The sequence below is a fragment of the Castor canadensis genome, chromosome 4, assembly GCF_047511655.1.
Source record: "Castor canadensis chromosome 4, mCasCan1.hap1v2, whole genome shotgun sequence".
Lineage (NCBI taxonomy): Eukaryota > Metazoa > Chordata > Mammalia > Rodentia > Castoridae > Castor > Castor canadensis.
Window position 1 is genome coordinate 25692930 of NC_133389.1, and position 144179 is coordinate 25837108.

General features: G+C 39.3%; 3 protein-coding genes, 1 long non-coding RNA gene, 1 other non-coding gene and 1 pseudogene across 17 annotated transcripts in view; 3 read left to right on the plus strand and 3 right to left on the minus strand.

Moving 5' to 3' along the window:
- Window positions 1–8759: 8759 nt before the first annotated feature.
- Window positions 8760–42552, minus strand: Elac1 (elaC ribonuclease Z 1). Of its 3 annotated transcripts, none has more exons than XM_074069822.1 (4): window positions 42470–42552; window positions 18711–18875; window positions 15269–15736; window positions 8760–13075 (listed from the first exon to the last, which is right to left on the minus strand). In XM_074069822.1, the coding sequence occupies exons 2-4, from the start codon at window positions 18865–18867 to the stop codon at window positions 12609–12611; spliced, it is 1092 nt and encodes a 363-aa protein (XP_073925923.1). In that variant the 5' UTR covers window positions 18868–18875; window positions 42470–42552; the 3' UTR covers window positions 8760–12608. The 3 variants fall into 3 exon arrangements, with proteins under 3 accessions (XP_073925923.1, XP_073925921.1, XP_073925922.1); XM_074069820.1 differs by lacking the exon at window positions 42470–42552 and adding an exon at window positions 25387–25524; XM_074069821.1 differs by lacking the exon at window positions 42470–42552 and adding an exon at window positions 23564–23766.
- Window positions 25511–93254, minus strand: Me2 (malic enzyme 2). 5 transcript variants are annotated; one of them, XM_074069819.1, is made up of 17 exons: window positions 77760–77776; window positions 76527–76645; window positions 73561–73622; window positions 71712–71845; window positions 67315–67464; window positions 65202–65277; window positions 64017–64178; window positions 63640–63743; window positions 61933–62042; window positions 61741–61838; window positions 61096–61209; window positions 58028–58142; window positions 54920–55062; window positions 51122–51224; window positions 43220–43290; window positions 42470–42568; window positions 33203–38024 (listed from the first exon to the last, which is right to left on the minus strand). In XM_074069819.1, exons 4-17 carry the CDS (start codon window positions 71840–71842, stop codon window positions 37857–37859), a joined length of 1644 nt encoding a protein of 547 aa, XP_073925920.1. In that variant the 5' UTR covers window positions 71843–71845; window positions 73561–73622; window positions 76527–76645; window positions 77760–77776; the 3' UTR covers window positions 33203–37856. The 5 variants fall into 5 exon arrangements, with proteins under 5 accessions (XP_073925919.1, XP_073925920.1, XP_073925917.1 ...); XM_074069818.1 differs by lacking the exons at window positions 33203–38024; window positions 73561–73622 and adding an exon at window positions 25511–25531 and having other exon boundaries at window positions 77760–77779; XM_074069816.1 differs by lacking the exons at window positions 73561–73622; window positions 77760–77776 and adding an exon at window positions 92748–93254.
- Trnaa-agc (transfer RNA alanine (anticodon AGC)) lies at window positions 57462–57534 on the minus strand. The gene has a single exon. It is a non-coding gene; the product is annotated as a tRNA-Ala (tRNA).
- Window positions 85831–85955, plus strand: LOC141422973 (small nucleolar RNA SNORA51; annotated as a pseudogene).
- On the plus strand, window positions 92269–108087 carry LOC141422469 (uncharacterized). Of its 2 annotated transcripts, XR_012447029.1 has the most exons (5): window positions 92269–92477; window positions 95806–95907; window positions 96121–96273; window positions 97549–97662; window positions 107087–108087. It is a non-coding gene; the product is annotated as an uncharacterized lncRNA (long non-coding RNA). The 2 variants fall into 2 exon arrangements; XR_012447030.1 differs by lacking the exon at window positions 95806–95907.
- Window positions 108088–130460: 22373 nt separating this feature from the next.
- Window positions 130461–144179, plus strand: part of Mro (maestro) — a 20711-nt gene continuing 6992 nt past the window's right edge. For 3 of the 6 annotated variants that reach the window (XM_074069823.1, XM_074069827.1, XM_074069828.1), the window contains exons 1-3: window positions 136671–137071; window positions 138378–138524; window positions 143415–143514. In XM_074069823.1, coding sequence (XP_073925924.1) covers window positions 138490–138524; window positions 143415–143514 — 135 coding nt within the window. In that variant the 5' untranslated portion in view covers window positions 136671–137071; window positions 138378–138489. The other 3 variants (XM_074069824.1, XM_074069826.1, XM_074069825.1) reach the window with 3 other exon arrangements.

Below are 144179 nucleotides of genomic sequence, written 5' to 3' on the forward strand. Positions count from 1 at the left end.
ATGTGCCTGTACTGCTGCTGTGAACTCTGTTTACAAGCCAAACAGCCTCACAGCATGCCACCTACACAATGCTAAAACCTCTCACAGAAGAGGGGAGTGCACGAGATGGTAAGAGCCAGTTAGGAGCGATGGCATGTAGAGAGAACCATCAGAGTGATACATGGAACTTTATGACCAGATCTTGGTGCCATCAGTGTCAGGAACATAATACTAGCTTGAGATAGGCCAACCACACTTAGCTTGGATGCATTTTTATCCTGATCACTTTATAAGACCCATCCTTGTAACCCAAAGCATGGAATCCACTGGTCTTGCTGCTGCCCAGAACCACACTTCTATACGTACGTCATTAATAATTGCACTTTGTGCAATCTTGGATCTGTCTGCCTCTTTTTTTAGTTTCATGACATCTTCTGGCCAGTTCTTATACACTGGGACTGGGTAGTTCCAGAACAGTTCTTATAAAAAGGACACAGAGGAGTCAGATTTAAAGAAAAATATGATGTGATGATGGGAGCAGAGATTGGTGTGATACACTTGGAAAATGGAGGAAGGAGCCTTAAGCCAAGGAATACATGTGGCCACTAAAGGCTGAAAAAGGCAAAGAAATGGATCCTCCTCCTAGAGAAGAAACCAGCCCTGTCAACACCTTGACTTTAACCCAGTGAAACTACTTTTGGACTTCTGACCTCTAGAACAAGGTAATAAATTCATATTGTTTTAAGATAGTTATGTTTGTGGTAATTTGTGAGAGTGACAATTGGAAACTAATATACTTGTTACATGTACAAATTCTCATCCCTCTCCCCTGAAAATTCTGATTCCATAGGTCTGAGTTGAGAACCCAATAGTCTCTTTTTAACCCCAGTCAATAGTCTAGGCATCTATTGGGACCCCACAGTCTCTCTTTTAACCCCTTGCCACTACTTTTTTGAGAACGGGCTCTATCTGCTTTGGCTACAAGTGTGGAGACATGACCAAGGGTTGGCCAGTCCTGGCACTCCACTGTCCTAGAGCTTGAGCCTGGTCTACCTGTGACACACATTGGCCCATCACAGTCCTTCTCTGGGAATTTATACAAGAGAGGAATGCTGTTTCTTTGTGCTAGGATTTGGCTGAAGATTCAAAGATGCCACACTAGAATGGAGCATTGGTCTGCCATGCTCTCTGACTAGACAGAGGAAGCACATCTGCACTAGGAAAGAAGGTAACAACTAAGGGAAGGAGAACTAAATGTTAAAAGGAGAGAGAGATGGAAACCCTGTGATCCAGTCACATCTAATGCTGGTGCCATCCCTATTCTTTTGGCCTATGAGAAGTCAACAAATCCTATCATTCTTCACAAACATTGAACTGGTTTTCAGTTCCTTGAAATATAAAGAATTTTAAGTATCGTATTGGGGTATTACCTGCAATGCCTGGAGAACGGATCCTTTACATAGTCTGCTCTTCTCTTTACCCATTTCTATGTCCAACATGGACTGCTTCATCCTTGCCTATGTCAGTTTTCTCTAGTCTCATCAGCATTTGCATATAAATTGCACAGATTTTTCTTTTTGTTGTACTGGGATTTGAACTCCAGGCCTCACACTTGCTAGGCAGGTGCTCTACCACTTGAACCATCCTGCCAGGCTGAAATTGCATAGATTTCGGTCATTCTGTGTCTACCACTGACACTAACTCCATTATAAAATAAACATTTTCTGCCTCAATCCCACAGAGTCAATACCCAGAAACGATCTGTTTCAGCTCATTCTCTTCTGATCCCTGCTCCCTTCAATCTACTCAATGACATGAAGTTCAGAAGAGGTAGCTCTCTTCCACTGAAAACAAATGCTATAAAACCCATGTGATTGCTTTTGTTCAAAGTACTGTCTACAAATGCCTTCCCTCTACATTATGTGACATTTTATAGGCATCATTAGCTTGCAGGGAGGAGCAAAGAAGTTGAGCGTTAACTAGTTTTCCCTCCATTATTCCAGTTACTTCATCAATGACACTTGCCTGTCCTCCAATCCCAAAGTTTCTCATCTCTAGAAGATACAATTAAATGGTATTGTCCAAGTTTGCCTGGTGTAAATCCCCATCACCAGGGCAATGGGCTTATAGAATTTACAAGGCAGGTTGGCTATAGATTTTGCTAAAGGTGCCTAACAGACTGCCATTGCCAAGTACTATCAAGTCCTTCCTATAAACTTCCTGTAAAACTTGGTGAAAGAAAATGGGAATTCCTATCATTTCCCTCTATTAATGAAGTGGAAAAGGCTCTTAGCTAGCAGCAGAAAACCTGAGTATATTCTTGGCTCTACCATTTGTTATTCATTCAGTAAACTTAAGCAAGTTAGTTAACACCTTGGTTCTAATTTCTTCATCTTTAAAATGGAATCCCTGTTTAACCAAGTGGTTGTAAGAGTTTAATAAAATGTACACTTGTAAGGTATTGTTTTGCACTACCCAAATGTAAAGTAAAAAGCCAGATGCTGGTGGCTCACGCCTGTAATCCTAGCGACTCAGGAGGCAGAGATCAGGAGGATCATGGTTCAAAGCCAGCCTGGGCAAATAGTTCATAAGACCCTATCTCGAAAAAAACCCACCACAACAACAAAAAAAAGGGCTGGTGGAGTGGCTCAAAGTGTAGGCCCTGAGTTTAAGCCTCAGTGCCACAAACAAAACAAAACAAATATAGAGTAAAATTGTGATGCCCAGTTTTAAATATCTTCAAAACTTGGACTGTGAGGATTGTGGCTGTTCTACTTAATGAGATATAAAAGTGAATTGCTTTTGACAAACCAATTTCTTCAATATCACACGTTATAGTTAGGAAATATGCAAGCCCACTTATAGAGTAGTATCAAATTTTGAGTGTCAGTAAGGACACTGTTATATGAAAACGGTTGAAAAGTCAACATTTGGTTGCACATAACTATATAAATAGACACTACAAATTTCTGCAAAACAGGTCTAAAATGGTCTCCAGCAGATCCTTCCAAACTCCTTCCAAATTATAGCTCTCGAACAAAACAAAAGATCCAATGGATTTGAACCATAGACCTCTAAAATCTCCTCCGCCCTCACGACTATCTTTACTCAGTACTAAATTTAGAGCAGATGGAGAAACTAGCAAGCAAGACAATGCCTACATCTGCTAATAAATTAATACTGCTGAGCTGAGCAAAGAGAAAGATCCCCAGTGATCTATCCATGTGAGCAGATACAAATAATACAAATAATTCCTGCTTTCCAGGAATTTATAATTTATAGAACTTGGATATAATATTTTTTTGCTAATATTGATTGAGGCCTTCCTATGTGCTAGGCACTATTCAAGGTGCTCTAGTCATAGCAACTCATTTCATCTTTCCAAGACCCCTGTAAAATAGACGTCATTATATGATCCAGTTTATGGGGAAAAGCATCAAATCTCACAGAGATTCAGTGATTTTGCCCACGATCACATGGCTGGCGACAGAGTTGGAATCCACAGCCCATACTCCTACCCATGATGCTAAACTGCTCTTCTAGAAGGACACAGGAAGAAATAGAATGTCCTATGACTTCATTTAATACTTACTATCTATTCCTTATCACTTTTTAAATGTGCAACGTGCCTCAGTTACGATGTTCTAGAGTTAGCAATACTTACGGTGGGCCTTGCCTATAGTAATTGCTCAGTATTTCTTCATGTATAATAATGGATAATGTTATTTTGGTTACTTAGGTGGCTTTGAACATAAAATCACTAGAAGTTAAAGATGACCAAAGTCATGAGAGATGTGCCAGACCTCTAAAATTCTAGCATGTCTTGGTTTGGACTAGCCATATTTGAAGTGCTCAGTAGTCACGTGTGCTGTGGCTGGGCTTTAACAGATGAAAAGCACTGTGTCCTGGCCTCACCTCTCCCGACTGGAGGTTATATACTGCCTATCCCACTCTCTGGGCTGGTGGATGGCTCTGAGGACAATTTTCAGAACTCCTTGAGAATGAAAACTCAACTGATGACAAGGGAACACCCCAGGCTCCAATTCGATATCTGATCTGTGTACAGCACTTCCTGTTCTAAGTGCTTTACATGTGCTTAGTCGCTTAATCATGATAACAATTTATTCATAAAAATACTGTTACTCTCTCAGATTTACAGAGAAACTGAGGCATAACAGAGATGACATAATTTATCCAGGACCACACTACAGGCTTGTTTCAGAGTCTATGCTTTTGTCTACGGTACCAGTGGCCCTCAGACTTTTTTGTTCATGTGTCCTCTGAAAGGATTTGGAAACCATCTATTCACCCTAAGTCACAGCTGTTGTGAAAGATGCAATTTCCTGAATGTTTGTTATTAGAATGTAGGAATCAAATTTCTTTATATTGACTGCATATTCAACAACCTTGCTAAATCCATTTATTAATCCTGACAGATTATCTGCTTATTCTTTTGGATTTTTTTATGCACATAATCACATCACCTGGTAAAAATAATAGTATTTCTTCACTTCCAAACTTCATACATTTTATTTTTTAACTTTTATTCATTTATTCATTTCATAGTACACTGGGTTAGACCTCCAAAGCACTACACTATAGAAGTGATACTGAAATTATTACTTATCAGTAATATTTCAATACTAAGCAGTATTTACTGTATTTTTTACATATATTATCAGAATAAGGGCATTCCCTACTATTCTTAATAATATAGGGGTTCTTACCATAGATGAGCATTAAGTTATCAACAGATGTCCTGAATCTAAGAATGGAACAGTGGTCAGAGGCCATCTTACCACTTTTCCCTGCTTTTAGTTAAGTGAATAACACTGATTTTTCGAATGTTAAACAAACCATGCATTCCTGTAATAAATTCCCTTTATGGAGATGTCTTGCTCTTTTTATATATCACTGAATTCAATTAGCTAATTATTTTCTTTAGTGTTTTAGGAGAGAGATTAGGAGAGAGATTCCTTTCTTTTAATGTCCATAAGTTTTGGCATCAAGGTTATGCTGACCTCGTAAAATTAGTTGGGACACATTCCATTTTTCTATTTTCTGGAAGTGTTTGTAGAAGAAAGATTTTTTTTCCTTAATTGTTTAGAATAATTCACTAATTGAGACCTAGAGAATTTTTTGTAGGAAGATTTTTAATCACAAATTCTTTAGTAGAACATCTGACTATTCCTTTTATTTATCTTGTGTCAGTTCTAGCAAATTGTGTTTTTCATTAGTTTTGGGTTTTTTTCTTTTATATTTTTGTTACTGAAATAGTTGCTCAACTCCATAAACATATGAAAACCCACTGAATTGTGTATTATGTGAATTATAGCTCAATAAAGTTGTTTTTTTTTTTTTTTTTGTGGTGCTGGGGTTTAAACTCAGGGTGTCACGCTTGCTAGGCAGGTACTCTACCACTTGAGCCACTCCGCCAGCCCTTTTTTATGTTGGGTCTTCTCAAGATGGGGTCTCATGAAGTATTTCTCTGGGCTGGCTTTGAACCCTGATCCTTCTAATCTTTGCCTCCTGAGTAGCTAGGATCATAGGCATGAGCCATTGGTGCCCCACAACAAAGTTGTCTTTAAAATCTATCATTATGGGTTCAATGCCCAGCACCAAAAATAAATAAATCTATCACTGGACAGATTATATCCTCCCTCAATTTTGTTCTAAACAACAAATTGGAAACTTCCTGACTTACAAAAGAATTTGTCAGCTAATCATTCCATCTTTTCCACCTTTATACCAGCATTTCAATTGTCCCTGTCTTTGGTGTTCTGGAGATTTTTCATCCTGGGCATTGCACAGGACACTGGTTGCACTAGTTCTTGGGAAGTGAGCTGTATTCAAAAGTACACACGTGTATACAAACACACTGGAGTGAAGACCACCACGCTAAACCATATTGCCTCTCAGGATAGACTGGGGGAGGAAACTGATTATGTGTGGGCTTTTGAAAATGTGTCTCATAGCAAGCCCCGGGTAAGCAGTTGGGATCAGCCCTTGGCTCGCTGACTCAGACCCAAGTACTTCCACAAGGTCAGCTCCAGTCCAGAATTGTGAGAGAGATATGGTCAGGCAAACATATCATCTCTGGAAGCCACAACAATGTAGAAAAAAAGAATGACCTTGGTTTCATTTGGTGACACTGAAGTCAATGTTGTTTAGCTCTGCCTGAGGTTGCCCTCAACACTTTCTGGCAGTTAAAAGGCAGATTTATATGGCTGGAAAACTTGATCCCTTGCCTTTCCCATTAGTCTTTCGTGGATGAATTTAATCTTTGTACCTGCCATGTCTGCTGAGTATATAATTAGTAGCCTGACATCTGAGTAGCAGTGTTTTTCAGCTCGCTTTATTTAGGGGTGCAAATATTTTTTACTTTGGATAAACTTAGTCCCCTCCCCCCAACCAAATTCCTTAGTAGCCTGGATATAACAGCTTTTTAAACCTTCGAATACACCAAGGACATAAATATCTGAGTCTAGGTGCCAACTGGGAGTCAGCCTGTCCTTTAAAGATATATGTGAAATTGGTTCCACCTGTCTCCTCATTCTGTAGATTATGTAAAGGTCAATGCGTTCCTCCCAAGTTTACACACATTTCTCGGACATGGGTTCTATGGTCATCTCTGACTGCAGCTTCTGTGAATTGTATTCCTTTTGGGATTGTCCACTCTCCTTCCTGCTGTCCCTTTTCTGCCAGATCAACCAAGTCATGGAATTCATTCTCAACTACTGGTATGAAGGCTGAGAGTCCTGTGCCCACAGACTGCAAAGAAAGTTTGGAGAAAACTGGGGATTGACTTTCAAGGAACAGGGCTAGCATAAAACTGAATATGGGGAACACATTATTCAAGGGATCTTGAATCCCTGTGCCCAGGTCACAATTGCTCACATTCAGCTCATTACAAACTATTTTCTTACTTCCTTTAAAATAAATTTGTGTGAAGGTTCTCCCACCATTCTCCTAACCTGCACAGGGCTCCAGACTCTTGCCTGGGGCTCTGCCCTCACCCCCTCTTCTTCTTTTGCTCTGACATCCTTCTACACAGCAAAAACCAACACCCAACTTCTTAGAGAACATCTTAGTTCCAATCTGTCTCTGGCTCTAGGTTTCTGTGTGCAAATCTTAGAACACCGTGCTAAAGTTTTATTTTTACTTTTATTTGTTGTTGTTGTTGGAACTGGGATTTTGAACTCAGGGTCTCATACTTGTTAGGCCGGTACTTTACAAAAAGGCCATGTCCCCAGCCTTTTTTACTTCAGGTTATTTTTCAGGTAGGGTCTTGAGTTTTTTTGCCCAAGTTAGTGTACACCAAAATCCTCCTAGGGTGTCGTGGTAGCTAGGATGACAGCCATATATCATCATGCTCAGCTCTTTTGTTGTTGTTGAGATGGGGGGGTCTTGCTAAATTTTTGCCCTGACTGACCTCAAACCTCAGTTCTCCCAATCTCTGCCTCCTGAGTGGCTGGGATTGCAGACATTCACCATGCCTGGCCAACCTAAAGTTTAAAACTAGTATTTTTAAGGATTTGCCCATTAAAGTCACAGACAACCATTCTTCTCCCCAGTTTCAATGCAGAGATTAGAGTGTGGATTTTGTTTGTTTTGTCTTCAATCTGAATCAGGAACAATTCCTAGAAGAACAAGGTACTTCATATTAATAACAGATGACAAGGAAATCTGAGCTAGTCTACACTATTTGTTGAGTACCTCCTATGTTCCAAGCACAGAGCTTGGTACAAAGGGAAACAAAATCAGACAAGTTCTGCTCTCATGAAGCTTACAGAGCTAGTGGGAGAGAAAAATGCTAAATACAGCAGCAAAATGAAGCTACGAGTGAGTGGCAAGTACCAGGAAGGTGGAGAGCAGGGGGACACACAGGCCTTCCATGAGGCTGTGACAACACAGCTGTGATTTGAAGGTCCACTTGGAGAGAGACAAAACAGTGTTCCAGGCTGAAGAAGCAGGCTATGCAGAGGCTTTGTGAAGGCAGAAAGCCCTAACAAAGGATTTGAAGAAGGCCTATGTGGCTGGGGGTGCAATCCTGGGTAGCACTGTGGAATAAGATTAGGTTGAGAGATAGTAAGGCAAGGCCACTAAAAAGTTTTAAGTAAGGGAGAAGTGGCTAAGATTTGCATCTTGAATAAACGACTCTGGCTACAGTACAGAGAATGGGTTGGAATGCTACAAAGACTTGAATGGAAACGCCACCTGCTTGCAGGACCCATGCAGACAGGCAAAGATAACTAATGGGATTATGCAGAGCATCTCATGTGTGTGTGTAACTGTTATGCTAAATGAATATATACGTGCAAATAGTTCAAAATATCAAATAGAATCAGTACCCTAAGGCTTACAAAAATGCAGTCTTCCAATGACAACAAAAATAGCAGTCCTCCAATCATCCCTCCCCAATCCTCTTGCCTTTCCACCATGGACCCCTTCCTCTACTTTTTTAATTTTTTTTTTTTTTCAGTTCTGGGGTTTGAATTTATGGCCTTACACTTGCTAAGCAGATGCTGTACCTCTTAAGCCAAGCACTAGCCCCTTTTAATATAGTTTTTGAATAAGGTCTTGTATTTCCACTCCCTCCCAAGCCAGTCTGAACTGCAATACTTCTATTTATGCCCAACATACCTAGAATGACTGTGTATGCCACTATGTTACTTGAGATGGGGTCTCTCCTTTTGCCTGGCCTGGCCTCAAATAGCAATCCTCCCAATCTCCACCTCCCCAAGTAGCTAGGATTACATTTGTGAGCCACAATGCTTAGCTAATTTTAAAATATTTTATTAGCATGTAGTAATTGTACAAAACAATAGGTTTCATTATGACATTTTCATCCATGTACACACTCTTCCTCCACTTTGAACTACTCATCCAGTATTCTCCCCACCCCAGCCCCCTGCTTGTTTTTTCTTTTTAGGGGGAGGAGGAGACTGTTGAGGTCAAAGCCAGGACCCATATATGCTAACCACTGCGCTACCAGTGAACCACATTCCTAAGCCCTCTTTCCTTTTAACATACAGTGCTTAAAAGTGCTGTTTTCCAGTTTTAGACATTGTTTACTTCCTCTTAGGGAAGAAAAGAATATCACACTATTATCCCACGTCCTCACCTTAAACTATTCTTACCTGTCAAGAGGGAGCATTCAAAGTCACAACCACTACCTCCTTTCTAGTATTCCCATTTAAGAAAAATCTTACTCACACATTGCCTGAAAAAAATCCATCAGTAAGTAAACTCAGGCCCTCACACTTGCTAAGCGAGTTTTACTACTGAGTTACATTCCTAGCCCCAAATAATCTTTATATATCTTACTTGGGAAAGAAGTATTAGAAAGGTTAATGCTGGGCATGGTGGTACATCTCTGTAATCCCAGTACTCAACTCAAAGGGTTAAAGCAGGATTTGAGAGTTTGAGGCCAGTCTGGGATACATAGTGAAACTGTCTGAAGAAATAAAAAGAATTAAGAAAGGTAGCTACTCACACCTGAAATCCTAGCTACTTGGCAGGTAGAGATCAGGAGGATCATGGTTTGAAGCCACACCTGTCAAATAGTTCATGAGACCCTGTCTAGAAAATAAAAGGGCTAGTGGAGTTGGCCCAAGTGGGAGAGTGCCTGTCTAGCAAGTGTGAGGCTGAGTTCAAACACCAGTGCCACCAGAGGGGGGTAAAAAAAGGTTATTAATAGATGACAGTCCACATCACCTATTGAAGGAGTAGCAAAAAGAGGCTACCCCTATGTGAGTTAAGTATATGAGCATGAAAAAAGAGGGTGATTCCCCCTAGAGCCTAAAAACAAAAACATCACGTTTTTTTGTTGTTGTTTTATTTTGTGACATTGTTTCACTATGTAGCCAGGATGGCCTGGAACTCACCATCCTCCCACTTCTGCTTCCTAAATGCTGAGATTACAAGTGTGTACCACCACGCCTGGTTAAATCAGACATTTTGATACTTAGAGAAGTCAATTCCAAGGAAGGAAATATCTGGAGATACAAAGATTTATGCACAAGAATGTTCATGGTAGTATTATTTATAATCATGGAAAACAATCTCAATGGCCTCAAATAACAAAAGATTAAGTGATAATATAACTATAGAATGGAATTACAAAACATCACTAAATTCATGCTTTCAGAGAACATTTAGTCTATGGTCATACCACCCTGAACACACCCTATCTCGTCTGCTCTTGGAAAACATTTAATGCTGTGGGAAAATGCGCATGAAAAAATGGCTGAGGGAGGTCAGCCTATTTGTAAAAGTGTGCATACGGGCACGTATGTAATATGCACATATACACACACATAAGCATATACAAAATATTTAAGTACATAGAAAAAAGATCCATATCCTTCAGAATCACCTGGGGATTGTTAAAAATGTGGATTTTCAGGTTCCACTGACTTAATGAGTCTTAGAAAGCATAGCCCAAGAATCTCTGTCCCCTATACACCTGACTCACTTCCCAGTGTGAGGGCCACTGGACAGAAGTAGACACTCTCTGAGAGGTAAAATTACAAGTAATTGTCTTTTCTTGACTCTTAAGAAACAATTCTCACCTGAGCAAACTGCTCTTATGATTCAACGTTTATTAAAAGCACATTAATGAGGCATGTCCATTTGGGCAAGTCTGAACAACTTTTGAGACCTGGAAAGTAGGTATTTTTAAAATCTAACAAAAGTTATCTACGAGTTCTTGACAACTGAAGTCAGTGTGGACAAACCATGGCATCTATACCAAGTGTAGATATGGAAATCACTACCTGAATAAATTATGCAGGTGAGACATACAAATACAGTAATTTTGTAAGTTTAAGGAATAGACTTCTCAAAGTTACAAGGTGTTCCTTGACAAAAAGAGGATTCAGTGATCAAACAAGCTTGGGGCACAGTTATATCCCATTCTCCCTCTTTAGTCATATAACTTTGAGTAGTCATCCTGGTGCAGGATGACTAAGAACTTACACAAACCAAGCTATGTTGATCACCACTGCTGCGCAGTCTCCACAACCAGCCCAGAGTCAAAAATTTTGACCAGAGAAACCCCAACGCCCAAAGGAATTTAAGAGTACCCACTCTGACGGTTTCTGAATGTGTGTACCATACAGCTGTCTAGGTTCTTGTGATGCTAGTAGATAGGACTGAGAAAGGGGTTCCACAGAGGTGACAGGCTCTGAAATGCAGGACTTCTCAATGCCTTTCTGCAATGTGCTGCACTATTTTTATGCATTGTCTCATGCAATCTTCACAACACTGCTATAAATTAGGTTTTATTATTTTTCTAATTATAAAAAAAAGCAAGTTGAAGCTAAGAGAGAATAAGTAACTTGTTCCAGACCTCACAGAGGGCCCACCACCAAGGTGCAGAACTCAGGTCTTTCTGGTACCAAAGCCAGCTTTGTGATCATCACAAGCAATACTGTTTTTCAGATGTTGATGGGTACCAGCTCAGTCCCAGAGGGGTACAGAGCACACAGTTTGCCAAACTAATATGATGAGGACGGCTTTTGAATGAATCAGCACTTTATGCTAGCTTTCCATGGAACACATTTTGAGAACTACTGTGAAGCAAGTGATTCAGGGACTTCATGGCAGACAGGAAGCTGGTAGAAAGTAGCTCAGAAGGAAAAGCTGCTCAATAAAGAACAGTAATTAAAATTGTTCCCAAATATTATTAATAAGGACATATAAATTAAACCTTGACTTAACTGATACCACTTTTTACCTCCACATTCACAAGTTTCACTTGATAATTCATTTCTTTCGGATATTTGATATGGCACTTCATTTCTGATGTATCACTAATTTTGGTAAAGCACATTCACATTGGGACTATCAGTTTCAACTTGCATATCTCAATGGGCTGCAATTTTCATTCTGGGATGAGGTAATCTTTATTGTACAGGATTAATCCAAACTTTGCAGGACATTTGGCATCTTTAACCTCTCCTGACTAAATACCAGTAGTACAACCCCATCCCCACCAGTCATGGTGACAAGAAAACATCTCCACAACTACCAAATTCTTAGGGTTCTCAAATTCCAGCTGAGAACCACTGGTTAAGAGCAAACCAGAAAGCTCAATAAAAGACAAAGATGAACATGTAGCCCACCAGTGCATTCAGTATTCCAGCAAAGCCATCTATGGTCAATGCTGCATGTATATTGTCTGTTACATTTCTCTCTCTTTTGTTAATAACAAAGCAGATTCAACAGAAAATGCCAAAATACCATTTTTTAGCCAAGAGTGCTGGGTCCTGGACACATTGCCAGTAGAGGCAATAATGCTGGGCAGAGACAGCCCATGACTGCATGGAATACTGGCTTCTGTATGTGACAGTATCCACAAAGTGAGATGTACACCTGAAAAAAATCTATCATTTTGTCAAGTCTGTACTTTAAGAAAGATGCTGGATTTTTTTATGTTTTAAAAATGATTTATTATCAAAAATCTTACTATCTCTCCCTACTAAGTCAGTTCAGCAATACAGCTCCATCCCTCTTAGGATTATTAGGGCCAAAATAATTTCAGATCAAAACCAAAGAAGCAATCTGTACTGTGAGTTTGGTGACATATTCACAGACAGGTCAATATGTATTTAGGAACGCTGATTTCACTTCTTGATTGGGATGCCAATCACCATAAAATCTTCTGCTAGAGTTACTTCTTGGAGATCTAGCACTGACTCTGCCTGCTTTTTCAGTTCTGCAATGCCATCTGCTTCTCCTTCTCTGGCCAAGGCAACTGGTTTGTATCTCTGACTAAAGTGAGTCAGAACCAGCCTCTTTGCACGGCACAACTTTGCAAATGTTGCTGCCATCTGTGGTGTGCTGTGTCCATGCTCCTTTGCTTTGTCCACCTGGGCATCTTCGAGGGTTGCCTCATGAATCAACAGGTCTGCTTCAGAGCACAGCTTCACTCCTCCATCACCCACAACTCCAGAACAGTCACCCAAGATGCAAATTTTTCTTCCAACAATAGGCTTTTTTAAGACATCTTGGGGAGAAATTGTAACCCCATTTTCTAGAACAACAGAAATTCCATTTTTCAGCTTCCCATAGGCAGGACCTGGTGGAACACCTAATGATGAAAGCAGATAATGTTACATCATGCATATGGAATTTATGACTTTCTAAGTCATAAATAGCACAGCAAATAGCAAATGGAAAAGGCATCCAATTTTTTTTGCAATTTTTATGTTTTACTACTTGCGGAAAACTGGAATATTCATTTAAAAAGTTCATTGTTGACTACTGATATTAACAATGACTTTGTACTTAGGTACAAAGTGTATTTCTCATGCACATATGACTTTTAAGCTCCTAAGTCCTAGTAAGACCTTATTACAGTCAAGATACTAGCTTTAATTCTCTGCTGTGTGGCAATAACAATTTTTGAGGATATATACACATATATACACACACACAAATATACACATACATACATGTATATACATATATGAATAGCTTCATACTAGCTAGGCAGGCATTCTACCACTTGAGCCACACTTCCAGTCCTTTTTGCTTTAGTTATTTTTCAGATAAGGTGTCATGTTTTTTGTTCAGGCCTGTCTGAACCATGATCCTCCAAATTATGCCTCCCACACAGCTGGGATGACAGGCACATACACCACACATATTAGGTGAAATGGAGTGTTGCTAACTCTTTGCCCAGGCTGGCCTCAAACCATAATCCACTTGATCTCCACCTCCTGAGAGTCTGGGATTACAGTTATGAGCCAATGTGCCCAACTGAGGGAATTTTATTTAATAAGCTCAGTTCAGCTTATTAAATAAAAGAATGTATCTAAATGACATAATCAACACGTAGTCAACACAGGTACCTACAGACTACCTCAATAAGAAAATTGTTAGAGAAGACTATTTGGATCACAAGATAAAGGAGCATTTCAGGCAATCACACGTGATCAATCCTGTTAGGCAGGGGTAGCTCTACAGTTAACGAGCTGTACTTAAATCTTACATTAATCTACAATAACACCTGATTATCCCTCTGGACAATATTTACAAACAAGTTAACGTGATTACCAATTCCAACATAGATCCTATTTAGTTTCCAAACATAATAGTATTTTCAAGAGCTTTTAGATAATAAAAATACCTCTGGCCTAAGTCACCATTCCTCATTGTGCTTGGTTGAGGAAGAGATTGCATACAGAAAGCAGCAAACACAGAAAACAATACCACCATACATTTTACAGGTACAGCCATGCCATGCCAGGAGGGTAGTGAGGTTGGAAGCAGAATGGACCTGGCCTCTGTTTGTGAGAGGTCTTGAGGACCCCCTCAAGGAGGAAGGCCTAGTATGGAAGTGGTGTGAAGCCTTTGAAGACCCAAGTTCATCTTTGTGGGTCTCCTTCTCACTGTGAAGAACTCTGGTATGTAAAACTAATTGAGGTGTAGTGTTCTGAATACTAAATTAATTTAATCAAGGTTGAATGCATAGGAAAAGAAATGAAGAAGAAAACCCTGAAGGGAGTTGTAAGGTAAAGAATTGTAGCAAAAATTCTCAAGACCAAAAATATCATTGAAAACATACCTTTAGGCTGGGTATGATAGTGCACCCTATAATCCCAGTACTCAGGAGGCTAAGGCAGGAGGATCATGAGTTCAAGGCCAGCCTAGGCTACATAGTGAGTCTAAGGTCAGTCTGGCCTACATAGCAAGACCCTGTCTCTAAGAAAAACAAACAAAAAAATTCCAAAGGAAGACATGAAAGCTAAGAGTATATAGCTCAGTGTTAAAGTGCTTGCCTAGCATGTGAAGGCCTGGGTTTGATCCCCAGCAGGGATTTTTAAAAAAGGAAAACATGGAAAAATAAAGCCTGGACCTAAAACTATCACCACCACCACCACCACCACCAAAATCACCTTGCCAACCAAGACACTGTGAGGTGAAAATAAGACAGATTAAGAATGTGGGGGACTGGGGCATGGCTCAAGTGGTGAAGCGAGGCCCTGGGTTCAAGTCCCAATATCACAAAAAAAACCAAAAACAAAAACCAAAAAACCAATAAAATAAAATGTAGATCCAGAAAGCTGAAAAGAGAAAGATTCAAACATACTGCATATTTGGCTTTTCTGAATAGCATCTTTTGGCTCCAAGGATTTTCCTTAATAAGCAAACTTTGGGCAAAGGAAGTGCAGGAAATGTCAGTTTTAGGCCTGAGATACAAGAAAGGAAGGTTACTATAAGACTTCTAATGGCTTCATTTAAAACTGTTCAATTGATGAGAAGGAAAACAATCACTTACCGAGGTCTTTCAGCTTCTGTGCATTTAGTTTACCTGGACGTTTCTTTTCCACAACTGAAAACCCAAAGGAGGGAATTCTGTGAAAGAGGCGAAATGCTTTTACAACAAACTGTTCATCATCAACCAGAAGGTATGAGTTTTCTTCTGCGTCTAATAAGATAGTTCTTCCTTGTCCTTCTTTGGAAGAGCTGTCTGCTTTATATGCATATGAAAATTCTTTCAGTTCTTCTGTAGGACACTGATCTGCTGTTGGAACCAGCTCGTGGACCACATAAGGAAAGACCAACTCTGTGTGAGAGAGCTCCATGGTTCTCCAGATAAAGTCCCGAAGCCCTAAAGGGCCATAGATTTCAATAGGTTGTTTGGTGACCACAGAACCACTCTGCAGGCTGATCGTGCAGAGGAGGCCAGGAAGGCCAAAGAAGTGGTCTCCATGGAGATGTGTGATGAAGATCTTGGTAATTCTCCCTTTTATTGAGACAAAGAAATATATTTGGAAAGTTTTCAGAAATAAAAACTGAGACAAAGCTATTTGAAATGAGCATAGTGACTTAACATAAAACATAGTAAACTGAATTTACAAGTTCTATATACTACCATAAACTTATTCCTTTATATTTTGCTGCAAGATCCAGAAGCAAGAAAGATAGGTTTTATTTTACTGGATGGTTTTAAATAAGATATAACTTTTTTGCACAAAATATCTTTAAATTATATAGTCTTAGAATTATCAGAAAAAAAAAGAATATAAAAAGGAAAAAAAAGAATTATCAGAGTATTTTCCTAGATAGTCTTTCACATTAAAAAAAGAAAAAAATAAATAAAATATACACTCAAGTGGTAGAGCTCTTGCCTAGCAAGTATGAGGCCCTGGGTTCAAACCCCAATACTGCCCAAAAAAGAGAGTTGAAATGAATTAGGGTGTGATTAGGCTGGGTGTATCAGTTGCTATTCTACATGCTTCCCATATGTTACCATATTTAATCCTACCAATATATTTAAATAAGTGAAATGTATAAGTATACCAAAAGAATTCACTTAACTAGGTGGGACTCAAACATCAAAAGCATCTGGCAGTTGTACTGCCTCCTACTGCTCCCTCTGAGAATAGCAAAGTACTTTGAGCAAAACAAGGTGTTCCACTGATTGGACCAGTTTCTAAACCCCAAAATGCCTTTTAGGGACTCTATACTGGACAGGAATTAACCAACGAAGTCATAGCATGCCTATAGGGTGAGGTTGTAGGGAAAGAAGGAAAAGGACAGGGGATGAGGAAAGGGGAGGAAGGAAGGAGAATAAAGAAGATAGGAGAGGAACCTGATGAGAAACAAGGAGGAAGGGGGCTACAGATGCCAGAAGGCAGACTAAGGGGCAGATCCCCTATGGTACCATGTAAGGGCACTTGTGCCTGCCCATCTCTAGCTTTCAGTCTCAACTAATGCTCCAGCTTTTTCAGTGCACACTGGCTTAGGTTATAACTCAATTTAGTCAATGGTAAACTGTAATGTGGCAGGATGCCACCTTAGCATTTTCTGAGATGCACCACAGGCATTTTAAAAGTAACAATCACAACAACACATTTCCAGTACAACAGGCTTCTGAGTCTAGCTCAAGGCTCACCTATTTTAGGCATTTGATACCATAAAAGTACAGGAGCAGTTTATTGATACCATAAAATAACAGTTTATAGAAATGCGATTTGTTCTATGACAGCAAATATTCTCAAAGCAAGCCTTTCCAGAGTGACTACACCCAGCCTAGGCTGCAGCAGCAGACAACAATGAATTGGGCAGAGGCTGAGTTTGGTCCTGGAGAATCCCCGGGAGGTGCTCTCTCACTCTAAGTTTCCTCAACATCCTCCTTTTTCTTTTCTCTTTTTAGTTTTTGTTGTTTTATTTTGATTATATTTATTTATATTTTTACTTTGAGAATCCTCTCACTTCCCCCTCTCACTTGTCTAGGCTGCCAAGCCACCTCCAAATGTGACCTGAGGACTCTGCAGACAGAAGGACTACAGCAGCTGCTGAGTTCAGTTCACACATTATCACAGAACTACCAACGTCAGACTTTCTGTGCCCTCTCCCTATCTACTCCAAAACATAGCAAAGCTGAATACCAAACAGCCTGGGAACCCAAAGCAAGGGAGGAAAAATTGCTTGCCACAGTCATCACAGTTTCAGGGAAGACAAACATTTCATTTTTCAAGAAATGTGATTTCAGAGGGAGAAGGAATGGCAACCATGGTTATTAAAGGTATGAGGACGCTATCAAATGAAGAGGGAAAAACACATGTGCTCCTTTTACCTTAGGAGCAAATTGAAGAGATGTTTATGAGGGACACAGAGAACACAGAAACAAACAATTTAAATAACATAATTCCAGGTGCTGATGATGCTGAGTAGTGAATAAAAATAGGATGAAATAACAGAATGGGATAAGGGAGAGACTGCTTAACCCAGGAGGTTTAGAAAAGCCTCTGAAAAAGCAGCACACAACGGAATTATTATGCACAGATAATACATATGGAATTCTCATAACACCCCCCCCCCCTTTTTTTTTAAAGACAGGGTCTTGCTATGTAGCCCAGGCTGGCCTTGAACTCATCTTCCTGAGTACTGAGATTACAGGCATGTACCACCACAGCTGCCTCATAACATCTCTTTTAAGTAGAGCTCTCATTCCCACTTCTGAGATGAAGAAAGTAAAGTTTTTCTTTTTTTGGGCAGGGGAGTTGATTTGGGGTTTGAACTCAAGGGTCCCCTGCTACTAGGCAGGTATTTTATCAATTAAGCATAACCCCAGCCTGAAGAAAATAAAGTTTAGTCTGCTGATCTGCTAAGGTCACAAGCCTCAGACATGCTAGGACTGAAACCCAGGTCTGCTTGAATCTAGGCTACAATTCCTCATGACTGGACTCCTTCATCTCCCAAATTCTGGTCTTGGCTAATTCCATTCCCTCTGGCTGGAATTCCCGTCTCCCCAGTCTAGGGAATTCCTCCTCTTTCCTTTAAAACTCACAGGGCAACTTCTCTGAAATGTCTACCCGGACAGCCACAAGTATAAAAGTGTCTTTTTCCTCTGAATACCTACTACCATTTGCCTTCTCTCATAACAACTGCCTCCTGGTGGAGACAACTATGTCTACTGCTCCCATGATAGGACAGTGCCTATCTACCATGCCTGATATGTCCCTTCTCACCCTCCACGCCATGAGCCTACATAAACCCATGCTCTCCCCACTTACAGGATAAATGAAATGCAAGTAAACAAGTGCATGCATGAAGTTCAGTGGACATAGCTAGACAACAGAGAGCCTTCCAAGTTTTGCCAGGGTTTTAGCATTAAAGGGGGATGTCGTTGTCAGGGCTGTTTCTGAATGACAGGCACAAAGACAGCAAGGAAATGAAGCTAATCTTCATGAGAAAGCCGAATGCACACTAACCTGCTTTAAGTTGGCTTTTCATAAGCTGTGTCTGTGTTCCCTCCCCACAGTCAAAGAGCCAGCACTCGCCCTCGCAGCGAAGGACCAAGGCAGAGGCACCCCGAGTTGGGGATGGATATGCTGCACCTGTCCCAAGAAACGTCACATCCATAGACATCTTCCACCCTGCAACAGAAAGATCACTGGGTGTTAAGTCACTGCACCCAAAACAAGTTTCTATGACATTTACTGTTACTTACCATAAATTTGGCACTGGGGATTGAACACAGTGCCCTGTGCTTGGTAAACATGTGCTGTGCCACCAAGCTATATACCCTCAAGTCGTATGTACATATATTTTAAACAGTGATATTGATTGAACCCAGGACCTCATGCATGGTAGGCAAGCTCTACCAACAAGCTATTTCCCTAGCCCTGGTTTTAACTTTTAATTATAGTTAAAATTAAAAGTCACCAAGCCATATATAACTATTCCCATACTAATCAATTAAAAATTATAGTTGGGAATTTAGCTCAGTGTAGAGCTCTTGCCTGGCATGCTTGAGGCTCTGGGTTCATCACCAGCATTGCAAAAAAACCCCAAAAAAGTATAGCTGAACTCTATATGACTTTCTCGGGAAGGCAAACTATAGAGATAGTGAAAAGATCGGTGTTTGCCAGTGATATGGGGAGAAAGAAAGAAGGACTAATAGGTGGATCACAGGAGATTTTTTGGATAGCGAAAACCATTCTGTATGTTATAACAAGGACAGAAATTATATTACACATTGATCAACTGTACATAGAATGTATAACACAAAGAGTGAAGTAAACTTTAGTTAAAACAGTGTGTCAAGCTGGGTATGGTGGCTAGAGACTGTAATCCTAGCCACTTTGCAGGCACAGATCAGAAGAGTCTGGTTCAAGGCTAGTCTGGCCAAAAAAGTTCACAAGACCGCATCTCAACCAATGGCTGAGTGTAGTGCTGGATATCTGTCATCCCAGCTACTAGGGAAGCACAAATAGGAAGACTGAGGTCCAGGCTGGCATGGGCATGTATCAAAAATAACCAATGCAAAAAAAGGCTGGCAGTGGTAGGCTGCCTGCCTAGCAAACATGAGGCCCTAAGTTCAAATCCCAGTACCACCAAAAAAAAAAAAAAAACCTCATAAAATCAGAGGACAAAAAACAATAGCTAGAAAAACTGCACTCTTTATGACAAGGGGTTAATGTTCCTTGAAAAATTTATGTAAATGCATTTAAATAACAAAAATACTGATGCAAAAGGAAAATAGGCAGAAGATACCTATCAAATCATAGAAGTTCAAATGGCCAACAAGATGAGAAGTGGTCAGCCTTCAGGTAATTAGTAGAAATGCAAACAAAGAAATAAAGACAGCATTTGCTTCACAGCAGTTGGCAAATGTCAATGAAGCAAAGCCAGTCAGTGCTACCCAGAATGAAGGAAAATGGGTAAATGGGTGCTCTTATTACTGATGGGGGAAGTATGAACTGCTACTATGTCTTAGAAGAATAATTTGGAAATTAATATTACAAATAGTGATGATGCTATTGATAAAGCCAGAAATCTCATTTTTGGGGACCTACTCTAGAAATAAAGGATCTATGTACAATAATGTTTACTGTGGTGCTTTTAGGTGTGTTAAGGTATGGAAGAAATCTATGTATCAATAGGAAAATGACTGAATATATCTAGTATTATTCTAATTTATTTTGCAGACTCAGGTCTGTACCTATTGTGCTAGAAGGATGAGAAAAGGTACACATGGCTAGGGTATGATGTCATGTTTATATATCAATGCCCTAACCCCTACACTTATGTAAGACAAAGAAGTCTGGTGTGAAGGATACAGAGCATAATGTTAATATTGGTTATCACTCGTGATTAGAATGATAGGGGTCAGACAGAAGAGGGATTACAAAATTTTAAATCTTTGTATTGTTTTCAGTTGCAATATACATTTTTTTTATATTTAATAGCTACGATTTTTAAAAAATGTGGCATAAAGCCAAACATGCTTTTTTAACTACACATCACCTAGTCTTCCTTTCATTTTGGATAGCTCCCCACACCCCTTGCCCCATACACCTCTCACACATCACACAAGGTGGCCCATCTTATACAAGCTTTTAAGTACAAAAGACAAGCCTTGGGAGCATGGCTCAAGTGGTAGAGCACTTGGCTAGTGTTCCTTACATGTGTTACTCCACATTTCCACTCCAAGATCAATTCCTCTGATAATTAAGTAGCTTAATTTGCCAAGGCTTCCCTATTGGATTGCAGTTCACAAGAGGTGAGAACAAACAGAACGTACAAAGAAAAAACTTTTAAAAGCTAGTAAATTGCAAAAGGAATAACAGAATATAATCACTCTGTAATCTCTAAGAATCTAGATCAGTGGCAGGGAATACTGGGAGTAAATCAGAATCACCAGGAGAGCTTTTAAAGCATGTCAATGATTAGGCCCAATCCCAGATAATTAAACAGGAAATTCCGTGAGTGAGGTGTGTGATTTTGGTATTTTTAAAAAGGGGTAAAGGTGGCTTGTGCCTGTTATACTAGCTACTAAGGACACCAAATACAGGACTGTGGTTCAAGTTCAGTCCAAGCAAAAAGTTAGCAAGATCCCATCTCAACCTTGCCTTTCATTCCAGCTATGAGGGAAGGTTAAGTACAACTGTAGTCCAGGCCCACACAGGCAAAAAACTCAAGACTTGACCTGAAAAAATGACTAAAGTGAAAAAGTCTGGGGGGCATGGCTCAAGTGGTGGAACACCTGCCTAGCAAGTGTACAGCCCTGAATTCAAATCCCAGTATGGAAGGGGATAAGGGAATTGTTTTCCTATAATTCTAACATGACATCAGATTTAAGAACCACCTAATGAAAGGCCAAAGGAGAATTAAAATCCGAGGACAAGCTGACCTGAGTTCACTAGTTGCACAGAAGCACACATCAGTTTAATTCTCTGTCAACATACCCAGCCTCCTGCTTCAACAGTTACCAACTCTGGGCAATCCTGATTCACCATCTATACCCCAACCCTACCCCCACTGCTCCAAGAATACTTGATATGTGGTGAGCACTTCTATCAGGAGACACACATTGTTTGGTTGTCTTTATCTGACATTAACATCTACTAGTGATCATGTCAGAATCCATTATTTCTTTAGGTATTGCCCAAAGATGATATTCTCATTTCTTCTGCAGTTCTTAGCTAACATCACTCTATAACTCCCTGGTCAATTATTTGGTTACCCTGCAGAGCAATTTGTACATAAGAGTTTCACAGAGACGGGATCTTATCTAACTCCTGATCAGGCAATATGAAATACACTGCCTCCATCAGGTTTTCTTGCCAAAAAGTACAACCAGAACCTGAGAAAGCATGTAGATTTAAATGTCAGTTTATTAAAAGAATCCACAAGAATGGAAAAAGCAATATCCAGGCTGTAGGAAATCACGGAACAAATAACTTGGTTTTTCACCAAATACAAGGGAAAAAACAAAAGGGGATGAAGAGGTTTCAGAGATATCACCCAAATGTAACAAGTGCTGCTTGTCCTGATCCTGATGTAGACAAGCTAAGAGTAGGCAGGGAAGAGACAAATGGGAATGTAAACGCTGACTGGATAAGGTAACATGAACTGCTAGTAAGACTGATAATGGCTTTATGTTTAAAAAGAATCATGTTTTATAAACACAAACAAGTATTTCATGGATGGAATGGTACACACCAGATTTGGGGGTGAGGTAATAATAAATGAAATATGATCACTTGGGAGTTCAATATGCTAGTTTACTTTTACATACATGTTTGAAAGTTTTCATAATAAAAGGTGTGTTTTGGTTTGTCTGGTTTTTTGTTTTGTTTTTGCTGTATTGGAGTTTGAACTCAGGGCCTACACCTTGAGCCACACAGCCACCCTTTTTTCTGAAGGGATTTTTCCAGGTAGGGTCTCCTGAACCCTATTTGGCAGGGTTGGCCGCAAACTACAATACTCCTGATGTCTGCCTCCTGAGTAGTTAGGATTACAGGCGTGAGCCACCTGAGCCGGGGATTTTTGCTTTTTTTAAAGCAACCTATATAATGAAAATCTTCCCACTGGGTCGGGAGGTAGTTAGAAATTAGGCAATTAATCAATAGGGGGTGTTTTGAGACATGCTCCATTCTAGGTACTAGCAATTAAAAGTGAACAGAGGAGGCTGGCGTCTGGCTAAAGTGGTAAAGCATCTTCCTAGCAAAAGTGAGGCCCTGAGTTCAAACCCCTGTACCGTCAAAAAAAAAAAAAAAAGAAAAGAAAAGAAAAAAGGGGGAGAGGGGAGGGAAGGCGAGAGTAGGTCCCTTTCTTGTTGACAAAAAACCAAAACCAAAACCAAAACCAAAAAAGATGCCGGCTACTTGTTTGGTTTTTGAAGCCACGCACGGTCGAAGAAGTGCACATTGGATGGTGATCACAGTACAGTCATTTTGGGGGAGCCCACGATTCTCGGTCCCAGCTGCAGATCACAATAATCTGGTGACCACGAGCTTCAGCATTTGGAAGGCTGCCGGGTCTCGAACCCATGGCGTCGGCCCTGCAATCATCCAGTGGTGCGGATAGGGCAGAGATACTGCCCGCCTTCCATTTTAGAGTCGAAAGGCCCGGGGCCTGGAGGGGAAAGTGAGTGGCTAAACTTAGGCCACCAGCGGCCCTGGGCTTCCCTAGGCGACCGCATCGGATTTGCAAACGACGGAGTGGGCAGCAGCAGAGCTGGGCGACCCAGACTTCGGGCCCGGGGCGGCGGACCCCGCCGAGCCCACGAGTCCCGAGGAAGCGCGCCCGCCCCCCTCCGGCGCCCTGCCCCACTCACCCTCTCCCCGAGGCCCGGGCAGGAGCCGAGGGAGGCACAGGTCAGCTCCGAGGCCCAGCACTCCGCGGGGCGGCGACGCGCGCGGCCGGAAGTGCGCCGCCTGTGGGGCCGGCGCGGCCGCTCTAGGACGCGCGGGAGGTCCGCACTCGGTGGTGCCCACCCGGCTCCGCTCGGACCTCCCCGGGAGGAAGCCCGGCTGAGACCTGCAGGTGCGCGTCCTTCCCAGGTTGCTGCAAAACCCGGGTGACCCGTGACGGCCAGAGTGGCTGCACCAGAAGTGTTTCTTGTGCCTTCAGTGTCATGTTTTCAGGCGGGAGTGTTTCTCGTGATGTTTTACTCATGCACGCGTTCGTGTAATTTCTAGTCTTCGGCTGGGATGAATCTTTCCACTCTAAACCTGAACGTTTAGCTTGTGCCCTGGGAGGAAAACGCAGGGGACTTTGACGCAGAGTTCATGACCAGCATGGCCATGTAGCTTCATGAACTGCTGCCCAGGTTTCACTTTCCTATTCCAAGGACACACCAGGCATTTTGCTTCAGATCTGCGGTTGGCTGTGGCCCAGAGCCTGTCTTAGGTTACAGACCATGGAGTGAAAAGTGTGACTACATATCATGGGGAAAAGACCTACGTATCAGTGCAGTTGTTTTCTTTTGTTCTGTTTTGGCATGTGTCTCTATGTTGCCCAGTATGGCCTTAAACTCATTAGCCTCCTGCCTCTGCCTCCTGAGTTCTGGGACTACAGATGTGCTTCACCATGCCCTGTTTAAGAGTGAGATTTTTGGGCTTTTTTCCCAAATAGCCTGTGGAGCTTACTGAAAAGACCAGAAGATAGAACTCCCATTCCTTCACCTCAACTTAATTCAAACAACAACAAAATGTAATTCGTCTACTTTTTGGGATCAACAAAGCCTTGTTTTATTCAAGTATTAATTGAGCTCCAACTTTGCAGATAGTATCATTTTTTGGTGCTGAGGGATTTTTAAATGTCACAGCCCCTACACTCAGGCTTGAAAAAGATGTGTTAGAAAACAATCAACTAACAAATATGAGGAACAAATAAGAATGCAAAAGGAGTGGAAGCCAGAAGTAGCTGTGCATGTGTGTAATTTCAGCACTTAGGAGACTGGAGCAGAAGGATCTTAAGTTTGAAGCCAGTCTGGTCTATATAGTGGAACCCTGTCTCAAAAAGAAAAATGAATATAGGAGTGGGCTGGAGTGTGAAGGAAAGCCTCTAGCTTATGGAGGCATGGAAGGAACAAAATGAAATTCAAACCATGAGCCTAGAAAGAAGCAACAAATCCGCAAGGTCCAGTAGAAAACAACAACCAATAAGTGAAATCCCAAATAAATGCTATAGAACCCTGTCTCTAACTCCACATAGGTTCAGCATAGGAGCAGTAGTGTTATGCTCCTTTGTCTAGCTATCCACCTTTTTTTTTTTTTTACTTTTAAAGGGTGTCCTAATAAATCTTTACTTTCTCCTACTCTCTTATCTCAGCAAATTCTTTTATCAACCTGCAGCTCCAAAACCCATGACATGGGGTTGAGGTACCTAAAACTAGGGAAAGTTCGGGACTCACAGAAAAAGATTACATCTTAGATTAACCAAAATTTGGTTCAGGAACCACCCATGCCCCTACCCACTCATTGATTATTGGATGAGAATTACCTTGTTCTCCTCTTCCCATAGGTTATCATAGGTTTTAAAAGCACCTGAAGAGCAGAAACACACTCTCTTGGCCACCAGATTCCACCTGGGTCCCCTCATGCTTCCCTTTATCTTTCCCTTCCCTAACTTTCAATAAACTCTACTTATACCCACCTTTCATGCCATGGATTCTTCCACGTGGGACAAAGAAATTGGAAGTCTTCTGATCACAGACTGCACCAGTGCTGTTAATAGGGTTGTAGCTCACTGGTAGAGCACTTGCCTAGCAAGTGAGAGGCCCTGGGTCCAATATTCAACACTGAAAAGAAATTATATATATACATATATGGAAAAAGGGATAGTTAATGACCAGACAAGAAGTCAATGAGGAAGAGATTGAACTTGAGCTTGGTTTTTCATGGAGAAAAGTGAATGGAATCTTGGAGAAATGTGGGGTACTGTTCAGCACACTGACAGTGGAGTATGAGGCATATTGGAGAAGGGGGAAAGAAACGAGATATCTAAAGGAAATTATGGAGGGAGACTCAGTTCATGCCTGTATCTTAGCTATGCAAGAGGTATTGATCTGGAGGATGATGGTTTGAGGCCGGCTTGGGCAAAAATTAGCAAGACTCCACTTCAACAAACAAACCAGGTAGTGCGAGTTCAGACCTGTAATCCCAGCTATACAGGAAGCATAGTAGGAGAATCTTGATCTGAGGCTGACTGGACAAAAAACATGAGGCCCTATCAATGAAAAAATAAAGCATAAAGGGCTGGGGGTTTGGTTCAAGTGGTAGAGCATTTGCCTAGTAGCTCAAGGCCCTGAATTCAAACCCCAGTATTGACCCCACCAAAAAAAAAAAAAAAAGAAAGAAATTGTGGCTAAAACAGTCCCCAAATTGTTAAAAAACAATGATTTCCACATGCAAAAGTTCAATATATTCCAAACAGGATAAACAGAAAGAGATTCACAGGCACACCACAGCAAAAATGCTGAACGCCAAAGACAGGGAGAAAAGCTCAAAAGCCCAAGTGGAAAACCACTTACAAGGGAGTGGTAAGATAAACAGATGAGTTTTCAGTGAAACACTGGAAACCAGGAAGCAATGGATGACACATTTAAAGGGCTTGTCAGAAAACAAATAAGCTTGTCAGCTAAGAATCCTATATCCAGCAGAGCTATCTTTCAAAAATAAAGGCCAAAAAAAAAAAAAAAGAAGACTTTCCCTGCTAAACAAAAATCCAGAGAATTTGTTAGCAGACCTGAAATACAAAAGGAAGGGGGGCATGGTAATTCAAACCTACATAAATACAAAACAAAACAAAAGGCACCTGTAAAGGTGCATTCTTGTTGCTAAACAAGTTTTTTTTGTTTGGTTTGGTTTTGGTGGGACTGGGGTTTGACCTCAGGGCTGCAGCTTGCAAAGCAGGCACCCTATCACTTGAGCCACACCTCCTGTCCATTTGCTCTGTTATTTTGGAAATGGGGCTGGCCTCAAATGGCAATCCTCCTGCTCTCAGCCTCCCACATAGCTAGAATTACAGGCATGAGTCACTGGCAACCAGCAAGCAAGTGCTTTTTGGAAGGAAGTTCCAAGCAGCATTCAGCTATGGCTGCCATAACCCAAAGGTCTCCCTCTTTCTTTTTTATACCAAGTACCGATTTTATACTATAGTTTATTCAGTCCACCCTCTGAGTTCTTTTCAGTTTTATTTTGCATTTTATTTTATTACAATGTGGTTAACAAATGGTCTTGTACATAAGTTATTTTTTATTTTGCAACTATATCTTTGGCATTGATTCCTAACAAGTAGGATTGATGGCTTAAGAGGTAAATATATACAGAGACATAATTTTGCTAAGTATTGCTAAAATTCCTTCCATGGGGATGTACTATTTTTACTCCCTTCACTCTGGTTTTATAGATTTTTTTCCTCCAATGGCCAAACACCTAGACAATTTAAATACAGGTCCAAGAGTTGCTATCAGAATTAGTGATGACTACTCAACGTGTTCTCACTTCCAGACCCTCACCAGTATCATCTGGGTCCTCTCTTGGTGAGGAAAAGGGGGTCTGATGTTTTATTCATAGATATCCTTCTTATCTGCAATGCAATCTACAATTTCTGTGGTTACATTAACTTTTTCTCCTCTCTATCAGGAATTTCAAACCCCAATTCATCTTCAACGGCCATGATAATCTCCACCTGCCCAAATGCTTTAAGCCTAGGTCTTTCCTATGATGGGGATTCACTACGAGCTATTCTGGGTCAATCTTGTCATAGGGTTTAAGATGTGCAGAGCTCATTTGATCCCTCTAACATTAAAAGGGCTGTATCACTACACTTGCACCCAATCATGGAACTAACTCTCCCTGGAATCTATGGGAGCACCAAGGCAGACTGTGCAGCCCCAGACCTTGTCCAAGTCCTGAAGAGTTGGGAAAGATCTATCGTGGGAACCTGGGCATAAAGGACATGAGCTACCATGGCTACACTCACCCAGAAGTCACTCTCATTTTGACTTAACAATTTATGAGCATTTTTCCTCAAAGCCTCTGTCGCCAATCAGATTTGAACTTAGAACCCCATGCCTTACCACTTGAGCCATGCTCCCAGCCTTTCGCTTTGGTTTATTTTTCAGGTAGGGACTCATGCTTTTTTGCCCAGGGCCTGCCTCAGACATTCTTCTTCCTACCTATGCCTCCTGTGTAGTTGGGATTACAGAGGTGCACCATCATACCTGGTTTGTTGCTGAGATAGGGTCTTGATAACTTTTTTACCCAGGCTGTCCTCAAACTGTGATCCTCCTGAGTAGCTGGGATTATAGGTATGAACACTAGGCCTGGCTATAGTCAGTTTTCAAAACCTATTTTTACTTCTCAAGTGTTAGGTGCTTTGTATACAGCACCTAAACCTTAACCTTCCTTAACCATGAAATGAGTTGCAAATATTTTTCCATTTGTCATTTCTATATTGCTTTAAGATAAGAACTTTTGATTTTACCCCTTTGCATTTGGGTTATCAGGGGGTCATTTAACTCTTAAGCCTCTGTTTTCTATTGATAAAATGAAGATAATAATTGCTCTTTTTGCCTCACAAACTCTTGTTACAAGGACTAAGTGGTATTTGTTGAAAATTCTTTCTAAAGTCTCATTCAAATATGAGTCATTTCAAAGTGGCACCCAGCACATCCAATAACACAATTTGTGCAGATGGGAGAAAGCTGCCTTCTCTTTTCTCTCTCACTCTCTTCTTAGAGATAATCTCCATTAATCTAATCATGGTCTTCTAGAACCAGTAAGAAAACCTACCTATTGCCACCTCTACAGGAGTAACTGACTTGAAATTAAGTTGGGGAAGTAATGCCTATGCTCATAAATTAGTAAGAAGTAGTGGGCAAGTTTCAAAACCAACGAAGTGCTAACAAGGCAGGCTCCATGACTTTACTTTCCTCTTACAAATTATATTCAGAAGTCATTTGTCAAACATTCGATTATGAAATCAAGCACTGCCTATACCTGCATAGAGGAAAGGCCTGGCACAGGGTGAGAGATTTTGAACCTATACAAAAGGCACAACCCCCATTCTCAATTTGCTTAGCAAAGTCTAATTGGATGAGTTTATATGTAAATAGCTGGCATCTTCATTAGCTGTCACAATTAATTACTAAGTACTAGTTACTGGCATAGAAATTAATCTTGTCTAAAACAAGCAGAGAGAAGATTGTTTAGCCCACAGAACTGACAGAAAACATGGGCTAACAGAGACCACAGCGAGGTCTCACCCGAGAGCCTTCCTAGGGCACTGCCGTGGCATGATGCCTTTCAATACTTACCAGTGTTCTTGGATGGCATGAGGTTGGGAGAAGGAGGGTTTTTTTCACACCTGCTTTGTCTTCTCTAGTAGAAGACAGCCACCCCCAAACCTGAAACTCCATACATAGGGGGGAATTGCTCCAAAATAGTAGGGTTGGATGCTGAGGTCTATGATGTAAATTAAATGTGTTCCCAAAATTCCTGTGTTGGAAACTTATTCCCTAATGCAACAGTGTTGAGAGGGCGGACTTCTAAGGGATCATGAGGGCAGAGGCTTAAGCACCTAGAATGTGATTAACGGGCACCTCAAACATAACTGACCAACACAGAACTTTTGTTTTCTTCATCTGAACCTGATCTTCCTACTTCACTCTGCTCTGGTTCCTTTTTCAATGGTGGCACATAGATTTCATTTAAATTGACTATTTCCTTTCCTTCCTTACAGCATTTTAAAACACCTTGCTTCCCCCAAATCTGTGGTGATTATTTTCTAACTCAATTTCAGATAGATGATCTATTATAGTGGCTGTAATTCACTTTTAAATGTGTGTAACTTTCCTGTAACTTTGAAATTATATCTACTCTCCAGTACCCCCCACCCCCCCAAAAAAAGTAAATATAAAAGCTAGGAGGGAGTGAGCAACTGTGTCAAATGATGTTTATGGGTCTAGTGATATTTAAACTCAACCTTTGAATTTGGCAATTTGAGCATCGCAGTGGAGGATAGATGTGAAGGCCTGACTGGTATAGAGCAAGAGTAGGTAGTAGAAGAGCCTTAAGGATGAGAGAAATAACAGCGTATTTGCAAGCTTATGCTAGTGAGTCAGTAGAGGAAGGACTGATGGCTCCAAGAAGGGAAAATCCAGGGAGCAAAGCCCTCAGGTTGAGAGAGAAAATGGGGCCTAGTGCCCAAGGTAAGGGCTTAGTGCCAGTTGATAAGAGCATAGTTGGTTCCTAGGCAGATGCAGGTAGTCAATGCCCTTCAGCCAAAGGCCTCCAGGAGTAATGGGGTCATTACTCCTTACAGTGGAGGACCCACACTGCAGGGAAGTGTGAGGCGGCTTAGTAAGAGGGTTAGAAAGCACCTCTTGGGCTGGGGATGTAGCTCAGTGGTAGAGGGGTTGCCTAGCATGTGTGAGGCCCTGGGTTGGACCCTGAGCCAGTCCCCCAACCCTCCACCAAAAAAGTACTTCTTGCAAGTTTTGATTTTGATTTGGTGATTTTGCAGGATCATGGAAGTTGGTGCTCACTCTGGATTGGCTGTGTTGAGAAAGCAGAGACAATTTTGAATGGTAATCTCAATAAACTACAGGGAATGCAAATAACAGTGAAGCTAGAACTACGATTGATAAAGGATCAATTGTCAATCCATACTAGCTAGGACACAGAGTATTTGGTCCCCTTTGTAGTTGGACAATGCTTTTTTTGTGGTGCTTGGGTTTGAACTTTGGACCTCGAGCTTGCTAGACAGGGGCTCTACTGCCTGAACCACTCTACCAGCCCGACAATGCCTGTGTTTTAGCTATATACAGATATGATTAGAGTGGCCTTGTTTTTATCTGGATCTATCCAGGTCAGAGTGGCCTTGCTGACGTTCTGTTCTGTGAAATGATTTATATTCAACAAAGGCCAGGTTGAGTCCAAGTGACTCTTAACCAACACCAAGTCTGGCTTGGGTTGCTGCTTTTCATTTTCTTGTCAAGGACCTAGGAAGATGTGGACAGGAGAGTCTGAAGACATTGTCTTCTTGTATTTTTCTGTGAAACTGGAAGCAAGGCATCTGCTAAGTGTGGTGGTGATGCAAGAGGACATCTGAGACCTGACAGCAGGAAAGGTATCAGAATCACTGGATGGGGAAATGTCAGAGAGCAGGAAGGATTTCTTGAAGTTACTGATTATATCTAAGTGAGAGACAGAATGGTTGTGGTTCTGCAGCCACGCTGTTGCACAGGCTGTAGGCCCAGAGTTGTGGAGTCTGGTTTGAACAGGACCAAGTTTTTGTCAAACCACAGTGGGAAATGTTTAAATTCTGGCATTGCCATTAACATGACCCTAACACCTGGTATGTATGGTGAAGTTTAATGAGTAAATATGTATCAGATACCTGGAATACTGACTGGCTTGGGTAAGCACTCAGTACGTATTATTTATTATCAACATAGTTTTTCCTGATCTAATTTTATTTTTTTTGGTGGTACTGGGGATTGAACTCAGGACCTTATGCTTGCCACGCAGGTACTCTACTACCTGAGCCACTCCACCAGCTCCTGACCTAGTTTTTTGATGTTAAGAGTCTTGGTATGGGGGTGGGGGAAAAAAGGGGAGAAAGAGTTCCTTTACTGTTTTAATTAAATTAAATAAGGCAACAGACCAAGAAGCTGAACACAAAGAAATAAAGGGAAAAGATGAGCACAAGCAGTATTCCGTGTGTGAATTTAAGTCTAACAATAAATTCCCAAAGGGTCAAGTATTCTGGAGTGTGTATGTGTTTTATGGTTTATAGTAATACCAAGTTTTACGTGTCCTGTACCATAGCATCCCTTAAAAACAAGATCACCAAGCATTTTTATACATAGGAAAATTTTACTAAGAAAATATAAGAACACACATCTTATTACAAGTAATGTATCATAAAAAGAGAAAAAAATAATTCACAAGTTTTTAGACCAATTCTTGAAACCATCTGTAAGAAATCAGTCTAGTATAATATATGCCACACAAGTTGTTCCCCTTCAGCTAAAATTCCTTAAGTAATCACAAGACTGGTCATCCTATCATCTTATCTTAAACACAAGGGCAAAAAAGGCTATGAGTATATACAATCAGGTGAATGTGTGGTTTCCCTAAAGTCCATAATTCATGCTTGGGATAAAGGGAATGCAAAAATTTTGGTTAACTTTAGAGCTCATAAGACAAAGTATAATAAAATATGGGCAGGACTTCTGTCAAATATTTAGCTACAGTAGGTCTCTAAAAATCCCAATTCCATACATGTATTTTATATTATTACTTTCTAATTGTTCTCAGCTTTATTATTTTTTGGTGGTACTGGGGTTTGAATTCAGGGGCTCTACTACATGAATCACACCTCCAAAATGTTCTGGTCATTTTGGAGATAGGGTCTCAGGAACTATTTGCCTGGTCTGGCCTCAAACCATGATCCTACTGATCTCAGCCTTCTAAATAGTTAGGATTACAGACGTGAGCCACCGTGCCTGTTCTCACCACTTAATGGAAATTGTGTACACATATAATGCGAGATCATTTAGGACCTACCTTATGATATAAATGCACTGTCACATGTGGCTGGCTTCACAAAGTGAATAGTGTTAATATATTATCAGCCCTACTGAAATTGTGATGTAAAATTGTAGCAGTTGAATACTACTAAATCAAAAGATGTTAATGACCTGGTTACTGGGAATCTTTGGTGAAATTTATCAAATCCAAACCCAAATACTTAAAATGTTAAAGACTAACAAATAAAAGGCTTATATTGTGTTAGAATTAAAGATGGAAACAAAGTAAAAATCATTAAATAGAGCTGTAGATTAATCTTGTAAGAATCAGTGAAGAAATTTCACTTGAAACTATTCTTGACAATTTGGATAAAATCACCTACAGAGGCCCTTCCTCACTAAGAGGGGTATGAGTTAAGAGCCCAGGTCTGCCACTCACCATACAAGTCATTTAACCTCTCTGTGCTTCTATCCTTGTCTGTGAAACAGGGACAGAAACAGGGTTATTATGATTAGATATGCAATGCTTGGAACACTTGGCACAGAGCAGGTGCTACCCACACCATTTAGCCATTACTGGCCAACTATGTATACCAAACATGATGCTAATAACTCAATGATTTAGTAGAAAAGACATTTAAAGTCAGGAAAGGGAAAATAATTTTTCTAAAACGTAAAAGTAAATCCTATTGAAGATGAAGCAGGACAGTGAGTTTGGGGCTAACCTGGGCTGCATGGTGAGATCCTGTTTCAACTTTCCCCTGCCACAAACACAAAAAACTAACCCACAAACTCACCAAACAAAAACAATCCCCCTGAGCAAATAAACATAAAACAAAAAAATACTGAAAACTGAGAAATATATATCCAGATTTACCTTAGTCTTAATGAGAATCGTAGTACTAAATATAAGAATAACTTCCCAAGTAGCAGTTTCAACTTTTTACTTGGAAAAAAACAAGATGACACAGCCATATGAAGAGTACATTGTTGGCAAAATACTGTTTACTCAAAGATACAATACATTTAAGCCACTTGACTCATATATTCATTTTATGCAACTAAACCATGAACACATTTTCATATTTGCTTTTCTTTGAGGAACACAATTTTCCTTATCTAAGAAAGGAAAACAACTCTTTGAAAATTTAAACACTACTTTCAGTAACTCCCAGCAAGGATTAGAGAATTATGCAGTAAGAACGATGTTCTCCTTAAGCCAGCCTGAATTTACTGAAATTTGAAAAAAGCAGGTTTTTTTGGCTTACATTAAAATATTTTACTCTGATTCCAGATGAGGAGGAAGTTTTCTGTAGCTGAATTATCTTGAATATTTAAAGTATTAATTATGTTACTTTAGCGCAACTGTAGAGGGTTTCACTTACACACACAAAGTGCAAATCACAGAGGCTGACAACAAATCTGTGCCATGGTCTTACAGTCAGCAATGTCTGCACTAAACACAGGTGGCTCTGATGTGGTGCTATTCTGTTTTAGGACTTCCCTCTAAATGGGATCCCAGTAAAGATCTCTGACATTTATATTAACGTTCTCAAGTATTACAGGTGCCCAACAGAGCCGATTCCATTTAGTTCAATAGAACACTGAAGCTATTTGAGTGTCAGTTATCCTTGAGAGATTCTGAATGGGCTTGAGCTACCAAGCATTTGGATGAGGTATCTTTTCTAAGAGGTTTTCTCTACTCCCCACCTTCCCCTTTGGGATTTTTGTTATCTGGGAGAAGTAATTAATGCTTCACACTCTTTAATCATTGTATTTCAGTCTTAATTCATTAGCAAATCTTTTGCAAAAATGTGAAGTCTTATTTCTCCAGAGGCTGATAATTTAGAGAAAAGTCAAAGGGATAAAGTAAGTCCTGTCATTAGAGAGCTAATAACAAAATAGGAAACCCACAAAAATGTCCATTTGATAGTTTATCTCTTACAAAAGAAACATATTTACTAGATTTCACAGAAGCATGCTGTATATCTACAATATAGAATCAAACAGTATCTCAGTTTTAATGTTTTCAGAAAAAAGCCTGATTACAAGCTCTATAACTTGTCCTCATAAACATCTTGTAAAAATGAAACTAAATGAAAGCTATTCTGCGTAAGACACACATTCAGTTGGTCTTTTCCACATAAACTGAATCATATACTAGCGTGTAAGCACTAAACTCGAAATGCACACCCAAAGTACTGTGGAGCAATGCCGCTCGGCGTGTTCTCTGCACCAGCGGCCTGGGCACCAACTGGAGCTGGTCAGAAGTGCCAGGTCTAAAGCCACACCCTGGCGCCCACAAATGCATCTGCATCAGCATGGGTTAGTTGTCCAGATGATTCTGACATCCATGTTAAGGCGGTAACAGTGAGGGCAAGGGATAAGTGTGCATCAGAATCCCCCAGGGATTCTGCTAAATATGCCCCCAGCAGGGCTCTGTCCCTGACACTTGGGGTTCTGGAGGGAGGGAGATCAGAGGCATCTCCACTTAAAAGGTTCACAGTGATTCTGAGGCAATCTCCTGGTTAAGAATTCATCCTTGAGCTGGGTGTGTGCTTCTCACCTGTAATCCCAGCACTTAAGAGACTTGAGGCAGAAGGATCACAAGTTTGAGACCAGCTGGGGCTACATAGTGGGGAGACCCTGCCTCAAAAAAAAAAGAAAGTCCACCCTTATAAAATATTTAAACTAAAATGTTTCCATTATTGTCCACAAACCTTAACCTCCCTCGTTATCACATCACAACCCAGGCAGATAAGAAAAACGTGTCTGCACTTTTTCCTAAGTAATTACTGAAAACTAATCTACAGAATTTCTTCTCTATGCAAAAGGAGGAGAGACTCTCCATTGCTGTTCTTCAAACTAAGGTGGTTTTTTTTTTGGCGGTACTGGGGCTTGAACTCAGGGCTTCCACCTGTCCTTTTTTGTGAAGGTATTTTTCCGAGTCACAGTCTCGCGGAACTATTTGCCTGCACTGCCTTCGAACCTCGATCCTCCTGATCTCTGCCTCCTAATTACAGGTGTGAGCCTGCAGCATCCAGCAATAATTACCTTCTTGCTAGGGAAAAGCTCCCATAAGAGGCCCAAATGTTTTAGCTTCTCCAATTTGCTGCCGTTATGGCTTCCTCCTCTCTCCTCCTCAAGGGTAACAGTTCCTGCCTGTATTTTTAAATGTTAAAATTTTAACTTATACCCAATCAGTCCTACTTGTTAAAATATTAGTTAAGAAATAACATGATAAAATAGGTAGCTTCCAAAGAAGACTAAAGAAATATAAACTTTTTACCTTACATAAGCAGGCTATATTCCATTTAGTCTATTTTTTCTTTTAAATATTTAATGGTTTCCATTGAGTCATGTTCAATAAACAAGCATCTTAGTAAAGTTACTTTAATTCAGTGTATGTCCATGCCTTCAATAAGCTAAGCAAAAATAAATAAATAAATAAAGGCTTTTAATTATAATACTTATTCAACTAAATCAAGATTTCACACAGAATTTTTTAGGGGGGATTTTGCTCTGACGAAAACATAAAACTTTGATCTTTAACTTAAAAGAAACAAATGATCTTGTTCATTATTTTGTGAAACAGACTTCTGACTCTACTCATCTGTTAAATGAATTAACCATTTCCCTACACTGAGTGTCAATGTCATTTCAAACATTCTTTTTTGCTTTTTTGTGGTCCTGTGCATTGAACCAAGTCTTGCACATGTTAAGAATTCTTAAAATAATAAAATATATTCAATATTTAGAACCAATCTCTATAGACAGAAGGGAAGATGAACAACAATGAAATAACCCCCTTTTTTTTCTACAGGGAAATATCAAATGTTTATATGGGTATATAACCATGAATCATTTTTTTCTTTTTTTTTGGTGAGACTGGGGTTTGAACTCAGGCTTTGCACTTGCAAACCAGGTGCTCTAATGCGTGAGCCACACCTCCAGTCCATCTTGCTCTGGTTATTTTGGAGATGGGGGTTTCATGAACTATTTGCCCAGGCTGGCCTCAAATTGTGATTCTCCTGATCTATCTTCCAAGTAGGTAGAATTACAAGTGTGAGCCACCATACCTGGCACCATGAATAATCTCTATTGTTGTTACTATTCAAAATGAGAATTTAAAAGTTTTGTCCACTCAAAACACCCATAGTAAGCCAGTATGATAGCTAAACCACTATTTCTCAAGATACTTTTGGATTTTCCTTAGAATCTTCAATATGTAAGCCACATAGTAAACTGGTCTCTTTAGCAGTTATTATCCACTTTTCTGGGATTAAAAATGTCATTTCATTGTCTGAACACCTACCTTATTCATCCCCACTTAGTTCTGAAATGTATTAAGTAGAGAAAGCACTGTCACTACTACTACCAATGTTCAAGAATGTATCATACTCCTTGAGAATCCCACAATTACTTCAAGTAATAAACAGCGCCACTGTTAGAGTAAGGGATAGTCTCTCTGGTAATATACCACTCACTCTGATGTGAAACATGGCTAATTTATTTTCAGACAGTCACATGACACTAGGCATAATGTGGAGACACCACATACTTCCTCAATTACGAGTTAAGAAAAATGAAACTATGTGTTTTCATAATAAGCCTAAATTTCTAGTTGGACAGTAAGATAGTATAACTGAAATGATTAACTTTAAGATATTATTTTTATTAAATAAAAGTGATTTTTATACACTTGTTTCAAATGACTTTTATTTACCTAAAGGCAGCAGTAGTTCCTATTAGGCTCTCATAATGTTAGTTAAGCCTTGATTTAGTACCAGAAAATAAACAGGGAAAATCTTTTCTATTTCCCTAGATCTGTCTACTACAAAGGAATTACAGATTCATGATGGTAAAATGAAGCAGATACAAAAAAAGTTTTAGATACTGATAATTTTTCTTTGGAAGTTGGTTAAAATTTGACTTCTCAAAATTCTACACTTATACCCACAGAAGTAAAGTTCTATCTTAATAAGCCTAAAAGGGCTGAAAGAAGGTAATTACCTCTTTTTTTGGGGGGGAGTGGTTGGGGACTAAGGTTTGAACTCAGGTACTGTGCTCACAAAGCAGGTGCTCTACCACTTGAGCCACACCTCCGGTCCATTCTGCTCTGTTATTTTGGAGACGGGGTCTTGAGAACTATTTGCCTGGTCTGGCCTGGAACCTCGGTTTTCCCAATCCCAGACTCCCCAGTAGTAAGGATTACAGGCTGAGCCACTGGCTCTTGGCAGATAATTACCTCTAAGAGTGAATAACGAATACCTTGGCAAGCATAAACAAGAGTAAAAGTGAAGATACCCACAAATACATTTTTAACATCTCTTGGACGTGCTATGGGCTACAAATCAGGACTAAAGCATTCCGCTTATTTGACTGTAGGGTACTGGTGGGCCTTAACAGTAGAGAGAACACATCTACCTCCAACAGACATGTACATTCGTGGGAAAAAATAAGTCAAGCATTAAGTGGTAGGGAAAAACAAAACACAGGTAACACCATAAATCTGAGAACATTATCTTTTTGTCTAAAAAAGAGGGGGTTCCCTGAAGCATGAAAAGTACTAGTGAGAATGCCTCTACTCTGTTATCTGGGGAGGTCTCGATGCAGATTCTGGCCATTCATACACATCTGGCAGCAGGGAATCATATTCACTCCGCCATACTCTTTCTCTAATATAACTGGCCTTGTCTTCAGGTTCTGGGTATCGGAAAGCAATTTTATTAGCATACAGGTATTCTGTAACCTGAAAAAAAAACAAGATTACTGTGTAGGTGCTGAGAATCATCCTATCTGAGAAATAAAGTACTGTTAGAACACATGGAAATGAATGGTATTTTTCTTTTTTCAAGAGAAAAAAATAACATTAATTCATTTCAAAACATCAGAAAACTGTATCTGCAAAGTTTAAAAGACAAAGTAAAATTTACCTTTGGCCTGGAGGTGTGGCTCAAGTGGTAGCAAACCTGCCTAGCAAGCATGAAGTCCTGACTTCAAACCCCAGTACCACCCTCTGTCCCCCCCAAAATTTCACCTTTCATCTCTTGAGTCTAATGTGTGTTACTTACTTCTAGTGACCCAGAGAAGAATTACTAGCTTTTTAACATTTCCTTAGTTCTTCAATTCCACAAATTTAAGTTCTATCATATCTGAGTCCAGTAGACACACCTGGGTGATTTGCCCAGGCTGGGATTCCCCACTGCCCTGCTGAAAGAGTGGTCTTAGGAGCTGTGATGTATAGGAGATGTTACTTTATAGTCATAGTGCTCTAGTAGGGGTGAGAACCTAGCTCAAAACTGAGCCAGATGTTTTCACTCCAGGATTTGGATTAAGAACCATAGAAATCATTATAAATCAAGTGTTGAACACTAGACATAAGGTGGCTTGAGTGGATTTCAGATTTCTGCAACAAAGCCACACACCATGACTGGTGGTTAGTAAACCTTCTGAGTTTCAGTCTGATGTCAAATGAGTATAACCAATTTCCTCAGGATGGCAGTGCCATTCCATTCTCAAGTTAGGTTTGACTTCAGCTTCAAAAGTAGTGACATATGGTTAAAAAAAAAAATTCACAGTTATGACTTGTTCCTCCACCCCTAATTGTGACCACTATTAAAGTTTTTTATTTCAGTTTTATGAAAGAAAAATTTCATAACAAAATAATCACTGGTTCCCAGGGCTTTACCTTATTATATTTTGTGGTGGAAAATGTGATCGTTTTTATTCTATCATAGGTAACCGTTTATTAACAAACATATTAATATAGTTGATTGATCAGAAAAAGTAGGAAAGAACTAGATCCTCAGTGGCAAGCAGAGAATAAATACCTGAGATTAAAAAACCCAAGGACCAAATAAACATGTGTCAGTACAGCTTGTTGCCCAAACTGCCCTTCTCAGTTTTTGTTCTAAATAGGAAAAAAGAAACTATTAAAAGATAAGCAAAGATTTCTTTTTCCAGGAAGATGAAGTAAAAATATTTCCCTATTTAGTACAATTAAAATCACTGGATGTTATGAATGAAACAACCATAAGACAAGTCTAAGACAAGGAAAGAAGGCAGACCAGCAAGGGATCCTGAGACATGAAGAACATGGTAGTTTTCTTTTGGCTTCATGTACCCCAGATTTGGAAATGAAAAAACTGGCAGCCCCCAAACACCCACAGGCACAGACAGAAGAAGCCTCAACAAATGGCTGCTTTCTCCAGCCAAAGGACCAGAAGGACACTTGTTAGACTGTCAGGAGGGAGTAGACGTGACAGAGAGCTCCCTTCTCAAGTCTCAAGGGGCTGAATGGGGAACCAGCACTTCTATCTACACCTGTAGTGACAAGACCACACACTCCTCTTCCTTTGCCAAAGCAGTTTCAGAGAAAGTCATTTAAAAAGACTTAAGTAAGGTTCAGAAACAAAAAAACAAAAACTACTTATCATACCAAAAGTCAGGAAGATAACCAAATTGTAGGAAAAAACTGTTTTGACAACTGTAGATGTCAAAACCAAGATGAGAAAGATATTACAATTATCTGACAAGATTTTAAAGCAGCCATGATTTAAAAAAAAAAAAGCCTCAGAAAGCAATTATGAACATGCTTGATACAAATGAAAATTTAAAAACTGCAGAAAAGAAATAGAAACTTTCAATAAAAAAAGAGAAGTTATAAACAACCACATGAGCCTGGTGCTGATGGCTCACGCTTATTATCCTAGCTGAAAGATCGGGAGGATCACAGCTCTAAGGCCAGCCCAGGCAAACAGTTCATGAGAACCGATCTCAAAAGTAACCAGAGCAAAATAGACTGCAGGTGTGGCTGAAGTGGTGGAGCACCTGCTTTGCATGAAGCCCTCAGTTCCAACCCTAGTTCCACCAAAATAAAAAGAACCACATGAACACTTGAGAGGCTTTAAGACCCTGCCTAAAAAAGAAAAAAACAAAAAAAACACCCAAAGAACCATATGAAAATGCCAGATCTGAAAAATGCAAGTAACTGAAGTATAGAATTTAGTGGATTAGATTAACAGAATGGAGAAACAGAGGAAAGAATCAGTGAACCAGAAGACAGAAATATGGATAATACTTATCTAAAAAGAAGAAAAAACAGACTTGGGAAAAACAGAATACAAGCCACAACAAAAATCCCAGTGTGTCAGGGAGCTGTGAGATTATAACAAAAGATGTAACATTCATGTCATCAGAGTCCTGGAAGGAGAAGAAAGAAGGGAGAGGCTAAACAAGTACTCAAATAATATCGGAAAACTTCCCAAATTTGGCAAAGGATATAAACTGCAGATTTGAAAAGCAAACTCCAAATCAGCTATACCAAAGTAATTCCACACCAAGAGACATCATAATTAAAATTATGAAGACAAAAAATTCTTGAAAGCAATGGGAGAGAAATGATACCTTAACTAGAAGGAAAAAGAGTTATAATGAGTGTATTTCTCTTCAGAAACCACGAGGGCAGAAGAAACAATATGTTATGTTTCAAGAGCTGAAAGAAAAAACTGTCAACCCAGAATCCTTCATCCAGCAAATCTTTTAGGAATGACAAGGAAATCAAGACATTCTCAGATGAAAGAAAACTACAAGAGTAAGCCACCTGATCTACCCTAAAAGAATTTCTCTAAATACAAAGGGTATAAGAAGAAGAGACAGGGAGGGAGGGAGGATGGGGGGAAGGGAGGAAGGAACAGGGAGGAAGGAAGGAAGGGAGGGAGGAAGGAAGGGAGGGAGGGAGGGAGGGAGGGGATGATGAACAAAAATCAGAGTAAACATATCCAGTATGATAAAATGACAATAGCAATAGACTGTGGTAAGTTATGCACACACAATGCAATACCTAGAGCAACCACTAAAAAAGCTATATAAAAGAGATAAACTAAAAAAATTCTGTAGAGTGGCTTAAGATGTAGTACAGCAGTAGAGCATTAGCTTAGCATGCAGGAGGCCCTGGATTTGATCCCTGGCGACACATACACACATACAAGAACAACAAAAGGCAACACATAATAATACTAAATATGTATGCACTCAACAACAGAGCTGCAAAACATGTGAAGGACAAAAAAAAGGCAACTGAATGGAGAAATAAATCCACAAGTATAACACTAAAGTTGGGAGTATAACACCATATTACCCATCTTTCAACAATCTTTGGGAGAAGAACTAAGCTGACATATGTAGAATAAACCATCAAACAAAAGCAAAATGCATTTAGCAATCTTAAATGTATCAAACAAAAAATATTAGAACTGAAAAAGAAATAGACAAATCTAGAATTATAGCTGAAACTAGCGCCATGCTATCTTAAAATATATGAAGTCTGGTTCAGTCCTTGAATGGATTTCAGATTCCCTTTTTTTTTTTTTTTTTTTTGGTGGTACTGGGGACTGAACTCAGGGCCTTGCACTTGCTAGGTAAGCACTCTACCTCCAGAGCCATGTGTTCCACCCCCCCCCAAATCTGAATTCCAGACTCCTCAATGAGATTACCAAGATCCCTGTCTCCTACTTATTTTCACTTTGGACTGCTCTCCTTTTTAATCCCAGCACTCAGAGAAGGAGGATGCAGGAGGATTGTGAATTTGAGGCCAGCCTGGGTTGCAGAGTAAGACCCTGCCTGAAAAAAAGACACAAGCCAGGGACCAATGGCTCATACCTGTAATGCTAGCTACTGGGGAGGTTGAGACCCTATCTCAACCAAAAGCTGGGTGTAGGAGGCTGATTTCAAGAAGACTGCAGTTTCAGGCCACGCAGGGCAAAAAAGTCTGAGACACCATCTCAGTGGTAAAAAACTGGGTATGGTGGTACACATCTATCATCCCTGTGATGGGGAGGATAAAATATGAGGGTCATGATCCAGGCCTGTCTGCACATAAACAGCAAACCCATCTTCAAAATGACCAAAGCAAAAAGCCCTTGGGGGCTTGGTTCAAGTGGTAGAGCACATGCCTAGAAAGTGTGATGCCCTAAGTTCAAATCCTAGTATTCTGAAAAGACAGAGAGAGAGAGACTGACTAGGAGGTAACAAGCCCCAAATAGTAACGTGCTATATATTCTGGTAGTAAGAATATAGGTGAACTAAAATTTCTTTTTTGTACCCTTATAAATGTTTCAAATTTACTCTAATGAACTTGCATTATTTGTGCAAGAAAACGTTATTAAATTTTATGTGAAGAGATGAATTACTTACTTTAATAGCAATGTTAATAGAAACTTCCTGAATATTAGCAAGTGGTGGGTAAAGTCTTCCCTGGGCTAACTCTTCATCTGTGAGTTGACTTGTCAGTGCCTGAAAAGAAAACGGCATCTTAGTGTTGTTTAATTAACAGACAGATTTAATAAAATGGAGAAAGCACTGAAGGCTCAGAAAAATAGAGACCTGAATTCTTATTTCTCGCACTGGAGGAATGAAAAGTTTCCCCCACTAAACAATAAAGAAATGACCAAGTTTAAGACTTTCTGGTACATTCTGCTTAGTACTTATAGAGCTTGGTGTAATTATAACAGCTGCTAAGAAAACAGACACCAGCATTTGTATTTAAATTGAGTTCTTCAGCATCCTATTGCCGACCAGAGCGCCAACAGGAGTTCCAGTATAATACACCAAATAATACCAGTGTTTGTCTATTACAGATATGGAAAAAGTTGTATTTCATCTATGCTGTCAAAATATTACTTCTATATTACATATACATACGCACTAATATGTCTATGTAAAATAGATACAATTTAGATGTTATGAACAGGAAAGGATTCATAGCTTATAGACATTTGAAGTCATTATTTAAAAAAATTAATGTAGAAGTAGCAAATAAAAAAGTAATGAATAGATAACTTTCTTTTCATTAAGAAGGCAGATTTAACCCATTCTCTCTGCTGTAAGATCCATTCATCTTTATAAATTACTCTTTACAAAATAAACAACACTTAAAACATTTACCTTTGCAGCTTCTAGGAAAACATTGTCACTGATATGTCGGGTTTCACAGAGAATAACAGCTAAAGCCACACCTAGAATACATTTTTAAAGTTTATTTAGTAAGGCACTTTTCAAATTATGAAAGGGGCCAAACTCCTATCCTGAAGCAAATAAATGGTAAAATACGCCGTCCCCTAAAAAACAAAAATCTGAATTAAAATGAAATCAAATGATCCTTGTTAACTGTTTCCTACTCATTGAAGAAATAATCTTAGAAATAAGTGGCTTTCCATTATTTATCAAAATTACAAATGCATACAACTCATCAATCTGTGACAAAAAACACCAGTTCCCAACCCTTTAACCCTCCTTTTCTTGCTCTATAGAGCAATTACTTTCGATTCTTTTAGCTCATTATTTTAATGTTTCTCTCATTCTTAACTTGCTTGTCTTTCTTCTGATTTTTGAGTTTTGGAGATCATCAGTTTCCTCTTATGAGAAATAAGTATTTAGCTTTGTTTTATATTTCTAGCCTTCTCTCTTTTCTTCCCAAATATAGTTAGGATATAATTTTGGTTCCATCGACAATGTGTATGTTGTTACGACTTCATAAATGCTATTCACATCTAAGTCATGTATTAACACTGGATTGATTACTTTTCTTCTTGCGTAATTTTTTGTCTTTTCTGGTTATTGTTCTGTTGTTCCCTTTACTTTGATTTTTCAGTAGTTGACATTTTATTTCAATTGTCTAAATCACCTTCTGCTGTGGCAACCTCCTATGTTCTCTAATTTCACCCTCCAGCATAAACCTCTGCGGAAGCTCCAATCTGGTCAAGTCGTTCTCTGTTCCAGTTCAGAGCTGCCATTCCAGAAGCCGCATTATCAGCATGGGGACTCTGCTTCTTTCTGAGTCACCTCCTAAATCCCCTTCTAAGAAAAGTTTTTTGTTACATTATGGCAAGGCAAGTTCCTCCTGTTGTGTTCTAAAAAACAGTGAAATGAGATACATTTTTTGGAAACCTTGCGTTTCTGAAAATGTGTTTACTTCTTTCCACTTACTTCATAGTCTGTCTACAAATTCTAGACAGACTACTAGGTTTGGAATTCTAGCTTGGAAATTTCCTCCAGAACTGTTAGGTACCTGGCCCTCAGTGCTGGTGACAAGATGGCAATCTGATTGCAGACTCTCTTTGGGTGACTGTCTTTGGTTTCATCTCTGGAAGCCTGCAGGATCTTGTTTTTGTGATTTTCCTAACTGCCTGGGGAGCGTCTTTATCACCATACTTGACTTTTAGTGGCGAGCCCTTCAGGTCGAAAAACCCCAGTCCTCCACTTTAGGAAATGCTTGTGAAAGCTTTGATGATGCCCTTCTTCCCAGTTTTCTGTTCTTATGTCCTGAAATTTCTATTTTCTAATATTGTGCCTCATGAATTACACTCTAATTTTCTTATTTTCCATCTCCTATCTTAGATGACTTCCTCAACCTTGTTCTTTTAATTTTTCTACTGCCAACTTTTCATTTTCAAAAGCTTCTTTTTCCAGGTTTTTTTTTAAAACAATTTTTTTAACTTTAGGATGTGTTTTAAAATTTTATCATTTTACATTTACTTACATGTGTATACATTATTTAGGAACAAAATTCTGTCTTGTTTTGGAATATAACATTTTCTCTCCATGAAGATATTTACAGGTTTTTTTTTTTTTAAACTTAAAAAGAACTTAAAAAACAAAACAAAAAAAGGGTGGTAGCTGCAAGCATGAGGGTGGAGGTGCCCACCCTCTGCTCTGAGCAGCAAGTAGAGTGACCTGGTTTCTTTTACCCTTCGTATTTTCTAGCTCCTCACCTGTGTGTGGTATCTCCCACTTTAGATATTCTGTTTTACTCTATTAAAAAATATCCTACCATTTTTGGCTGAGATGGGAAGGGTGATCATTTGATTACCCAGGGATTAGAGGAGGGTCACATGATTGTTAAAGCAGCTTCTATACACACACACACACACACACACACACACACACACGCACGCACAAACACGTACACACACAAACACGTACACACACGTACACAAACATGTACACACACAAACACGTACACACACACACACACACACACACAAACACGTACACACACAGAGATAGTTTTTTAAGGTAGAGCATTTTGTCCATCTCCATTGAAGGTAGATATTTAAATGTCTGAGGCTAGGTGTACTGTCTTCTTCTATTTGTCTTGCCTATTCTATGTTCCTTTTCTCTACTTTCTTGCCTCTTTTAAAAAATTTCATTTTATCCCCTAACATTCTCTTGTAAACTTTTTCTACTATTCTAACAGTTACTCTAACATTTATAACTTGTACCTTTTATAAAAATTTCCTTTTTTCTTTTTTTTTGATATTACTGGGGTTTGAACTCGGGGCCTCACATTCTATCACTTGAGCCATGCTGCCACCTTGTTTTGCTTTTGGTTGTTTCTCATATATATATTGTGCCAGCCCTGGACCACAATCCTCCTACTTCTGCCTCCCTCGTAGCTGGGATTACAGATGTGCACCACCATACCTGGATTGTTGGTTGAGATGGCATCTCTTTGCTGATGCTGGCCTTGATCTTCACCTCCCTAACAGCCAGGATTACACATGTGCATCACACTGCCTGACCCCTACTTTAATGTACCTGATGGACCACACAAGCATCTCATAATATTTTCATTGTATTTAACTCAGAAATATTGCTATGCACCTTCACGCTCCATAATTTTCAAAAACACCATGTCATTGTTTTGCTGTCTATAAACAACCTTCATTTTGTCTTACCCACACATTCAACTTTCTTTGTTCTTCATTCCTTCCTACATCTCTGAGCTTCTATCTGGCATTGTTTTCCTTCTGCCTAAAGACCAAGGTTTCTTTTCCTTTCCTACAAGTCTGTAGATGGTGAATTCTGTTGTCTATTTTGCTTCAACTCTTCATTTTGCCTTAGCTGAAATTGATACCTGAGGATACCATAATCAGTGATGAATTCTAGGCTGGCGAGTTCTTCCTGCAAGCAGTATCAACATATCATTATGCCTCTGGGCATCTCACTGCTGTTGGGAAGTTACATGTCACCTCACAGTTGCTCCTTTGAAGGAAATAGTTGTGTCCAGGCTGCTTTCGTATCTTCTCCTCACTCTGGCTTTCTGAGGCTCACAAGGAGGCTCCTGGGCATGGGTTTACTTGCACAGTGCGTTCTTGAGCACTGCTTACTACTTAACAGTACTAAGAACTCCTCAGCCATGCAGCTCACAGCTCCTGCCTCTGCTTCATTCTCACTTGTTTTCTTCCAAGAATTCTTTTTTCTCTCTGTGCTTATTCTGCATTATTTCTTTTCATTGGTTTAATCTGCTATAAACCTCATTCATTTTATTCTTGATTTAGATTACTATTTTCAATTCTAGAATCTAGTGACTTCTGGCTGAAGTTTTCAAGCATGCTTTCCTCTCTATAAACATAATAAGCACTGTCTTACATGCAGAGTTTCAGCATGCCTGTTTTTCTTGTGGTTTCTGCTGGGTTTGGCTTCTCTTTTTAAAATGGGGGTTGTATTTGGGCATTTCTTTATAAAAAGAATTTGAAGACTAGGACAGTGTTATTCAGAAGGTTTTTGTTTGCTTCTGGGGCGTGGAGGTCCAGAACAAAAGTCCTGAGGTTTCTGAGATGGCCCTCACTGCTGCAAGCCTCACCCCATGCCAAGGTACAGTCCTGAAGGGTTTCAGCCCTGGCAGCAGGGTGTTCACCAGACGTGGATGAGGTGCTAATATTGTCCTTTCTCCATGAAAAACACAGCTTTACTTCTGGGCCACTTCCTGATCACAGAGTGCTTTTAATGCAAAGCTGGCTTCAAATGCTGGCTCACCTTTCTAAACTCTGGTTCTTTCCCTAATCTCATCTGGAATTCCCCATTTTATGAGTCAATATAGTGTTAGGCTTTAGGCTCCTCTTTGTCTTTCTAAAAAATGTTATCCAGTTGCTGTGGTGACAGGACTAGTAAATCTAACATTATCAGAGCATTAAGTTTTTATTTTCTTTATGTACAGACTTTCAGTCAATTCTCCTATCCATTTTTACCTCTGCTGCTAAGTAGTTTTTCATGTCTACATTTATAATGTTAGCAATTTTCATTAAAGTCAGAACTTTAAAATGTTGCATAAACGTAAAACAGGAGAGGACACTAGTGAGAGGGGGAGGGTAAATAAAGTAAATAGGGTGAATATGGTTGACATACTTTTATACAAGTATAAATATGGAACAATGAAACCTGGTGAGGTCACCATTAAGAGAGGGATAGGGAAGGATGGAGAATAATGGAGAGGATGAACCAATTCGGAATATAAAACATGTATATATGGAATTGTCACAACGAAACACCCCCCCTTCCATATAACTATCATAAACTAACAAAAATGTTCTTTTTTAATAAATGAAGGACAGGAAGGTAAAACAGGTCCTGTCCAGGAGTAGGTATCAGTGGGAAGGGGGAGGATATAAGGAAAGGGTGAAGGAGGGCGAATATGCGAGTATTTTATATTCACGTATGAAAACAGAACAATGAAACCTGTTGAAATTATTCTAAGAAGGGGAGGAGGGGGCATAAAGGAGAAAGATGGAAGGAGCAAATACAATTAAGATGTATACTATCACAATGTATCTCTTGTACAACTGTAATATGCTAATAAAAACAAAATGTTGCATAAAAATAATCAACTGTCAAATTCCTTAACAGTCAAGTACGACATGAAAAATGGCTTGGGCTTGTTAAGAGCATGAGAAAGTCCTCTCAAGCCTTTATGTATAGAAATACTATCAGATAGAATAGGTTTATTTTTAAATACTATCAATTTGTAGAAAGAAATTATTGATGATGGGAGTTTCTAGGTGTCAAGAGACAAACACAGCTGCGCACTGACGGCTCACTCCTGTAATCCTAGTGCTTGGGGGACTAAAATTGGGAAGATCACAGTATGAGACCAGCATGGGAAAGTAGTTCATGAGGCCCCATCTACAAAATAACCAGAACAAAATGGGCTGGAGGTGTGGCTTAAGTGATACAGTGCCTGCTTCAGTTTGAAGCCCTGAATTCAAACCTCAGTTCCACCAAAAAAAAAAAAAAAAAGACAACCACAACCACATTGGGGGAAAAGAAGAATGTTATATAAAAAAGCATTAGGATACTGACAGGCTAAATATCTATCTATTTATATATTTATTGGGGTTTTATTTGAGACAGAGTCTCAGCTTGAACTCACTATGTAACTCGGGCTGGTCTCAAACTTGAGATCCTCCTGTCTCAGCCTTCTGAGTGCTGGAATTACAGGAATAAATATCTTTACTATGACACTAGTAGTAACATGCCTGCCTGATGACAGCCTATGTATGCTATGCATCTACTTGTCTGATCTTAATTAGAGCCTTCCTCTACAAGAGGAAAGAAGACACACATGCAAAGGAATTCATGCCAAACCCCTATTTTGCTCAATAAAGTCTTTCTTCAAAATAAGTGTGGTTCAGTGGTACAGCACTTGCTTATCATGTGTGAAGCCCTGGGTTCAATCCCCAGCAATGCAAAAAATAAAAAGAATAAAATGGGTAACTGAGGTCATAAGAAATTTATGGAAACAAGAAAGCAAACAGCACAAAGGAAGAAATATCTTTAGAGACATGAAAGAAAAATCATGCAACTTTTTTTTCTAAAGGAGCTAGTAAAAACAATTGTTTCTAAAATCAAAAAAGTACTAGGAATAAAAAAAAAAATTGTTAGCCAGGTGCTGGTGGCTTACATCTATAATCCTAGCTATTCAGGAGGAAGAGATAAGGAGGATCTCAGTTCAACGCCAGTCCCCAGCAAATAGTTTTGAGAGACACTATCTTGAAAATACCCAACACAAAAAAGGGCTGGCAGAGTCGCTCAAGTGGTAGAGTGCCTGCCTAGCAAGTGTTGGGGTCCTGAGTTCAAGACCCATACTGCCAAAAAAAAAAAAAAATCTGTTCAATCACTCAACTGATAACATATGCTATTAAGCAATTATTGTTACTCTCCTTTGGTGTGATGTAAGTATTGTGCTTAGGTTTAAAAAATTAAAATACTCAGTTTGGCAGATAATACTGAAGTAGTTACAAATAAATTATATGATATCTGTTTTGCTTTAAGAAGACTTAAAACATATACTGAAGTGCTAAAAAACCAGAGCAGACATAGATGAATGAGTGAATACCACAGAAGCCTTCCACATTATAGAATAAAAAAAGCAAGGCAAAAATATAAAATTTGAAAGTCAATGACAACAGAGGGATGCAACCATGGTCTAACTAAGTTCTATGAGGAAAAAAAATTATGGAAGGAAAGAAATGGGAAAAAAAAAAAAGTAAAATTTTTTTTTTAAAAAGATGTGTTTTCATAGTGAAATGGCTCACCCACATATACACACAATAAATGGAAATGAACCCAAACCTACATGCATCCCAATAACCTTTCAGAAATTGAAAGACAAAACTGTAAAAACTGAGAAAGAGAAAAACTTCTATGTATAAAGGAATAAGAATCTCAATGACTTCAGATTTCTCACCAGCCATCACAGGCCTTCCCTGAAAGTGAGTGAAGGACAGCGTGCAAAGATCTAAGTACGACTCTCTTGACTTTACAAATCTCTACTCAAATTACCAAGTAAGAGGACAAAATTACTTTACAGATTTGTAAAAACTCAGGAAGTTTTTATGTGTTCTTTAGGGAAAAAAAAAGTTTGCTCAAAGGTATATTCCAGAATCACAAAACAGAATGGATTAGCACACCTCTTAGGAAAGAGAAGGTGGGATATAAGAATTGTTTGTTGCAGTGTTACCAAAAAGAAATGAAGGCTGGGAAAAGATTAAAAGGGGACTCATTATGCTTTATACTTGAAATATTTTGAGTGTCAAAGAGTTAATGGTACTCAAGATTTAGTGTATTCCAGCACACTCATCAAGTCACAGTCTAGTTGATAAATAACATTTACATTATTGTGGATTTTTTTCTTTTTATAATCATTGTTTTGAATAATCATCATCAAGCCACAGACAAAGCATGGATATGAACAAAAACAATGTAAATGTAAAAAAGTTTGCCTGTAATCCAAGCGCTAGAGGCTGAGGCAGGAGGATAGTAAGTTCAAGGCCAGCCTGGGCTACACAGTAAGACCCTATTTCAAAAAAATCAAATTTTCCACAATGTGGAAATATTAATAACCAAAAATGAGAATTGAGAGGCAGAATAAGATAAACTAAATGTCAATTTTTTTTTTCATTTAGCAAGCTAGTAAAAACATACACTGCCAAAAAAATTTCCTTATATATGTTATAAAAACAAAGGTAAAAAGAAAAAAACAAACAAAACCAAAGGTAACTACTCAGGAGAGGCAAAGTAGTAAGACAAGTTGAGTGGTAGAGGAAGAAAGGTATCAGAAGACATGTGCACTATTACCTATCGTCACAGTGGGAAGCTCACAGTTGACTTAGAATAATCACATTAAAGGGAAATAAGTGGATATGACTATAATCACAGACAAAGTCACAGCAAACCATGACAGTAGTTACATCTGGGAAGTGATGAGGAAGTATCAAGAGAAGATACAGAAGGTCAAATAGTGTTACACAATTCTGTTCCTTTGCATTTTTAACAACCATGTACCATTTTATTTCTAGAATAAAAACAAGTTTAGTTAACAGTATGAATACTTTTTTTAGAGAAAATAGTGTAAGATGGATCTGCTGGATTCCTTGAGTTTCCCTATGTAAACATACCAAAATTCTGCAAATTTTGTTGCTCATTTTAACCTTAAATTCTGAAGAATTCTATGAAGTATCTTTATGTAATTAACTATTGATCTATCATATGAATAATGGTGGCATTTACCTGGAAAAATATAGACATTGTTTCCTTGACCTGGTGTGAAGACTCGTCCATCTTGGAGTTTTACTGGCCCAAATGGACTGCCACTGGCAAACAAACACCTTCCCTGAAAGTGAAAAGAAATAATTTGAATTTTGTTACTTCACAAAGTGGATGAGAAAACTAAGGTGAACTCACACAAAATTAAGTCTGGCAGTAAATTACACCAATAAATTACCCAAGAACAAGATACCATTTACTTTCACCAAAATGAGGCTGGTTATTTTATTCAAATGAGGCTGGTTTCATGCATAGAAAGCATTTAAATAATGTTGAAAAATGTCCATTAATAAACTTTTTGCCTGCCTAGCAAGTGCAGGGCCCTAAGTTCAAACTCCAGTATTATGTACTGTCACCATCTTCATTCCACTAATTAAAAGAATCAGAAACTAAGCGTTTGATATTTTCAAGTCCTTTGAAACTGTTGCACATTAAATCTGTAGCAGTTAAACTTGAATACAAATATTTTAAAATCCCAAAACCCATGTTTTTTTTTTATTATGTTGTAATATTCACCAGCAGTCAGTTTATAAAATAGGCATACGATATAGTTGCACTATCATTTCAGAAAAAAAACGTCATGTTGCATTGTTAAACAAAAGCCTTTCTGAGCCTGGTGGGGCAGGTCTATAATCCTAGCACTCTGGAAGCTGGGGTAAGAGGATCAAAAATTCGAGGCCAGCTGGGCTGCACACTAAGTTCAAGGCCATGGCAAGAGCCTATCTCAAAAAACAGAGTAACAAAAAGGAAAGTCTCCCAATTTTTTGTAGTACTATGCTTTATAATAGCATACAATAAATGTTTTTGGTGCCTTCACAGTTTTTTTCTCCATTGTACTGGGACGTGTGCTTGCTAGGAGTGCTCTACTTGAGCTACACCCTTAATTCACCTTCACTATTTCTAAAAGAATTACATGTCCTTGCAATTGCAAAGGACTAGAAATTTAATTTGTAAAACAAAATCTTTTATCACCACCACAACCCCACAAAAAAAGACAGGGCAAGAAGAAAACAATAATGCTCAAAAAGGATAATTTATTCCCTGGATGCTCAAGGAATAATCAAATCACGCTAAGTAGCCACTAAGGTGAGGTTAAAAGATGATTTACAGAAAACTGACATACCTCCACACAGGACACAGCAAGTGCCAAGACACCTAAACACTTAGCAGTTATTTAAAGTGTGCAGCTACTGCTTTGTCTTGTTTTTCTCAAATCCGAACATGTTCATGACACCAAGACTAATGACTGATTATTCTTTACATTAGGTCCTGGGCATTAGTGGACACATCACCCGCGAAGCTTACTGGGCAATCTGAGGTCCGTGATGTACAGTCAGCACTACTTCAGCACCACATGCATGCTTTCAACTTCAAAGCAATACTCAGCATAGTAAGTAGCAAGTTAACTATGCTAATGGCCCAGCTGACTATCTTGGACTTACACAGATTTCCTGTCCTACAGACAGTTGCTATAATTTTCTACCTGTTCTAAACATAGCTCAAACTGTGGCAAAAAGTTTGTTTCTTTGAAGATTAATGTTAATTTATGGCTAATGTCATACATGTTACCATAATAGAGTACACAATAAAACACTTTTGTGGCACCAGTAAATGTAATAGCCTTAGTAAGTGGATTGCACAATATACCACTTTATGGGAAAATGTTATGTCCTCACATAAGTTTGGAGATTAAGGAAGATACTGGGAATCCCTCTAGGATGGCAAGATCCTACAGCAGTTCGTCTTCTTGGGCCAGCTTTATTTTTTGTCTCATAATTAATCTAGAGCTTAAGCACGGCTTAAGTACAACTGGCCAATTTGAACAACTGCTATTAAAACATGAAGACATGTTAAATTTTTCTCTAGTAATCCATTATTTAGGAGGCTAAGGGAAAAGATAACAAGTTTGAGGCCAGCCAAAACAACACAACACGACCCCCATTCTCAGGAAAAGAAAGAAATGAAAAAGTACTTTCCTCACTGAACAGCAGAGGGTGTTAATGCAAGATCAAGATCTCTCCACTGAAACTAGGACACCAAAAATTCAAGAGGTAAATGCAGCTACACAAAAATTGACGCCATTATTTTATGTAACACCAGGAAAGAATTCATGTCAATATGATTCATACTCTTCATTTTTTAAAGAGACAGCATGACTTCAAAGTTATAAAAACTGAAAAAGTCAGCATCTTAAAACTAATGAAATACAGTATATATATATCAAAGTAGTTTCCTTGGGAAGTTTTTATTCATTCCAACAATGTACATTTACTTCAATAATATTTATTAAAATTAAAATTCTTAAATATTTGAGCAGTTAGTCCTCTATGGACATACTACTACTGCTCAAAACATTCAGGTTTTTATATTTTGGAAATGCCAAAGCATGTGATACAATGGAAATGTACCACATACTCACTGTGTAAGATTATGGCTTATTTGTGGGGTAATGCCATCAGTTTTACAAAAAATCTGGTGGATAGGATAGATAATCAAGCTAAAAGCAATACCATACTTTGGTAAAAAGATAAGACAGTACACTAAAGAGACTGACTTTTAAAAATATCTTTATTCTGATTTTGTGCATATGTATGTGTGTGGTTTTTTGTTTGTTTGTTTTTTGATGCTACTAGGGTTTGAACTCAGGGCCTTGCACTTATTAGTCAAGTGCTCTACCACTTGAGCCACACTCCCCAGCTTGTGACTGAAGAAAGCATTTCAATAACTACTATTGTAAGCCAATAGTCAAGAGAATTAATTCTGAAGCAAAAGGAGTTGAGAAAATAATATGTGTCAACATAACATCTTTCACAATGAGAAAAAAAAAGAATGCTGGCTGGGTGTGGTGACTCACACCTGTAATGCCAGCTACTCAGGAGTCAGAGATCAGGAAGACCATAATTAGAGGCCAGCTGGGAATGGGGATGGGTGAGAATAATGAGACCTCATTGCAACAAAAACAAGCTGGGAATAGTGGTGCATGCCTGGGATCCTACCTAAGTAGGAGATCACAGTCTGAGACTGGCCCTGGTCAAAAAATCAAGACCCTATCTGGAAAATAACCTATAGCAAAAAAGGACTCGAGGCATGGCCTAAGTGGTAGAGTGTCTGCCTAGCAAGTAAGAGGCCCTGAGCTCAAATCCCATTACTGCCCCTCCCCAAAAGGAAAACAGAAGTCAGAAAATACAAAGTAATACCTTCAAAGTACTAAAACAAAGTGCCAGCTTTTACTTCTAAGCAGAGTGAAAATATCTTTCAATATGAAGGTAAAAGAAGTAAATTGTGAAGAGAACTCATTAGACCCACACTTAAGGAAAGGAGTTCAGGCAGGAGCAAAATGATCCTAGCTACAGGCACAGACATACACTGCAGAAGAAAGACAGAAAGCACTTCAGTGTTGGTAAATTTAAATGGATAATTTCTCTATAAAAACAATAATGACTTTTGAGTTTACAATATATAAACTATAATAGCGCAGATAGCATGAGTGCATTAAAATGGAGTTAGGCTGGCAGAGTGACTCAAGTGAAAGGCCCTGAGTTTAACTACCAGTACCACCAACTAAAAAAAAAAGGTAAATTTAAAAAAAAAAATGGAGAAGGTAACTGTTGTCCTATGCCAGACTTTGGTATATAGATTCATGGATGCCTGTTCTAATCTCTAGTAAAATCACTAAAGAATTATAAAAGAATGTGTAACTAGTAAGGTAATGGAGGGAAAATAACAGCTATAACCAATCATATGACTGCCACTGATTCATACCTCTGTAAGTGTATATGCTTCTTCAGGTGTGCACTCAGCCTGTGCTGTAGGATTACTCAATGCAAATATCACAGGCCTTTCATTGATACGGGCCATGGCTTTGATTACATCAGAAGTAAAAAGTCGGCCAGCACCTGCAACTCCTGCAATAAAATAAGGGGGAAAAAAGCAACTTCAGCTCAAGTATATGAAAGTAATTCTTGCCAACAGTGTTTCTGCAATACATTTACCATTTAAAAACCACATTTAACCTCTCATTACAAAGATCGATTTTGTATTGTTAAAAGATTATTTTGGGAACACAATGAAATGCCGAAATTTGTCACTTAAATATTTACTGTCTACCATATATGCAGTAAATTATGGGAAAGCAAAAGAAAAAAGAGGAGAAGACTACCTCCATTATTCTCTCTGAGATAAAACTTGCTACAACATAGATGAACCTTCAGGACATTAAAATATGCCAGTGACAAAAATACTGTATGATTACACTTATCAGAGGTACCTACGTGGTCAGATTCACAGAGACAGCAAGTAGAATGGTGGCTGCCAGGTGCTGGAGGAATTACTCTTAAGTGGGTGCAGAGTTAGAGGTTCCTAAGATGAAGAGAAGTAGCGAATGGCTGTACAAGAAGGAAATGTACTCATTGCTACTGAAAATGGTTAGGGTGGTAAATTTTACGTGGTATTTTACCACAGTTAAAATTTTTTTAAAAGATAAAACTTGTCTCAAATGTTAAACTCTGTGGTACTCATTACAAAATAACAGGGATTGAGAAGGGATAAAAGATCATCTTGACTATGGCAATCAACTTTTTGATACAGTTGAGTTTACCTTTTACTAAGGCTCTACAATGTCTCAGATAATGTATTAGACCATCAGGATATAAAAGTGCATGTAATATTGGCAGATTATATTAAGAAAACAACAACAAAGTAAACAGAAATTCAAAAACTTTTCAACAGGTACTAAGATGAAAGCGTGCAGAGCTGTGGAAGCACAGATGAAGGAAGAACATTTAGGCCATGGAGGGAATTTTCAGATAACTAAGTGATGCTTTAGCTGAGCTCTTATCTCTCATTTTTTTCTGATTGTTTCCTTGACTCTCAGAGGTACAGTCAATGGGCAGATTCTTAGGTTTCCACCCAGTTTTGAGAGTAATGGACTAGAGAACCTTTAAAGATTTCTTCTCACTATAAAAAAAATTAGAAGTTTTTATCAGTGAAGAAACTAGTTAATTTTCCCAGTCATAAGAACTCACTGTGATTATGTTTTACTATTTAACATTCAGCAAAGATCCTCCATTAACTTAGGGCTAGCAGAGTGGCTCAAGTGGTAGAGCTTCTGCCTAGCAAGTGGGAAGCCCTGAGTTCAAATCCCAGGACCACCAAAAACACAAAAAATTGATAAAATCAAGCAAGATTGTCCATTCAAACTTATAACTACATATGAATCAAATAGCTACTCTTTTAAAGACTTACATTTTTTTGCTGAGAAAATGCAATTCCTATCTCAAAACACATTGAAAAATTTCAGCTTTGTTACCCCTGAAAACCTGGCATTGTTGGATTTTCCTGGTACAGTATGCAACAACCTTGGTGTTGGTCTTTTTAAGGTCTTTTTGAGCCCAACAGTCATAACAACTCTAAGAGTAAAGCACCATAAAGAGTCAGGTGAGCATGTGTGCATCTGTAGTTCCAGCGACTTGGGTGGCTGAAGCAGGGACCATGTCAGCTTAGAACTTCAAGGCCATCCTGGTTAACACAATAAGCTCTGTCTCTGTCTGTCTGTCTCTCTCTCCGTTGTTGATTTTTATTTATTTTTTTAAAGACAGTGTCTAGCTATGAAGCCCAGGCCGGACTGGAATTCAAAATCCTCCTGCCTCAGCTAGAGATTACAGGCTCCACCACACCTGGCATGGGACCCCATCTCCTTTAAGAAAAAAAAAAAAAAGAAAAAAGGAATCCCTTAGGAAAGGACATAGAAAAGAGGATACAAGCAATTCATGATCGATTGCATAGCTTCAAGCTACGCAACTAGTCCTTTTCTGCTTTAGTTAGTTATTTCTTTTTGGTGGTACTGAGGTTTGAACTCAGGGCCTCATGCTTGCTAAGCAGGTACTCTACAACTTGAGCCACTCATTAACCCCATTTTGTGTTGGGCATTTTCAAGATAGAGTCTCATGAACTATGTGCCTGGGCTGGCTTTGATTGGAGATCCTCCTGATCTCTGCTTCCTGAGTACCTAGGATTACAGGTCTGAGCCACCGGCAATGAGCTTTGCTTTAGTTATTTTTGAACAGGGTCTTAAGTTTATGCCTGGACAAACCTGGACAGGGACCCAATTTACACTTCCCACCTAGTTGGGATGACAGGTGTGCCCCAATGTGACCAGCTTTTTTTATTGGTTGAGATGAGGTCTTGCTAACTGCTTGCTGGGGCTGGCCTCAAATCTTGGTACTCCTGATCTCCACCCCCGGAGTAACTAGGATAACAGGCTTGAGCCACTGTGCCCAGCATAAGTAATGTCTTTTTTTCTTTTTGGTGGTGCTGAGATTTGAACTCAGGGCTTCATGCTTGCTAGGCAGGTGCTCTACCACTTGAGCCACTCCACCAGCTCTATATATTTTAACTGAAAATTTTCATTCATGGAAACAAAAAGCTACTACAGAAAGTTGGTCCTATGTGGGGTTCTATGTATGTGGATTCAACCAACTGCAGACTGAAAATACTCAAAGAAGAAAACTGTGTCTGTATGAACATTTACAGACTTTTTTTTAGTCATTTTCCCTAAGCAATACAGTACAACATTTTTAAATTTAGCATTCACCTTGCATTAGGTATAAGTAATCTAGAGATGATTTAAAGGAGGATGTGCGTATATTATATACAAATACTACACCATTTAATTTAAGGAACTTAAGTCCTGCAGGTTTTCTATCTGTAGTAGGCCTTGGAACCAATTCCCCACAGACACTAAGAGACAACTGTACATGATAAAAACTGGGTAAAATATGTCCATTAATTTTTAGTAATTTTACATGGTAGTTATGACTGATAGCATACAGTTAAGTAACAGGATTATTATTTATTAAATACTTTACTTACCAATAATAGCTGAAGGCTTAAGTATATTCACTGCATCTTCAAAATTCTCAGGTATGCTATCTGGGGCTGGGTGAGCAAATGGTTCCTGATAGCTATCAACTTTAGCACTCCGCCCCTAAGTTTTTTGATAAAATACAGTATTTTATAGTAAGTGCATACTGAAGATTAAATGAAAAGACATTATGAGTTACATATTCATATTGTTGTACAGAAATGTCTTTTCATGTATTTTTCTCTTTATAGTAAGTGCATACTGAAGATTAAATGAAAAGACATTATGAGTTACATATTCATATTGATGTAGGAACAATATTGGAAATGTCTTTTCATGTATTTTTCTCTTTAACCCATTTTTTCTGATTCTAACTTTATAGTGTCCAAAACTTTTACATAAATCATACCCCATTACACCCAGGAACTTTCTAGTTTCTGTCAAGCAATCATTCTATGAAGTCCTTCTATATTCAATATAGCACAAGCATTTATAGTCCTTTAGCTAGGTTAGACAGTTTTGAAGTTAGGAATTTTTTTCATATCTTAGAAAGTAGTAATATAACAAATGTTATGAATATTCCCTACCAAATGGTCATCTCACAACTTAAACTTATGAATAGTCACTCTAAGTAAAAAGGTTTATTTATTTGTTTATTTTTGCAGCACTGGAGACCAAACCCAGGGCCTTGAGAATACTAGGTAAAAGCTTTCCCACTGATATAGCCCCCCAACTTCCCACATTTTCTGAAGTAAAAAGGCCAAGACTACAAAGAGCTTCTTAATAACTCAGGTCAGGTGTTTCTACCAGATTATTTCAGGTCAATTAGATTTGTCACCGAAAAAAAAAGAAAAAAACTTTTTGGATTGTCAAAGCTACAGACAAACATCCTGGACTTTTACTGCCAGAAAAAGTTCAAAAACAAGAAGAACAGGTGATTCTGGTTCAAAATGGCTGAATGAAAAAGAATGCTTTCATACCTAAATCCCAGGTTTTAAAAAACCATAAAAATTAGTCCTTATTAGTGCCACAAAGTCAAAAGAAGTAACACTGACAAGCTAAAGCAAAGAAGAATTTCTTAGATTTAAACCAAAAACCATACTGAATGCAAAACCCAACCAGGACAAGAAACCCATATTGTCATTTTGGTAAAAAGCTCTCCCCCTCAACCCTGCCCAAAGTGAATTTTTTCTATCAGAACTCTTGGAATAAACCCAGGTAAGAACAAGAAGGTGCTAAAAAAAGCTGCATCCCATCATCAGTTGACTGAGAACTTAATTAAAGGACTCAAATACAATCTCAATGGATCCAGTGCTCAGAATACTAGCTTCTTCTGCTTGCCCCCAGGGTTACCAAAGCTCTCCAGTATGGGGGTTTAATAGAAAACTCAGTCTCAAAAATGAATGGCAGTGATTAGGATCACTAGAAGGGACTGGAAGTCTAAGTCCCTAGGTAAAGATATCTCTACATCCCAAAAGAAATATATACTCTGAACCCACAGATGAACAAGGATTTTCACTTGTGCTAGGGAAATCCACTGAACCTACCAACATTACATCCATTCTAGACCTGACATACCATTATGATAAAGAATCACAAAACATATGATGAAAATATTTCAGAACAAAGCATTAAACTGCATCCAGTAGAAATATATATCCCTCCCTCCAATAGCCTTCTAGAAATGTGAGGTCTTAAAACTTTGCATTTTGCATACTAGCAAATTTGGTAGTTACAATCTTCTTGGGGAGCAGTGGTTTAATGATTCAGAGATAGGCTTTACAGACAAGCTTCTTAGGTTTGAATTCTACATCCATTAATTGCAAGCTAATGACTTTGGAAAAGTCCCTGATACTTTGAAGCAACTTCGTAGAAAAGAAAGGATTTTCTAGAGGACTAAATCAGAAAAATATATGTGAAGTCTTCTCACAATGTCTTTTTCACTTCAAACTGCTCTTTTTTAAAAGTATGCGCAATTTAAGCCTCAAGATTTTTACTAATATACTTTAATTTTTCACCTTTTTTTTTGTTTTAATAGACTCTGGTACTAATGAAGAAGAAAAGATTTCAGAGCTACAGGAAAATACATTGAGACAGTTTGCTTCATAACTGTAAATGGCAAATAATTGCTATGTCTTATATTACAATGTATACACACAAAAATGCTATGTACTGGACAGTCTGAACTATGAAAACAGTTTACTATATTTCAATATGTCATGCAATATAAAATCTATGACATTAAGCTAATAAAAATAGTAATCAACGTAGAAGGAGGCAGGCAGGCCCAAAAAGTACTAAAATAATCTGGAATAGCTCTTCATTACTCATGAATTGGTTTCAGGAATACATGGCTTTATTTTCAGGGGAAGGGCACCATCAATTTTTGTTATATTGTTATACAGGATTTTGATGTCCAAAGTGCTAAAAAATTTTCTGCCCAAATATTAGATGTAATGCTAAAAATGTTATGAATTCCATAAAAAACTTAAGTTTTAGGGATGGAGGTATAGCTCCACAAAGATAGAGCACTTTTGTAGCATGCACAAGGCCCTGTGTTCTATCCTGAGAACCACAAAAAAATTTAGTTTTAGAAGAGTCAAATTCAATCATATACAACTCATGTAATGTCTTCTCACAATATCTGGTATACCCCAAACTACTATTATTTTAAATTATGTATAATTTAAGCCTCAGGAGTTTTCATTCACATACTTCATGATCTCTTAAAGAGATGACTATTTGGTATCTTAAGAGCCAGAGAACAAAGCAAGAAAGAGTAAGTCTGGTGCTAACACAGACATTATGATTTAAGTATGAAGCAAGAGTCTTAATAAAAGATAGTGAGGCTGGACAAGTGGTACAATTTGTATAATTTAGTGAGATACAGATTTTAAGAAATGACAATTTATTTTTTGGGGGGGTACTGGGGTTTGAGTTCAGGGCTTCTTGCTTACAAGGCAGTTGCTCTACCACTTGAGCCACACCTCCAGCCAAGAAATGATAATATTTTTTAAGTCCACCTAAAATATCAAATCGACAACACTCTTCTGTTTCTCCAACTTTTAAATCTTACCTTAACTAATAAACCATGCTTGTCAAACATCCAGATTTTCTTTTGTGCCTCTGCTTCTGAGAGGCCATTTTCTACCATAGACATAACTATAAGATTTGCAATTCCAAGAGCAGCCTATTCGACAAAACACACACACACAAAAAAAAAAAAACCACAAGAGTATGATGTAATGCTTGGATCATTTTATATATGAGATTATATGTTACAAGAATATTTGGTTTACTCCTTACCAATCAAACAAAAAATCAATTTTTTATGATAGTCTCTCTAACCATATTTTAAATTTCTAAGAGGTATTCAATTCAATAAAATTATAAGCTCATTATGCTGTTTTTATAAACACCAACATTCTGTCATACTTTCTAATTCTAAAGGAGAATATTAGTTTTAAATTTTTAAAGACTGCCAGGTGCCAGTGGCTTACCTCTATAATCCCAGCTACTCAGGAGGCAGGGATCAGAAGGATCACAGTTCCAGCCCGGGCAAATAGTTTTTGAGACCCTATCTTGAAAATACACATCACAAACAAGGGCTGATGGAGTGACTCAAGTGGCAGAGCACCTGCCTAGCAAACATGATGCCCTGAGTTCAAACCCTAGTACCATCAAAAAATAAATGAATTCTTAAAAGCTTATAAAAACTTACCTCTCCTGCTCCAAGGAATAAGATTTTGTGTTCTGAGATGGGTTTACTTATAACTTTTTGGGCTGCAAGAAGACCTGCTAGAGCAACTGCAGCTGTCCCTATAAGAACAAAGATTTTTTAAAATAAAAATTGGTGCATTATAAATGTTTAAAATGTAGGAATCAAAAACCTAAAGTTTCCTTTTTGCTTTACCTTGAATATCATCATTGAAGGTACAGTATTTTTCTCGGTATTTTCTTAAGAATCTGAATGCATTATGATTTCCGAAGTCTTCAAACTGAATAAGTGTGTTCCGGCCGTATCTAAAAACACCAATGGTAGCGTTGGAAACACCACTATTAAACACTTTTTATCTAATATTTTTTATCAAAGCATTTAAAAATAATGTATTAGATTAGTTCAAGACCATATAAAAATTTTCAGAGCTTGTGAAAGCTAGACTCAAAATGTAGAAATCTGTTACCTTCAAAAAAAATTCATGGGGTGCTTAAAAAGAATGTGGCAGCATAATGGGCTCAGGGGATATCAATCTATATAGGGCATTTCTAAGAACCTAGGAGGGTGCCCAGCATATGTAAATACTAAGTTATTCCTAAAAAGGAAGAGACCCTCTCAGAGTAACAAAAAGTATGTATTTACTATGTATAGTCTCATTACAATAACACTTAATGGACGACATAACAAAGTATATTAAACATGTGGTTTAAAATGATTCCTGGTGAGTTAAATGACATTCAGAAAAAGATGTCAGTCATCTACCTATGTGAGCAGTAACAAGATGGCAAGACTTGCATTGGGTGTGGTGGTGCACACCTATATTCCAGGACTCAAGAGACTAAGGCTGGAGGATTTTAAGTTCAAGACCAAGCTGAGCAACACAGTGAGAGCCTGTCTCAAAAACAAGCAAACACTAATGAAAACAAACAAACAAAAAAATCCAAAAAGGAAGCAGGACTTAATCTAGGAAAGAATAAAAAGTAAAGAGGTAGAAGGAAAAGCAAGGTGTATTGAGGGACTGAATTTTCAACAGTCTGAGTATGTATTTCAAGGATTACATTAAAGGATAAGGGAACGGCTGGCAGAGTGGCTCAAGTGTAGGGTGCCTGCTTACCAAGCATGAGGTTGTGATTCAAACCCCAGTACTGCCAAAAAAAAAAAAAAAAGATAAGGGAGAAGTTGGTTTAAGTGGGTTGGGGCTAATGGATAAAGAATTTTCAGTATCAAATTAGAGAAAAGGGACCTTATTCTATGTCCACATACAATTGTGAAGGCTGCAGAGGAGGCAAGAATTCACTTCTGTTTGGAAAGAGAAGAAATTCCATTTGAGACATAAAAATGAAGTGGTAGCAGAATATACCAATGGATGATTCCAGCTATTAGAAATACAAGACTACAGAGGTGAGTTTATAAGTCACATATACAAAGGTTACAGTTTACCATAAATATGTAGCAATTAAAAATATATATTAAGGGCTAGGAGTATAGCTAGGCATACAGCTTTTACTTAGCATGTGTAAGACCCTGGATTGGATTTCCAGCACGTGTGTGTGTGTGTGTGTGTGTGTGTGTGTGTGTGTGTGTGTGTGTGTGTGTGTGTGTGTGTGTGTGTCTCTCAAGGATAAAACTACAAATTCATCCAAATTTAATGAAAGAGAACAAGAAACCAGTGAAAATGACAAAAGAAAGAAGGTAACAGAGGATCACCCTCTCTTGGGATGCTCCCCACCCCACACTCTGGGTGCTGTACTCTCCCCCTTTACTCTTTTCTGTCCCAATAAACTCCCGCTTTAAATAACCAGATCAAAATGGACTAGAGTTGTTCAAGCAGCAGAGCACCTGCTTTGCAAGCACAAAGCCTTGAGTTAAAATCCAGTCCCACAAAAAAAAAAAGAAAAATACCTGTCAGTAATTGCTTTCATAAACTCATCAATCAGATCATCATAAAGTTGTGAACGATCTCGTTTCTGATACAAGCCCATGTAAAATGGGTCTTTTAGGAGTGACTATAAAAGAAACCAAAGGTAAAAAATAAAACTTTTTATTACATTATTAAACATGTTAAGCAAAAATTGCAATTCTCTAAAAAATTTTTAATAGGCTTAATTTACTATTATTTGTATAAACATTAAAAGCAGGGTTTAAGGGTTAACCTCTAATCACAAGATTTTTCCCTTCTTAAATTATCATCTTTAAAAGATGAACACAATATATTTATCATGAATATAATAATTCTTAAGTACAGGAGGAAGATAAAAGAGGGAAACAATATTACTCACTTTATTATCAGTTCCTACATCAATACAGACAGGCAGGCATCTCTCGGGCCGTATTCCTGCACAAGCTGTATACAAACAAAGTTTTCCTACTGGAATTCCCATTCCATAGACCCCCAGATCTCCAAGACCCAGAATTCTCTCTCCATCAGTCACTACAACAGCCTTAATTACAAACAAAACAAAATATAAAAAGCAAATTAAAATTTGTCAAAAAATGGGGCACTAAAATGCGTTTTTAAAAAGATTCTTCTCACATACTTTCACTCTCACTTAAAAAACATATTTCTTGGCTAAGTTCTAACCTAAACTAACAAAGTATACTTAATCTAGGATTTGTCTGAGATATTAAAAAAGAGAATTAACTAATTTGGCTTCCTTGACATTGGTTTGGGAACAAAATCATTCTGACTAGAGAACCAATTCAGACATTTTCAAAAAGACTAAACATGGAAAAGTGAACAATATTCTGATGAAGAGATTACTATAATAAAAAATTAAGTTTAGAAATAAACAGTGTACTACCCCAACAAAATAATCCAGGCCAAACCAAAAAAAAGTATCTTGCCAACAGTAAAGAAAAATATCTAGAGTAAAAAATATAAGGTTTTAAGATGGTATCGTAAGTTTAATTATCTTACCAAATTTATCTAGATTACCTGAACTAGTGATTTTTCATTAATGTAAGGAAGACATAGTTAATAAAGGCAAGTAGAATTACTGTCTGAAATAAACAAAAAAGCCTACCAAAAGATCTTGAAGTAAGTTATTACATTTTATTTCATGAAAGATACCCACATTGACTAAGGTTTATATTTGCTACATTTAAAACTCTTTTGAGAGTTTCACAATTGCTAAGGGTCTAAATCCATCACTTTAAAAATCTTCTCCAATACCCTCCAGAAGTTGTTATGGCATTTTAATTCATTTTCTCTATCTAGAATAACTAGTGAAACAGAAAAGGAATACAGAGTAGGCAGACTCAAGATTTCTTTCTCAGAATCAAACTCTATACCAGTAACATTTTAGAACTATTACTATTACCATCTCCCCACACACAAAGCATAGTCCTGCATGTATATAAGTGCATAAATCAGAGCAACAAGGAAACACTGTTCTTGGGTATTCAAAGGTAATTTACAAGGGAAAAAAAAAACATTGTGAAAAGGAGGGTTGTACTATTAGTACCTTAACATGATTTTCTGGCCAGTTATCCACAATTGATCTAACATGACCTCTGTCTGAGATTGAAATAAATAATCCCCTGCAATAGAACAAAAACACCTTTGCATTTCATGACAGTTTTTTTATTTCTAAGTTCTTGTCCATAATTGGAATAGTTAGATATTTTAATAAATTATAAAGACACTATTATCAATACTCTTACAGTAAAAAAAAAAAAATAAATAAAGACAAACCACCAAAAAAAGAAAGCATAAAAAGTCCGAGCAAACTACTTTTAAAACTCAGGGAAACTGAAAATTTGAAATTTGAAGGAGCAAGAAGGGAGGGAAGAAAATTACAGTAAATTCATAAACAAGATGACACACTTGAAGCATCAGGAAAAAAAAGAGTCAGGTTAAATTTATTATTTTTTTTAAGTTGACCAAAACTATCATCTGTAACACACTGTTTTGAAGTACACATTGTGGAATGGCTAATGAAAAAGTTAAACACATGTACTGTTATCAAACTGAGATTATCTACATTTTTTTTCAAAAAAGGGAGGGAGGGGGTGGGGGCAGAAATAATAGAGAAAGGAAACATAGGTTCCAGAAAACAGGTTAGGCAGAGAAGGTGCTACTGCCTTTGAATTTGTTTTTAATTTACCTTTATCTCTGGCATCTAAACTTTGGCATTATTATTGCAGCTTATACCAGTGTAGTCTCAGCAGTTTCTCAACCATGGCTACATCATCTGATGAGCTTTTTTAAAATGCCAAGTCCCAATCAGAGATGCTGATTTAATTAGTTCAGAGTTTGGATCAATCAACCAACTAAAGTTTACTGACCATCTTCTAAGTAAAAGCAAAACAAACCAAAAAACATATGTAGTATACTATACAGCACTTGTCCTCACCCAAAAGCCATGCTCTTTATGTCTTGTATTCATTGTCATCTCTAGATACACATGAGAATCCCACCAGGAGCTCTGATGAAATACTCACACCTGGTCCCAAGGCTATACTAACTTAACTATTCTTCAATCAGAGTCAGTGTGGGTAGGGCCCAGGCAAGCAGTTTTAAATTTCCTTCTATTCTTTAATCTGGGTTGAGAAGCACTATTCTAATAAACTATAAAAGTGTAAAAAGCTAGGTTATATTTAAAGAAATGTTTATAGACATACTAGTTGATGGCAGCATATAGAATGAATGGACAGTGGCCTCTCAGTGTTTTCAGACAATATCTTCAATGTAATCAAGGAGGGTGTTCAATATAATTCAGACTGCCAGATCTTTTTCTCTGTCATCAGAATTTTGGGGATGGAAAACAGAGGAAAGTTGGCCATCTTCAACATCTTTAATAAGTCCAAAAGGTGTTTCTCAAGCATGCTAAATTATGCACACCAGACTAGATGAAGGGAGACTGAAGATAAATGCTATCACCGCTTTTCAGAATGTCTACATTTCTATCAGTATGTTGGCTGGCCATGTGGAAAAGAATAAGGATTGAGGAGAACAGGTTAGAGGAGTAAGAAAACCTCAAATTAAATAAAAATAGCATGTATGCAAGTTTATGAAGAACCACCATTTCTCAATATTTTTTAAACAGGTACTTTAACCCTTTTTGACATATGAAAAAAGCACATTTAAAGGAGTTATATGGTTCATTCAAGGAATTGAGACAACAACCCATTCCAGTATTCTTTAAACTTAAAATGTTTGCAAGTGCTAGAATCATGTGAAATTAAAATTCATGAAAACTGGTTACAGAAAAGGAGAAGAAACATTAGAAATTAAAGCTGACAAATGAGAAGGGACTAATCACTTAACATAGCAGATTGCCAAAAGTTTAATTATTATGGAGAATCTGCCACCAGAATTAAGACCTTTTGGGGGGACAGGAAAGGTACAAAAAGCATATAATTTAGAGAAGGGTGAGACAAATTATGTTATTTCTACAAAAATACAGAATATGAATGTGTTGGGTTTTTATTAACCGCTTAATCCAAAAAAAGCTTTTGTGAGGTGGAAAGTGAGGCTGGGATAAGACTACAATACATAGAAATCTAATTAGGTGCTATGGAATTATTTGTCCTCATACTATAATCATTTACACATGTATTTTAAATAAGCCTTACTTAGGTCTTCTAAAGATGTGTCCATACTGGGAGCAGGCAAGGCCAACTGTTGGTGTGTATACAATTGGCATTAGACTTTCAATGTCATCTTGCAGTATTCTGTAAAACAGCTTCTCATTTCTTTCTTGTATTCCCATAATATAGATGTACCTGAAATTAAGTACAGTAAAAAACGTCTGAGTCAGCCTGCATCACATTTAAAAATTTGATTTTTCAAAGCTAACTTAAATGACTAAAACTAGGCTCTCCCTATATCTACCCTTCCCTCTCCCCCCAAAAAAACCTCCCCAAACTGTAGGTTATTACTATTTAACACCCAGAACTAAAAATTATCAAAAATATAGATGGACTTAAGTGGTACGTGATGATGAAGAAAATAAGAGAAACAAAAGCGCTGGAAATGCAAAGATCACCATAGGCCTACCCTCTAGGAGCTAAGCTTAAGGAGGCCAACAAAGGAATAGGAAGCAAAATGAAAGGCGTTCATTCAAATGAATAAACACCACTATGCCAGGCACTATTCTGAATTCCATGGACATAAAAAGCCATCCCTGCTAAGGAGTTTACAACCTAGCAGGGTTTTAAGCATTATAAGGATTATGCAGAGCACAGAAGCAACACAAAGGAGGCAACGGTAAATAAATATATAAGTAACTTCTTTCAAAGAATAAAGGTTAAAGGAAAGAAAAATTCTGACTTAAAAACCAGAGGATCTTTTTTGTTTTGCAGTACTGAGGTTTGAACTCAGGCCTCATAGTTCTAGGCAGATGTGCAACCCACATAAGCCATTCCTCCACTCCTTTCTTGCTTTGGTTATTTTTCAGGTAGTCTCGTGATTTTGCTTGGGGATGATCTCAGACTTTGAGGAGTATTTAGGATGACAGACATGCCTGGCTTACTGACTGAGATGAGGCCCTGCTAATTTTTTTCCTGGACTAGTATCAAAGCATGATCTTCCCAACCTCCATCTCCCGAGCACCTGGGATTACCACTACATCCGGCCCAAAAATGACCTTAAATATGTTTTCATCAAACTTGTTTCTTCTGCAGTCATCTGACCAATTAGGAAACCTAAGTCCTACTCCCTACCCCAATCTCATAAATCACCAGAGCCCCTACCACCTAAGTATCTTTCAAATATATCCATTTCCTCTGTCCTCTAATGCCCAGTCCAAGCCACATAATTCTCACTTGAACTACCTCAAGAGTCTTCTAACTAGTCTTTACACCTACATTTTTCCTCTCCTACACCAATCTGTGATTATTTCTATTTGCCTTAAGTGGTTTCCAAATGCCAGTAAGATAAGGCTCAACCTCTTGAAATATTTAAAAAGACCTCTACTGTCTCTCCAACCTCATTTTCTTCATTCAGCTTGGGTTTTTCATTTCCTCAAACGCACCACAAGTCTTACTTTGGAGGTGCTGCATCTGATGCACCTTCTGCCTGACTACCTTCTACCCTGGTATATTACCTCTTCTGCATTCAACTTTGATTTTTGCACTATCGTAAAGCTGAAAAATCTGAAATTGAGCCACAAGTGAGGGCTATCTGTAAATGGGAGGGTGTGCCTAGGTTATATGTAAAATATTATGTTATTTTATACAAGGAACTTGAACATCCATTGATTTTAGTGTGTGTATGGGGGCGGGGGGTCTTGGAACCAATCCCCTGTGGCTGCTGAGGGATAACTATACTTTGAAGTTTGAAATTTTCCTGTGATAAGGTAGCATAATATTCATTCTGGACACTGGGCAGCTGCAGTGACCCACAGCTCCCAAGAGTCAATAACTGGTACTCTATAGCAGACTATGCTGCTAAACTATGATAAATAGTGGGTTAGGTGTATTAAATACATCTTCAACTTACAATATTTTAAATTTATGATTGATTTATGAGGACCTAACGCCATTGTAAGCTGAAAAGTTTCTGCATTTCTGTATTTTCAGGAGCTAGAAAAGTATGTGGCATACAAATATTTGGTGAACAAATTAGACAATTGTACATTCTATATAGCTTCTGGGGACAGAAATGACATCAACAGATAGAAATTAAAAGAAGGAAATTTTCTCCTCACTATAAGGAAATAACTGAACAACTGGGCTATTAGGATGGAAAAGGCAGCTTTGTGATAGAGAGAGCAGGACCGTCAAGGAAAGAACAAATGACACACTAGGCATGAGACAGAGGGAGTTGTGCAATTCTTTGACCTCTCTAATGTTACCACTTTTACCTTCTCATCACTTCAGTCCCTCTTCCCCATGCCTCACGTGATCCTGCCATCCTCACCCAGGATTGCTAAAGCTCAGAAATGCTAAAAGCCCTTATTCCACTCTTTGATCACAACCCTAACCATTTTGGCTAGCTATGCAAAGCCCTTATTTCCTAATTCTTTGAGGGATTTCTAGCTCCTTCATCACTTCATTTACTTCCATTCCATTATCTCCCTTCTGGCTCCTCTTTGTTTCCCCCTTTAGGTCCCATGATCAGTTCTGTAACTCTGAACAATCTCTCACTGTTGTTATCATTTAAGAACCTCTACATGTTTATTATTGCACCATCCTTCCTCAGTGTCTGTCTTTCCCACCACACAGTGAACTCCCTGGTAGAATGGTTTAATTTCATTCTTACAGTACAAGAGTTTAGAACAATGCCTGCCACATAACAGCCCTGAATGAATACTAGATAAAGGAAGTAATCTAACACCTTTGTCAGCCCAGCAGACTCTAAATAACATTGCTTTAAAAAAAATAACACTGCTGTGAAGAACAGCACCAATACAAAGATTATACCACAAGGCCTTCAGGGCATGTCTTCATTCTTTCAACCTGTCTAACCTTGTTCAATTTTACCTCATAACTAGAAGGCTCTTCCTAACATTTACACTGTTCCTTGCCAACTCTATTTGACCTTGGCCCTTCTAAACCTTAGCTATGACTTTCATATTCTATGTCAGAAAGAAAATCAAGGTCATAAGCTCTCACATCAACCAGCTCTACTCTATTACCAACACACCTATCGTTACTAATACCTCTGTTTATATTCCTAACTCTGCACTTGACCCTATGCCTTTTTCTTTTCTCTGGGACTTTGCGCTAGCAATTTTCCTTTCTCCTGGACTCATTCCTCCCAACTAGGAACTTGTTCAACTTTGTCTCAGCCCAGAACACTTAAACCAAGTCCTCCTTCACTTATGGTTAAATGTCTTTTTTCCCTTTCTATATTGAACGTTTTGAGATTATATTTTCTCTCTGCCCATTCATTTTTCAATTCAAATGAAATCCAACTGAATTCTTTTGCGCCATTTCACCACGAGTAGCATTTTATATGTAACAACCAACAGATCTATCAGTCCTGTATTCAGGCAGATTCCTCTACCTATGATATCTTGCCCTTCTTTCTCATTTTGACTGTTACCTGCAACATATTTTTAAAACTTCAGCTCAGCATCACTTCCTTCAGGAAGCTTCATCTGATTTCCTGAGTTGGTCTAGGTTCCCTCTTCATGCTTTCAGAATACATCCTGAATGTACATTTTTCACTGCACTTCACACTGTAGTACAGAGTACAGTGACAGCCATAGCCTAACTATCTGGAAGATGAGCTCCTAGAAGGCAGAGCTATACATTACTGAGTTGGCAACTACTGTGGTTTGAATGTGTTCACCAAATTTCATGTGTTAGAAACTTAAATCCCAAAGTCATGTCAGTGGTACTTGGAAACAGGGCCTTTGGGAGGTAACTGGGTCATAAGAACTCTACCCTCAGGAATAGATTAATCCTTTCATAGATTAGTGGGTTACTGAGGAAGTAGGTTAGTTATCAGGAGAGTGGTTCTGTTATAAAGGTCAGTTTGGCCATCTTTTGTGAGCCCCCATAACATTTGGTGCCCTGTGCCACTGCAAGACTCCACAGTTCCACTAACAAGAAGACCCTCACCAGATGCAGCCATTCATTCTTGGACTTCTTAGCCTCCAGAACTACTATTCACTTTATATCTTCAGTAGAGTGTTACACACAAGCAGATGATAAACAGAAGTTGGTGAATGAAATGGGTGCAAATTAGATGATATTTATTAGCTTCTAGTATTAACATAAAAATTGGTTGTTGGTAAGTTTTACAAAAGTGAACATGAAGTAAAATACTAAAGTGAAGGAAACAATTATAAAACCAACAGTCAACTGGGGCTGGCAGTGTGGCACAAGTGGCAGAGAGTTTGCACAGCAAGCATGGGATGCTGAGTTCAAGCCCCAGTAGTGCCAAAAAACAATAGTAACCAACTGATAAAACACAAATTTCATGGTGATATTGAGTATTTTTCATGCCATAATAATCATAATATCCCATATTTTCAAATGGGAGTATCAATAAAAAACAAAAACATCCCATCAACTCTTACTTTTCCAAAGGGCTACTCATTTTTTTCAAGTTTTTATGGAATCGTAAGGCTTGAATATCCTGTGTCTCTATTTTAGGAGGTAAAAGTCCTTGAAGACCAAGCATTTGCCGCTCCTGTAACGTAAATGCCATTCCCTAAAGAGAAGAAAGCAAGAGTTAAACTTATTGCTTACTCAGGTAGAATGACATTGTCCTTTAAAATGTAATTTTAGACTTGAGACTTTCAAAATTTTATAAGCCTGATAACGTCCAGTATTGATGAGGCTGTGGAAAAAGTCACTCTCAGAGATACAACTGCTGGGAATGTAAGCTACTTTAGGCTTTTGGAAAATAACTTTAAAGTACTCAAATTTTTTAATGCATATCTTTAATCAAGCAGTATGACTAACAGCTATCTCAGACAAATGTTCAGACATGAAATAAAGAGGTAAATGTAGAGGTTAATTGTAACACTTTCTAATTCTCTTGGCTGTTACAAACTAAAAGCTCATCAATTATATAATAAGAAGCAGATGGTATATTTCTACCATGAAATACCACAGAAATAGTTAAATGTATTATCTCTAAGTATGTATCATAGTAGAAAGATCTCTAAGACACACTTAAGAATAAAAGCAATTTGCAAAGCATGTTCACTGTTTACCTTTTTATGTTTAGAAAACCCAAACCAAACTACATATTATATGCAGGTACATGTAACACATTATGAATGAAATTAATAAAATACAGTTAAAAATTAATCTATGCTGGAAGAAAATCTTCAATTTCTGTTTCTCAGCTGTAGGTAAATTCTTTGTAAAACAAGTGATATAAGGAAAAATGCTGCCACATGGATTTCCAAAGATTCTTTCCTTCATAAAAGTGACAAAAACACTGGACAAATGATCAGAATCAACTTTTTTTTTTTTTTTTTTTCAGAATGCTAGGAAATAACCAATGGCTTGCAACAGTCACTTATTCAAGAAAAGCAGCTAGATTCTGGTGAGCAGCAAGTGTCATGCCATTTTTACTTGCCTTATTCCCATCCTCACCTCTCTAGCTTCATAGTAGTCTTGAAAACCAACAACCAGAGATCACTGAAAATTAGCAGCCTGGAAATGAATGGATGGGGTAGAAGAGATGGGAGTTCTTCCAAAGCCCTATTCCCAAAGAAATACCATTATTTGACCCACCTTGTGGTTCCATGAAAACCTCTCCTACAAGACTGTATTTATCTGACCTGTCTCAGAGCTTACTCAGTACTAAGAGCATTCATCTCCCTGCCCCTCAGAAGAGCTTATGGAAAACAATCAGAGGCAATTTGTTAGCAGGACAGCTTCCTGAAACTGTAGATAACACTTGAAGTAAACAATAAGCTAACCAAAATAACAAAACAAAAAACAGTAAACTAACCAAAAAGCTGAAAAGGAAAAGCTATGGAATGAGATATCCATGGAGGAGGAGCTCTGAAAAGCTCTAAGATATTTTCAGGAATATAGAAGGCATGACTGTAGACATGTCCAGGAAAGACTAGATAAGGCCATTAGCTCCCAGCTCTGAGTAACCTGGAGGCTCTGTGCAAGCAGGAGGTAAAGTCTGGTGTGTAGTTAAAAACTGCAAGCTAAGTGCTAGAGGTGTGCCCCAACAGGTACACAAGCTCCTTGGGGGACATCAGTTCTGGTTCCAGACATTTAACTCTCAGTCTAATCATTAGCTGACCACCAAACTAATGATTTTATTTCTTAAAAATGATATTTTGTTTAAAAGAGATTTTCACTACTATGAGAGGAGCCTGAAAAATAAAGAGTTTAGATGGCAAGAGGAATTTGAGAATTACTTGCTATTATTAATAGTATTCAATTTTTTCTTACATTCAGAAGGACTCCTATACATCTGACACATCACTTCATCAATAAAAATGCTGGCTTCTTTCCTGTTAGGCAACCAATATAGGGGTAGGAAGAATTTGAAGAAAGTGAAAAAAAAAATGGGGGCAGAATGTTATGCACATAGTTCAGAGACGGCCCATCTTATAATCAAACAACTACTTATAGTTTCATAACTATAATCATAACAAGCTTCATTACAAATTCTCCCAGGATTTCCTGATTCAGAATTCTGTCCTATGGAAATACTATTAAAGTGTAAAATTGCTTATAATTATCTTTAGAAATTTTAAATCTGTGCTAAAAATAAACATTCAAGTTATTTATTATCTACTTTTTCTACTAGGATTCCATTTGGGAAAATAAAGTTCTGGAACTAGATAGTAATAGTTGCAGAACAATGAACATAATGTCATATTTTTAAATGATTAAAATGGTTATTATAAACATAATAAAGGTGCACATTTAGTAGACAATGATATAGACACATTTAAAAAGGTTCAGAATTCAGCCTTGACTTCAATTACATTTTACTATTCACAGCAGCAACAAACTCTTAAAAGCATTATTTAAAAACATAAAAGAAATTATTAATTCAGCTTAGTGTTTAAAGCACAAACCTGATTTCTTAACATGGTAAGTCCCCAAGGAATCCATGACCTGTGAATTACAAACCACTAGACTCTTCTCTCTTGAACAGAAACTTCCAAAAAACAAACCAAACTCTTTCTGATGCTTAAGAGATTTCCAGACGTGGCCTTTCAATGATGTCACCCCACAGACACTATCCAGCGTTAGAGCTTTCAGGCCACAGCATTAGCTTTATTTTCTCCACAGAAGTACTGTAATGCATTAGATTACCCTCTTTGAAATTCCTTTGCCATTTTATACATTTTGTAAATTTCTTATCCCTAAGTCAGTGGGGGTAGGTTTTAAATAAAAAAAATTTTAAACCAACATATTTATCAAATGGCTACTATATCCAAGACATTGAAAAAGATACAAAGTATTTGAATGGCACTGTTCCAAAGGAACTTAAAATACAGTCAAGAAGATATAAGCTCTTGGAAAGGCAAATACCATTAATGATTTAAGTAACAGTTTAAAACATGAAAGAAGCACAAAGTAACATATACTGATTAGCTGTCCTATGTCAGAAAAGATAAAAACTGCTGTAGGGTTTCAGAGAAAGGAACAATTTACTCCAGTCTATAGTGGTATAAAAAGGCTCTACCCAAAAACTGTCTGTCTGTCTGTCTATCTATCTAATCTAATCTTGGTGGTAATGGGGATCAAACCCAGGACCTCAAGCATGCTAAGCAGATGGCCTACCATTAAGCTACACCCTCAGCTTTGATTTGGAATGAGTTGCATCTTGAAGAGCAAGAAAAATTTGGGGAGGTGAGGCAAAAACAAGAGAGAAGGAGCATATACTTCATTAAGCTTCATTTCACTCACAAACTGCTTGCTAAATATCCATTCTTTGCAATGCAAAGATGAGGTGCTCTGTGTGACCTTTGGCCAAATTCCCCTTTGTAGTTTTCCCTGAAAACTTGTCATATTATGCAGTACATTATTTTTCTCTGATAACATAAAATAAATATGTGAATTTTTCATAATTGTTCTTTTAAAATAAGTCATATCTTTAATCTAAATGCACCTTTCTCAAAAAGCATATTTCATTTATTTTGAAAAACTCTATGTATTCTTTTTCAAGATTCTTATCGGCAATCTTTTTCCAGAAATGTATTTGCTTACTATTTACACAGATCTACACATACATACATATAGGCATACACACACACACGAGTTATAATTTATTTAGCTTTTTGTTTACTGTGTGTGTGTGCGTGTGTGTGTGTGTGTGTGTGTGTGCACGTTGTGGACTGGACCTAGGACTTCGCACATGGCTAAGCATGTACTGTACCAATAGACCTGGTCATTATTTATGCATTTTTGTTGATACTTATGCATTTTTAACAACACGCTAGACACTATGCTAAGCATGTCAAAAGCCTTATTTCATCAATGCCCAGAAAATATTATGAAGTAGAAACTATTGTTCTTGCCATTTTTCAAATACTTGAGGGGAGTTGCCCAGAGTCAGTCACACAGTTAAAAAGGAGCAGAGCTGCAACTGGAACCCAGGCTGTAAAAATGCAAACTCCAGCCCTCTTAATAATTGTATTTAGCAGCCTTGCATGGTGGTGTACACCTGTAATCCCAGCATGGAGGCTGAAGCAGGAGGATTATGGGTTTGAAGGTAGTCTGTGCTACATGATGATACCACATGTCAGGATTAAAAAAAATATGTACTACCTGCAACTATTATATTTTCTACCTAATATTGCCACTAAACAATTGAGAGGGATCTATTCACTGAACCCAGCTTAGGTAATGAAGGAAGTCACAATTAGATCTCAATATGTCTCATCACTTCTGTGCTAAAAATGATAATAAAGAGTTAGGGGACTCTATGCTTTGAAACACTTTCCCGATTAACGGGCAAAAATATTTGTGTGAGATGATTTGTGTCCAAAAAGCTGGATGGAGATGGGGTAGGCTGGACCTGAGCTAAAGGTTCATCTCACAATTTTGATCCCACCCTCCACAGGCTTAACTGATTGGCCAGGGTGTGTGCCTGCTTTGAGATAAATAAATATAAATATGCCATATTTTACCCAAAAAATCCTGGCTACAGCATGCTAGAAGTAGGAAATACTCAAGCCTTTTCTGGTGATAAAAGTTGTGAAGACTGAGACTTAGGAGGCATAAAGTAGCCATGACTTTTGTCACATGGGAAATGAAAAGTTCATGTAGAGAAAGCAAATCCCTCTGAAAAGTTTTAGTATGAAGCTATCAAATACAAAATTTCATGGCTTATCAGTCTAAAATACTTCAAACCTTTAACAGGAAGAGAGAAAGTTTATGTTGGCATTAACATTACTAACCTTGTTTGTTCTTGGATTTAACATGAGTGGCTTGCCTTTCTCTTTCCTGTGTAAATGACGACATGCCAAAGTACAAGGAGTGGCAGCTACTTTTAACCGGGAAAACATCTTTCTTACACCTGGGAAAAAATGAAGAGAAACATACAGAATTGCACGTACATCAGGTGTCAGTTTTCAAAAGCAGGTTTAGAAAGCTTATCTTTCTACATGTGAAATACTCTTCAGAACACAGTGTATCTCCACAGGCTGTAAGTTGTAAAAAGGCAGCAATATAGTGGAGACAAAGACTTATTTTCCCATAACACTCTGAAGTTCCTGGGACAATAATCATTACTACTCTGCAAACCACCGCTCTACCTACCAAATGCCATACCCTGTGCCAAACATTTAGCCTCTTTCTAACACACAATTGTGATACGGTATGTCTCTCCCACTTGTGAGAAAAACAAACTGAGAGGTTAAGAAACAAGGAACCATCTAGTAAACAACATAGTAAGTTCTATTTAACAAGTCTGGGAGTTCAGTTTGAAGGTGGAAAGGCAAATAGGAAAACGGGAACATTTACGTTTGGAGGACAAGAAGCTATCAGATTTTTAATCTAAACCTAGAATTTTAGTGTACTATATATCCAATGTTTAAATTTAATATACCAGAATTCTTGTCTTAAGAAACCTGTTATTGAGTATAAAAAATCATGTAAGTTGGCTAGGAAATACATGAAGTAACTTGTTCTTTCAGACCTATCATAAACATATGGGAATTTTTGAAATGGAAATACTACATATTAAACCTTAGCTATTTAGTGGAGAAAATAGATCCTTCTGCTTATTAATTCTCCTACCAAGAATCATGTCCCTTTATGGCCTGGAACTCACTCTGTAGCCCAGGCTGGGCTGGACCTCCTGATCCTCCTCCTGTCTTGGTAATTATCATGCAGTAAGAACTTTTCAAATGGAATTTCTATTTGCTGAGAAACCCAGTCTATACAAGGGGAAAGAAAAACCATTTATATACGGACTTTTTAAAGATTAATTTTACTGAGATAAAATTCACAAAATATAAAATTAACTATTTTAAAGTGAATGATTCACAAGCATTTAGAAATTCTTTTCTTTTCTTTTTTTTTTTTGAGACAGGGTCTCACTGGCATTGAATTTGAGATGTTCTTGCCACAGCCTCCCCAGCACAAACCACCCAAGCTTGACTTAGAAATTCTTAACATTTTACACTTACCACCTCTACTGACTTCCAAAATGTTTTCATCACATATATCATCAAACATCATATTCATTAAGCAGTTAGTCACCATTCACCATTCCTTTCCCTACCACCAACCTTCTTCCTGTCTTTACAGATTTACCTCTTTTGGATATTTCACAGAAGTGTGGTGCCGAAATATGACTACAATAACAAGATATCTACATGACCTTCCACATGATCAAAACCGAGGTAAATACTACAAAATAACTGATGTTTTCTCCAAAAATATTCATGTCTAGAGAGACAAAGATTAAGAACTACTGCAATTTATACAAAACTAAACTGATGAATAACTAAATGGAAAACCTGAACATGGACTGGATTGCACATTGGAAAAAAATGTTTTATATAGGATCATGACTTAGAAAACTGAAAAAATTGGAAGACACATTGTAGATGACATAAGCCAAAATTTTCTGAATTTGATAACTGTGTAAGATGTCCTTGCTCTGGATATACACCACAGAGTATAAAGGGGCAAAGTGGTATGATATATGTATGCAACCTATCTTTTGAAGTTATTTTGAAATAAACAGTAAGACATTTGTCAGGTATGCTGACAAATACTAGAGTACTAGCAATCTAATCACATGATAAGACCTCAGTGAAGGCCAAAGTGGCATTAAATTTAGGGCTGGAGCCTGTACCTTTTAGTTATGTATCTATTGACATTGCAAGAAAAGGCTCTGGCTTCATTTCTCCTTTCAAACTTCCTAACAAAAGAGGAGGAGTCTCTGATGAGTAGAAATTCAAAGCCACCAAAGTATTGCTTAAAATTTTACTTCAAAGCCAAATTTGTTTTATAAATAAAACAAAAATACAGCTTGACCAACTAAAGAAAATCCCTAGACCAAGTGTGGTGGCTCACACCTGTAATCACAGCTACTTGGGAAGCAGAGATTGGGAGGATCATGGTTCAAGGCCACCTCCAGCAAAAAGTCAGTGTAACCCCATCTCAATGAATAAGCTGGGCATGGTGGTACACACATATGATCCCAGAAGATGTAGAAAGAAGGATTAGGGTCAAAGGACAGTCTTAGGCAAAAACGCAAGATCCTATCAGAAAAATAACTAACAGCAAAAAGGGCTGGAAGTAGTATGGCTCAAATGGTAGAGCACCTGCCTAGCAAGTGTGAGGTCCTGAGTTCAAACCCCAGAGCTGAAAAGGAAATTCCTGAAGAGCAATATTAAAAACAAAATTTAAAAAATAAGCTTTTATTTCCCAGTAATTCCAGATTTATACAGAAGTTACAAAGATAGTACAGAGCTGTCATATCCACTCTCCTCCCAGTTTCAGATTTTCCTCATGCTTTCAACAGGAGATATTGACACAATGCAGTTTTTCTGATGAAGAAAAATGCCCAGCACACTTTAAATTTCATCATCAGACAAGCCACTGGCTTCAAAGCATTTCACAACTGTGTTTTATAGTGTAAACAATATTGTTTTATTAGAGTGCAGTTTGGCACTGAAGATGGGCTTCCTTTTGTAAAAAGCAACAGGCTATGGCCTATTTTGGTATGGTTCTTGACCTAAGAATGGTTTTTACATTTTATAAGGTTGTATATACAAAAGTCCATGCACAGAGATAGATGCCTGTGGCACAAAGCCTAAATTACTGACATCTCTGGTCCCTTACCAAAAAAAATTTTGCTGACCCCCAACTTTAAAGGCTACCATGCCAGATGCTGGTAGATCACACCCATAATCCTAGCTACTTGGGAAGCTGATTGGGAAAACTGCAGTTCAAGACCAGCCCAGGCAAGTAGTTCTGGAGACTCTATCTCTAAAATAATCAGAGCAAAATGGGCTGGAGGTGTGGCTTAGGCAGTTAGAGCACCTGCTTTTTGTAAGCGTGAAGCCTTCAGTACAAACCCCAGACACACCAAAAGAAAAAAAATAAATAAAATAGAGGCTACAAATCCCTGTGATGTAAAAAGCAAGATATAAAATCTCCCACCTATATTTTACGCCCATACACACACACACACACACAATTTGAATGGTAGAAGCATTATTTCTGAATTAATTCTACAGATATTTCAATCAACAAGGACTTCAAATAAGGGATTTTTAAATTTTGTTTGAGACAAAGTCTTGCTATGTAGCTCAAGCTGGCCTTGAACTCATTATATAGCTCAGGCTAGCTCAAACTCAAGAATCTCAGCCTCTGCCGTCTGAGTGCTGGAATTACAGGAGTACACTGACGTAGCCAACATAAGGGATGTTTTAAGCATGTTGCTGATCACTTATTCCTCAAACTGCACTCTAGTTTCCAAGTTAAGTGTGGTAAAGTTGTTTTCTGCCGTCCATCAACCTAACAAAAGGTATGAAGTACTATTTTGAGACCATTTGCATAAGGCTTAGAGTCTCACCAACACATCCAGCTGTGAATGGTGAGCCTAACCCTAAATATATGGCAGTGTCAGGATATTTCACTCATTTTAAATGGTTCTAGATACAATTAAGCTTTAAATAGTCAAAGCATGGAGGAAATACAATGAAAAGAACATGTGGATGATTTAAAAGGTTTCATGCTTTTGAAAAAAGGTAAAAAGCATTGTATAGGTAGCCAGGCCAAGATGGAGGGTTGGTCTAGTTTATAACTTCAAGGAAGAAACTAAGGAAGTAACTATGGTCTTAAAGAAATACTGACCAAAAAAGGCAGAAAATGGGAAGGACAGATGGGTGTGGTGGGGCATGCATGTAATCTAGCACTTGGGAGGCAAAGCAGGATGCCTTCAGCCCAGGAGTTCAAGGTCAGGCTGGGCAATATAGTGAGACTTCAATTCTTAAGTTAAAAACAAAGCAAAACAAAGCCAAAAAAAAACTAAAACAGAAGTCTGGGGGCTGGGAATGTAGATCGGTAATAGAGTGTATACTTTACATGCACAAAGCCCTGGGTTTCATACCCAGCACTGGAAAATAAAACAAAACCCTCTGGAAGCTAAAACATCAGTAGTAAGACACCATCAACAAAATTAAGTAAATAACAGACAAGAGGAAATATTTGATTCATATATAAAGGATTTTATCTAGAATAAATGAAGAGTCCATATAAATCAAAAAGACAAACCCAAGAGAAAAATCAACAAGGAAATAAGCAACTCACAAAGACATAAGTACACATGGAAATAAACATGTTAAAAATAATTAACCTTACCAATAACCATGGAAATGCAAATTAAATCTTCACAGAAATTTGGAAATTTTGGTTTTTACCAAAATTGATAAGGACAGAAAATAAGAACTTTTAATAAGAATGTATATCAATACTCTTTTAGAGGGAATTTGGCCTTATCTATTAATTTTTATCATAAAAACCCTCTTCCCAATAATTCCAGCTCTAGGGTACCTAGAAAATGCTTACAGAAGTATACAAGACTAAAGATGTTCATATTAGCATTAACAGAGAAACTAGAAACAATCTAAAATGTTCATAAACAAGGAAAGGTCGCATTGTTATATCTACATTATAGAATATCATGTAGCAACAGAAAAAGAATGAGAATGGCACAGGTTTTCATAAATACATTATATTAATTCATTCATTTTGAGGGGGCAGTACTGTGGTCTTGAACTTAGGGCTTCTATCACTTGAGCCATCCCCTAGCCCCTTTTGCTTTAGTTATTTTTCAGGTAGGGTCTTGAGTTTTTGCCTGGGCCAGCCTGGATTGTAATTCTACTATTTACTCCTCCTCTGTAGCCAGGATCACAGACTGGTACCATCCTGCCCAGCTCACTGTTGAGATGGGATCTCACCAACTTTTTGCTCTGGATGGCCTCAAACTGTGATCTTCCTGATCTCTGCCTCCCTAGTAGCTGAGATTACAGGCATGAGTCACAGTATAGGGTAATTCATTTTTTTAGAACCAAATATTGGTCAATTCTAACCAGAGATTAAAAGCATGCCAATTCTAATACACCTTAAGAGGGAAAAAAATGAGAAAAATTTCTGGATATTAACAGTTAAGATTCCCTAAAACGCTGCCTAATGAAGAGTAAAATGCAAATTATATAGCGTAAATAGCATGTTTTTTTAAAAATTGATGCTTAATTACAATTTTATGTGCAAATGAACATATAATGACCTGAAAAGATGAGGGAGAGCAGGAAAAAAGGATAGAAGTATGAGTGTGACTTTTAGTTTTCTTTTTTTATGGTGGGACTGGGGTTTGAACTCAGGGCTTTGTGCTTGCAAAGCAGGTGTGGCATTTGAGCCACACCTCCCTCCAGTCCATTTGGCTCTGATTATTTTGGGAATGGGGGTCTTGAGAACTATTTGCTCAGGCTGGCCTAGAGGCTTGATCTTCCCAATCTCAGCCTCTCAAGTAGCTAGTATTACAGATGTGCACCACTGGCACCCACCTCAGCCTTCATCTTAATTTGGTCAGGGTCCAAAAAATTTAATGAGAATATCTTTACATATTATTTTTAAAGATACCTAAGTTTGCTGTTTGGAGAAAGCAAACCTTAGAGATCCTACAATCATATAGCCTACTTTTTTTCTGATTTAAGTTTATTAACCTTTTAAGAGTTTATTTTATATAGTCACATGTTGAAAATTGAACACAAAAGTTAGTGATGCTTTCATCTTACCTGCCCCGCCTTTTCTAAAAATAATATAACCAGTTTCCTGCCCTAGACTTGTTTTAAATATGTAAGAAACTGGAAAATGTTTGAGTTAATAGTTCTACTTCTAGAAACATTTAAATAACAGATTAACAGCCAGATAAAGAGATACACAGGGCAAAGTATGGGAGTGGGGGAAGCATGTCCTTCACGTGCTTGGCAACCCAGCAGCTCATGCAAAGTAGTTCAAGACTTTTTATACAGCTTAATGTCTAGCACTGCCCCTTCCCAAGGTCATGCGTGGGGCTGAAAGTTCTAATCCTATAATCACTATCTTCTTGGCGACCAGCCCCATCCTGGAGCTCACTGGAGGACCATACTAAGTTAACTCACAGCATAAGCAGAGGCAATTAAAAGGGATCATCATTAATTTAAAAAAGGCACTCCTGATAGTCAGAAAATTCTAAGGGAACAGGGACAAAGACCAAATATATTTAATATAATATTACACTACTTTAATGTATACTATGGCCCTGATATCCTTTATAGTTTCCTTCCTAAAACAGAAGAGTTTATAATATTCTCTTTCTCTCTATGTATGTATGTGTACATAGATATATGTATCCACACATACACATACACATATACACAAACAATCAAGTATACAGGTCTTAAATTCTAAGTAGTGGATTTACATACTTAAACAGATTGTCCTTAAGTCACAATTAAACTACAGTTACTACAAGTATCAGACATTACCTACTTTAAATCTCTTAATTTAAATGAGAAAAACTACAGGTTGGAGAGTCACTCAGCTAGTTAGTGGCAGTACAGAGCTCCAGTGTGGGTTCTCCTTTCTGTACCAACTTTCTCAGCCCTTGAGACTTTGGTTATGTTGCTCCCCTTTCTTCCATGTATTCCCTCCCTTCCCTTCTAAATCCAGTTTTTCAAGGTAAAATTTGACTTACTGATTAAATAATTTTCCCACCCTAAATTCTCATAGCTCTTTAGTTATCTACCTCTAACATGCCATTTTTCACTTCAATTATTTTACATTTACCTGTACATATTTCATAACTTTTCATAACTTAATTTTCTATTAATTAGTTTAAAAACCTTTTCAAAATCCTTCCAGATTATTCTAACATCCTTAGTGCCAACATATAAATTTTTAGTCTCTTTCCCAATATAATTTTTATCTACGAGCTCATGGTTTTTAAAAAAAAATTTTTTTTGGCAGTACTGTGATTTGAAGTCAGAGTCTCACACTCGCTAGACAGGGGCTCTACCACTTGAGCCATTCTGCCTGTCTTTTTTGTACTGAGTATTTTTGAGATAGGGTATCACTTTCATTTTGCCTGGGCTGGTCTCAAACCTGGATCCTCCTTATCTCTGCCTCCTGAGTAGGCAGGATTATAGGCATGAGCCACCAGCAACCAGCCATAAGTGGTATTTGACTGTGATCTCCTACATGTTATGTGCTGTGGATACCAACCTTTGGAGGCAGTTTTAAGTACGCATGTATGAGATCCATAAGGTTTACATCTTAAAACTAATTTCTACATTAGTTTCTTTCTAAATAGTTACATACCTAAGGGGTAGAATTCTAAACCCAAATTCAAGTGTTGAAAGTTTAAGATTCTACTTACAGTGTGACTTTCCAGTCCCATGGATGGAAAGGATAATGCTGTCCTAGTTCAAAGTACATCTAATGTTGGTTCCTAATAGTGAACGGAGCCTGGGAAATCAATTTCCATCTCCTGTCGGGCAATAAATACTTCAGACCCCATGTAGTATTTATTGTTCCCTGTCTACCAGCTCGATGTCAGAGGTTATTTCTTCGTTCCTGCCTGTAGAGATTTCCTTTTCTTGCTTTCAAACTTGCCTGTCTTTGTTTATACTTCACTTATCATTTTTGTGCCTTGAGAGGAGAGATTCTAACACCTGAAAGAAGCTGACTCATTCTTTAAGTCTAAGTTGTAATTACTTAGTAATTACTTAATCTATTAAGCTACCATATGTCAGCACCCAAGTGAGGCCTACAGTCAATACTGCTCTCATTTTCCTAATTAAACCTATAGCACTCCATGTCTTTTTAGCTCTTATGAAACTTACATTCAACACTATATCAAATTACTAACATGTAATACTCTTGATATTCTATCACCAGTAAAGTCCTTTGTAACTTTTTTTTTAAATGATGAACACAGGCAAAAACAAGAAAAATATCTAAAATCCTTTTCTTGTTTTTAAATTCAAAAATAGTTGTACAGTATAGACTTCCTAAACTTTTTTGTTTTGTTTTGCGAGAGGGTCTGGCTATATAGTAGAGGCTGGCCTTGAACTGAGGATCGTCCTGCCTCAGTCTCCTGAGTGCTGGGACTCTAGGTATGTGCTACCATGCCCAGCTTCCCCAAAGCTTTTCATAACTTGTATGTCTATGAATTATCCTTACTACCTCAATCTGACAATAATTAGATAACAACTGAATATATATAATCCAGAAGAAGAAATGGGAGCAGGCTGCTTTGAGCAAACCCATTGAGTTTATTAAAAAACAGAATTTGCCTTATCAGAGATTCTTCACTGAATTCCTTTAAATAGCAAGTTCTTGCAGCCCACTGTTAAATCGAAAATGATTCAAATTTGACTTCTGCAGATCTCCTCAGGTCTATGTTGCACAGAAGGTTCATGTCACTTTACTTCCATCTATTAATGTATTGTAGAACACACTGGCAGTTGGCTCTCAAAGTACGGATTCTGTATATGCCAAGTTTCTACAAAATAATTAGCCAAACAATACCATACTACTTACTAATAATACTAATTATAGCAACAGTGACAGAAAAACATGTATCAAGCACCTTCCTTTGCCTTACCTCCCAAAACATGGTTACAAAAATAGGAACAAAATAGGATGGCTGACACTCAGGAAAGTGGAGAAAACCCCTAAATTTTGGCTCTGTCATTTAAAAAAGTTTTAAAAGAAGAATTGATCATGCTTATGTGGTTCTTCCTGGGAGACAGTTTGGTTTTTTTTTTTTTTTTCTTACCACAACAAAAACTTTAGTGCCAAAAGATTAGATTATTGATGCAATCTAAGATAAGGTAGGCAAATCTAAAATAGTATGAAATACATTTCATTTTAAATAAGTCAATCTGAAAAAAGAAACATTTTGCAATCAACAATTAACTTAAGATCAGTATCGTGATACATGAAATCTTTTATTTTCAGTTCCTAGCTAGAATCTTTTTCACATTAAATGCTGAATTAATAAATGTAACACCACCTGTCAAATGTACCTCATGTAAGTGTTGTAGTCACATAGACTTGAGTCTGTCTGATGTGATGATCAAACAACAGAATACATGCAAATCAGTACCATAATTAAAGAGTTAAAGGGTTATAACATTCAAATTACTAAGAGAACTTAATTTTATTACTAAGTGATAGAGATTAAAATAAAATACAGGCCTCCTGGTCCTTGTCAGAGGCTGTTATTGCACTGATTGTAGAGAAAGAGATGGGAAAGTAAACCTACCCTGTATGCACCTCACCCCAGATCCTGTGCCTATATTCTGAATGGGAAAACATGGGGTATACAAAAAAGAAAAATATAAATAAAATAAAATACTAAAGTAATTTTAATAGCATCTTTAAAACAAGTAGGCATGAATTAAAAAAAAAAACTTAAGGAAAAACACCAACCTGTGCCAAAATTAGAACTCAGGACAGTTGCAAAGAGAAACTGACAGGTAGGCTTATTTGCCATATGGAGGCATGGTAAAATGAAAGAAAAATACACCTAACTCCTTCTGTTTTGTAGATAAAACAGAACTGTAAGAATGAGGGAAGTAAAAGCAGGAAACAAAAGAAGGTAAGCATTCTAACTTTGATTAAGTATGCAAAATCAAGCTGCTTACTAGAGTTTCTTAGATACTGGGACAAGCCTGGTTGCTCCCCTGGAGTGACCACTGTCATTCACCTCACCCTGACCTGCCCTTAACAGGAGTAAGCACTGATAAAAGGAGAGGTTCTTGAACTTGGAGACAGTGGGACTCCCCCTCTAGGATGTGTTCACAAAACAGAATTGGGACTGGAACTATTATGCCAGCGGTTGCTGGACACTACTCTCCCTGGGCCCCCAAATCAGGGGCAGAAAGGAGATGGTCAACACCTGGGAAGACCAGACTGTTCACTAGACACCCAAACACTACACTAGAGACAGGTCACTTCTGACGTGGTGTTACAGCACAAGCCTTGCAGTTATACTTGAATTCGAATCTGAACTCAGCTAATTACTACTTTAGACTTAGGTGTCATCCAGGTGTTCTCAAATGATCTTTGAGTTGGTGTTAGTTTGAGAAACATTTTTCACTGGTCAGTGACCAATGAGGAGAAATGTAATTATTCATAATTCTAAATTTGTTCTTCATTTTTATGTTGTAATTACTACTTTCCTCCCTTTTTAAGAAAGGATGGGGACAGTAGATCACAATAGTAGTTGGTCATTTTGGTGGGTTTTTTTGGTGGTACTAGGGATTAAACTCAGGGCCTGGAGCTTGCAAGGGAGGCGCTCTACCACCTCAACCATATCCCCAAGCCCTTTTGGCCTTGGTCAGTTTTGAGATGACAGAATCTTGCTTTATGCCTAGGGTGCTTAGACTGCCACCCTCCTATTTATGCTTCCCAAAAAGATGGGATGATAGGTCTGTGCCACCACGCCCAATCCCCCTTCCCTCCTGCTGGTCTCAAACCAAGATTTTCCTGATCTCTGCCTCCTGAATAGTTAGGATTATAGAGTTGTTCTACAGCACCCAGCAAATGAAGTTAAGTTTTTAAGAAGGTCCTTAACCTTGACAGAATTAAAAGTTGGCAATCTCACCTCTAGTCCCAAGTGCCCCCTACATATAACACTTTTTAAAAACTTGTTCATGAAGTCCAATTTGGGAGCCAATTAGAAATTCCATTTTTCTCATTAATAAAATGGGGGAGGGGAAACTTTTGCAGAATTGCGTGTATCATCATTTAAACTTTTAGAGCTTTATCACCATCATCACCACCATTTTTACAGTCTCATAATGGGTTTATTCAATAAAACCCATACCAAGGCAGTCTAGCACAGTGATCAAAGGGCAAGGTCTGGAGTCAACTGCCTAGATTTAAATCCTGGCTTCACTATCTCTAGTTTGGTAATTCTGAGTTAAGTGACAGCCTCTCTGAGATGCAATTCTCTCATCACTCAGATTGGATAAACAAAAAGAGCTGCACAATAGGGTTGTTTTAAGGTTTATATTAGACAACCCACTTACAATGAGTATCACAGTGCATATCATTATTTAGCATAAGCACTACTGTCACTAACATGGTCACACGTTGCTTTCTAAATGCCTGCTAGTTTCTGCATCAAGATATTCTAATGATGCAATCCATATTAAAAGACTATGAGGATAATCATGATTTAAAATACTTCAAATTAAGGAAAACTGCCAAACACATTTTATGAAGCCACTATTACACTTATCCCAAAACCAGGCAAAGACACCTCCAAAAAGGAGAACTATAGGCCAATCTCCTTAATGAACATTGATGCAAAAATCCTCAACAAAATAATGGCAAACCGAATTCAGCAACACATCAAAAAGATTATCCACCACGACCAGGTAGGCTTCATCCCAGGGATGCAGGGGTGGTTCAACATACGAAAATCAATAAACGTAATAAACCACATTAACAGAAGCAAAGACAAAAACCACTTGATCATCTCAATAGACGCAGAAAAAGCCTTTGATAAGATCCAACATCATTTCATGATAAAAGCTCTAAGAAAACTAGGAATAGAAGGAAAGTTCCTCAACATTATAAAAGCTATATATGACAAACCTACAGCCAGCATTATACTTAACGGAGAAAAATTAAAACCGTTCCCTCTAAAATCAGGAACCAGACAAGGATGCCCACTATCTCCACTCCTATTCAACATAGTACTGGAATTCCTAGCCAGAGCAATTAGGCAAGAAGAAGGAATAAAAGGAATACAAATAGGTAAAGAAACTGTCAAAATATCCCTATTTGCAGACGACATGATCCTATACCTTAAAGACCCAAAAAACTCTACTCAGAAGCTTCTAGACATCATCAATAGCTATAGCAAAGTAGCAGGATATAAAATCAACATAGAAAAATCATTAGCATTTCTATACACTAACAATGAGCAAATGGAAAAAGAATGTATGAAAACAATTCCATTTACAATAGCCTCAAAAAAAATCAAATACCTAGGTGTAAACCTAACAAAAGATGTGAAAGACCTCTACAAGGAAAACTATACACTTCTGAAGAAAGAGATTGAGGAAGACTATAGAAAGTGGAGAGATCTCCCATGCTCATGGATTGGTAGAATCAACATAGTAAAAATGTCGATACTCCCCAAAGTAATCTACATGTTTAATGCAATTCCCATCAAAATTCCAATGACATTCATTAAAGAGATTGAAAAATCTACTGTGAAATTTATATGGAAACACAAGAGGCCACGAATAGCCAAGGCAATACTCAGTCAAAAGAACAATGCAGGAGGTATCACAATACCTGACTTCAAACTATATTACAAAGCAATAACAATAAAAACAGCATGGTACTGGCACAAAAACAGACATGAAGACCAGTGGAACAGAATAGAGGATCCAGATATGAAGCCACACAACTATGAGCAACTTATCTTTGACAAAGGAGCTAAAAATATACGATGGAGAAATAGCAGCCTCTTCAACAAAAACTGCTGGGAAAACTGGTTAGCAGTCTGCAAAAAACTGAAACTAGATCCATGTATATCACCCTATACCAAGATTAACTCAAAATGGATCAAGGATCTTAATATCAGACCCCAAACTCTTAAGTTGATACAAGAAAGAGTAGGAAATACTCTGGAGTTAGTAGGTATAGGTAAAAACTTTCTCAATGAAACCCCAGCAGCACAGCAACTAAGAGATAGCATAGATAAATGGGACCTCATAAAACTAAAAAGCTTCTGTTCATCAAAAGAAATGGTCTCTAAACTGAAGAGAACACCCACAGAGTGGGAGAAAATATTTGCCAATTATACATCAGACAAAGGACTGATAACCAGAATATACAGGGAACTTAAAAAACTAAATTCTCCCAAAACTAATGAACCAATAAAGAAATGGGCATGTGAACTAAACAGAACTTCTCAAAAGAAGAAATTCAAATGGCCAGAAAACACATGAAAAAATGCTCACCATCTCTAGCAATAAAGGAAATGCAAATTAAAACCACACTAAGATTCCACCTCACCCCTGTTAGAATAGCCATCATCAGCAACACCACCAACAACAGGTGTTGGCGAGGATGTGGGGAAAAAGGAACCCTTTTACACTGTTGGTGGGAATGTAGACTAGTACAACCACTCTGGAAAAAAGTTTGGAGGCTACTTAAAAAGATGGACATCGATCTACCATTTGATCCAGCAATACCACTCTTGGGGATATACCCAAAAGACTGTTACTCCAGAGGCACCTGCACATCCATGTTTATTGCGGCACTATTCACAATAGCCAAGTTATGGAAACAGCCAAGATGTCCCAGCACTGACGAATGGATTAAGAAAATGTGGTATCTATACACAATGGAATTTTATGCAGCCATGAAGAAGAACGAAATGTTATCATTCGCTGGTAAATGGATGGAATTGGAGAACATCATTCTGAGTGAGGTTAGCCTGGCTCAAAAGACCAAAAATCGTATGTTCTCCCTCATATGTGGACATTAGATCAAGGGCAAACACAACAAGGGGATTGGACTATGAGCACATGATAAAAGCGAGAGCACACAAGGGAGGGGTGAGGATAGGTAAGACACCTAAAAAACTAGCTAGCATTTGTTGCCCTTAACGCAGAGAAACTAAAGCAGATACCTTAAAGCAACTGAGGCCAATAGGAAAAGGGGACCAGGAACCAGAGAAAAGGTTAGATCAAAAAGAATTAACCTAGAAGGTAACACCCACACACAGGAAATCAATGTGAGTCAATGCCCTGTATAGCTATCCTTATCTCAACCAGCAAAAACCCTTGTTCCTTCCTATTATTGCTTATACTCTCTCTACAACAAAATTAGAAATAAGGGCAAAATAGTTTCTGCTGGGTATTGAGGGGGGGAGAAGAAGGGGGCGGAGTGGGTGGTAAGGGAGGGGGTGGGGGCAGGGGGGAGAAATGAACCAAGCCTTGTATGCACATATGAATAATAAAAGAAAAATGAAAAAAAAATAAATAAATAAAATACTTCAAATTAAATCTCTAGATCGAGGATGAGAATTTGAATGGCATATATCAAATATCACCATAAACATTAAGGCAACATTAAATATCTACAGTCATACTATCCATTACCTAAATTTATATGATTTGATCAAAAGTATAATATGCAGCCATATAATAAAAATAACTACTTTCAAATAAACTAGTTAACTTTTAATAGTTCAATTTTTATAAAAATGCATGTAATTTTTGGGTGGATTTTGCCAAGATTAATCCCCAATAAATAAATATAGGTTTTAGTGTTAATTGTGTCTTAAAATGTCTAATTTGTCTGAAACTCGCCAACATAAATTCCAATGTTAAACTATGGTTACATGAATTCTGAAACAAATTAGACATGAACAGCATTAGCCAGTACATTACACTTTCTAATGCACAAAAAAACTTCTGAAATGGCAAATCAGTTTTTCATATATTTCTACATGTTTTCATACGTATACTAAAAACAAGATGAGGTCACATAACTACAAAATCATATCCCTTCATCTCCCACTGGAGAACTGACAGAACCAACATCTCAGCTCACAGTACTGCACCAAACATGAGTCAGGCATGTATTTTCTATTAAAAACAATAAATAAATAAATAAACAAAAACAAACATAAACCCCTTCTAAGGGTGTAACCCATAAGCAGTTCTTGCTCAGTAACAGCTAATAAACAGGAATGTGTTATTCTCAAGAGAATGAAGAACTTCTACAAAGGCATTGCACAACAGTTCTGATTAATGCATGATAAAGCATTTGATCAGCATTTCTGGTCTCTATGTCTAATTTCCAAACCTTTGCAACTACCACAAAAGAGTCAGGTACAGGTTACAAATCAGTACTCAAACTGTTTTTTGGGGTTTTTTTGAAATATATAACCAACTAGTTACAACAGTTACTATATATATAAAACATTATACACATAAATATGCAAACAGCTGTTTCTTCTCTAACTTCCTGAATATTTGGAAGCTGAGGATATAAATTTATGACTATTGCTTTGCAATTGGCTTAAAGACGTGAACGACTTGTAAGAAGCATGCATGTTAGAGGAGGAAGTGGAGCTATGAAGTCAGAAAGTTTGAGTTTGATTCCAGGCACCCACTTAAAAACTGTTGTCCTGGCTAAGTTACTTAACCTTCCAAAGCCTTAGTATCTTCCTTTGGACACTGGCAGACGATGAGTATCAACCTCAAAGGACTATCCTGATATAATCCGTTTAAAGAACAGTGCCCAGCCCATCAAGAACAGCAGTGCTGCTACCGTAATCAACAACTGCCACACTAACAGAAATAACAATGTCCTTAATTGCCTGGCTTGGAAGTGATTACCACAGGCATCAAGAAGGTAATCTCACAAATAGGAGATGATAAAGCATTGTCAAGACGCACCTCTGCTGAGGTTATAAAGTTATTCTGATCACGTTTCTTACCACAAGCAACATAAATTTTCTAGAATTATCTTGGGAACCAAAACAAACTCAAAATCTAAAGCCACAAATGCACCACCACACGAGGGTCGGTTCTCGCGAGCGTCAGGGAAACACCTGCCAATCGCGGTGCACGGATGCCATTTCGTATGAATGGACAGAACCGTGCCAGCCTCAGAACTTTCTAGCCCGCAGCACCTCTTCCTTTCCAAAGGAGGAAAGCACACACTGGGTGACTGTCACTCTCTCATCTCGGCTGAAAGAGAGATGCTGCCAAAGCGGTTTCGAGCCACAGAGTCGCTCTTTTAAGGGCGCCGGAGGAAAGAGAGATGCTGTAGATTTGGAGGCCACAGGGCTGGAGTCCCAGGTGGGAAGGGGGGGCGCCCTGGTACTAGCGCGGCGACACCCAGAAAACGCGCCCCAAAAGCGTGCGATGGGAAAAGCAGCGGATGGTGGCACCCGGAGTCAGGTCGGACTTACCAGTGGCCTCCCTCCTGTCCCCCTCCCGCTGCCCATCCGCAAGGCCGCGCTCGGCCCCGGGGGCTGATCCAGCGAGGCCCGGACCCGCCCCGCCCCAAGGCGCCCGGCGTCCCGCACTGCGCGCCGCCGAGCCAAGCCGAGCCGAGCCGAGCCTTACCTCTTCTCGCCCGCGACAGGTGGTGTTGCGGTCGCAGAGGTCGCGCGCGGCACTACTGCCCGCCCCGCGATGCTCAGCCTCGGCGCCTACCGGCCCTACCCGGCTCTGAGCTTCCAGAAGCCGGCGCCAGCTCAGGCTTGCTCTGGCAGGAGCGGCCCCACGGCACGCCGAGGTAGTCAGGAAAACGCGCGGCCTCTTGAGCGGACGGACGGGCACGCCGACCAATGGGAGTTGGGGAGGCTGCCGGGGGGCGTGGCTCCGCCCCAAGCCTCGCGGCCCGTTCGCGGGTTCCTCCTGCAGCACCTTCCGTCCTGTTCCTCGAGGTTAACTGTTCTGAGGCTGTGCGCGCGCCCGTGTAGGCGCAATCCCGAGGGCGGGAGAAGGGCGTCGCACAACAGGAGCAGCTCGGAGATACTCAGCTTCCCTGAAAAGCCGAGGCTGTCTGTCTTTCCGCGACCCCCCGCCCCGCACTCCGGGGTCGACGCGGGTGTTGTGGGTCAGGGCAGCGCGTGCGCGCGAGAGGACGCTCTGCGCAGGCGCGGACGGGGGTGTTTGCGGGTACCAGTCTGCGAGTCCCAGGAGGACGCGAGAGGAAGCTGCGATGTGGGTCCATCCTGGACCATCCGGGGAGGAAAGGAGGGTGGGAGAAAGACTTGAGAGCTGGATTCAAGGCAGGAAGATGGAAACGGAGAGGAGGGAGGGCTCAGGACATACGAGGGACTTTAGGGACGCTGTCACTCAACCTTCTTTATTTTTTTATTGTTTGCAAGATTCGTTCTGCAAAATTCTATGCCACTCACTCCATGGATGCTGGCACAATTATGGTCGCACAGGGAATCTCCTAATCATCCCTCCCTTCGCAGTCACCATAAATAGATGTTCAGTGTTCTCTTTCACAAAAGCATTGGAACAGTAAAGCCGCAGGGACCACACCTTCCCACATCTGTAGCCACCCACGGTTAGGGCTTTTAGGATATTCCTTCATTCTTATTTCAGAAAATGTTATCACCAGATATTCTTCACTGTAATTAAATTTGTATGCTCTTAAAACAAAGAAAGGGCTGGCGGAGTGACTCAAGTGGTAGAGCGCCAGCCTAGCAAGCATGAGGCCCTGAGTTTCAAACCCTAGTACTGCCAAAAAAAGAGAGAGAACTAAAATAAGGGATGGCAATGACAATTGAAAAAAAAAATGAAGATGTTAAGGGTAAACAAGAGGCAAGACAGATTGAATAGAAAACTTAAAAGTGATGAAAATGTAGGATAGAGGAAAATGAAGAGAAAAGTGAGTTCTTTCCTCCTAAAGTGATAATTATGTAAATCCTGGAGCCACTCAACATTGAAGGGTGGGGTGTGTGAAGGAACAGTGCAGTTAGATGATAAATGATAGGTATGGTTGCTATAGTAACCACCATGATTTGTAAGAGGAGCTATAACTAAGAATAACCTGAAATAACTTTGCTTGACAGAAACTTTGAAGATGCAGCAAGCGGAATGATAGAAACTTTAAAAATTTAAGTGTCTTTATAAATTCTTCATAGGAGAGGTGAAGTTCTTTTGTCTTTGAAAGATAGTTTTTCCTATGTTAGAAGGGTCTCAGGTTGAAGAGTTATACAGGGCTATCATGGATGGGACTTATTTTGGTTAAGCTGAAGTAATTTTAATCCTTATTAAAGGAAATATCTGCTAACATCAAGGAGGCAGACATTTGCCTGATCTACTCTGATTTCAGATTCTTTCTCCTCACTTCTGGTGGTTGGTCACAGACTTTCCAGTGAAAAACAAATCTCTAGTTTGTTATTAGAAAAACAAATTAGTTTTTCTGCTACTACTACAATACTTCACTTCTGGTCCCAAAAACGTGGTGATAGAGGGATGGCACTCACCTGCAGTATCAGATACTTGGGAGGCTAAGGTGGGAGAATCACTAGAGCCCAGAAGTTCAAGACTAGCCCGGGCAACATAGACCTCATCTCCTCTCACTACCCCAAAAAGGACAAACCAATTCTCCAGCGGACACTAACTGGGTGTCCTATAATTTGACTAAATTGTGGCATTATATGCCTATTGATAGCATCAGATCCCACAGTTTGAAGGGTCAGCCTAGCAACACTGTCCCTACTTCAAATATCAATCACATACCAGTTTGCCACTACTCCATCCTTGGGTTCAATTAATTTGCTAGGACAGCTGACAGAACTCAGAGAAATACTTTACTTATATTTACCAGTTTATCAGAAAGAATGTTGCAGAGAATATGGATGAACAACCAGATGGAAGTGACGCTTGGGACAAGGAATGTGAGAAGGGACTGGAGCTTCTAGTCCTTCTCTGGCCACTTCCCTCTCCAATTAACCCTACACATTCAGCAACCAGGAAATTCTCCAAGCCCTGTCCTTTTGTGTTTTTATGAAGATGTCATTACACACACATGATTGGTGACATCATTGCTTATTGGTGATCAACTCAATCATCAACCAGAGGTGGGAGTGATGGGTGTGAAAGTTCCAACTCTCTAATCATATAGTTGGTTCCCCAACACCAGCCCCATTCTGTGGCTATCTAGGGGCTCACCAAGAGTTGCCTCACTTGAACAAAAGATGCCTCTATAACCCAAGAAATTCTGAGAGCTTTAATAGCTCAGTGCCAGATGTTATCATTCAGAAAATTACAAAGGTCTTAGGAGTTCTGAGTCAGGTACTTGGGATGGACACCAAATACTAAAACATTCTCCTTGTGTGCTATCTACAAGGGTTTTAAGAGTTCTGTTTTAAAAACAGGGCAGAGATCAAATATGTATTTCTTGTTATATCACATGATCACAGGCTTCTTATCCAATGTAGTAACATAGCTATTGAGCTCTTGAAAAGTGGCTAGTTTAAATTGAGATATGCATTGAAGTTGAAGACACTGCAAAAAAAAAAAAGGTAAATTATCTCAGTTTGAAAAGTATTGATCATATGTCAAAGTAGTGCTTTGTATACTTTGAAATATATTATTAAAATTAATTTTATCTATTTCTTATTGCTTTTTTCCTTGCCATGCTGGGGGTTGAAACCAGGACCTACCACATGCTAGGCAAGAGCTCTGCCTCCAAGCTACCTCCCAGTACCCTTTTCTACATCTAGAATTACAGAGACAGAGAGAGACAGAGAGAGAAGAGGTAAGGAGGGAAGGAGAGAGAAGGGAATGATTACATTTGTAGCTCATATTTATGGTTTGCATTTTATTTCCATTAGACAGTACTGGTCTAAGGGGAGCCTCTTAAAACCACAAACATGAAAGCTGCTGGGTGGAGCTTCTAGAAAGCTTTAAAGGACAGACTCAACTCAGCACCTGACTTTGGCTTGTTTTGTTCCATTCTGCTTCTTGCCAGAAATGTTTTGAGGAATGACATCCATTGAGTGATAAGATGAGAAGCAAGAGGATGAAGGCCTGTACTCTATTGGTATTGGCAGAGACTGAGTCTCTTCCCCAATGCGCACCATGCAAGAAGAGTTAATATGGCAACCTAACATGTTCATTTCAGGTAATGGTACTTGGTGACTTATTATATATATTGTTTTGCTTAAACAATGAAAGGGTAAAAAGATACATGTAATTGGACCATATGACTAATCACTAATGGTGACGTAATACTTAAACTGTTTTTGCTGGTTTCTATAGGCAAGAGTTACACAAAAGACTGTTACTCTTAGGATAAGTAAAGTGCCCTTTATTCTGCAATCCATGACAAGTTTTCTGAATGATTGAAAACAAATGTGTGGAAAGTTATTCACATACTTTAAACACAGTAATCATCTTAAGCTTTGAAAAATACTGCACTCTTTTGAGGGCATTGAGCTATTTCATCTTTTTTTGTGGTTCTGGGATTTGAACTCAGGTCTTCATGTTTGCTTGGCAGGTGTTCTACTGCTTGATCCATGCCTGCATCCCTTTTTGCTCTGGTTATTTTGGAGATGGGGTCTTGCTTTTTGCCCAGGCTAGCCTAGACCATGATTCTATTTCAGTTTCCCACCGTCACTGGGATGACAGGCTCACACTATCACACCCAGCTTTTTCCATCAAAATCGAGTCTCAGTAATTCCCTGCCCAGGCTGGCTGTGGTCTGATCTCAGCCTCCCAAGTATCTAGGATTACAGATGTGAGCCACCAGTGCCCAGAGAGCTATTTCATCTTTAAGTGATGCTATTTCGATTCAGTAATAGTTATAGTGAGACACTAAGATATCTCACTAGTTAATATTTAAAAGGCCAAAGGAAATCATACACAACACTAGGTCTCTAGAAATAATGTAAGTATGTAGTCATTTTTCAAGTATAGATTTTTTTTTAAAATGATCTTAAAGGTCTAATGTCTGATAGAGTAGGTCAGAACCAAAGCAGTATTATCATTACTGCTATTCCTGTTGCTACTAGATCTGGTCCTCAATTTGACCTAACAGGAGTTATGATCTGTTCTACAGAAATAAATGTAAATTAAGATTTTATTAGGATGAGCTGGACATGTGACTCAAGTGGTAGAGCTCCTGCCTAGCAACCCTGAGTTTAAACCCCAGTACCAGCTGGGTGCTGGTAGCTCATGCCTATAATCCTAGCTACTTGGGAAGCAGAGGTCAGGAGAATAGCAGTTTGAAGCCAGGCCGGGCAAATAGTTCTGGAGACCCTATCTTGAAAATACCTAACACAAAAAGGGCTGGTGGAGTGGCTCAAGAGGTGTAGGCCTTGAGTTCAAGCCTGTGTACCAAAACAAAACAAAACTAAACAGTACCACCAAAAATAAAGTGGTGTTCTCTGACACACAGAGGGAAGAAATGTGGAAGACTCAGGAAGATGACCACCTGCAACCCAAGGGGAGAGACTTCAGGAAAAATCAGCCCTTATGACACCTTGATCTCATACTTCCAGCCTCCAGAACTGTGAGGAAATAAACATCTGTTCTTTAGCACACACACCCCCACCGCCCATCTGTAAGACATTGTTACAGTAGCCCGAGCAAACTAGTGCCCTGGGTGCTCACTGAATCGTCATCCATGGGTCACCCACCTAACTTCTTTCTTTCCTTCCTTCCTTCCTTTTTCTTCCTTTCTCTTTCTGCTGGGGATTAAACCCAGTACCACAGGCATACTAGGCAAGCCCTCTATCACTGAGCTACATCCTTATTCCTGCAATATCATTCTTTTGTTTTGTTTTATTGAGGTGGGGTCTTACTTTGTAGTCCAAGTTGGCTTTGAATTTGCAGTCCACCCAATTCAGTCTCCCAACTGCTGGGATTACAGACATGCACCACCACTCCTTGTTTACAGTATCATTCTTGATCTTCCAAGTCTTCCTGTGAGGTATCGAATCCATTTTCCTCAGAGGGAAAACCAAACATTAGAAGAATTAGAATGTCCAAACTCATATGGTTAATAAGTGGATTAAAATTGCAGAGACTTTATTCTGTATCCCTGTGTATCCTCATAGGACAGAATCCCTGATTTGCCCTTCATACAAAATGTGGAAAGTAGAAAGTTTTAGGCAGAACACATCCATTATGAATACAGCTATTGTAAGTTAGGATCCCAGAATCCATTATGTGTTGGGTGGGAGGAACCTCAGAAATCACGTTGTTTCCAACCCATATTCATTCACTCATTCATTCATCCAGTAACTCATTCATTCAATCATTCATTCATCTGGTAACTCATTCACTCATTCACTTATCGACCTCATCCATTCATTCATTTCCCTCCTGTCTTCCTTCACTTCTTTGCTAACTAACTTAGTAGTTCGTATATTCATTCACTTATTTATTCTATAATATTTAATAAATTGCTCTTCATCATGTTACACATTTCTTATGATTGCTTGGGACTTGAAGCCATGAGCAGAACCCTGATCACATTTCAGGGGACAGGGACAAAGGAGAGTAGAAATCAAGTTGAGCCAGACACCAGTGACTCACGCCTATAATCCTAGCTTCTCAGGAGACAGAGATCAGAAAGATCAGGATTGGAAGCCAGCCTCGGGCAAATAGTTCTTAAGACCCTATCTCAAAAAAAATCACAGAACAGGGCTGGCGGAGTGACTCAAAAGGTAAGAGCACTTGCCTAGCAAGCGTGAGGCCCTGAGTTCAAATCCTAGTGCAGCAAAAAAAGGTAAAAAAAGAAATCAAGTTGAAAATGTGCATAATAAATACAGATTACTGTAAGTGCAATGAAGAAAACCAGTAGGCTGAGGGTGCCAGGAAGGACCAATTTAGATAGGATGGACCAGAAAGGGACTCTTGGAGGTGACACTGGAAGAGAAATCTAAAAGTAGACAGCCAAAAGGAGCATCCAGATCAGACCCTTTTCCTAATAACTTTGCTGCTGTTGCCATTAACATGGAACTAGTCTCATTCTTGTTTTTCTTTTACTTGAAAAGAAAGACATTTTCAATAAAATAATGTGCAAAAAAGATAGTATGGTAAGAACAAGATTTTTGTGCATTTTACCAGTAGATGTTAGAAGTTATTTTTAGCTGCAAACAACAGAAAACCCTATTAGAATTGTTTTAGAGAAAGTGAGACTTATTTTTCAAAATAAGAAATATAGGAGTAGGTAGAAGGCTGAACATGTCTCAGTCACTTTTGGGATGGTCCTTGAAGGAATGAGAGAATCTATTCTCAAGGAAGGGTCTCTCCAGTAAATGCAGACAGAACCCAACAATCCTTTAACCAAAAATGTAGCTCAATAAGAAACAACTTTAAGCAAAATGTAGATAAATAATCCCATTATGGATAACCTGGAGGGATAGATGGAAGACAGGCCATTGGGTTCCTGTGGGCATGGATGTAGGGGGGAGGGGTTGTTTGCCAATTTTCTGAACAATAATTAATGAATTTTTTGCCCTTTTTGGGGGGGCAGTACTGGGAGTTTGAACTTAGGGTGCTGTGCTTGCTAGGCAGGCACTCTACCATTTGTGCCACACCTCTAGCCCTCTGATCTGGTTATTGTTGAGATAGCAAGATAGGGTCTCCTATTTATGCCTGGGCTGGCCTGAACTGGGATCTTTCTATTAAGCTTCCTGAGCAGCTGGCATAACAGGCATATACTACCATGCCCAGCTTATATTGGTTGAGATGGGGTCTTGTGAACTTTTCACCAAGGCTGGCCTCGAGCCATGAGCTTCCCAATCTCTGCCTCTCAAGTAGCTAGGTAGAAGTGCAAAGTCTTAGGGTCCCCATTCCCCACTGAATCAGAAACTCTTAAGGCTAAAACCCAGCAATCTTTGCTTTTTGTTTTGTTTTGTTTTTTTGTTTGTTTATTTGTTCTTGCCCTGCTGGGAATGGAACCCAAGGTCTCCAGTGTGCTAGACAAGTACTCTACCACTGAGCTACGTCCCTAGCTGTCTTTGTTTTAATGAGCCTTCCAGGCGACTGGGATATTAGCTCAAGTTTAATAACTACTGTATGATGCCTTGTATGGATCAAGCAATACTTGAGACATAATTTATTTGTGTGTGTGTGTGTAAAATTTTCTGCTGAGAACTAATTGGGAAACACAAATTAAAAAGACAAAATATTTGCCCTCAAGGGGTTCCATTACAACATGAAGGCAAAACTTTTACTCATAGAAGTGCGATTAAAAAGCAGTGTGTTAAACTGAGCACTGGTGGCTCATGCCTGTAATGCTAGCTACTTGGGAGGCTGAGATTCGGAGGATCACAGTTCGGAGGTAGCTGAGGCAAGTAGTTTACAAGACCTCATCTCCAAAATAAACAGAGCAAAATGGACTGGAGGTGTGGCTCAAGCAGTAGGTTGCCTGCTTTGCAAGCATGAAGCCCTGAGTTCAAACCCTCGTCTCATAAAACAAAAAAAAAAGCCATGGGTTATTACATATTTGCAGATGAGATATTCAGTTATGCTGACTTGTTTTCACTTGAAGGAACAATGGGAACAGATGAAGGAAGATTGTGAAGGCTAGGTGATGTCTTTATGTGGGTTTCTTATACTAGAACTTCTACTTTAGTGTTTAATTGAACATCGCATTATAAAAAGGTGTTTCTAGAGCAATACCTGAAGACTAGGCCCTCAGAGCTGTACTAGTTCAGAAACAGTAATCACTTCTTATACTTGCATTTCCTCAGAAAACGTTGTAGAGGGCAAGCCTCGATTTCAGTACAAAAGTTCTTTAAATGATATCATATGTACTGTAAGTCTAGAGACTTTCATTTGTAATTCCAAAATCTAAAAGGGTTGTTTTTAATTTGTAATTTTCTTGGTGCCAGAATTTATTTGGTGGCAAATAAAAATTTATCACAAGGCTATCAATTGTTCTTATTTTCCTAATATAATGGAAATATTTATACATATCCCTTCAGAAATATGAATATACTTTAGAAATATGAATGTGTTTACAAGACACTACCCTAGATCCCACTATAAAACCTTACAATGTTTTTCCATGTCAAAAAGTTTTTAATTCTAAATCCCAACTTTCCCCAAGGGCTTTGTCCATTTGTATGATCCTTTCATTCATTTGTATGAGCAACCTTTCTTATGGTACTACAAATTGGGGAATGGCTATCTGTAGTTCTAAATTTCAGTTTCATTGGGATTAATCAGATTACTTAAATACTTCTTATTTTAATGCTTAGTTAAATTTACTGTGTGTGAGAAGCAATCATTACTATATTTTATTTGTTCCTGTGAGCCCAGAAATAATCGATTGGATGAGTTGTAAGCACTTAACCTTTAAGGAAATATTTGTGATGATAGAAGTCAGTAAAGTAGAGCTGGGTGTGGTGGCACAGTTCTGGAATTCTGTGCTCAAGAGGTTGAGGCAGGAGGAACTCATAGTTTAAGGCCAACCTGGGCTACATATCAAGATCCTGTCTCAAAAACCAAAAAAAAGTCAAAAGTGGTTACTTTTCTTGGGGGTTCACTGAAAAGAGACATAATGTTTTGGAGGCTGAAAACATTCTGCATCTCAGACTAGGCAGTGGCTACAGAGGGGTGGACATATGTAAAGCTCCATCTCACTGCACAAATTTTATATGTGCCCTGATAATTATATAAAATAAAACAATTTGCATTTGTACTGTCGTTTCTTTTGAAATAAATTCCCCTAAATTCTGACGTGGATCCAACATCTTCCTTCTAGATTTCCCCCTTGGTGTCCTATACTGGACCCTACAGGAAAAAGGAGGGGGATCATTCTTGGCACATTTTTGGCAGCCTAGAATGTAGCTCAGGGGCCTTGTTAGCATTGTCTAAAATTGACCTTGCAGTTGATACAAACAATGCTGAGTCCAGAAAAAAACTGAGCTCTTCTTGTAAGAAGGATGAATTACAAGTCAAGATGTCGGGAAGGGGGATAAAGCAGAAGGATGGAGGGGGTGAATTCAACTATGATATATTGTAAGAACTTTGGTAAATGTCATAATGTATCCCTAGTACATCAGTTGGAGATCAGAAGGAGGAAATAGCTGTCAGGCTTGATCATAAACAACTATGGAAAGGCATGGGTGTGGATCAGTTTGGGTGAGTTTTGTACTCTTGGGAGTTCAGGCTGCTGTTCCAGGCTTTGTCTTCAGTTTGCCTGTTTACCTGGGACAGGCTGCTGGTGCGTAACTGGCCATGTGATTTCCCTGTGAAACTCTTCATTTGGCAGTATTTGGGGTGGTGTGTATGCTAGCTATCTCACGAAGGGTGCATCTTCTCTATCCTTTCTCAAAATTAAAGGAAGATGCCTGGGATAATCTTCATACCATTCACCATAAAAATTAAGCAGCTCTATTTCATCCAAGCACCACAATTTGTTCCTTTAAGGAAAATCCATATTATTGAGGTCTCAGAGAATTACAGAAGGTCATTCTCTTTGTAATGAGTGTGTATGAGAAGGATTGTTGGTTTAGGCTCACCTATTATCTGTAGCAAAAGCAGATAGATTGTACTAACTGCATCTTTAGAGTTACACAACTTCATTTGCCTTAGCATGAAAAACATTAATAATGAATGCTGACTATAGCACTGGGAATTGTCCTGTAATAAACTAGGATCATTAAAAATGCAAGCTCTTTAAAAATAGAAGAGAAAGTAAACAGTATAGCTAGCAGCATTTGTGCTAGACACTGCTGAAACAAACTTCCTGTCAGCCTAGGCAGGAAGAAAGGCACAAAAGCATTTGGTGTAGGTAAGTACTACCATTAAGAAACAGTAATGTTTTCCCACAATACATGAAGTACTAATGGTGGTAATTACCTCCAAAAAAATACTAACAATTCTCTATAGAATTAAAATAAATATAACTTCAGGTTATCTAAAGAGTGGACTAACACTATGATAAGCAATGTCTTCATTACCAAAATATTTTAAGGAAAGTTCTAGAAATTTCTGTGAAGAGCAAATAAGTTAACATAGGTTGTTTGTTTGGTGTTGGGATTGAATCCAGGACCTTGCTTACGTTAAGCATGCACTCTACCACAGAGCTACACCCCCAGCCTCATTAATAATAGAAAATGCTTATGGATATACTGTACTACACTTATTTTTCTCCTCTCTAGGACTCATTAGGTCAGCTTCGAGGAGTAAAGAAAAACTGACTAGCATCATGGCATTGTGGAAACAACCGCTTTCTTTCATGAGAGTGCTTCAGTATTCTAAGGTTGTCCCAAAGATCCTGATCTGTGGGCAACTGGTGTTGTTTATTCTAAACCTTGTCCTGGCTCCATCGTTATCCATCATTCCTGACTAGAGGAGTCCAGGAGCATCACCAGGGCTTGTTAGGCAAACCCACCCAGACTCACTGCCTCAGAATCTGCACTGAAACAGTATGCCCAGGTGATTCTGTGCACATAAACAACTGAGAAGCACAGAGACTTCTGATGTTCTAGATTCCGGGAATACACACTGTTGTGAATAGATTCTTATTCCTAGATATGAGATAATGAGAAATCCATGATACTTTCTTCAAGAAGTTTCTGTGCTGGGGGCTGGGTTATAGTTCTCGTGGTAGATCACTTGCCTGGTATACACAGGGCCCTGAGTTCAATCTCTAGCAGTGAAAGAAAGATTCTTGTGCCAAGGTACTGTTGTTCTTTTTCCTTCCTACACTAAGAAGATGATAGTTATGCTTAATTTGAGCAGAACAACTTTATTATTCATTCACCAGATGTGTAGTATTGAATTAGGTACCAGGGAGAAAGTTTGCACCAAATAGGTGCTGATGTCTAGGGAAAAAAATCAATCCAGAGAATGTTTGCCTTGATCATCAAAATAGTGTTCCTGAAATCCACCTGTCCTTTCCCATACTATGGATTGATTAAATCCAGGGTCCCCACGCATGTTAGGCAAGCACTCCACAACTTGAGCAGTACAGCCCTGTTTCTAGAATTGTGGACAGAATCTGCATGTCTTTATTAGGCCTTACAGGCTTAGGGGGTTTTAGACTATACTGAGTTTGAAAATCTACTTCTGAAATTCTCTATCTTGGGGGCAGTGCAGAGACATTTTTCTGTAAATTGTTCAGGATTCCTCTGGCCAAGAGACCTGCTATTACAATAGATGTAGTAATTTAAGGGCACCAAAATGGATAATTGGGTTTGATTATACAGTTTCTTTTTCTACTAAGCAACGAATGGAAGGCCCTTTGATACATTAGAAATTAGAACTCTAAAAACAGGTCTGGCATTGTTATGTTGAATACTTCATATATTTTATATCAATAAGACATGTTCTGTTCACAAAACAAAACTCCCAAGTATGCCTTCCCTCCCAGTACTTTTTAGTAAAATATTTTGTTAGCATACATTAATAGTACAAGGGGTTTCAGTGTGATAATTCCATAGATGTGTACAATGAACTTTGAACAAATTCACCCCTCTGTGATTCCCAGTACTTTTTGACTTTAGACTTGTTAGTATTCTGAAATGTTTTCTGAAGCAAATTGCCTCCCATATCAAAGTGTTAAGATTTATTTCAGATGTTCTTCCTAGGAACAGTGATTTCCTGAAGAATATCTGGTATTCCAGGACCTCCCAGACATTAGGTTTCCTGAAAGAAGGAATGACTTGGCTGAAATGTTCCAGGGATTTTATTGCAAGAACAGATCTGCTTTTTGGCATGGGGAGAAGTTTCTAACCGAGTCCGCAGATTCTACTTGATTGTTCCCAAGTAGATGGTGCTTACATTCTAGGAAAGGCATTGACCTGTTTTCTTATTTAACCCTCCTGGCCCGACTTCTTCAAGGGTGGAGGGTGGCAAGTAAACCAACTCAGCAAGTGGACTTGAAAAGCAACAGGTGAGAGAAAGAAAGCTCCACTATAAGGTCTGGTGTCATTCATAGGGATTACAGGTTCCCAGGCCCATTCTTTCCCTACTATTCTTACTCCCTACTCCACCTATTGTTTGCTTAGCCAGCTGACTTTTTTTTTTTAAATTTTATTATTCATATGTGCATACAAAGCTTGGGTCATTTCTCCCCCCTGCCCCCACCTGCTCCCTTACCACCCACTCCGCCCCCTCCCTCTTCCCCCACCCCCTCGATACCCAGCAGAAACTATTTTGCCCTTATTTCTAATTTTGTTGTAGAGAGAGTATAAGCAATAATAGGAAGGAACAAGGGTTTTTGCTGGTTGAGATAAGGATAGCTATACAGTTAGTTGACTCACATTGATTTCCTGTGCGTGTGTGTTACCTTCTAGGTTAATTCTTTTTGATCTAACCTTTTCTCTAGTTTCTGGTCCCCTTTTCCTGTTGGCCTCAGTTGCTTTTAAGGTATCTGCTTTAGTTTCTCTGCGTTAAGGGCAACAAATGCTAGCTAGTTTTTTAGGTGTCTTACCTATCCTCACCCCTCCCTTGTGTGCTCTCGCTTTTATCATGTGCTCATAGTCCAATCCCCTTGTTGTGTTTGCCCTTGATCTAATGTCCACATATGAGGGCGAACATATGATTTTTGGTCTTTTGGGCCAGGCTAACCTCACTCAGAATGATGTTCTCCAATTCCATCCATTTACCAGCGAATGATAACATTTCGTTCTTCTTCATGGCTGCATAAAATTCCATTCTGTATAGATACCACATTTTCTTAATCCATTTGTCAGTGGTGGGGCATCTTGGCTGTTTCCATAACTTGGCTATTGTGAATAGTGCCGCAATAAACATGGGTGTGCAGGTGCCTCTGGAGTAACCTGTGTCACAGTCTTTTGGGTATATCCCCAAGAGTGGTATTGCTGGATCAAATGGTAGATCAATGTTTAGCTTTTTAAGTAGCCTCCAAATTTTTTTCCAGAGTGGTTGTACTAGTTTACATTCCCACCAACAGTGTAAGATGGTTCTTTTTTCCCCGCATCCTCGCCAACACCTGTTGGTGGTGGTGTTGCTGATGATGGCTATTCTAACAGGGGGTGAGGTGGAATCTTAGTGTGGTTTTAATTTGCATTTCCTTTATTTCTAGAGATGGTGAGCATTTTTTCATGTGTTTTTTGGCCATTTGAATTTCTTCTTTTGAGAAAGTTCTGTTTAGTTCACTTGCCCATTTCTTTATTGGTTCATTAGTTTTGGGAGAATTTAGTTTTTTAAGTTCCCTATATATTCTGGTTATCAGTCCTTTGTCTGATGTATAGCTTAGCCAGCTGACTTTTAACCCAGCTCTCCTCTTGTGCTTCCTCACTTTGTCTTGAATACTCCCCTAAAGGATTTTCTGCACAGGAGGGCCTCTCCTCAGTGTAACCAACATCTTTTGTTCTTCTTCCCTTGCTTTGGTTCTCCCTCAGTTTACTGAGAATTTATTTTCTGTAGGATATGCTCTTATGTATGATTGGCTAGATGTGATGGCCAAAGACACCTTGGCATGGTTCCTGATGCCAAGGACTTTACAATCTAGTAGAAGAAATAAAGTTTTTACATATTTTTTCATAACATAAAAGTAGAAGAATTTGAAAGTTCCATAAGATAAGGCTAAATAATACTGAGGGAGTTCAAACTAAGGCCAGATTGCTTCTGGTTGGAGAGATGGGAAGACTTCCTGAGGGAGGAGACATTTGCTCTGAACATGGAGGAATGAAAATGAACTGGGGATGGACCTTAGTGTCAGACCGTGTACTTTGCATGTGCAAGACCCTGGGTTTGATCCCCAGCACTGGAAGAAAAAGACAATTGAAACATGCAAAGATTATTTTAACCATATTTTATCACATGTATATGTTTAACCATGCTGCTTCTCAGTCTCATTTCAGAGTGTACAAGTACAAAGAGATTTGGAAAAGGGAAGCAAATGGTATACAAGCATTTGTGTGTGTGGGGGGGGGGGGTGGATTAAGACAAGGTCTCACTATGCAGTCCAGGCTGACCTTGAATTCTTTATCTTCCTTCCTTAGCCTCTTGAATGCTGGGATTACAGATGCACCTCCATGGCTGGGTAATGTTTCTAAACCTAGCTCACTGTTAACATTCCATCCCACCTTCAGAACCAGAAACCTGATCACCTGTCAGCATCAGTTTGATAGAATGGACATAGACATCTTTCCGATGGATGAATGAACCCAGTTAACCTTACTTCCATTTAATTTGCCTTCTGATGCTGAAATTTTAGATTTTATAATATTTGTGGATGATAAGATGACTGATTTACTCATAGCCCTATGTTTCTGAGGAGGAAGTTGGGTTTAATACAACACAGATCACACAGATAAGGAAAAAAAAAAGCATTAAGTCAGAATGACAACAGATATAGCTCCTGACAATGTCTTCACTAGTCTGTGGTAAAGTGAGAAAACAGAGGCTACAATTGGTTTTGCATAAATTTAAATATACTCAACTTGTATTTAACTTGGATTACCTTTTATCCAGAAATTAAGTTTCTGATCTTTAAGCGACTTTTAAAATGACATGGTGGTAATAGTTCATAGGATGGTGGTACTGAAAATAAAAAAGAAACACTTTCTTTGTCAAAATAAAATGCTTCCAATCATTTGAGGAGCCTATGGGAGGTGGGAGAGAGGGAAACAGAGTGAGGGAATTTTACTGGCATATGAAGTCTTAAAATTGAATGCCCTAATTAATAAAGTGCTGATTTAAAATGCAGAGGAGAAAGACTACCTTTGGGAATCATTTCTATAGTTTTTTTTTTTCCAGAGAGAACCAAATGACATCAGAAAGAAAGGAAACACAGAGATCATCTGATTCATGTTACCTTCTCATTTTAAAAGAAGTATTCTGAAATCCAGAAATGTTAAGTGGCTTGTCCAAAATCAGTTGGCCTTTATACTTATACTTTCAAGAGTCTCTATTTATAGTGATTTTGACATGTGTGTAAACATACCTGAAAAAAAAAAACCAAGTGACTTCTTATCATTCAAGATTACTTATTATAAATAAATCATGCATAATAAATTTGAAGATAATTTTGGCACCACTTCCTTTAATCTGTGCTATTATTGTAAGTATCATGAAATAATTGTTTTATGGTTCTGCACTCAAGAAGGATCTCAAGAATTTATCAGTTCATGCAAAGAACTGACCTGTCCAAATGTCCTTCCTGTGCTTTCTCACCTGTACAAAAACAAAACATGTACACAGATCATTAACTACTCTGCTCCAGTACTTACAATCCAGTGGGTGATTTCACCTGCCCCATGGATGTCAAGGATTGTTAGCTCATTCAGTTGGAATTTACTCACTGCCTACTCTGTGTTATGCACTGTGTAGACTTACAACAGAGGGTCAGCAAGACCTGACTTCAGGAGGAAGCTGAAGGACTGTGGCAACCTGGCAGTGACCATAGATTGATGTAGAAGTGCTGGAAAGCCACCATTAGGGGTTTTGAGCTGAAGAATGAGTCAATGAAGGTTGTAGTTGAGGGTATCTGGTAAGTATGTGCCAGGAAAATAGGATGGAGAAGAGTCTAGAGAAAGATGTTAGGATCAGAGTATGATTACTGAGGAATTGCACTGGCTGAGGACAGAAGAAGGAAGGCCAGGAGACTTTCTAAGGAATGATACCTAGACATTGATGACTGTGGGATAAGGGAGGGGGAAAAAAGAAGAATGAGCTGCAAATGACTCCAAGTTATTGGGAATTTTAAGCTTGAGTGATTGAGACGTTGGTGATGGCATTAGACAAAGATGGGGGGTGGGAAGGAAGCCTGAACCCCAAATTGAAAGAAGAAACTCTGAATCGAAGTACTTCTTTTTTTGTTTTTTTATCACTTTTTTGTTTTTTAAAACTTTATTTATTAGCATATTATAGTTGTATCAGGAGTCCATTATGACATTTATAAAAGTGCTTGCAATATATCTTAGATTCACCCCCTCCATCATTCTCCTTTATCTCCCTTCCTCCCCTACTTACCACAGTTTCAACTGGTCTCATTGTTCAATTTTCATACACAAATATGTTACCTCCACCATATTCACCCTCCTTCACCCTTATGCACTCCCTTCTTCCACTGGTACCAACCCCTGGACAGGACTTGTTTTACCTTCCTGTCCTTAATTTTTTAAAGATTTTTTTTGTGGTTCTGGAATTTGAACTCAGGGCCTATACCCTGAGCCATGCCACCGGTCCTTTGTGTGTGTGTGCATGTGTGTGTGTGTGCATGTGTGTGTGTGTGTGTGTGTGTGTGTGTGTGTATGAAGGGTTTTTAGAGATAGGGTCTCGATAACTATTTGCCTGGGCTGGCTTCAAACCATGATTTTCCTGATCTCTACCTCCTAAGTAGCAAAGATAACAGGCGTGAGCCAGCAAGAAGATATTTTTGTTTGTTTATGATGGTTATACAGGGAGTTTCATTGTGACACTTCCATATATATGTATTATACCCCAAATTGGTTCATCCCCTCCATTATTCTCCTTTCTACCTTAGTATACTTTCTACCTTGGTGATTTCAACAGGTTTAATGTCCATATTCATACTTGCATAGAAAGTACATCAACCATACTCACTTTCTTTACTTTCTTCATTTCCCTCCCCCTCACATGAGTGCCCTTTCCCTTTATCACAAACTGTTTTTAGTGTACAGTATGAGTGCCCTTTCCCTTTATCATGATCTGTTTTTAGTGTAAGTGCTCCTGGGTTTATCTTCCTGATATCAATCTGTTCTATACTTTCATGATTCTATACTTCAGTGAGTGCATCTGAAAACCAATTAATGTTGTTAATTGTAGCCCAAGGCTGACTTTATGTATCTACTTGACTGGGCTAGAGGATGCCCAGATAACAAGCTAAACACTATTTCTGAGTGTCTGGGTGGGGATGTTTGTAGAAGAGATTAGTATCTGAATTAGTGAATTGAGTAAAGCAGATGGTCCTCCCCAGTGTGAGTGGCCTTCATTCAATCCTTTGGGGGCCTGAATAGAACAAAAGGGAAAGAAGGTTGCATTTACTCTCTTCTTGAGTACTTGAGCTGGGCTGTCCATCTGCCCTTAGTGCTCTTGGTTCTGAGGGCTTCAGACTAGACTATCAGCTCTCCCTCTGAGGCCTTCAATTACACCATCGGCTTTCCCGGGTCTCCAGAGGATCTCTCAGCTTCCGTAAGTATTGATTTCAGTCAATACTTACTAAATATTATCATAAATTATAATTAATTATAAATAAGATCTAGTATATATATTATGTGTCTATGTGTATATAACTACCTCTAGTATATATTATGTTTCTATTATGTATCATATTTCTATGTATTAGATCTCTAGTATATGTTATATCTCTGTGTAATTATATAAATATAATTAAATATACCATATTTATAAGTAAATATATATTATATAGATAAGAACCAATATGAGATATATATGTATATATCCTAGAGCGAGTCTATATATATGTTATATATGATGTGTGTGTATGTATGTAGATAGGTACATATGTATCTCTTCTTGGTTCCTTTTCTCTGGTGAGCCCTAACTAATTCAGATAGTGTTGTATTTTTTTTAATAGATAATTACATCATAAAGAAGTTTAAAAAAATCAGTCTATAGTTGGCCTGGATTGTTTTTTTCGGCCTTCTGTGTGAGAACCTGACAGGGTCTGTGTTTCTGTTGCGGGAAGTAGAATAGCGTACACACTGGCAGAGGTGTAATACCTTTGTAGCACCTATATTTTCTTCTGGAATGAAGCTAGTTCACATCTCTGGTTCTGTTCTTGAACCTGAAGAGCTGGAAATTTGGGTGTGGACTGTCATGCCAAACCAGAAGGGGCATGAACTGGAACAAGACTATAGCAGTAACTTTGGGTTCTGACTTTTGACTCAAGAAATATTGGGCCTGTTTTCAGATTTAGGGGCCTAGAAAATCCTCACACCACAAAGCAAAGCCAAAGTGTGGTTCTAAACCTTTCTCACCAATAGGTATTTGCCTCTGTAACTGGCTACATTTCACCTCCAAACTTCAGGCTATTCTGAGTCTACCATCTAATTCTGCAACCCTGTAATGTCAGGGTTGTTCTTTTACAGCTAAAGGGAAGACAGACAGCACACAGCTGCATTTACCACAGTGCAAAATAGATTATTCTTAACTTTTGAGGCCCTTAAATCTAGTAAACTAGGTTCCACCAAAAAAATAGTTAAAAGGTCCTGGCTTTTACTTTTACCAGCATCTGTCCTGCTAAACCAAATAGTGGACAGTGTTCTAATTACTGGCAAATTTTATCTTCTGAAATGCTTTTTTTTTTGTGGAGACCAGGGTTTGAACTCAGGGCTTTGTGCTTGCGAAGCAGGTAATCTACTGTTTGAGCCACATTGACAGTCCGTTTTGCTCTGCTTAGTTTTGGATATAGGGTCTCATGAAATATTTTCCAGGCCTGACATCTTCCTGATCTCAGTTTCCCAAGTAGCTAGGATTATAGGTGTGAGCCACAAGCACCTGGTCCTATGTAATGCTTTTTCATTTACTTATTTTTTTAATGGGAAACAACCACCATCCAAGAATAACTTTGTTTTAGCTAACCTGTTGCGTACTAGGCCATTATTTTCAAACTGCTCACTGGTATTGCTTGAAAAGCAGGGGGAGAAGTTTGAGGGTGGTTGCTGACTGCTGTCCTTGAGGTCACTTTAGAAACTAAGTAATGGAGAGTGAAAAGTAACCAGCAGGATTCCAGTTAGAAAGGAAATCTTCCCTTCCTGTTTTTTTGTTTTTAGATCCTGGAACCAAAGAACCTGTTACATAATTTCTTGATATTTCACATTGTGCTTTTAATGTAAGTAAAAATAATTGGTTTGTTTCTTCCAAGTGGGGACAAAATTGAAATGTTTCTGAACAATTAACATCACCATTCTTTCCTGACATTGGTGATATGAACTAATCTTAAGTATGTGGGTAAAAATTTCGATTCAAGGAGATATTTACTGGCTAAGAAGTACCTACCAACAAAGGGGAATAAATAAGGCATGGACGCATAAAGTGCTCATGAAGCTGAGGGAGGGAGCAGATAGCTAGCATCACAAAAATTCAGTTGGCATATATGTAGGACACACCATGGAAAAACATGCATTGTATTTATAATTTCAACTGAACAGCTGGAAAACTTCTTAGGAATATTAAGTTCTTATCTTGAAATGAAAATAAGAGGTATAACCAAGCAAGTAACTTATAGCAGTATCTCAAATTCCTCTCTGTAGGAAACCATGTGATTTTTCTCAGCTGAACTCTAGCTGTAGAGCCTTGTACTAATCACTGGGCCTCAGTTTCCTCAATTATAAACAGAGTTGTAGATCCTCCCTCATATCTATATCTATGTATTTGTCTATCTATGTATATCTGTCTATCTATCTGTCTATCTATCTATCTATGTATCTGTCTATCTGGGGAAGGGGAAGTATTGAGGTTTGAACTCAGGGCCTTGTGCTTGCTAAGCAGGCACTCTATAACTTGAGTCACATGCCCAGTCCTTTCTGCTTTAGTTTTATTTGAATAGGGTCTTGGGTTTATGCCTAGGCTGACCTGGACTGAGGTCCTCCTATTTATGTTTCCCAAGTAGCTGGGATGACAGGAATTCACCACCATGCCCAGATTTTTATTGCTTGAGATGGGAACTCTCTACCTGTTTGCCCAGGTTGGCCTCCAACCTCAGTCCTCCCAATCTCTGCTTCTGGAGTAGCTAAGATTACAGATATGAGCCACCATGCATGGCTCCTCTTCAATGCTAACAACTGAGCGATACATTTAAATGAATAAATTGTATGGTAAGTGTTATGGACAGAGATATGCTCCCCCCGGAATTCACATGGTTAAAGCCCTAAACCCCAGAACTTCAGAATGTAGCTATATTTGGAGACAGTGTCTATAACCAGGTATCTGAGCTACATGAGGTCATTGGGGTGGGTTCTAATCAAATATGACCACTGTCTTTATAAAAAGAGGAAATTTGCACACAGACAGAGAAGAAAGACCATGTGAGGACATAAGAAGAGGATAACCTTTTTAAGCTGAGGAGAGAGGCCTCAGTGGAAACCTCTGACATCTTGATCTGGGATGTCTAAACTCCAGACATGCAAGAAATAAACCCTGTTGTTTAAGCAACTCAGTCTGTGGTACTTTGTTATGGCAGCCCACCATGGCTAATTTTATGTGTCAATTCATTTGGACTACATTGTCTAGATATTTGGTTAAGCATTATTCTGGATGTTTCTGTGAAGGTTTTTTTTTTTTATGAGATTTATATTTATTCAGTTGACTTTGAGTCAAGCAGATTAACCTCCATCATATGGACGGACCTCATCCAATCAGCTAAATGCTTAAGTTAAACAAAGACTGACCTCCTTTGAACAAGAAGAAATTCTGCCTTTGACTTGGCCTTCTACTCTTCCCTGGATTTTGGATATGCATATCCACAATCATACAAACCATTTCCTTAATCTTCTTTCTCTCTCTCTCTCCTCAGTTTGTTCTCTCTGAAATTCAAAATTTAATCTCTATTGTGAAATATTGGGGGGGGGGTGCTTAATCTGACCACATTATTCAGTAATGCAACCTCTGGGAGGTTATTAGAATTAGAAAAGGTCATGGGGGTGGAGCCTCCATGGTTGAATTCTAGTCACTTCATAAGGAGAGGAAGAAAGAAAACACACACACACACACACACACACACACGCGCACACACACGCACACGCACACACACACACACACACAGAGTCTGTCACTGGTGTGTGATGCCCTCTGCCCTCACAGGACTCTGCCAGCAGGAAGGTCATCACTAGATGTATCCCCTTCATCTTGGACCAGAACATCAGAATAAACCTATATAACTTACCCAGTCTGTAGTAGTGTTTACAGCAACAGAAAACAGATGAAGACCTTTTCAGTATATATACATATCCCTTTGGTCTGTTTCTTTGTATAACCTTGACTAATTGCCCTGCCAAACTAATATAGTATGTGAATTATATTTCAATAAGGATGTTAAAAAAAAGCTTAGAAGTTTATATCCAAAATGTAATTATTTGATGGTAGAATTCGTTTTAGGATGATTTTTAGTTTAGCTTATCTGTACTTGTGGTTTTTGTGACATGTGTTCTTTGTGTACTGATAATTTGAGATTTCCATTCAGAGGAATGTTTAGAAGCAAGGTTAAATGATAACATGAGTTTAGGGGACATGGGGCTATAGTGGGATGCATTGCTAGCACAATTTATAACAAAGATTTGGATGACACATCAATTTGTATCTACCACAGAAGAAAATAATCTCAGCATAGAATACAGCTATGATATGGGAGCTAACAATGTTCCCTAGAATATGTGTAATAAAGGAATTTAATTTTTCCTGCCAACTCTATTTTTCTGCCATTTTTAGTTATTCTTCCATTCTATTTGCTTGCAAGTTTTTACTGATCACTTGCTATGTCTAAGGGTGGCACTAGATGTCAGAGATTAAAAGATAAACAGACTTATTTCAATAAAGGAGTGTTCACTGTAGTGGAGAAGAAAATATGGTCCCAAGTGATGAGGGTTCCCACTTCACAAGAGTTTTTGTACACCTAAGAGGGCTGGTGGACCTGAGGGAATGGAGGTAGGAACAGAGGATTTTTAATCCTCAGGACAATTCTATGAATTAATAATTATTATTCCTATTTTACACATGAGTAAACTGAGTCTCAGAGAGCTTACATGATTTGTTCAAATGACTCAAGAAGCATAGAAAGAGATTTGAGCACAAGTCTGACTCCACATCCATATTAAATTCTGCTACACTATGTTCTGTGTCTCTGATTTGTTCTCAAGTAGACAAGTAAGCAAGTGCAATATACTGAAATACAGTCAATTTAATTTTCATATTGAAGTAAGGACCTAGCTCTATGAATGCTGTATCATTTATCTTAGTCTTTATTTTTCATGTTCTTTCATAATTCTCATAACTGCTAATAATGATGCAACAACAACAGTTTGCATCCATCGAGTGTTTCCTGTGTGTCAGGTACTTGGAAACTGAGGCTTTAAGAGTTAAGTTACATGCTAGTAAATGGTAAGGCTAGATTTGAGATTTGATTCCAGATCTGATCCCAAGAGCAAGTTTTAAAGTCATTTTGCTGAAGTAGTCAAAACTGGACAACTGACAGCCTAAACATCCATTTTTAATTAGAGCCTTATTTCATTTAGAATATTGTGGTATCCCTCCATTCATGACTGCACGGCTCTGAGAGACAGACACTGGTTGGGTAGGATGTTTGGACTTAGGACCAAGGATACCAATATGGAGGCCTTTGTAGATCCTGTCTGGGTAGCAATCTCTGGCCTTCCATCTCACTGAAGTTACTCACCTCTCCTCCTTGAAGGACCAGACTCTCCACTAAACAAACCAGGCAGTCTTCATAATAATAAACCACCGGGAAGAGTTTGTGAAGGATGAAGACAGGAGCAGTTGCATTTCCCTAGTAGGTTCAGCACTGGCTTCCTGGGACTCTGATGCTCTTTCTCCTCATTCAAAGATAGGAATGAATTTCTCACGTGGGGACAGACAACAGAGGCAGCCTGTCCTCTAGTCATGGTCTTTGGGACTGCCAGGTTCTGTGGTAGTTTAGACACAAAGGAGGAAGGAGAACAAGTCCACAGCGAAGGGTTTGATTAGATCAAGGCTGAGAAACCTCTACAAATGCACTAAACTTCAGTGTAAGGTGGATCTATTCTGTGGCAGAGAAGAGTGACTTTCAGAATGTCATCTGTTTCCTGTGTGCTTGCTCTTTGCTTGTTTTCTAGGGAGTTCAGATAGCTCAAGAATGCAGTAAAGTTGGCTGGAGTATAACTAGCCCAGCCTGGGCTTTTACAAGCATGGCTCAGAGCCTACAGAGCTGAGATGGCAAGACTTGCTTGACTTTCAGGGGAGAGGACAGAAAACACTGGCACAGTGTAGCAGAGGTTGAAAACACCTTTGAGCCCCAGCTCCTTGTTAAAGCAGAGGGTGCACCCTCTCTTTTGGAGCAGGGAGAGTAAGAGAGGCAGGGGGCCTCACAGAAGCTTGCCTCTTCCCTTCAATATGTTTGCAGAGCATGACAGTTCCAGGCCAGAGGTGAGGCTCAATCACCCCTATATTCTTCAGCTCCTGCTCCTGCACCACCTTGGCCTGCCCACCCAGGACAGGCAGAGAATTCTGCAGGCGAAAGAGATGGAAGAGTAGATAGTGCAGGGAGTTAAGGGTGTGGCCTGGATCTAGCAAGCTGCAATTTCCTAGGGAAAAATCTTGCACACTTAGAACTGTGATGACTCTGACCATGGGGAGCTGTGTTCACTGAGGGCAGTAAGAATGTGGCCCAGGGGAGGCTAAGCCTCCAGTGGCACTGCTGCACAAAGGCAAGCACTCAGCACCCAAGGCCTGAATAAAGGAACACTGGGCCCAGGACCTGTGGTATCACTATTGCTTGGACACGGGACACAGTGCTGACCTTCTCTGATTGGACCAGGATGGGACTAGTATTCCTGAAGCCCATGAGGACCTGAAAGCTCTGTTTGCTGGTGACCGCTATACCTCATGCTTCCATGAGGCTTTTTCCTAGACACCTGTTTAGAGACCTCAGGATCTATTTCATACAGCAGTGGGGACTTAAGCTGTATTAAAAATTATGAAGCAGTTGGGATAAAGAGGATGATTTATCCCTACAAAAGAAACTTTACTGAATCTGATTAACCTTTGACAGGCTGCTGGCGTCCTATGTTTGCAGTAAATTTAAGTGAGAGATTTCAACGGTCAATGTTGTATACACACTCTTGGCAAGTGTTGAGTAAATCCTTAAGTACATAAACAAATCAGTTCAATTGAACAAGTATTTGCCAGATGGCTAATAAGTGCCTTTGTGGGAATTAACGTCTGGTTCAGTGGCTTAATTTTTAATTGGCACTTAAAATTGTATATATTTATTGAATACTATGTGATTTTTTTTTTGACTGAGTAAGGAATATATTTTATGTTGTGACTCAGTACACACACACACACACACACACACACACTCACCATGCAGATATGCAACAAAAGTTTCAAGAAACACTTTTTTACCTTAGTATTGAGATGCATTCTGATATTTTCTTTTCTTTTCTTTTTTAAGAATCAATCTTACTAGGTTGCCCAAGCTGGCCTTGAACTCCTGGGCTCAAGCCATCCCTCCCGAGTAGCTGAGAACACAGTTGCATGCTACCACGTCCAGCAGATGTTTTCTCTTCTGTTCTCTTTTCTATTCTACTTCTTTTTTTAAAAAAGCTAGTTGAGATCCACCGATTTGATTTTACACTCCACTAATGGGCCACCATCTGCTATGGAAGATACTAATTTCTAACATAATCTTTACTTATTGCAAAATTAAGTGAATCCAGCAGTTGGTGGTCAGTGTTTACTCACTTTCTAGTGTCATGTACAAATGTACATGTGACTGAAGCCAAGTGACCAAGAGACAAAAGTAAGTAGCTGCCCATTGAGCCTGAAGAAAAACCAGGTAAGCAATTCATCTATTGGGGCTGTCTTCCCACAGTCTTGAGCTCATCATAGTAAGCAATGATGTGTGTCTCTGTTTTCATTGATAACAAAGATGGTTGGGGGTGACACTCAGAGGTAAAGCACTTGCCTGGCATATCTGACATGTTTGAGTACCTGGGTTCCATCACCAGCACCACAGAAAAACAAACAAAAACCCACAAAGGAATACCACCTCCCAAAAAATCTTTAAGAGTTTAGAGCGTGTGCAAATGTTAAGCAAAGGAAAATATCTGAATGACCCCTTGACGATTCTTTCAACTCCTAACTGAACAGCTCATTTACAACATTAGGCAAAAACCAGGTCCTTCCTACCCCCACTTGGTTTTTTTTTTTTTTTGGTGGTACTAGGATTTGAACTCAGGCCCTCAAGCTTTCCAGGCTGGTGTTCTACCACTTGAGCCATATCCCTGGCCCCAGATCCTTCTTACAGTTACAGTTGGCACTACTGGAACAATCCAGAAAATGCTAGTTTTAGGGAAAGTCTCTGACATTAATGAGTCAGACTCTTAGAATTTTAACTCTACCTACAATGGACTGACACTACTATGGACCAAACATTCCTCCTTTGTCTCTCTCTCACCCTTGTATTATTTATAATAGCATCTATCCTCCTAGGCTTACACCTTACTGACTTGTAAATCCATCTCTCTCCCAGACATAAACTCCTCGTAGACCAAGAATTATTTCTTCTTAGTCTTTATATTTCCAGTATGGGGCACAAAGTAACTGATTGAAAAATATTTGTAGAATGACTGAATCATATTGGTCCAAATTGGTTATAAAGTTATTAACAGGGAAAAGTATATATCAGTTCACTTATTAAGGAAAAAATAAGCTGCAGAAGAGAAAGAGTGGCTTTCTGAAATAGATCTTGACATTTCAGCAGATCATACAGATGGGGGGGATTGTGGCAAAAAGAAATCAAAAGATGTGTGTGTGGTGCACTTGCTCTTATGTTGACTTTTGCATCATAGGGCTCAGACCCATAAGAAATCACCCAATCTAGCTTCCTGCTTTTAAAGAGATTTATACTTAAAAAAATGCAGATTTGTACAAGTTTATTCTCAATAAATGTAATGTGTCTGAGAGTGCTACTCTCGATGTACTCTGTGACAGACAAAGGGCATTGAGCAGTGCTCCAAACCTGAGAGGTCACACATTCCTTGAATAAAATGATCATATATCATGCTTTGTCACCAATGTCATTGCTACCCTTCTTTCTTGCTAAAGATTTCTGGATTTTCTTCTGGGTACTTTGGTCTAGTTGATGTTTCCTTTTTAGTTTAAAAATTATATCTTTGCAAGATATTTGACTTCCTAGTTTCTCTTGCAATTGGAAAAAAAGCATCCAAAAGACTCATTCTGGGCAACAATATAAGAGGAAGAGTGCTAAGGAACTTTCTTGAAAGGACTTTGCTCTCTGATAATGGAGGAAAGACATGTCTGGGGTTTCCCTTTCCTACTTAGCCAGCCTTGGATATAGAACGACATGTGGAGTTGTGGTAACTATCTCAAACATGCAGAAGGAAGCCTTGGTAAAGGACCATTTGTGAGCAAGGAAGAAGATGAGAACCGAGGCCCTGGAAGGCATCTGAGCAGCTGCACCTGTGCTAATAACTCCTACCTGTGGATTTTTGTGTTGAGTAAAAAAAAAAAAGCAAAACTAAATCTAAAACCAAAATATTTTCTTTGTTTCAGACACTCTGAGTTGGCTATCTTGGCACTTGCAGTTAAGAGCATTTCTCATTCACATGACCAATAGGGATACATGACCAGATATTCTCAGTTCTATCAGAAGAACTCACCAGACCTAGTGGAAAGCAATTGGGTTTATTTTAATCAAATGCCAATTTGGAGATTTTGGATTTTCAAAAGAATTTATACTCAAATAAAAATGCAGTGAGGGGATTGATTCTAGGATCCCTGTGGATACCAAACTCCTTGGAAGTTCTTCGAAGTCTCTTGTATAAGATGGTGTAGCATTCTCCCGTGTACTTTAAGTCATCTCTAGATTATCAATGATACAATGTAAATGTGGTATAAATGGTTGTTTAGGGAATAATGACAAGAAAAAAGTATGTATAAATTCCATACATATGAAAATTGTTTTCGAATATTTTCGATCCACAGTGGAACAGGAGGATGCAGAGGAATGGCTACGTAGTACTAAAAGGTCAATGTAAAACTATACATGGGGTTAGCTGGATGGTCCACACCAGTGAGCCTAACATTTACAAGCCTGAGGCAGGAGGATCGAGAGTTCGAGGCCAGCCTGGGCTACCTCATGAGATCTTGTCTTAGTAAAACGAAACAAAATAATTTTGGTAAAAATGTTCATAGACCATTCTTTGAGATCATTGGAAAAAGAAGGTAAGAACAAAGTCAACGGTGTTTATTAAGTGCCTGTCACCTCCTGAGCTCTATACTAGGCATCTTCCTACCTAATCCTCACAAACCTCACTAGAGCGACTGTCCTTATCTTACAGATAATGTAATTGAGTCTTAGAGAAAGTAAAATAAATAGATTGTTTAATGTCACAGGTATATTTTGAAGGCAGAAATTAAGCCTACAGAATTATTTTGATGATCTTCAAATGAATGGAGTTTTACTCACATGAATGATTGAAGGGGACTTGAGTCAATAAAAAATTAAATTGTATAACATGTAAAGGAAAGACATTTTGATTACCTTGAAGTATTACTAGTATCTCGATTTAGTTAATGAAACCATAGTAGATTACTCAAGTGACTCTTATTTTCATAAATGTATAAAATTGGCTTCCATTAATGTATCAGTTATTTTTAAAAAGGAATATCTCCAAAATACTTGAAAGCTCTATTTTTTTATCTTTTAAGATATTTAAAACGTTTCCCCATCAAATTTGCTTGCATATTAGTTGCTACTCGTTGTCTATTGTAAAAGTCAAACTTCAAATAACCCTTGTCTGAAAATTCTAAATAAGAATCAATTAAATTTTATTGTACATAAAAGATGATTATTTGGATAAAAATGAGCATACCTAAGGTAAAGAAATGGAAGCTAATTAGCTCCAGCCACCACAGGTGCTCTTTAAAATATTCTTCCATTTTCCAGAACCACTGCTTACATAAGGTCTTCTTTGACCAGTGGCATCGCGGTGATCTTTTATGGACAATGACAGATAGATGAACTAAGCTGATGGTATTGGAGGGATTGGTCGGATGTTATGTTGTAGGGTGGTATGACATGCACAGAGAAGGAAATCAGAGACATTTATTTTGATTCTTTAATTGATTTATACACTTCTTAAAGATAGCATCTTTTTTCTTTTTTTTAAATTTAATTCTTTTTTTAATTTGTTTATTCACATGTGCATACATTGTTTGGGTCATTTCTCCCTCTCTCCTCCGCCCCCTCCCTCTCTCCCCCACCCCCCTCGCTTCCAGGCAGAATATGTTCTGCCCTTATCTCTAATTTTGTTGAAGAGAAAACATAAGCAATAATAAGAAAGACAAAGCATTTTTGCTAGTTGAGATAAGGATTGGTATACAGAGAGATTCCTAGCATTGCTTCCATGTACAAATGTGTTACAAGAATAGCACATTTGTCTTTCATCTATTTTCATTCTTTTGTATATAAACCATATTACATACAAGATACGAGTTCAGAAAATATTTCTCTAATTGCTTACCTAACCCCAAACCAATGAAGGTAAAGTATTACAAAGAAACACATGCTCACGGTTGAAGCAATGACTCTGGAATATATATTTTTTGAGACACAGTCTCCATATGTAGCCAAGGCTTGCTTCTAACTCAAGACCCTCCTGCCCCAGTTTCCTGTGTCCCACCAAGCCTGGCAACAACTTCTTTTCAACTGATATTCAAGACAACATGCAAAACAGAACAAAACAGTCTTCTCTTCATTTCCAGTTCAAATAAATAATGTGGTCCCAGAGTACCTGGTGCTAAAAGTTCAGATCTGTAGTTGATGGGTCCTAGGCCTCAAAGAACTGGCTAGCTGCTCTTAGAAAGTTCTAAACTCAAAACTTCTTTTTCTTTTCTTTTCTTTTTTGCAGTGCTAGGGATTGAACCCAGAGTCTCACATGTGCTACATGAGTGCCTACCACTGAGCTACATTCCCGGGCTCTAAACTCGAAACTTGAAGGCAAAGAGAATAGGAAATGACTCTTCATTTGTATTTGCTTTAAAATGTTGCTCCCACACCACCACCAACAGGTGTTGGCGAGGATGCGGGGGAAAAAGGAACCCTCTTACACTGTTGGTGGGAATGTAAACTGGTACAACCACTCTGGAAAAAAATTTGGAAGCTACTTAAAAAGCTAGACATTGATCTACCATTTGATCCAGCAATACCACTCTTGGGGATATACCCAAAAGACTGTGACACAGGTTACTCCAGAGGCACCTGCACACCCATGTTTATTGCGGCACTATCACAATAGCCAAGTTATGGCAACAGCCAAGATGCCCCACCACTGACGAATGGATTAAGAAAATGTGGTATCTATACACAATGGAATTTTATGCAGCCATGCAGAAGAATGAAATGTTATCATTCACTGGTAAATGGATGGAATTGGAGAACATCATTCTGAGTGAGGTTAGCCTGGCCCAAAAGACCAAAAATCATGTTCTCCCTCATATGTGGACATTAGATCAAGGGCAAACACAACAAGGGGATTGGACTTTGAGCACATGGTAAAAGCGAGAGCACACAAGGGAGGGGTGAGGATAGGTAAGACACCTAAAAAACTAGCTAGCATTTGTTGCCCTTAACGCAGAGAAACTAAAGCAGATACCTTAAAAGCAACTGAGGCCAATAGGAAAAGGGGACCAGGAACCAGAGAAAAGGTGAGATCAAAAAGAATTAACCTAGAAGGTAACACACATGCACAGGAAATCAGTGTGAGTCAATGCCCTGTATAGCTATCCTTATCTCAACCAGCAAAAACCCTTGTTCCTTCCTATTATGGCTTATATTCTCTGTACAACAAAATTAGAGATAAGGTCAAAATAGTTTCTGCTGGGTATTGAGGGGGTGGGGGGAGAGGGAGGGGGCAGAGTGGGTGGTAAGGGAGGGGGTGGGGGCAGGGGGGAGAAATGATCCAAGCCTTGTATGCACATATGAATAATAAAAGAAAAAAAATAAATAAAATGTTGCTCCCAATTACCTACTTTTAGAATCTCATTGATTTTACAGGGCATCAGTCTTTACACACCTCTTCAGAAGCTCCTTTACTAAACACTGTGTTTTTCTCTTTATTTACCCCTGGCTACAACCTAGCTGTACTTCAAGGCACATCTCCCAATGTGTGCTGAAACTTGCAAGTTTTGGAACCTCTTCTGATTAACCAGGCCTATTTTGATGGCAGTGGTGAAGTCATAATGGAATAGAAAACCCCTGCTTTGAGTCTGCACCTCTCATTTTGTTTCTGGGGTTTTTTGTAGGTTTTTTTTTTTTTTTTGCTTTTTTTTCTTTTTGGTGGTACTGGGGTTTGAACTCGTGGCCTCACGCTTGTTAGGCAGGTGCTTTACCATTTGTGTGCCTCTCATTTTGATTTTAACTGTTACACGTTTTAGGTGGAAGATGAGTGATGGCTGGATTTGGAGGGAGGAAGAAGGAAAAACATGTCTTGGAGTGAAGATCTTTCTGGAAAGGTAGAGTTTTTCATTTAGTACATATTTGGAATTTTCTTGCCTAAAATAGTTAAGCAAAATTGCTATAACTCTAAGCTGTATTATCAAATCACACCCTGAAGATAAACATTCCATACAGCAGGACCTTGTAAGTGAACCGTAGGGGGAAGGGAAATGGTTGGTGACTCCCTACTTGTAAGGACTGGTCATATTCAAGTTTTGACCATTAAGTTCATTCCCCCATGAATTTCACAAATGGTGGCTACCAGGTTAATTGTGATAGATCATTCTCTTAAATGGCCTAGTGTCCAACAAATGCTATTAGTTGAATTATGCTGGAAGTCTTAAGCCACTCAACTCTCCAGAATCCTCAAGAAGTACTCTAACTGTACACTTAGATGACCACCTGAGGGTACATGTTGGGTGGTCTGATGGGTTGCAATTTCCTACCTTGATGAAGTGGTGTGCCTCAGGCCATATTTTCATGGTCAGGAAAGAGCAGATCCTACTATCGTTAGGATCTACCCAATCAGAAGAGGGTCACCAGGATAATACTTTATTGGAAGCCATTCCATAGTGGTGTTATCCCAAGAGGGATAACAGGGATATCCCAGGCTGTGTTATCAAATCACACCCTGAAGATAAACATTCCATACAGCAGGACCTTGTAAGTGAACCGTAGGGGGATCTTTGCCCAGTGACTGGCCATCTTTTATTCAACAGAGAAAGTCTACTGATATAAATAAGTTAATATCCCTGCCTCCCTCAATGAAATTGGTACTAAAGAAAATGTCCATTTATTTAAGCTGCTATTATTGCCTTTAACTAGCTGCTGGGAAATTTAAAAATGCATTTTTTTAGCAGGCTAATTCATTGTAATTGCTATCTTGCTTCAGCAGAATTAAATTCAAGTGTCAGGAGTGCCTCAAATCAATGCTTGCATCTGTTAAATGAAGGGACATTAAAAGTATGCTGAAGACCATAATGATTCAGATAAATGCGTAGTCATTTGCTAGAAGCTCTCCATTCGTTCAGTGCTATGTTGGGTCCATGGGTTTGGACGGGTCCCACCGAGGCTAGAATCCTGCCATGCTGTCCACAGGTTCATAGCCCAGTATGGCAGACAGGTTTCCATGGAGTGATTGGTATGCAAGTTAGCTGTGGTAAAGGCCTTCATAGGAGTGTGAGGTGCATGAGAAAAGATGAGTCGGGCTCTTAGATCTGGAGAGGTCTTTCAGTGTGGGGTCTGAATAAGGCCCGGAAGGAGTGGTTAATTGGGAGTGGTTATGAGGAGAATTGCCTAGTCTTGGGCATGAAAACTGGGCAGGAAATGTAGACATTTTGGGGGAAGTGAAAGGAGTTGCCTGTGAGCAAAGTGTGGGTATGTGTGCAGTTGGGAGGACAATAAAAGAGAAGATGGGACCATGTAGGATGACCAGAGAGCCATGTGGCCAGACTAGAAGACTGGCAAGCTTGGAAGTCAACCTGGGCCATATTTCTTTCATTCATGATGAGGAGCCCTGGAAGTGGTAACATGGTTTTATGCTCGGAAAGATGACCCTGGAAATAAGATGTTGGGTAGACTGGGGAAAGAAGCCTGTGAAGTCAGTTAGGAAGCTTCTGTGGAGATCTTGGAAGGGCCTGAACCAGAGCACTGTTAGGGAAGGTAACAGACTTAATCATGATAGAGAAGAACAAGTTATAAAGCAAAGATGAACAGTTAAGAATAATCATACTTACCTGTATGTACATACATGATGTAGTTGTCAATGCATTGTATACTGTGATGGTTAATTTTATGGATCCACTGGGCTGGGCTAGCATGCTTAGAGGTCTGATCAAACATTTTTCTGGATGTTTCCATGAAGTTGTTTAGGAATTTGGTCACCATTTAAATTGGTGGACTTTGAGTCTAGCAGATAACCCTCCATAAGGTACACAGTCCTCAGCTAGTCAGTTGAAGGCCTGAGAAGAAAAAGACTGATCTCCCATGACCAAGCAGGAATTCTGCCAACCACAGTCTTTGGGCTTGAACTTCAACTCTCCCCTGGGCCTCTAGCCTGCTGGCTGTCCCATCAGATTTTGGGCTCGCCAAGCCTTGTCAACTGTGTGAGCCAATTTCTTAAAATCAATCTCTATCTCTGTCTCTCTCCCCGCATCCGTAGTTCTGCATCCATGGATTCAGTCAACTGTGGATCAAAGCTATTAGTTAAAAAAATTGTGTCTGCTCTGAACATGTACAGACCTTTTTTCCCTTGTGGTGATCTAAGTCATCTAGAAATGATTTAAAGTCTATGGGAAGATATGTATAGGTTTTTATGTAAATACTGTATCATTTTACATCAAGGACTTGGGCATCTGGGGAGTTTGGCGTCTGTGGGGGTTCCCGGAACCCATCCTTTTCAACAGCAGATAGCAAGAGATGACTGTATGTGCACTCATCCTATTGGCTTTGTTTCTGTGGTGAGCCCTAATAAATTCACCATTGCTGGGAGACAGTGTTATGGGGTTAGGTCCTACTTCTGCCACTTACTCTCCAGGAACTCCTATTCAAGGTGTGCAACATCTCTGAGTCTGTTTCATCATATGAAAATGACACTGAATGATCTTGCTTTTCCCATCAATGGAAGCTATTGCATTCAGGGCCAGGACCAGGGTGAAGCTGGAGTGGAGAGCTCAGATTCACTCTCAGGGCTGGCGGAGTGGCTCAGGTGGTAGAGCGCCTGCCTAGCAAGTGTGAGTCCCTGAGTTCAAACCCCAGTGCAGCCAAAAAAAAAAATTTAAAAAGATTCACTCTCAGGTGCCCACCCTGCATGACCCTAAGGGCAAATGCCTCCTGACCTCTCCTTAGTCATGACCCTGATTGTATAGAATAAACATCATAAAGAACATTGGACAGAGGAGTCTATAGCCTGCCAGTTTGTGACCTCTTTAAGCACAGGGACCATATTTTTTTAATCTTATATTTATCTTTATGTTCTCTGGGCTTTAGTGCCAAGCAGCGAGCCAGGGACCTAGAAGATTCTCAATAAATGTTTAATGAGTGAATAAATATTTATTCAATGACATAGTTGGGGCAATTAGGCAAAGATGATAAGCAAATAAACAATGGGACTTTAAGTAATCGGTCTCCAAGCAGAAAGTCAGCAAGGTATAAAAAGTGTTTGTTGCATTAATGTGTCGAGAGAAGACCTTGCTGGGGAATGAGGTCAGTAAAACCTCTTTTCTAGTGTGTAGAAGAATGGAATGTGCGTAGCATATAACTAAAATGTTTATAACTTGTAATCAAAACGAAGGTCTGACGCCTTGACATTGAAACAAATACAGAATTCCAAAGCAGAAAAATGTTCTATAAAATTTACAATATTCAAAGTCTGACTCCATTCTCAGGGGAATTTTTTTAAATGTCATTTAATACAAATACTTCCTCTTTAAAAAGAAAGATATAAAGTCACTCTATTGTTAGATTTGGGGTTGCTAGGTTACTTAATTATATTAAGTGTAATTTCTATTCATCAAAGAAAAATCTTTTTTTTAACCCTTTTTTGGAGGAATAATGTACGTGTACTCTGACTAAATATTCATTTGGGGGCAGTGAATTCTTAGCATAGAATTTATAATAATGAATTCAGCTTTTCTTTTAACAGTGGTTTATATTTCAGAAAAACATAGATAGCTAAGATTCTTCTTTCTCTAGGGACACCCAGGAAGGGACAAAGCAAATCTCATTCTCCCACCCACTCAGCACTGAATGACAAGGCAGTAGGAGGTTCATAGATCGAGCAAGTTCTGGGGTTTTTCAGTGGTAGGCAATTCTGCAGGTACTGTGCTTACATTCAAGTAGACCTGAATTCATGAAAAAATGTGCTTAAATATTCAAATTATCTAACAGATAAATGTAGTATTTTCAGAAGCATGGGTTGAGATATAAAAAGGCCCTTGGGGAACAGAAGGGCTGACCTCCCTCTTCAGTAGCATGATTCCTCCTACCCTGATCTAACCCTGGATAAAATCCTGGGATTTGAAAAATATATTCTGGTGGGGGATGTACAGAGTGAAGAAGAAATAGCTCTTAGATTTTTCTCATGCTAAGTGGTATAAGGAGATAAAAGGTCTATCATCTTTTTATTCTAATAATCATTATTTTTAAAATTGAAAGTACTAAATGCTTTTAATAAGAAAATTCAAATACTGCAGAAAAGAATACATTTGAATGAAAAACCTTTTTTTCTTGCCTAATTATTCTCTTCCCTTGGAAATTCTTGCTATGATTTCTTTCTTTTTTTTGGTGTGTGGACATAGGTTTTTATTTCTCTCAAATAATGTTTTTTACATTTGTTTGAAATCTTTTTTTAACTTAATTTTATTTTTATTATCGTATTATTGTTTTTTACTGGGGGTACATTGTGACATTTACAAAAGATCTTGCATTATATATCCTAGTTGAATTCGCCCCCTCCATCATTGTCCTTTATCCTTCCTCCCCCGTTCCTGAAATAGTTTCAACAGGTCTCATTTTTCCATTCTCATACACCCTCCTTCACCCTTTCCTTAATATCCTCTCCTCCCACTGGTGCCAAGCCCCAGACAGGACCTGTTTTACCTTCCTGCCATGCTAATGATTCCTTAAATGTCTTTTATTTTTTCAAAAACAGAAAAGGTTTTTTTGGTGGGACTAGGGTTTGAACTCAGGACTTCAATCTTGCAAAGTAAGCACTCTACTGTTTGAGCCATATTTCCAGTCCATTCTGCTCTAGTTATTTTGGAGATGGGAGTCTCATGAGCTATTTGTCTGGGTCCAACTGCCATCCTTCTGATCTCAGCCTCCTAAGTAGCTAGGATTACTCGTGTCCAGTTCAACTTGTATTTCTTTTAAAAGATAAACTGAATTACAGCACATTATCTTGTACACTTTGCTTTTCTTCACTTAATAATGCACCTTGAGTATTTTCTTGTGTCAGCAGACAGGTCTACCACATTTTTTTTTGTTAGGCCCCATAGTATTCCACTGCATAAACATACCCTAACTCTATTTATTTAACCTGTCTCTTGCTGGTAGACTTTCGCAGTTTTTTGTTTAACAAAAACCCCTCTTGTGTATCCTCTGGTTGTGCCAATGTATTTTGACATCATTTTCTTACATATTCATAAGGTGACAGGGACCAAGGCATATAGTGGCAGATGTACACAGCACAAATTGTCTCATGTATGTGGGCACCATTGACTCTGCAGGCATCATAGCTTTAAATCCTTATTATGATAATTTTCTGGCAGATGGACATAAAATCTTTTGTTGACAGAGTTTCTTTGTGGGAAGAATGGTGTTGGGTTTGAACTCAGGGTTTCATACTGGTTAGGAAGGTGCTCTACCACTGAGCCAAAGCCCTAACCCGTTTTTGCTCTGGTTATGATTTAAGTAGAGGCTTGTGTTTTTACCTAGGGCTGACCTCAGGCCATGATTCTTCTACCTATATCTCCTGCGTAGCTTTAAAAGAGCATCCACCGGGCTTAGCACTAACTTTTTGCCCAGGTTGACCTCAAACCACGATCCTCTTGGTCTCTGCTTCCCTGATAGCTGGAATTATAAGCACAAACCACTACACAAGCCAAAGGAGTTCCTTGTTCTAATTTGCAAAAATTCACCATGGCCTTGGGTAAAAAACTCTCTACTGGACTACTGAGTCAAATGCCATATACCATGAGCTTTTGATAGATACACACTTTCCCTTTAACACTTTTCCCTTTATCAGGTCATCAATTCTGAAAGATGGAATGCTTGCTTTCTAAAAATCTAAAACTTGGGGTTGGGTGCATAGTTCAAGTGGTAGAGCACCTGCTTAGCAAGCATGAGGACCTGAGTTCAAAACTCAGTAGCATCACACACAAAAAAAAGAAAATTTAAGAGGTGGGGGTGTAGCTCAGTAATAGTCTGCCTGCCTAGCACGCATCAGGTCCTAGGTTTGATCACCAATGCTGCTTAAAAAAATCTCAAAAACAAAACAAACAAAAAACATCAAAAACAAAAACTAATAATTTTAAACTTACTATGCTGTTTTAAGTCATAGTCAACTTTCACTTACCTGAGGGTATAAGGAAGAGTGAGAACAGGTATAGCTAAACAACAAGAACAAAACACCCAAGTCCCCCAAATCCCAAGTGGATTGGGATTAGGGGAAAATTCAGATAGTTTGCAGGTTACCACCTTCCCTTTCCTTCTGGGGAGGATCTGATCTGGGTCCTGAGAGGAGGGGACACTGTCAGCAAAGAAGCTACTCTTTGTCCCAGGGGCTTAGGACCTCTGTACAGGTTCCTAAACCTCTGTAGAATCTATTTGGTTCCTAAACATAGATGTGTTACCAAAATATCCTCTTTTGCTCTTTTCTGGAGGACTTAAATGGCCAGTACTGGGAAAGGTGTAGTAATCTATGGTGGGTCTAATGGGAGGGTGGTATTGTAGAATTAAAGATGGGGTCATTGTAAGACATCTGTGCTGGGTAGTCTACTCTTGGAGCCTTCTCATCTCTTAAGGAACAATCCACTGTCCCAGTAAGAGGGAAATTCTAATGACAGCAGCGCTTTCAGACATGGCTTTATTGTTCTCTTGGCCAAATTGTACCCAATTTACTCTCACTGTCACGTGAAGCCTCCATACCTGTCCCTCTGCGGGGTTCTACCATAAATGTGAAACTAAAGAAAAGCCAAATCAAGATGATTATTTTAAGAGGGAACATGCTATGCCATGCAAGGGAGAGGGCAGAGAAGACAAGGTGACAAAAGGTAAAGGGGCTGAGAGAAAGGAAGGCCGTGGGTGAGGGCTCTGCCCTGGGCAGTGAGCAGCCAGCTGGTGAAGCAGGAGAAGAAGCTGAACACTGACACCCCAGTCCCCTTAACTAGTACTGAGACCTCAGGCAAGTCCCCTGCTCATGCTGACCCTCAGTTTCCCTACTGGCCATCGAGGCCTGAGGATGACCCCCACCTCTGTGGTTGGGAGGACAAAAATGACAAACAGCGTGAGAACACAAAGGGGTGTGAGAAAGAGGCAAAAATTGCATGCAGTCCATCCGTGGGCTGCTGTGCCTTCTGGACGCTATCCACTCATCAGTTCTTGTCCACGGTCAGCAGGCACAGCTCCCTCACCGGGCCTTGCAGAAACAGGAAATGTGTTGTGAGAATCTTAAAAGTTTGCAAAACTGCAAATGCATTACTAGCACGTATCAGGGCCAGATAGCCTACAATAGGTCCTATTATGTGTTTCTCTAATCTACTCTGTGTTCCATCTTCAAGGACAAAATGCAGCTCACTGTGGACCACAAGTTTGCTTAAAGGACAATGTTCCTGGAATTCGTTACATTTGCCTCACATTCGCCTTTTATCAGAATGAGCAAAGAGGGAGAAACCAGCGGCTGGGTGTTCCTCGTCGCCTAGCTCAGGTAAGACCGGACACAACATTTTCTGGATTCCACCTGTTCTTTTAAACACTGCAGGGCCACACAGTAGACCGATTGCTTCAGATTTAACCAGCTGGGCTGTACAAGGCTTATGATGTAAGTGCGTGATTGCTTTTTGGATACAGAAATATTGGTGATGCTGTAGGGGTAAATAATGTCTCATGTAGGAGAGGCGTTGAAGCTTGAACTTTTTTGTTTGTTTTTGTTTTTGTTTTCCGTGTGTGTGTGTGTGTGTGTGTGTGTGTGCATGTGTGTGTGTGTGTTTGTGTGAGTGTGGTGTGTTTGGTTGGGATTTTGGGGAGCTTTTTTTTTTGGCAGTATGGGAGTTTGAACTCAGGGGCTCACATTTGCTAGGCAGGTGTTCTACCACTTGGGCCACTCCACCAGCCCTTTTTCTATTGGGTATTTTCAAGATAGGACCTCTTGAACTGTTTGCCGTGGCTGGCTTTGAACTGTGATCCTCCTGATGTCTGCAGCCTGGGTAGCTAGTGTGAGCCACTGGTGACTGGTTTTTTGGTTTTGGGTTTTTTTTTTTTGGCTGGCCTGGATCTCTTTATCCTCCTGCCTCAGTCTCCCAAATACTGGGATTACAGATGTGTTGCCACCATGCCCCTACTTCTCCCTCTTTCTTTTAAAAACCTTTATTTACATTTATTTTCTAGTGGATTTATTTCTGGGCCATGTTTCTTCTGGGATGTCTTTTTCCTCTGTGCAAACCTTCTCTCTATTTAGGGGCAATTTATTCCTTTTCAGAGAAGATCTACTCTGAACTCATGTGCAGATTAGTCTGACCATGAACTCTGCAAGGATGGTGCACATCTTGGGGGTTTTGTTCACCTGAATGTGCTCAGTGATCAGAGAATCTACAGTAGTCAGATGTGGTGGTGCTCACCTGTAATCCCAGTTCTCAGCAAGCTGAGGCTGGAGGACGTTGAGTTTGAGGCCAGCCTGAGCTACATAGTAAGTTCCTGTATCAAAAGAGAAAAGGAAGGAAGGAAGGAAAGAAGAAAGGAAAGAAGGACAATCAACAGTAAACCCTTAGGATAATTACCACTCTACATCTTTAAGCATGTGCAGCAAAAACTCAGCTGTCTTTTTGGGCCACTAAGGTCCTGTGCCAGCCCCACTGTCTGGCTTGGGTCCACCTGATGGCACCATCTTGGTAATTATGGACTGGCACACACTGCTTCAGTAAAGTGACAGCTTTCCCATACTTGGTGGAGTTTTGGACATGCTTACCTTAATGGCCTGAGCTGTTTCCTAGGTGTTCTTAAGGGAACAGGAAAATTCAAACCTGTTGTTTTGTGTGATTGGGGTTTTCTAGATCAAGAGAGAAGGAAGTCATTTTCAGAGATCAGCTCAGGCCAAGAGGTCACAGGAAGAGTTTGCATTTATTCTTGCATGCTCGTACTAATAATGTCTGGCAAGTAATAAAGTCAGGAAAATGAAAGGCAGAACAGCCACAAGGAAGGAGGAACAAGGAGACTGCTGGGAGCAGCTTCCTGTTCAGAGCTTGCAGAACTGTCTCCACCCGTGGGGAGCCCAGGGCCACGAAGGTCTCCTGCTTCCACACTCCAGAGCATGTGTGAAGCTGGGAGATAGACCAGCCCTTTCGCCTGTGGCGTGCACGCATTTAAGAGCTGAAACAAAGAGGCCATTGCTTTCCCATTTGAACAACCACACATAGAGTCATGTGATGCAGAAAGTGGCCTGAAGTTTGAGAAGAACCTCCAAGGATGTCCACTTGTCACAGGAAGCTCTGCCGCCAGTGCAGGTGGACCATGGGAGAGTGTGGGGCCCATTGGCTTATGTAGCCCATCTGGGGCCCATGGCCTCCAGCTCACCCTGCAGCTCCTCATCACTTGCCTTTCTCCTCCATGTCTTCAGGCTGGACCATTTCTGTTCAGCCCGGGTGCATGGGCTCCTTCTTGAGCCACTGTCCTTGGACTGTCATGGCTCTTTGCCTCTCTGTGGCACTTACCAATTCCTACCTTATCACAGGGACACATTAGGCCCACTCTGAAGTCCTCTCCTGGTGGGTTTGCCTGGGGGGTAGTCTGAGTGCTGGTTCTACCTGCTGAGTATTCTGTTGTTGGAAACAGGATCTCAATAGACATTTGAAAACTGAAAACAGAATGAATGAAAATTTGCTACTCTCAGTCTTTGCCTGAGGAGGCAGACGATTTTACTTTTTTTTTTTTTTTTGGCTGTACTGGGATTTGAACTCAAAGGTCTTATACTTGCTAGACAAGTGCTGTACAGCTTCAGCCATGCCCCCAGCCCCCCTCCCCCTTTTTTTCCAGTACTGGAGATCAAAGTCAGCACTTTGCATGTGTTAGGCAAATACTCTACCACTGAGTTCCATCCCCCAGCCCATGATTTGCCTTCCATTAATTTATTTGTGCGGTGCCGGGGCTTGAACTCTGGGCCTCAGGAATGCTGTATGACTGAGCTACACTCCCAGCCCTTTACTTTTTTTTAGGAGTGAAACTCAGGACAAGGTTTGGCCTAGCTTGGGGGTATTCTTTTTTTTTACTTTCTTTCTTTTATTTTATTATTCATATGTGCATACAAAGCTTGGGTCATTTCTCCCCCCTGCCCCCACCCCCTCCCTTTCCACCCACTCCACCCCCTCCCTCTCCCACCCACCCCCTCAATACCCAGCAGAAACTATTTTGCTCTTATTTTTAATTTTGTTGTACAGAGAATATAAGCCATAATAGGAAGGAACAAGGGTTTTTGCTCGTTGAGATAAGGATAGCTATACAGGGCATTGCCTCACATTGATTTCCTGTGCGTGTGTGTTACCTTCTAAGTTAACTCTTTTTGATCTAACCTTTTCTCTAGTTCCTGGTCCCCTTTTCCTATTGGCCTCAGTTGCTTTTCAGGTATCTGCTTTAGTTTCTCTGCGTTAAGGGCAACAAATGCTAGCTAGTTTTTCAGGTGTCTTACCTATCCTCACCCCTCCCTTGTATGCTCTCACTTTTATCATGTGCTCAAAGTCCAATCCCCTTGTTGTGTTTGCCCTTGATCTAATGTCCACATATGAGGGAGAACATACGATTTTTGGTCTTTTGGGCCAGGCTAACCTCACTGGAGGAGAATGATGTTCTCCAATTCCATCCATTTACCAGCGAATGATAACATTTCGTTCTTCTTCATGGCTGCATAAAATTCCATTGTGTATAGATACCACATTTTCTTAATCCATTTGTCAGTGGTGGGTCATCTTGGCTGTTGCCATAACTTGGCTATTGTGAATAGTGCCGCAATAAACATGGGTGTGCAGGTGCCTCTGGAGTAACCTGTTTCACAGTCTTTTGGGTATATCCCCAAGAGTGGTATTGCTGGATCAAATGGTAGATCATCAATGTTTAGCTTTTTAAGTAGCCTCCAAATTTTTTTCCAGAGTGGTTGTACTAGTTTACATTCCCACCAACAGTGTAAGAGGACTCCTTTTTCCTTGGGGGTATTCTTGAAGGAAAACGAGGAAGAGGAAACTTAAATTCCCCCTGTAGACAAGTCTCCAGGTAGACATTGCACACTCATGCAAGAGGCACTTCTGAAACTTGAAGTGAAGCTATTTTGATTGGTGACTGTCATTCCCCCTCATTTCCTGAGTCTAAGTGGGAAATGAATTGTTGATTGATTTAGTTTTGCTATTACTGTTTTCATCAGCAGTGCAAGCTAAATAATTATTAACCTTTTGATTTTTTTCCCCCAGGGGTATCAGCCCTGGTGTACCTCTGACAAAAAGGAAATGTTAATTGAGAATGAAAATAGAGCCATCAAACAACTAAATTAAATAATTGTGGTGTGTTACTTTTAAGGCGATCATGTCATCGGTATATCAATATGTGGGAATTGAATTATCAAAGAAACTTCCCCCTTAATTTTTAGAAGAAGTGGGTTGTCACCTGAGGCCACATAAGGTGAATCCTGGTCATGTCTTGATGTGGATTCTCCCCACATAGATGCAGTGTGTGGGACACTCTGAGACCACCTGTCATAACCATGCTCTCCTGAGAAGTATGTAAGGGAGCTGAAGCAAGACGACTGCCAGTATACACAGGGCTCTTGAGGACCAGTTCTAGCTCTGGCCCTGATTTCTTTTGTGGCTTTAAGTCAAACAAGGAAACTCTGCACATTTGATTTTTCATTCAGCAATAGAGATGGCATTATTTCTTTTTCCTATGTTTTCACACTTGAATATAAAATAATGTTAGAAAGAAGGGGCCCTTAATAGTGTGCCTGTACCTGCTGGGGCTGGGGGTGGAGCTCAATGGTAGAGTGCTTGCCTAGCATGCACAAGGCCCTGGATTTGATCCCCAGCACTGAAGGAAAAAAAAATTGCACCTCTTGTATGTATTTCTGTCCATGTGGGTTGCTGGTTTCAGTTATGGCCCACACATGACAAAGACTCCTCAAAGTCACAGGACAGACTTCCCTTCTCTGCTCCTGGCACAATTTTATCCATTTTCTGATCATGCTTAGCACTATATGGATCAGTTCAGCAAATGGGTTATATGTTTACAAACCTTATTCCAGATCTTGGAGCTGACCTTCCTCCGGTTTTACTGAATGATTAATGCTAATTTGGAAAGCTTGAACTTGTAATCTCACATGAACTCTCATTTTTAATGTTAACATGTCTTCATTTCTGTGTCTGTCTCCCAGTTTCAGACAAAGAGCAGACACCTCACTTCTCTCCAGAGCTAATCTTTCCTTGTGCCCTCCATTCCCTCCTCCATATCTTCCTATTACACTCAGTGCTTGGCATTACACAAGGAGACCAGACTGCTTTTGCCTGACCTTGCTGTCTCTTCTCGTCTATTTATTGCTTTTCTTTTGCAGTGAGACATCTCAATTTCCTCTTTCCCCATGGCCCTTTGGCTTGGCAGTCTAGCTTCCTTTTTCTGTCACACTATTGAAATTGCATCCTCAAAAGTCAACAGTGTTGTCCTTGGAGCCCGATCCAAGGAGGGCTTTGTTTTAGCTTCATTCTTCTTATTCTCTCAGAAGCGCTGATTTTCTTTTCCCCTATTCTGATGTACTTCTGTGGCTTATGTTTGTTCATCTATTGTCGAATCGGATTTTCCAAACTGGTCCACTGCATAGCATCCTGGCTGAGCATATCTGTGGCTGGATTCTAGCTCTGCCACTAAATAACAGTATGACCTTGGCAAGGTAATCTCTTCCTGCCTCAGTTTCTTAAGAATGAGGGTAACAGCTCAGTTTGTTGTTAGAACTGAGCGGGATACTTTATGTCACATTTATCTCAGTGTCTGGCACAAAGATGTATTCAATAATGCCATCTAGTAGTATAACAACAAGCTCCCAAGTCTTTGAAAACAGAACCACATTTTTCTTTAAGGACATATTGTCCACACTACCCCAACACAAAGCCTGACGACAAGTAACTATTGACACATAGATTTGTGCAGTGATTGGAGATCCCAGGGAAAGAGGAAAGACGGGGGAGGGAGGCTTCTGAAGTCTGCAGGGGCTTGCAGTATCCAGGTGTTTATACCGTTTTGTGTTTACTACTAAACCATTTATGTTGTTGAGAGTTACCTGGTTGAGTGGCTCAAGTAGTAGACTGCCTGTCTAGCAAGCCGGAGACCCTAAATTCGAACCCCAGTACCACCACCGGGGGAGGGGGGGGAAATTGTTGAGTTTAACTTGCTTCTTTCAGGACAGATAGTGTTTGTTGAGCAGGAAGAGGAGTCAACATTTAAAACCGTAGTTGTTAGTGCGACAGTCACAATGAGGCATACACCCACCCAGCGCTCCACCCTTAAATTAAAGGGTGTGGTGACGCCCTCTAGTGGTCACTCGAGGAACGACACCGGGCCGCTTTGTGTCATTGGCTGCGGGCGAAGGTCCTTAAATTGCGGTCCTATCTGGGAAAAGTGTGAGTGAGGCTGGGCAGGAGGGAAGAATAAGGGGGGAAGCACAGCACGCGGGGAAAGTGAAATAGCTCAACACAGTGTGGGGACGCAAAGGAAACAAGATGTCCTCCTACAAGAACCTTACGGGTACCATTGGAGAGCAATTCCCTCCCCCCACCTGACTGTCACACACACATCGCAACCCCCACCATGCTGGCCGGATAGTCTGAAAAGACCCTGCTTCACGTTCTGATTTCCCTAATTGTATGTCAGGAATTTAGAGAAATTTAGCTGAGTCATCACATTTGGCGGTCACGGCCACGGCCACGGCCACGGCCACGGCCCCGGTCACGGGAACGGCCGCCTCCCCTGGCCGGCCTCCACCCCCACCGCCACAGCTCCCCACGTGACAGCCGCCCGGGAGTCACAGGTAAGGTGACCGACCGCAGCCGGCGACAGCCTGACTGCACTCAAGTTCGGGTGCACGTGGTTCCCAAATCCATCCGGAATGCCACAGGGAGTCCAGTCCTGCCTAAGGAGGCAGCACCACCCTGCTGACTGTTCTCTTTGGAAAATGGAAGTGGGCTTTGTTGACCGTGAAGCCGATTTCATTTTTCTGTTACTCACAAACTATGTTAACTAATCAACCAGTGGGTTATGTAGATCATTATATGCCAGCAAAGAGCTTTAGGATGTGAGGGACTGAAGGGTCCATGAAGGTGGTCAGCATACAGGGACGTGGTCTAGTTGCTGAAGATGGGCTTCTAATGTAATGTTTAAAAGAAAAGATTTTGGAGCTGGGCACACCTGGAATCCCAAACTATTTGAGAGGTTGAGGCAGGAGAATTGCAAGTTTGAGACCAGCCTGGGTAATTTAGCAGCTTCTGTCTCAAAATAATAATAATAATAATGGACTGAGGCTATAGCTCAGTGACAGAGCATTTGCCTAATGTATGTGAGGTCCTGGGTTCCATTCCCAGTTAAAAAAAAAAGACATAAAGAAAGAAAGAAAAGTATAGATTTTGGAGTCTTAAATTCTTCTTTGTCATTACCGGCTGACTTGGATAAATTGGCATTTTTCTAAGCTCCAGTTTCTTCTTCTCTAAAAGGAAGATGATTAAACCTGCCTCTCAAGGTTAGGGTGAGGATTAAATGAATGAAATACTGTAAAAGCTCTTTTATTTGAGATTGGATTTCAGAGAGCAAAGTCACCTTCTACAGAATCACTTCACTTCCACAAATCATTCCAGGACTTTCCTCATTTGCTTACTATCCACATGGCTAATTAGACAGCAGTATTTTAGCAGCTTTCCATAGTGGAATCTTTCTAGAACATTTCACCTTGCTTTCTGAAAAACAACTTCCTTTCCTTGTATTCTCATATTTTCTCAGTTTATATAACGTGTAATTAAATCTCACAGTTACTGGGTGGATGGGAATAACTCAGTGACAGAGCACTTGCCGAGCATGGGCAGGGCCTTGGGTTCGAGTCCCAGCATTGCAATCCATCAATCTCACAAGTACAATAAGAAGTACATCTCCCTCACACACTGCTAGTGGGAATGTGAATTAGTACAACCACTATGGAAAACAGTATGGCGGGTCCTCAGAAAACTAAACAGAACTGCCATATGATCCAGCAATTCCATTCCTAGGGATATACCCGAGGGAATGTAAGTCAGGTTACAACAAACGCACCTGCACACCCATGTTTATTGCAGCTTTATTCACAATAGCTAAACTACGGAAACAGCCCCACTACTGATGAATGGATTAAGAAAATGTGTACTTATATACAATGGAATTCTGTTAAACTATAAAGAAGAATGAAATTTTGTCATTTGATGGATGGAACTGGAGAACATCATCTTAAGTGACGCTAGGTAGGTTCAGAAGGCCACAAGATGTATGTTTTCTCTCATGTGTGGAATATAGACCTAATACAAATGTAGCAATATTATGAAAAACAGGACATGCAAAAGAGAGGTCACACATGAGAGGAAGAGGGTAAAAGAAGGAAGAAGGTGAATATGGCTGATGTACTCTCTTTACAAGAATAAATACAGAATTTTTTAAACTGGTTGAAACCACCATAAGAAAGGGACTAAAGTAGAAAGAAGAAAAATAGAGGAGATGAACCAAATCGGGCTATAATACATATAAACTTAGAAGTGCCACAAGGAAACTCCCTGTGTAGTAATCTTAAACAAGCAAAAATCAGAGAACAGCAAAATCAGAGAACAGGAGGGAGGAACAGGTCCTGCCTAGGGGGATTGATACCAGTGTGTGGGGGGCGACGGTAGGGAAAGGGTTGGGAGGGTGAATTTGGTGCAAATACTGTGTACACATGAATGTAAATGGAAAAAAGATATCTTTTGAAACTATTTCTTGACTGGGGGGAGGAGAGATAAAGGAGAATGGTGGAGAGGGTGAATTCAAATGTGATATATTTGATATATTGTAAGAATCTTTGTAAATGCCACAGTGTACCCCCACCCAACACAACAATAAAATTAAAAAGAGAAAAAGAAGTACAGCTGTTGTAAACTGCTTCTGGGTAAGCATGTCACCACGATGGAGCAGGAGTAGGGTGAATCCTGTCACCACAGCAGTGGTTGGTAGAGTTCATACAGGGCCTGGAGAATTGCAGCTATCTGCCATGTTGGTTACACAGAAGTTGTCTGTACCTTGTGTGCAATGCTTCACCTAGCAGACCGAAGCGTCCCTTCAACAGCTGGTAGCCATTCATGTTATTATCATCTATAAGTTCAGAGACGGAAGGCTTGTTAGAAATCTAACAGTTTCTTTCTTTCATTTTGCAGTTGAGAAAAGATCCAAATGTTCGTAACTTTGGCCTTCATAGTATATATTTTGGCCACAGTAGATGAAGATATTATTGAGTCAGAAGGACTTACATTTGCAAAGGCCTCTGGGAGTCAGCATAATGCATACAACAGTCTTCTAAGTTACTCAAAACCCTTGTCTTTTCTGTGAGATCAGGTAGAACCATGACATGTTCTTGAAGACAAGCTCCAGGGCCTGGGATGATGGAAGCCAGGGGCCCCGGCAAAGCACACGCAGAAAGCCCTTCCAGAAGAAGAAGGATTTGTTGGCTGGGTGCATAGGGACGAGCAAAGCAACAGGCAGAATCATGTCTTTGTCTTCAGGGTGACTAGGTGGCCTCCCAGCCTTGATGAGGCAGATGGGATGACTGTAGAAGTCCACCAGCAAAGCCTGCCTCTAACAGAAAAGAATGGCTGTTGGCAGGTGAGGGAGCCCATGGGAAGGACAGGACCCCTCCGAAACCTTCAAAGCAGAGCTCTCTGGCCATTCATAGTGTTTGAAGTGATCTGCCCTAAGAGAGATCCTGGTTGCAACAGATGGAAAGGATGCTTTTTTTCTGATTGGATTGGGCATAAAGGACCCTTGGAAGGAGGAGGACTCTGTAGGCAAGGAGGGGTGTGTGTGGGTAGTAGGGGTCCTGTAAGAAGCTGCAAGCTCTAGAGACACAAACTCCAGGACAGGGCTTTGTGATTTTCATTTAACCCATTTTTTGTTTTTTCTTTTTGAGAAAGGGTCTTGCTATATAGCCCAGGCTGGCCTGGAACTCTCAATATCCTTACTTCAGCTCCCTGAGTGCTTGGATTACAGACGTATACCACTGTGCTCAGCTTTATTGATTGAGATAGGAGTCTAACTAACTGTTTGCCTCAGCTGGCCTTGAAACTTGATCCTCCTGGTCTCCACCATCCAAGTAGCTAGGAATACAGGCATGAGCCACCACACCTGGCTTTGAACTCAGGACCTTGCACTTTTCAAACAAGTACTCTACCATTTGAGCCACACCCCGGCCCTTTTGCTTTAGTTATTTTTCAGACAGGATCTGTGCAGACAGTTTTTGTGCAGGATGGGCCTTGGATCATGATCCTCCTACCTCCATTTCTGGAGTAGCTGGGATTATAGGCAAGTACCACCATGCCCTGTCCCTTAAGGAAACTTTTGTCTTAAGAATAGCATCCTTTAAAAGTGCACAGATCATCATTGTACAGCTTAATGGTTTTTGGGTTTTTTTGGTGATTGTTTTTGGTGGTGGTGGGGATTTTGGGGTGCAGGGTCTCCTGCATGCTAAGCTCTTGCTCTACCACTGAGCTACATCTCCACCCCTCATAGTGATTTTAATTTTACTTTCACAGTTACCTTAATCTGTTTCTGTTGCTAATAATATAATGCCATGGACTGGGAACATTACAAAAAACGGAGGCTTATTTTGGCTCATGATTCTGGTCCAAACTGGAGGGCCATATCAGGTGATGGCTTTCTTGCTGGCAGAGACCTGATGTGTTTCAGGACATCCCTTGGTAAGAGAGAGAGAGCATGATAGAAACTCAGCCAAATTGGCCTTTTAGAGCCGATCCATTCTGAGATGCCCCATACCCTTGAATCCTTTAACTGCACAAATAGATGAATCCTTTCATGAGGTCAGAGCCCCAGTCCATCCTATGCTCTCTGCAAAGACACCAACATACTCCTCTCTCACCCCTTGGCCCAGTTCCTCTTGTGACTTCCAGGGTCTCTCCTGATGCATGGCCACAGCGTCATGGAGCATACCAGTCCTGGGGCTAATTCCCAGGGAAGAAGTTTCCATACAGCAGCACATATAGCATCACCAGGCCCCTTGTACAAAAAAGTGCAGTGTTCAGGTCCAGCACTCCCTGAGATTTGAGATTCTGATCTAGTAATTCTGGGGTAGGCCTAGAGTTTATAACATATACCCAGGAATGTTGACACAGGACCCCTCCAAACAAACAAAAATAAAAAAGAGGGGAGGACATAAAAGAAGACTGGGCTGGCTGCTGGAAGCTGGGGAAGCCCCCTCGCTGGTTAAATCCCCAAGCTGTTCTGCTAATCTTGTAAGAGAAGTCAAGAATAGAAAACAAGGGAGCAGATTGTTTTTCTCCCCAGTAGAGAGCAGCTCCAGGCAGAGTTCTTTCTGCCTTGGAACACAGACGCCAGCTGTTTTACAATGAGGCCTGTGCCCTCCTTGGTGAGGCACCCCCAGCCAGGGGGATGTGTGCTTCTTTTAAACTACAGGTACCATTGTCAGGCATCTGTCACTCTGATCCAGAGTATTCTACTGAGTGGTGGCAGGTTCCATTGAAACATAAGGCTATGTGAAGAAAAGCCCTGGAAAGGAACAACCAAACATTGTTTGTTTTATTTTTTGCCTCAGTATGAATCTGTAATCTATTTTTTCTGGAGGCTTATTTTGTGATACTATGATCTTGTGATACTATGGTCTCTTTCTCCTAAGGCAATGATTCTGAACCGCATCTTCGTTCACCCAGAAGTTTGTCAGAAATACAAATTATTAGGCTCCCTGCTCCAGGTGCATGGAGTCAGAACGGGAATGTGTATTTCGCCACGTGTGGCAGGTGATTCTGGTGAACATCCAGGTGTGAGAACTGCTGGATTCATGACAACATTTATATGAGTGCCTCTAGTTTAACAAAGAGAACCTCAGTTCAGTCAGGTCACAGATGAGAAGAGCAACTTACAAATGTTGGGGAGTAATTTTCTGGGTTTTTATTTGGGTCCCTGTCTCAGCTGTCTGTTGGCCAGAGATGAGGGGGAAATGGAGACTGGAGGTTAGGGGCTGAAAAGGGTGTTTTCATCTACCTCTCCAATGTCATCATGAGTAAAGTTACCTGGGGGTCAAAGATGGCAGTGAAATCAAGTCCTCACCTATCTCCAGGTATGACAGAGGCAAATGGTCCAAAGTGTGGCTGTTCAAGGGCTGCATTCTATTAGGTTGGAGCACATGACAGTTTGTCTAGAACTTTCTTCCCTTCCTTCCTTCCTTTCTTTTTTCTTGGCAGCACTTGAGTTTGAACTCAGGGCCTCATGCTTGCTAGCCAGGCACTCTACCACTTGAGCCACTCCAGTAGCCCTGTCCAGGACTTTCTTAAGTTTAGTTTTGAAAGTCACAGAAAACCCCTTAGCCCCAGACAAACCAAGGTAGCTCCTGGTCATTGGTCACTAGTCACCCTAGATCAGTGACTGCCCATTGGATTGCTTGATGAGCTTTACAAATTGTTGATGCCTATACTATCTCCAGCGATGATGACAGCCTTGATCTGGGAAGGCCAGGGCACTGGGTATTTAAAGGTTCTGTAGGTGATTCTGATGCATCCAGGGATGAGAACAACTGCAACCGTTTGCCTGTTTCTCCTATTAAAAAAAAATAAAACTGGACTGGAGTCTTGGCTCAAGTAGTAGAGCACTCATCTCACAAGCACAAACCCCAGTACTGCCAAAAACAAACAAACAATCCACAAGATGATCCCCAAAGTCAATGATTCTAATGAAGTTGGGTCCCTACCTCATACCATCTACAAAAATTAGCTCAAAATGGATCTGCTACATAAATAGAAAAGCTAAAATGACAAAACACTTAAAACAGGGGTAAGTGTTCATGACCAGGAATCTGAATTTTATTCTTGAGTGATACAAAGAAATCTGCATAATGCAATGGAGAACTAGAGGGCAGACCCCCACAAGCCCCAAGCTGCTACTCTTCTTGGGCTGCCTCGAATTGCTATTGAACTTTTGATGTGTCTCTCCTATCTCCTTACCAAGGGAAAGGATCATGAAAACAGGGCCCAGGATGGTTGCCTCTTTACATTCTTACATTGTTGCATGTTTGTCAGTGTGGAGGATTTGGATAGGTGTTTGCAGCTCATATGATGATTTTGGCTTTTTTTTTTTTTTTTTAGTTCCATGGACCAGACACAGAGAATCCCGGACCAGCCCCATTCCATCCCTACTTCCCAGCCCAAGAAGAAAATGACATCAATGCTGTCTTTCTTTTCTAAGGTATGAAACAAAATGTGTTGAACAAACATCCTTCAGGCAGTCATTGTGTAGATATGTGCCTGCTCAGCTTGTACTTACTTAGGAGTATTCTACAGGGGCTCCTTCTGAAAACAATGTGATGACGGTGTTTTAAATTGTTTTTCATAGCACAGAGTGATTTATTAGCAGAGCATAAGTACACCTCAAGGCATGAAGTGGGCAAGTTGGATAAAACCAACCACCTGAACAGGGATAATACACATTAAAGGGGGTGAAGTGGGCCATTGGATATCACCAAATGCTCCAGTTCTTTTAACATGGATAGAATGTTTGTAGGAAGACAAGATGAGCTGAAAGGAGTTCACTTGCTGTAAACTCAATAATAAAAATATAGAGTGAACTGCAATGAATATTCAGAAATATGAATCAAACTTGGAAGTTAACAATCTCACTGACAGCACAGTGGAAATAGCTGGATTTGGATCCAAATTCTCCCCCCACACCACCCAAACACACCCACTAAGGATGGGGGAGAGCTTCTGTCTTTGGTATTGTCCAGATCTTTACTCATTTTGGGGGTGGACGCTAATATAGGTTGCCGTGTTCTGTGTTCTGAAGACCACAAGGGCCTTCTTGGCATCAGAGTTCATCTTCTCACTATGGGGACAGCTCATCTCTTGCTTCAT

Coding starts and splice junctions, on each gene's coding strand:
- Elac1 (XM_074069820.1), bottom strand. Junction 15,737..18,710: donor GAAAAGCCAACTTAAAGCAG/GTTAGTGTGCAT, acceptor TCTCAATAAAAG/GGAGAATTACCAAGATCTTC. Junction 13,076..15,268: donor ACAGAAGCTGAAAGACCTCG/GTAAGTGATTGT, acceptor TTTCATCATTAG/GTGTTCCACCAGGTCCTGCC.
- Me2 (XM_074069816.1), bottom strand. CDS start 76,634: ATGTTTTCCCGGTTAAAAGTAGCTGCCACTCCTTGTACTTTGGCATGT. Junction 58,143..61,095: donor AGCATGGTTTATTAGTTAAG/GTAAGATTTAAA, acceptor CAAAAAACTTAG/GGGCGGAGTGCTAAAGTTGA. Junction 38,025..42,469: donor CTATTAACATTGCTATTAAA/GTAAGTAATTCA, acceptor TTTTTTTTTCAG/GTTACAGAATACCTGTATGC.